Here is a 140162-nt window from a genome sequence, read left to right as displayed (position 1 = left end):
GGATTTCTGAGTCCTGGAGCGGTGGAGGGTTTGGTTGCAACAACAGGAATACGGAGGCAAGGGATGGTGTCTCCAGGGGAAGGGTCAGAAAGTGAGTTGGGGAGTGGGAGTGGGGTAGAGGGGTGAGGGGACAAGAGTGGGTTTGTTTGTTTTTGAAAAATTTTGAAATGGCGGTGAGAATAGCCTCACTAAAGGTAAGGAGCTTACTAACGAGGAAAAGGAGGTGGGAGAGGGTGGGGGTGTGTTTAGAAACATTTGCAGCAGATGTTATTTGCATTCAAGAATGTGGGATAGGGTGGGAAAGAGGCTATGGGTTTTTGAGGAAGCATTGGGGAAAGGGGCAGTCTTGGTGGGCGGGGGCGGAAGGGAACAGGGGCGGGAGTGGGTATCTTGTTGAATGGGACACGGGTGAGGGTGATGGGGGGTGGAGACATTAATTGAGGGGTGGCTACAGCACATGAAGGTGGAGGGGGAGGACGTGGGGATCTTTAATGTGTATGCACTGGTGGTGAAGGCTGAGGGGAGGGAATTTTTTTGGAAGCTGGGGATATGTGGGGGAGGGGGAGGGAAGAAGGTTTTTGTGGGGGATTTTAATTGCCTTATAGAAAAAGGGGATAGGGAAGGGGGTGTTGGGGTGGGCAATTGGACAGTACAGGGAGGTGGTTGGGAAATTGGGTACAGGAGGAGGGGCTGCAGGATGAGTGGAAGGGGGAGTGGGTGGGAATGAGGATGGATCCGGGGTGGAAAGAGGGTGTTACAAATTGATTTTGTTTTTGTGTCTGAAGGGGTGAGGGTGGAGGGGAAGGAAATGGGAGAGGTGGGGTTTAGTGATCACAAGTGGCTGAGGGTGGATTTACGGGGAGGGGAGTGTGGAGGCTAAACACCAGGGTGGGTGTGTGTGTGTGTGTGGGGCTTTTGGGAGGGAATACGAGGGGTGGAGAACAACAAAGGCTCTGTTCAAGTGGAAATGGGAGTGGTGGAGAGCAACAAAAGAAAAGATCAGAAGGTGGTTGATACGAGTGGGGAAGGAGAAGGGAATTGGGGAGGGTGCAGAATTTGATTCAGGAGGTGATTTGGGGGGGGAGGGAAGTGAAGCAGGAGTTGGAGGCGAAGCGGGCAGTGCAAGAGTGGTTTCGGGGAAAGGAAAGGGAGAGGATGTTTTTGGCGTGGGCACTGTGGGTAGGGGAGGGGGAGGAGTGGGGAAAATATTTTGCTGAGGGGGTAAAGAAAGGGAGGAGGGAGGTGGGCGGTGGTTACAGGGGAGGGAGTGCGGATAGAGGAGCAAGGGGAGGTGTTGGAGGAGGTAACGGGTTTCTATTCGGGGTTGTACAAGAAGCGGGAGGTGGACAGAGAGACGAGGGAGAGGTTTTTGGGGGTGTTGGAAAAGAGGTTGGGGGGGGAGTGAATTTGGAGAGGGATATGAGGAAGGAGGTGGTCAGGGAGGTTTTGAGGGGGGATGAAAAGAGAGAAGACACTGGGGTGGATGGATTGCTGATGGAGTTTTATGAAAGGTTTTGGGAGGTGGTGGGGGTGGGGGGATGTGGTGGAGGTGTTTCAGGAGACTATGGAGACAGGGCTAGTGGGGGAGGGGTTTTCAGTGGGGGGTGGTGGTGCTATTACATAAAAAGGGAAGCAGGGAGGCTCTCCTGAATTGGAGGCTGATCACACTTTTAAATGTGGATTATAAGCTATTTTCAAGGGTTTTGGCAACATGGATGGGGAGGTGGTGGGGGAGGACCAGACATGTGCAGTGAAGGGTAGGAGGATGGTGGATACACAGTGGGTGTGGAGGGATATGTTGGAGTGAGAGGGGGTGGCGGGTGGTGGTGGGCAGTGTGGACCTAGAGAAAGCTTATGATAGTTTGGAGCATGGGTTTTTGTTTGAGGTGTTGGGGCAGATGAGGTTCCCGGGGAAGTTCGTGGGGTGGGTGAGAGCACTGTATAGGGGGGCATGGAGCAGAATTTTGGTGAAGGGGTTTTTGGGAGGGGAATTTAGGGTGGAGAGGGGGGTGCGCCAGGGGTGCCCCCTTACATGAATAGCCCCAGAGAGTGGCATAGAGCCGTTGGCGCAAAGGGTGAGAAGGGATGGGAGGGTGAGGGGAATTCCGGTGCCGGGGGAGGGGAATTGAGGGTCACGTTATACATGGATGATGTGATGTTTATGGTTTGGGATGAGGGGTCTTTGAGGAGGGTGGTGGAGGGAATTTGGGAGTATGAGGAGGTGGCGGGGCCACAGGTAAATAAGGGGAAGAGTAGTCTGTTGGCAGTGGGGGAGTGGAGGGGGTTGGAGGAGGAGGGGTGGTGTGTGGAGAGGGAGGGCTTGAAGGTACTGGGAGTGTATATGGATGTGAGGGGGGAAGGCGTGTGGGAGGAGGTTGGAGGGAGGGTGAGGAAAGTGGTAGGGATATGGGGGACTAGGAAGCTGTCATTTAGAGGGAAGGTGGGGATTATTAAGCAATTCTTGTTGCTAACAATTTTGTTCGTGCTGATGGTGTACCCGCCCACCTGGTTGCATGTGAGGCGGGTGCAAAGGGAAGTGTGTCTGTATTTTTTGGGGTGGGAAGACGGAGAGGGTGGTGAGGAGGGAGGTATATAAGAGGGAGGACCTGGGAGGGTGGGGAGTGTCAGAAGGAGAGGTTTTTTTGTATGTGCACTTTTTTTGGAAAGGGGTGGTGAGAGTTGTGGGGCTGGAGGGGAGGAAAGTGGGGGCAATATGTAGGTATTGGGTGGGAAGGTATTTGAGAAGGTTGGGGTTATATGGGGGGAGGTGGTTGGGGTTGTGGGCCGAGAGACCGGCCAGGTGGCATACGCGGGGGTGGGGTTTCTTGAGGGCAAAGGGGCTGGAGGGGTTAGGGTGGGAGGCATTGAGGGAAGCAAAGCGGTTGTTGAGGGAAATGAGAGGGAGGGATGAAATGGTGGATATAGGGGAGTTGGCGGAAGGGCAGGTGGGGAGGGTGTGGAAGGGGGAGCATGAGGATTTTGTGTGGTGGGTGGTTAGAAGGGTGATACAGGTGAGGGTGGAGCAGCGGAAATGGGGGTTGGTAAGGTTGGGGGAGTGTCCAAGGGAACTGTGTGTGAGGAAGGAAAGGGTGTTTCACGTGTTGTGGAAATGTTCATTTGCACAGAGGGTTTGGAAAAGGGTGGCGGGGTTTTGTAAAGCAATAGGGTGGGGGGATTGTGTGAGTTATGAGGGGGCGGTGTACGGATTGGTGAGGCATAAAGTGAGGAATGGGAAATTCGGGCATTATTATTGTGTACACGGGTGGCGGTGTGGAAGACGAGGTGTTTATTGGTTCAGAAGGAGCTTTGTTTTACTTCAGGGGAGTGTGTTTATTTAGCATATGCAGAATTGGGGTATTATAGGAGGAAAGGGGAGTGGGAAGGCATTGATTGGAGGAAGTTGTTTGAGTAGGAGGGAGGGGAAGGGTTGAGAGAAACAATGTTATGATTTGTGTGATGTGTTGATCAATGGGACGGAGTCGAAATGTTTGAGTTGGTTATGTAAAGGGGGGAGAAGTGTTTCTTTGTGGTTCGGGAAAGATTCTTATGTTATGACGTGAATGTTACTGTTTTGAGACTTGAAGCGAAAAAGCTGGTGTTTTTGTTGGTTGTGTTGAAAGGCTTATGGTTCTGATACTTTGTTAATTAGGAACAGATATATTATTTTTTTTTTTTTTTTTTTTTCATCGGTTTAATCGCTGATATGTCCTTGATGTGAGGACTGATGCATTAAATACATTTTGGTGCCTGGGGTGGGCCTCGGAGCTTGCTCCAGCCCCTCCATGCATCGGCCTGGTATTGCAGTGCCTCCGGGCCTGGTGCCCGCTCCCCTCCCGGGGGAGCGCCGCCTTCCTCCTCTCTGGGTTCCAAAAGCAGCAGCAGCAGGGGTGGGACCGCGACCCCAGGGGGGCAGACAGTATGCAAAGGGCTGCTGCTGGGCGGGCAGCACACTAGCAGGGGAGCAAGTGTGCCCTCCTGCTCGGCAGCACTACCCCCCCCCCCCCTGCCTCCCACTGTGGGGGGCTGGGACCCTGCCCAGGGCTGCAGGACCTGGGCCTGGGCAGGCAGGGGGTGTGGGCCGGGAGCCTGCCCAGCCTGCATGGGGCCCACTGAGGGCCCAGAAGCGGTGCCCGGAGGGTGAGTCGGGGAGGCTGGGGCTTTCCCCGCTACTAGCAGGCAGGCCTTGCAGCCTCTTTCCATGTCTCTCACCCTCTGGCTTGGCCTGCAAGGCTGCTTAAGACCAGATGCTGCCGCCTTCGAGCGTCGTTGTTGACGATGACCAAAGCCAGAGTGGCGGGGCATGGGCAAGTCCAAGTCAAGTCAAATGAGAGCAGTAGACAGAGACCGGGGCAAGTGGAAGGAAGCCCGTGTTGAGTTGAGTGCGATGGAGGCCCGCCAAGGGTGAACTGAAGCAAGCCCAAGGCGGGCGGGGGCAAGTTTGTCCAAGTCAAGTCCAAAGAAGCTGCAGTAGGCCACGCCCCGGGTGACCTGAAGTGAGGAGTCGAGTCTGCGGCTAGCCTGCAGCGCGATGCTGCGGCAAGTCAAGCAACCACAATGCTTGCTTGCATCCATAGATGCTTCTCAAGCTAATCCCGGGATGTCATTCTCCCCTTGTACTCAGCCTCAGTGAGGCCACAGCTGGAGTACTGCATCCAGTTTTGGGCTCCACAATTCAAAAAGGATGTGATGTGGAGAAGCTGGAGAGAGTCAGTCCAGAGAAGAGCCACGTGCATGATCAGAGGTCAGGGAAGCAGACCCTACGATGACAGGCTGAGAGCCCTGGGGCTCTTTAGCCTGGATAAACCCCAGGCTCGCTCAGGGGTGATCTGATGGCCACCTCCTAAGTTGATCAGGGGTGAGGTGACCACCAGTATCTGGGGGAACGCTTGTTCACCAGAGCGCCCCAAGGAATGACGACTAGGTCGAATGGTCATCAACTACTACAAGGCCGTTTCAGGCTGGACATAAGGAAGAATTTCTTTCCTGTCCGAGCCCCCAAGGTCTGGAACAGCCTGCCCCCGGAGGTGGTTCAAGCGCCTACCTTGAACACCTTCAAGAGCAAACTGGATGCTTACCTTGCTGGGATCCTATGACCCCAGCTGACTTCCTGCCCTTTGGGCAGGGGGCTGGACTCGATCTTCCGAGGTCCCTTCCAGCCCTAATGTCTATGAGTCGAGTTGAGTCGGGAGCGGCACACACCTGCCAGCCCCCGCCCACCCACACGGTGGCTTTCCTGCAGGAGTGCCAGCCAGTCGCTCAGTTGCCAGGCCCCAGGACTGACCGCCGCTGCCCCGCTGGGGCTGCCCCCCGGCCCTGCTCGCCTGGCCCCCTGGGCCACCGGCCCACGGCGCCTGCTCCTCCTCTGGGCCTGGGCAGGTTATCGCTTCTTGGCCTCTTGAAGGCTCAGATCAGGTTGGCGGACGGGCCTAGGTCCGGCTGCTGCCTGGTCGGGCCTCGAGAGGCAGGGCGCTGGGGAGGATGGAGGAGATGGCAGAGGCGACGACTAGTATGCAGATGATGGCAGAGGCAGGAGCTGAGGAGAATGGAGGTCGGGAGCAGCAACATCAGAGGGAGAGCCGGGAGATTGGAGAAAGAAAGAATCGACGGAAGAGGTGAGCGGATGGCGGAGGAGGAAGAGGGGTGGACCCGAGTACAGCGGAGAGGGAAGACCCAGGCGGGAGCGGGGGGGAAGAAGACCCCCGAAGAGAGAGGAGCATCGGCGGCAGAAAGGAGTCATCGGGAGGCCCCTGGGCAGGAGAAGGAGGCGGCAGGGGCGGCGAGACCAGAGGAACCAGAAGAGGGAAAATGGAGGCCGGGGAACAAACAATGGTGGGTAAAGGTAACCCTGACCTTGGAGGGTTACAAAGGGAAGAAGACTCTGCGGCGTGGAGACTTTATGGCAGAAGTGCTGTTTAAGACTTTGAAAGTGAACCCCAAGGACTTGGACTGTGTGGTGGCCTTTGATAGCAGGAAGGTTTGGAATTTAACCTTCTGGAAGGAGAAATGCTATGCTGCCTTCTGGGAGGCGCGTAAGGAGGCATTAGAGTGGGGGGAATTGGAGGGGTTGGTTTTTGATATGGGACAGAAGGCATGGGAGAGGACACTATACTAAGATGTTTAGTGATATGTTGGATAAAGAGGACATAGAATCCTGGCTGGAGCAGAGGGTGCAGAAGGTGGTATTTGTGGAAAAGGAGTGTGACTGGTGGGGGATTTGGATGGGGGCATGGAGGGCGAAGGTGGTTTTGCATGAGGAGGTGGTGGGGAGGCTGGGGGCTGTTAAGCACTTAGCTTCAGCTGTGCAAGTTGGTCAGGTAACCTCTACAGGAACCTATTTTGACCAACCCAAATTGTGTAACGGGTGCGGGCAAGCAGGGCACCTGGCAGCGTTTTGCCATTTGACTATTTGTTGTTGGTGCAGGGGGATGGGACACACGGCCCAATCTTGTAAAGAGAGTTTTGTGTGTAAGGCTTGTGGGCAAGAGGGGCATGTGCAGCAAATGTGTCCCTTGATGTATGCCAATAAAGTGTGGATGGCAGGGCATGGAGAGGAGTGGAGAGGGAGGAATGGAGGAGGAGAAACAGCTGGGGGGGATGGGAGGAGATGGTCATGGAAGAAACACTGGTGGGGGAGGAGGGAAAAGAAGAGAGAAAGGGGGTGATGGAGTTGGTGGAGGAGGAGTTAGAGACAGAAGAGAAGTGGGGGGGGAAAGGGGAAGAGGGCGAGGGGGGGGACATTGTGGGGTATGGTGGAGGAACTGGGAGCGGGGCAAGGCCTGCTGGTAGTGGGGAAGGAGAGAGAAGGGGTGGGCAGAGCAAATGGAGGCAACTGAACAAGGGAAGGAGTGGGGTTTAAAGAAAAGGAAGAAATGGGGGGGGAGAAAGGGGGGAAGAAGTTGGGGTTGCAAACTGAGGGAAAGGGTGGGAGGGAAGAAGGGAGGCAGGAGGGATTGGGATTTCTGAGCCCAGGAGCGGTGGAGGGGTTGTTTGAAACAACCGGAATATGGAGGATGGGGGTAGAGTCCCCAGTGGAGTCATTGGAGAGTGGGACTGGGGAAGAGGTGTGAGGGGGGAAGTTTTGGTTTATGATGATTTCAATGGAAGGGGCCTTTCGTGTTGTTTCATTAAATGTGAGGAGTCTGTTATCAAGGAAAAAGTGGGAAAGGGTGGGAGGGTATTTGAGGGCGTTAAGGGCTGAGATTATTTGTGTACAAGAGTATGGGATGGGGATTATAAGGTGTTGCGGAGAAGATGGGATAAGGGAAGATGGTGGTGGGCTGGGGCAGGTGGGAATAAGGCTGCGGGGGTGGGAATTGTAGTGAACGAGACACGGGTGAGGGTGATTGGGGTGGAGATGCTAATTGAGGGGCATTTGCAACACATGGGGGAGGAGGTGGGGGTGTTTAATGTCTATGCACCTGCAGTGAAGGCGGAGCGGAGGGAATTTTTTTGAAGATTGGTGGTATGAGGGGGAGGGAAGAAGGTTCTTGTAGGAGATTTTAACTATATCGTTGAGGAAGGGGATAGGGAAGGGGGTGTGGGGGGGATGTTTGGACAGCACGGGGAGGTGTTTGGGGAACTGGATTTGGGAAGAGGGGCTGATGGATGTTTGGAGGGGGGAGCGGGTGGGAATGAGGATCAGTTGGGGGGGGGAGAGGGTTTCGCGGATTGATTTCGTGTTGGTTTTGGAGGGGGTGAGGGTGGAAGGGAAGGAGGTGGTGGAAGTGGGGGTTTAGTGATAACAAGATGTTGAGGGTAGAACTACGGGTTGGGGGAGGGAGTGGGAGAGGAAGCAAGGTGTGGAAACTAAATACAAGGGTGCTGGAAGATGAAGGGGTGTGTGGGGAGTTCGGGAGGGAATATGAGGGGTGGAAGATGACAAGGGTGCTTTTTAAGTCTCATTGGGAGTGGTGGAGGGTCACAGAGGAGTGTCACAACCCAAATGAATCAGTGCCCATGTCACTTGCAAGAGATACCATTCAGACCATCTGATCAACTAAGGGTTAAAACAAAATCCTGGTGGAGAGCTGTATATAATTTATGCCCATGTCACCAACGAGAAACAAAACTTAAGACTGGTCAGGGTGAAAGGGGATAGCCCTGCCATAAATCCCTGCAATTGGTCAAGAAGCAAGCTCAGACCCCTCTCGTGTATTGGACAGGAAACTTGACCCACTACCTTGTAACCTGAGAGCACAAAGAACTGCTGCTTGCCAGATAATTAAAGATTCAATTTAGCAGTTCATCATTGGATATTTCTGAGAGACACCTCTGTCTATAAATAGTTTAACAACTTCCGCCTAAGTCGGAGACCTCTGCGGGAATCTCTAAGGAGAAACCTAAGATCATCATCAGAGTAAATTGACAGCTTGATCACCTGTCAATATCTTCCTGTCAGCGTAATTATAGACGTATCAAAGCCCTGCAGGCATGGTAACTCGTTCCCGGCGCCACGTCCATCATTGTTAGCTGTAACCTGAAACTGTACGCTTGATTGTAATCGTTGTATCGTTGGCTGTAACCTGAAACCATATGCTTGATTATAATCACTATAACTGGAGAAACTGCAATGGAACAAAGGCTCAGCCTGTGTCACATGTCATGGCGACGTAAGTAAACCATCTCCTGTAACCAACATGCATCTGTGCGTGGTTAATTTTCGCCCCATCCATCACTACCTGCCTGTCAGGTGGAAGTTTTATTGCTCCGGCGGTGAGGGGGTCAGCAAGCAGCTACTGGCGCTGCTCTGATCTCTGACAAGGAGAAGATTAGGAGGTGGTTTATTTGGGTTGGGAAGCGGAAGGGGTGGGAGAAGAGGAGGGAGTTGAGGAGGTTGCAGGGAAGGGTTCAGGGGTAGATTTGGGAGGCGATTGGGGGGGGGGAAGGAAGTGAAGCAGGAGTTGGGGGAGGCGAAGCAGGGGGTGGAGGAGTGGTTTTAGGAGAGGGAGGATGTTTTTAGCATGGGCACCGTGGGTGGGGGAGGGGGAGGAATGGGGAAGTATTTTGCAGAGAGGGTGAAGAAGGGTAGCAGGGAAGTGGGGGAGGGGGTGCAGGTAGAGAAGCAAGGGGAGGTGTTGGAGGAGGTGATGAGGTTCTATGCGGGGTTGTATAAGAAGCGGGAGGTGGATGGGAAGGTGGGGGAGAGGTTCTTGGGGGAGTTGGAAAAGAGGTTAGGGGAGGGGGAGGAAGCAGATCTGGAGAGGGATATAAGGGAGGAGGAGGTGAGGGAGGTGCTGGGGAGGTTGAAAAAGGGGAAGACACAGGGTGTGGATGGGTTACCAGTGGAATTCTATGAGAGGTTTTGGGAGGTGGTGGGGGTGTTTTGGGAGATCATGGGGTCAGGGGTGGTAGGGGAGGGGTTTGTGGTGGGGGTGGTGGTGGTGCTGTTGCACAAAAAGGGCAACAGGGAGGTGCTGCAAAACTGGAGGCCGATCATGTTATTGAAGGTAGACTACAAGTTATTTTCCAAAGTGTTGGCGATGCGGATGGGGAAGGTGTTGGGGGAGGTGGTGGGGGAGGACCAGAAGTGTGCAGTGAAAGGTAGGAGAATGGTAGATACACAGTGGGTTTGGAGGGATATGATGCAGTATGTGGGGAAGAGGGGTTGGAGGGTGGTGGTGGGAAGTGTGGATCTGGAAAAAGCATATGACAGTTTGGAGCACGGGTTTTTGTTTGCAGTTTTGGGGCGGATGGGTTTTCCGGAGAAATTTGTGGGGTGGGTGAGAGCATTGTATAAGGGGGCACATAGTAGGATATTGGTGAAGGGGTTTTTGGGAGGGGAGTTTAGGGTAGAGAGAGGGGTGTGCCAGGGGTGCCCCCTCTCTCCAGGACGGTTTGTGTGTGGGATGGAGCCGTTGGCTCAGTGGGTGAGAAGGGATGGGAGGGTGAGGGGAATACTGGTGCCAGTGGGAGGGGAGTTGAGGGTGACGCTATATGGATGATGTTACATTTATGGTTTGGGATGAGGGATCTTTGAGGAGGGTGGTAGAGGGAATTAGGGAGTATGGGGGTGTGGCGGGCCCATGGGTGAATAGGGGGAAGAGCAAGTTGCTGGCGGTGGGGGATTGGAGGGGGTTGGAGGAGGAGGGGTGGCAGGTGGAGAGGGAGGGGTTGAAAGTGTTGGGGGTGTACATGGATGTAGGGGGGAAGGGGGAATGGGCGTGGGAGGAGGTTTGAGGGAGGGTGAAGACAGTGGTAGGGATATAGGGCACCAGGAAGCTATCGTTTAGAGGGAGGGTGGGGATAGTATAACAATTTTTGTTGCCTATGGTTGTGTTTGTGGTGATAGTGTACCCGCCCACCTGGTTGCAGGTGCGGCGGGTACAGAGGGAGGTTTGTTTGTTTTTCTGGGGAGGGAAGACGGAGAGGGTGGCAAGGCGGGAGGTGTATAAGAGGGAGGATTTGGGAGGGTGGGGATTGCCTGAGTTGGAAGCTTTTGTGTGTGTGCATTTTTGGAAAGGGGTGGTGAGGGTAGCAAGGTTGGAGGGGCGGAAAGTGGGGGAAGTGTGCAGGTATTGGGCTGGAAGGTATTTAAGAAGGTTGGGGTTGTATGGGGGGAGGTGGATGGGGTTGTGGACAGAGAGACCAGCAAAATGGTATATGCAGGGGTGGAATTTCTTGAGGGCAAAGGGGCTGGAGGGGTTAGGGTGTGAGGGGTTGAGGGAGGCAAAGCGGGTGTTGAGGGAAATGAGAGGAAGGGATGGAATGACAGAGATAGGGGAGTTGTCGTGGGTACAAGTGGGAAGGGTATGGAAGGGAATAGTGGGAAAGAGGTGGAATGGGGAACATGAAGGTTTTGCTTGGCGGGTGGTAAGAAGGGTGTTACTGGTAAGGGTGGAGCAGTGGCGATGGAGTTCAAGGTCGGGGGAGTGTCCACAGGAATTGTGCACGAGGGAAGAAATGTTTTTTCATGTTCTATGGGAGTGTTGTTTTGCACAAAGGGCTTGGCAGAGGATGGGGAGGTTTTGTAGAGCAATAGGGTGGGGGGATTGTGTTAATTTTGAGGGGGCGGTGTATGGGTTAGTGAGTCACAAGGAGAGGGAATGGGAAATTCGGGTGTTGTTACTGTGTACACTGGTGGCGGTATGGAAGGTGAGGTGTCTGTTAGTGCAAAAGGGGCTTTATTTTACAGCACGTGAGTGCATTTATCTGGTGTATGTGGAATTGGGGCACTATAGAAGTAGAGGGGAAGGGGAATGGGAAGAGATTGAGTGGAGGAGGTTATTTGAGTAAGAGGGGAAGGGAGGGAAAGGGGAGGGGGTAAAGGAAGGTAAATGTTATGTTTTGTGTGGGATATTGAAAGCGGGCGAATGTAAAGGAGATTGAATTGAGGGAGGTAAGGTGGGAGGAGAGATTGAAATGGTTGATTTGTTTGTGTAAGGGGGGAGGAATGTGTTTTGGTTGTCCTGGAAAGGAATGTTATGTTACGGGGGTTAATGTAAACGTTTTGTGGTTTGAAGCTGGGGCCCTGCCTGAGGCTGTGAGGCCTGGTCCCGGGTGGGGGGTGCGGGCCGGGAGCCCGCCCAGCCCATGGGGGCCTGCTGCGGCTCTGGGGACGGCACCCGGAGGGCCAGGGCCCTCCCCACTACTGGCAGACCTTGCAGCCTGCCTTCATGGAGCGTCATCAACAATGATGAACAAAGCCACAGCAGTGAGGTGTGGGCAAGTCCAAGTCAAGTACAATGAAAGCAGTAGACAGAGACCGGGGCAAATGGAGGCGAGTCAAGGAGAGGCAGGGGCAAGTCCCAGTGGAGTCGAGTGCAACGAAGGCAGTAGACAGAGGCCCACCCAGGCAAACTCAAGCAAGGAAGCAAGCCCGAGTCGAGGCGGGCGGGGGCAAGTAAGTCCGAGTCAAGTGCAATGAAGCTGCAGTAGACCGAGCCCCGGGCAGGCAACCTGAAGCGAGGAGTCGAGGAAGGAGCGACACACACCTGCCAGCCCCCGCCCGCCCGCCCACACAGTGGCTTTCCTGCAGGAGAGCCAGCCAGTCGGTCAGTCGCCAGGCCCCAGGACCAACCGCCGCCACCCTGTAGGGGCCGCCCCCTGCCCTGCTCGCTGGGCCCCCCGGGCCGCCGGCCCCAAGGGGCCCGCTACCCCTCAAGGCCTGGGCGGATTATCACTTCTTGGCCTCTTGAAGGCTCAGATTGGGGATGGCTGGGCGGAAGCGTGGCTGTTTCCCGGTTGGGCTGACTGGAGACCGGGAGCGAGGAAGAGATGGCGGCTGGTGGAGTGGTTTCGGTGGCAGAAGGATCAGTGGTGGCGAGGAGTATGCTGACGGATGGGGTGGAGCGGAGCACAGCGACAACAGAGTGGTGAGCCAATGGAGGAGGGCGTATGGACGGTGGTGGGCAGGAAGAGGGAGCAGGAAGCGGAGGAGGCAGTGAGAGTCGCAGCAGGGAAGAAAGAAGATAAGGAGCGGCGGGAGCAGTGGGACGAGAGCTCAAGAGGGAAAGGTTGGGGAGAGGAAGAATGCGGCAGAGAAGATACAGGACCCATGTGGGGGGAGAAGGACCCACGGCAGTGGGTAAAGCTGAGAACTAAAGTGACTTTGCTAAAAGATGGCTTTATGGGAGAATCGAGACTCGAAAGAGCTGAATGTATGGAGAGAGCGTTATTTGGGGACTGTGGAGTGGACGCAAAGGACCTGAGCACAGCAATTGCGCATGAGAACAGAGCGTGAACTATTACTTTTTGGAAGAGGGGGGCCTATGACTATTTTTGGGTGAGACACGATAAGCTGATGAGGGCAGGGGCACTAAAGGGGTGTACCTTTTGAGGCGGGAGAGAAGGAACGGGAGGGGGTTTTGGTTATTCGGTTGTTTAATGAGATGGTGGAGCGGGAGGACGTGTCGCGGTGGTTAGAGGGGAGGGTGTAGAGGGTGATGTTGGGGGAAGAGTTGGAATCAGTATTGAGAATGGAAATGGGAGAGGGGGAAGGTGAGGAAGATGGAGGAGGAGAGTGTCCTCGGTAGCCTCCATGGAAGAATTAACAGAGGTTCAAGAAGGGGAGGGCATGAGGGAGGGTATGAGAGATAAGGGGAAAGTGGGGAAAAGGGAGAGCTTGAAGAAACTTGAGAAGGGGGGGTAATGGAAGTAAGCGGGGAGGGAAAGTGGGGAGATACTTGTGAGACGGAGGGAAAGTGCAGAAAGTGGTGGGGGAAAGGAGATGAAGCAAGTGAGGGAGGGGAGAGGGAGGTAAGAAGTGGGAAGGGGAAGGAGATGTGAAAGGGAAAAAGGTTGCTGCATAGGAGGGAGGAAGAAGCAAAGAGTTGTGAAAGAGGTGGGGCGGGGGGTGGGCAGAAAGGTTTCTTAAGCCCAACGGCCATTTTGGCCCTGGCAAAAGCTGAGGGGATGAGGGCAGAGGGGATGAGTATGGGGGGAGGGGAGGGAAAGAAGATCCGAAAGGGTAAGTGGGGGGGCGGGGGAGTGAAGCTGTGGGTTAAAAGAAAATGCTATGGATAATATTGCTGAAAATGAGGAGCTTGTTACGAAGGAAGAAATGGGAAAGGTTGAGAGGATGTTTAGAACAGCACGAGGTGGACATTCTTGTAGGCAAATAATGTGGAATTGGGTGGGGTAGGGATTATGGGCACCTGTGGAGAAGGTGGGGTTGGGGGCAATCATGGGGGACAGGGGTGGAGGATAAGGCAGTGGGGGTGGGAGTGTTGATGAGGGGGAGGGGGGGATTTTCAGGTGAAGGGTGTTACAATGATGGTGGATGGGAAGAAGTTACTTTATGGAATGTATATGCACCTGCGGGGAAGGTGGAAAGGATGGGGTTTTTGAAGAAGTTGGCGGTTTGTTGTGGGGGAGGAGGGCATAAGATAGTAGTGCGGGATTTAAATTGTGTTATACAGAGAGGGGATCGAGTGGGGGAGAGTGGGGAAGGGGATATGGATAGCATGGGGAGATATTTAAGGGATTGGGTAAAGGAAGAGGGGTTAAAAGACGTGGGAGGGGGAGGGGGTGGCAACAAGGGTGGACCCGGGGGGGAGGAAGCAATTGCAGATAGATTTTATGTTTGTTTCACCAGGGCTGAGGGGTGTGAGGAAAGGGGTTGGGGATGTGGGTTTTTCAGACCATCGAATGTTGAGGGTGCAGGGGGGAAACGGGGGAGAGGGATATGGAACTTGAATTTGAAATTATTAGAAGATGAAGGGAGGTGTGAAGAGCTGAGGGAGGAGGACACTTTGGGGTTTGTTTGCAACACGATGGGGATGGTGGGTGATGGTTAAAGGGAGGGTTAAGGAATGGTTCATCGAAGAGGGGAGAAGAAGAGCGGGGAAGGGAATTGAAAGACAAAGGGTTGTGCAGGAATTGTTGAAGAGGGCAGGGGAAGGGAGGGAGGTTCGGGTGCAGTTAGGGGAGGCAAGATGGAGAGTAGAGGAATGGTTTGGGGAGAGGGAAAGGGTTTTTCTGGCTAGGGCACTGTGGGTGGAGGAAGGGGAAAAGTGGAACAAATACTTGGCCTCGAGGGTGAGGAAAGGGAGGGCAGAACTGGGAAAAATAAAAACGGGGAAGGGGAAACGGTTGGAAGGAACAAAGGATATATTGGAAGAGGTGACAAATTTTTACGAGGACTTGTATAAAGGGGGAGCAGGGAGGGGACGAGCCAGTGGGTGAAGGGGATAAGGGGACAGGTCGCAGAGGAGGACAGGGAGGGTTTGGAGGGGGACATAATGGTGGGAGAGGTGGAAGGGTGTTTGAAAGAGATGGCGGGAGGGAAGGTGCTGGGGTTGGATGGGTTGGGGAAGGAATTTTACTGTAAATTTTGGGACCTAATGGGAGAAGATATGGTTATGTTGTTCAGGGAAATCACGGAATTGGGTATGGTGGGTGAGGGGTTTTTGGATGGGATGGTAATTCTGTTACATAAAAAGGGGGAGAGGGGAGATCTGAAACTGGAGGCCAATTACATTATTAAATGGAGCTTATAAGTTCATGAAGGTGCTGGCAGGGCGGCTGAAGAGGGTGTTGGGACAGGTGGTGAGGGAAGGATGGACGTGTGCGGTGGAGGGAAGGAAGATTTATCAGACACATTGGGTTTTGAGGGATATTATAGAGTATGCACGGGTGAGGAAATGGGATTTGGGGATAGGAAGCTTGGACTTGGAGAAGGCTTATGATTGGGTGGAGCACGGGTTTTTGTTTGAAGTATTAGAGGGGATGGGGTTTCCAAGGAGGTTTGTGGGGTGGGTGAAAGGGGTATATGAAGGGGCACAGAGTAGGATGTTAATAAAAGGATGTTTGGGAAGGGGTTTTAGGGTGGGGGTGGGGGTTTGTCAGGGATGTCCACTGTCACCGGGGTTGTTTGTGTGTGGCATGGAGGTTTTAGCACAAAAAATAAGGGGGGATAGGTGTATTAGAGGGGTGCAAGTTCCTGGGGGGGAGGTTAAGGGTTTGCTTGACATTACGGTGCTGGTAAGAGACAAGTATTCATTAGGGAGGGTGTTAACACAAGTGAGGGAGTATGGGGAAATTTCTGAGGCAAGGTTGAATAAGGGGAAGAGTATTGTGTGGGTACAAGGGGTGTGGGAGGATATAGAGGGATTTGGGTTGAAGGTAATTGGGGACAACTTGAAGGTTTTGGGGGTTACTTTTGACAAGGATGGGAAGGGGAAGCGGGCATGGGAAGAATTAAAAGGGAGGGTAAAAAAAGTAGTAGGGTGGTGGGGCACAAGGGGACTGTCCTTGGGTGGTAAGGTGGAAGTGATTAAGAGATTTTTATTGCTAGTGGTGTTATTCATGGGGAGGTTATACCCCCCCCCCCCCCCCCCCCTGTCGTGAATACAAGCAAGGAAGGTGCAGAGGGAAGCTTGTGTTTTCTTTTGGGGTGGGAAAGTGGAGAGGGTAGCAAGGAAAGAAATATAGAAGGATGGGGAGAGGGGTGGATGGGGGGTTTGTGTATGGGCATGTGATGGTGGGGATGGTGAAGGAAGCATTGAGGGGGGAAGAGTTGGGAGGTATTGAGGGGGGGAGGTTCTGGAGGGCTTCGGGGTTCTTTGGGGAAAGATGAAGGGGGATATGGGCGGAAAAGCCATCTTTGCATTATGGGACAGCGGGAAGTTTCATTAGGGTTAGGGAACTGGGTGGGTTGGGGAGAGAGGGGTTGCAAAATGCAAGGGGGATGTTTCAAGTGATTAGGGGGAAGGATGGGCTGACAGATGTGGGGGAACTCTCCTGGGCACAAGTAAGGTGTGTGTGGAAGGGGGTGGTAGATAAGAGGTGGGAACTGGGGCATAGGGAATTAGGGTGGAGGGTTGTTAGGAGGATATTAATGGTAAGGGAAATACAATGTAGATCGGGATCGGTTAGGTCACCGGTATGTCCGAGGGAGTTATGTCAAGGGGAGGAGTTGGGACACCATATATTTTGGGAATGTGATTATGCACAAAAGGTGTGGGGGAGGGTGGGGAAATTTTTGAAGGAGTTAGGGTGGGTGAAGGGGATTTCGTATGAAGGGGCATTACATGGATTAGTGGAGGAGGGGGAAAGAAGTTGGGAGGTGCAGGTAATTTTGAAGGGGGTGAGAGTTGTGTTGTGGAAAGTGAGGTGTTTATTGGTTAGGAATGGTTTATTTTTTTGCAATTAGGAAATGCTTACAATTAGGGTGGCACGAGATAAAGGGGTATATAGAGGAAGTGGGGGTAAGCGGACAGGATAGGGTTAAGGAGGGCTATGGCATGGGGTAAAGTGGAGACATTTGTTTGAGCCAGCAGGGATAGGGTAATGGGACAGAGGGAGATGAATGGGTGGAGGAGGAGGAAGGGTAGTGGAAAGGATGAGAGAAAGGAGAAGAGAGACATTTGGGGGAAACATGGATGAGTTTGGTTTTGGTAGTAGAATTATAATGGGAATAGATGAAAGGATCAAATATGAATTATAAGATGTAGACGGCATGGGGTTTGTTTTGTGTTGCGTCGGAAAGATATAGGGTTTGTGTGAATGTTGGCTATGTGTAAGCTCGTTGGTTTTCTTTGTTATGTATATGGTGTTTAAGTGATTAATGCGTCGAAATTATACAAAATATAAAACGCATTGTTGGTGTCAGGAGCAGGCCTCGGAGCTTGCTCCAGCCCCTCCATGCATCGGCCCGGTATGTGCCTCCGGGCCTGGTGCCTGCTCCCCTTCTGGGGGAGTGCCTTCCTCCCTCCTCAGTCGGTTCCAAAAGCAGCAGGGGCGGGGCCACGGACCCTAGGCAACCCCAGGGCAGGTGCACACTGGAAGGGGAGCGCGTGTGTGCACCTGCCCGCCTGCCCTCCTGCTAGGCAGCACTGCCCCCGTCCCCCGCCCCCGGTGGTGGGCCGGGGCCCTGCAGCCTGGGCGGGCAGGGGTTGCAGGCCGGGAGCCTGCCCAGCCCGCGGGGGCCTGCTGCGGCCCTGGGGGCGACGCCCAGAGGGCCGGGGAGGCCAGCGGGCCGGGGCCTTCCCTGCTACTGGCAGGCCTTGCCTGCTCCCCCTCCCCCTTTGGCTCAGCTTGCCTTGCAAGGCAGCTTAAGACCAGACAATGCCTTCAACGAGTGTCATCGTTGTCATCAACGATGACAACCAAAGCCACAGCGGCGGGGCGTGGTCAAGTCAAATGAAAGCAGTAGATGTAGACCGGGACAAACAGAAGCAAGCCTGAGTCGAGGCAGGGGCAAGTCCCAGTCAAGTCAAGTGCAACAAAGGCAGTAGACGGAGGCCCACCCAGGGCGAACTGAAGCAAGAAAGCAAGCCCGGGTTGAGGCGGGCAGGGGCAAGTAAGTCCAAGTCAAGTCCAATGAAGCTGCAGTAGACCAAGCCCCAGGCAGGCGACTTGAAGCGAGGAGTCGAGGAAGGAGTGGCACACACCTGCCAGCCCCTGCCCACCCACATGGTGGCTTTCCCTCAGGAGAGCCAGCCAGTTGGTCAGTCACCAGGCCCCAGGGCTGACCGCTGCTGCCCCCGGCCCTGCTCACCGGGCTCCCCGGGGCCGCCGGCCCCGCTCCCCCTCCGGGCCTGGGCGGGTTATCACTTCTCGGCCTCTTGAAGGGTCAGATAAGGTCGGCGGTCAGGCATCGGGAGGCCGGGTGCTGGGAGGTGAGCAGAGATGGAGACGGTGAGAGCGATGAAGGAAGCAGCGCTGCAGATGGAGGGCGTGGAGCAGACAACAGCAGGGTAGTCTGGGTGAGAGTGGGGAGAGAAGTCGAACGAGCGGAGGAGGTGAACAGAGAGGAGAAGGAGGTGAGCGGACGGTAGCGGAGGAGGGATGGAGTCTTGTGGGATGCCGTGGGAAGGTTCAGCTGGGAGTGGGGGGGGGGAATAGGAAGAGCCCCGAAGAGGGCGGTGGTGATGGAGAGCGGACGGCAGAAGGATCGTGGGCAGGAGAAGGAGGCGGCAGGGACGGCGAAAGCATTGGAGTGGGAGATGGAAGATGGAGAGCAAAGGAGGGACATAATGTGGAGGGTGAAAGTGACTCTGGCGGAAGAGGGGTTGAAGGGCGCAAAGACTTTAAGTCGGATAGACTTTATGATGAAGGTGCTTCTTGGTGCGCCGAAGGTGGACCCCGCAGACTTGGTCTGTGTGGTGGCTTTCGATAATCATAAAGAACGGCATGTATCTTTTTGGAGCTCGAAAGCGTATTCGGCCTTTTGGGAAGCCCATAAGGCAGCTATGGAGTGTGGGGAGTTGCAGGGGCTGAATTTTGAAGTAGGCCGGAAAGCACGGGAGCAGGTGGTGCATATTTAAGATGTATACGGAAGTTTTGGAGGAGGGGGATGTGGTGAATTGGTTGGAGGGAAGGGTACAGGGTGTGTTAACAGTGGGGAAGGTTTTTGACGGGTGGAGGGTTTGGACGGGGGCTTGGAGGGCATGGGTTCTGTTGCAGGAAGAGGTGGGGAGCCCTGGGGGTGTGAGGCATTTGTTGCCAGTTGTTCAAATTGGGCTGCATAGGGGGTATGTTACATACACTGATCAGCCAAAGCTGTGTAGCAGGTGTGGGTTGGGGGGGGGCACTTGGCTGCTTTCTGTTCATTAACTGTTTGTTTTCAGTGTAGGGGAATGGGGCACAGGGCACAATTTTGCATGGAGAAATTGGTGTGTGCTGGGTGTAAGTGGGAGGGGCACATTCAGCGGGAGTACCTGTATTCGTATGCAAACAGAGTACGGGTGCACGGAGACAGTGAAAAACAGGGGAGCGGAGGAACGAGGGAATGTGGAACAGCTGGAGGTGTGGGTGGAGGAGTAGGAGATGATTATAGAGGAGACACCTGAGGTGGGGAGGGAGGTCAACAACAAATAGAAGAAGCAGTATTGGAGCTGTTAGAGGAAGAAGTGGAGGGAGAAGGAAAGAAAGGAACAAAAGGGAGAAGAAGGAAGGCGGGGCGAGGCTCTGAAACAATTGAGAGGAATGGTGGAACAATTGGGGGGATGTAGGGAAAATCTGAGGGGGGGAAGTTGGGCGGAAGAAATGGAAGCCCTCGAGCAAGGGCAGGAGGGGGGTTAAAGAAAAGAAAGAAGCGGGGTGGGGGCATGCTTGAAAACTCTCAGCAGATATAATTTGGGTGCAAGAGTGTGGGATAGGGTGGGAAAGATTATGGGTTTTTAAGAAAGCAATGGGAAGAGGGGCAATCTTGGTGGGTGGGGGCGGAAGGGAACAGGGTGGTGGGAGAGGGTATTTTGTTGAATGAGGCACGGGTGAGGGTGATTGGGGTGGAAGCTAATCGAGGGTCGTTTACAGCACATGAAGGTGGAGGTGGGTGCGGGGAGGAGGTGGGGATTTTTAACATTTATGTACCTGCAGTGAAGGCTGAACGGAGGGAGTTTTTTTTTGGAGGTTGGGGATGTGTGCGGGGTGGGGAGGGAAGAAGGTTTTTGTGGAGGACTTTAATTGTATTATTGAAGAAGGGGATAGGGAGGGGGATGTTAGAGGTGGGTAGCTGGATAGTATGGGGAGGTGGTTGGGAAACTGGATACAGGAGGAGGGGTTGCAGGATGTTTGGAAGGGGGAGCAGGTGGGAATGAGGATGGATCCTGGGGGAAAGAGGGTGTCTAGGATCAATTTTGTTTTTGTTTCTGAGGGGTGGAGGGTAAGGAAGTAGGAGAAGTGGGGTTTAGTGATCATAAGTTGTTGAGGGTGGATTTACAGGTTGGAGAAGGGAGTGGGATAGGGAACAGTGTGTACAAGGGATTGTGTACAATTCGGGGTCGTACAAGAGGCGGGAGGTAAATGGGAAAGGTTTTTGTGGGGAGTTGGAGAGGAGGTTAAGGGAGGGGGAGGGAGCAGATCTGGAAAGAGAGATAACGGAGGAGGAAGTCAGGGAAGTGTTGTGAGGGATGAAGAGGGAGAAGACACAGGGTTTGGATGGGCTACCAATGGAGATCTATGAAAGGTTTTGGGAGGTGGGGGGGCGGGATGTGGTGGAGGTGTTTAGGGAGATTATGGGGACATGGGCAGTGGGGGAGGGTTTTGCGGTGGGGGTGGTGGTGCTATTGCACAAAAAGGGAAACAGGGAGGCTATCCAAAATAGGAGGCCAATTACACTGCTGAATGTGGATTATAAGTTGTTTTCGAAGGTTTTCGCGACACGGATGGGGAAGGTGTTGGGGAGGTGGTGGTGGGGTGACCAGACATGTGCGGTGAAGGGTAGGAGAATTGTAGACACGCAGTGGGTTTTGAGGGACATGATGCACTATGTGGGGGAGAGGGGTTGGAGGGTGGTGGTGGGTAGTGTGGACCCAGAGAAGGCGTACGATAGCTTAGAGCACGGGTTTTTGTTTGCAGTTTTGGGGCGGATGGGGTTTCCGGGGAGGTTTGTGGGGTGGGTGAGGGTGTTGTATGAAGGGGCACATAGTAGGGTGTTAGTGAAGGGGGTTTGGGGGGGGAGTTTGGGTGGAGAGAGGGGTGCACCAGAGGTGCCCCCTCTCTCCAGGGCTCTTTGTTTGTGGGATGGAGCCATTGGCTCAGCAGTTCAGAAGGGATGGGGGAGGGTCAGGGGAATACCAGTGCTGGGGTGGGGGGGAGCTAAGGTTGACATTATATATGGATGGTGCCACCTTTGTGGTCTGGGATGAGGGGTCTTTGAGGAGGGTGGTTAAGGGAATTGGGGAGTATGGGGAGATGGCGGGGCCACAGGTAAATAGGGGAAGAGCAAGTTGCTGGTGCTTGTGGAGTGGAGGGGCTTGGGGAAGGAAGGGTGGCAGGTGGAGAGGGAGGGGTTGAAAGTGTTGGGGGTGTACATGGATGTAGGAGGGAAGGGGGAATGGGTGTGGGAGGAGGTTGGAGGGAGAGTGAAGGTGTTAAGGATATGGGGCATAAGGAAATTATCGTTTAGAGGGAAGGTGGGGATAATTAAACAATTTTTGTTACCCATGGTGTTGTTTGTAGCGGTGGTGTACCCACCCACCTGGTGTCGGGTACAGAGGGAAGTCTGTTTGTTTTTCTGGGGAGGAAGATGGAGAAGGTGGCAAGGCAGGAGGTGTACAAGAGGGAGGAGTTGGGAGGGTGGGGGTTACCTGATTTGGAAGCCTTTGTTTATGTGTATTTTTGGAAAGGGGTGGTGAGGGTAGCGAGGTTGGAGGGGAGGAAAGTGAGGGAGTTTTGTAGATACTGGGCGGGGAGGTATTTAAGGAGGTTGGGGTTGTATGGCGGATGGTGGAGGCGGTTGTGGGCAGATAGACCGGTGAAGTGGTACACGCAGGGGTAGAATTTCTTGAGGGTAAAGGGGTTGGGGGAGGCTAAGAGGGTATTGAGGAGATCAGGGGAAGGGATGGGATGATGGATATAGGGGAGTTGTTGTGTGCGCAGGTGGGGAGGGTATGGAAGGGAATAGTGAGAAAGAGGTGGAAGGGGCAGCACGAATATTTTGCTTGGCGGGTGGTGTGAAAGGTGTTACCGGTAAGGGTGGAGCAACGGCGATGGGGTTTGCTGAGATGGGCAGAGTGTCTGTGAGAATTGTGCATGAGGGAGGAGGCAATTTTTTTTTTCCATGTTTTATGGGAATGTAGTTTTGCACAAAGGGTATGGCAGAGGGTAAGTAGGTTTTGTAGAACAGTAGGGTGGGGGGCTTTTGTTAACTGTGAGGGGGCTTTGTATGGGTTAGTGAACCACAAGGAGAGGGAATGGGAAATCAGGGTTTTGTTACTTTGTACACGGGTGGCGGTATGGAAGGTGAGGTGTTTGTTAGTGCAAAAGGGGCTTTATTTTACGTCGTGAGAGTATTTATTTGTTGAATGCGGAGTTGGGGTATTACAGAAAGAGGGGAAGGGGAGTGGGAGGGGATTGAGCGGAGGAGGTTATTTGAGTAGAAGGAGGGAGAGTTGGGATAAGGGGAAGGAGGAAAATGGGAATCTAAAAGGGAATGTATATATTATGATTTTGGGTTAGATACTGAAAGAGGGAGTGATTGAAATGAAAAAGAGGTTGAATTGGTGGTGGCGAAGGTGGGAGGGATATGCTGAAGCGTTTTATTTTGGTGGTTGGGGGGGGAAGTAATGTGTTTTGGTTGTCTTGAAAGGAATGTTATGTTACGGGGTTTAATGTATAGGTTGTGTTTTGAATCGGAAAAGTTGGGAGATTTTGTTGTTTGTGTTGAAAGTTTTCAAATATTTTTGGTACTTGTTAATAAAAAGAAAAAAAAATCTGTTCTTATCAGTTTAATTTCTGATATGTCTTTTGATTTATGAGGACTGATGCATTTTTGGTGCTGGGAGCGGGCCTCAGCTTGCTCCAGCCCCTCCGCGCATTGGCCCGGTATTGCAGGGCCTCTGGGCCCGGTGCCCACTCCCCTTCTTGGGGGGGAGCGCCTTTCTCCTCTGTCGGTTCCAAAAGCAGCAGCAGCATGGGCCTCCTGGAGCTGGTGACCCCAGGCCAGCCCTGGGGGGGTGCCCTATGCAAAAGGCCACTGGGCAGCAAGCCGGGAGGCCGGCAGGTGTGCAAGTGGGCACGCACCCACCTGCCCCCGGGCCTGCCGGGTGGCATTGCTGGCGGGCCTACCCCGCTGGCAGTGGCAGGGGGCCATGAAGCCCGGGCCCAGGTGGGCAGGGGGTGTTGGCTGGGAGCTGGTCCAGGCTGCAGAGGGCCCGCCATGGCCCGGGTGGCGGCACCCGGAGGGCTTAGGAGGCCGGCGGGCTGGGGCCTTCGCTGCTACTGGCAGGCCTTGCAGCCTCCCCCCTTGCTCCCTGGCTTGGCCCACAAGGCCCCGTAAAACCAGATGCTGCCTTCGTCGAGTGTTGTCGTTGCTGATGACCAGACACAGCAGTGGGGTGTGAGCCAGGCCAGTCCAGTCCAGTTGAATGAAGGCAGTAGACTGAGACCTGGGCAAACTGAAGCAAGGAGTCGAGTTGAGGACAAGGTCGAGTCGAGGAAGGAGCGGGGCACACCTGACCTGGCAGCCCCGGCCTGCCCACACAGTGGCTTTCCCACAGGAGAGCCGACCAGTCACCACGCCGCCACAGGACGGATCACCTGGAAGAGGATTAAAAAGATGCTAGAAACCCGGGCGCACCCGACTGAAGCAAGGAGTCGGGTCAAGGAAGGAGAGGCACACATCTGCCAGCCCCCGCCCACATGGTGGCTTTCCTGCAGGAGAGCCAGCCAGCTGGTCAGTCAGTCGCCACACCGCTGGGGCCACTCCTGGCCCTGCTTGCAGGGCCCCCCAGGCTGCTGGCCCCGGGGGGCCCGCTTCCCCTCCGACCCTGGGTGGGTTATCATTTCTCAGCCTCTTGAAGGCTCAGATCAGTTTGGCGGTCGGGCTCAGGTCCGGCCACTGCCTGGTTGGGCCTCGGGAGGCCAGGCGCTGGGAGGAGAGCAGGGTTGGCGACGGCAAGGGTGATCATGGAGGTGGCGGTGGCAATGGAGTTGGTGGAGCAGACGGGAGCGGAGCGGAGGAGAGCAAGATCTAGGCGAGAGTGGGGAGAGAAGTCGGGAGACGGGAGGAGGCGAGCAGAGCAGAGACGGAGGCGAGTGGACAGCGGCGGAGGAGGGATGGAGCTTTGTGGGAAGGACCAGCTGGGAGGGGGAGGGGGGGGGGGAGAAGGAAGACGCCCGAAGAGGGTGGACCGGCAGCGGAGGGCGGACGGCAGGAGGCTCGTGGGCAGGAGGAAGAGGCGGCATGGATGACGATACATTCTGGTCCGGAGCAGGAAGATGGAGACGGGAGGAGGGACATAAGACGGAGGGTCAAAGTGACTTTGGCTAGAAAGGGTTTTAACGGCGCAAAGACTTTGAGCCGGGGGGACTTTATGGCGCGGGTACTGTTTGCCACACTGAAGGTGGAGCCTGTGGACTTGAGTTGTGTGGTGGCATTTGATAATTTCAAGGAGTGGCACGTGTCCTTTTGGAACTGCAAGGCCTACTCTGCTTTTTGGGACACGTACAAGGCAGCTGTGGAGCACGGGGAGTTGGAGGGGCTAAATTTCGAAGTAGGCCAGAAAGCATGGGAGCGGGTGTTGTTTATTAAGATGTACACCGATGTTTTGGAGGGGAATGTGATGGATTGGCTGGAGGGAAAGGTGCAGCGTGCTGAACGTGGAGAGGGTTTTTGACGGGTGGAGGGCACGAGTTTTATTGCAGGAAGAGGTGGGGAACCCTGGGGATGTGAGGCATTTGTTGTCGGTGGTTCAAATTGGGCCTTGCAGGGGGTATGTTACGTACCATGACCAGTCGAAGGTGTGTAGCAGGTGTGGGTTGGGGGGGCACTTGGCTGCATTTTGTTTGTTAACAGTTCGTTTTCGGTGTAGGGGAATGGGGCACAGAGCACAGTTCTGTACAGAAACTGGTGTGCACCAGCTGTAGGCAGGAGGGTCGCATTCAGCGGGAGTGCCCGTACTCCTACACAAACAGAGTACAGGTGCAGGGAGAGGGGGAGAAACAGAGGGGAGTGGAGGGAGGAGGGAATGAGAAACAGCTGGAGGTGCGGGTGGAGGAGGAGGAGATGATTTGTACAGGAGACACCTGAGGGGGAGGGGGGTCAACAAGGGATTGAAGAAGCAGTGCTGGGGCTTTCAGAGGAAGAAGTGGAGGGGGAAGGGAAGGGAGAAGAACAAAAGGGAGAGAAAGAAGGTGGGGGTGAGGCTTTGAAACAACTGAGAGGGATGATGGAGCAATTAGGGGGAGCAGAAAAGCCCAAGGGGGGAGATTGGGCAGAAGGAATGGAAGCCCTGGAGCAAGGGCAGGAGGGGGGTTTAAAGAAAAGGAAGAAGCAGCCGGGAGGGGGGAAGGGGGTAAGAAAAGAGTGGGAGTGGAAGTGGACAAACCTGGAGAGATGGGGAAGGGAAACAGAAGGAGAAGGTGGTTGGGGGGAGAGACAGAACAGGGGAGGGGGAGGAGAGGGTGGGATTTTTGAGCCCTGGGTTGGTGGAGGGTTTGGTGGCGACTATGGGAATATGGAGACAAGGGATTCTGTTTCTGGTGAAAGGGTCAGAGTGAGTTGGAGAGTGGGAGTGGGGTGGAGGGGTAAGGGGATAAGGGTGTTCCTTTTGTTTTGAAAGATTTGGAAATGATGTTGAGGGTGGCCTGGTTAAACATGAGGAGCCTTTTGACAAGGAAGAGGTGGGAGAGGGTGTGGAAGTGTTTGGAACTATTTCAGCGGATATAATTTGCATGCAGGAGTGTGGGATAGGGTGGGAGGGGAATTATGGGTTTTTAAGGAAACGATGGGAGAAGGGGCAACCTTGGTGGGCAGGGGCGGAAGGGAATAGGGCGGTGGGGGTGGGTATTTTACTTAAGGAGGCACAGGTGAGGGTGTTGGCAGTAGAAATGCTAATTGAGGGTTGCTTGCAGCACCTGAAGGTGGAGGTGGGGATTTTTAATGTGTATGCATCTGCAGTGAGGGCTGAGCACAGGGAATTTTTCCAGAAGCTGGAGATATGTGGGGGATGGGGAGGGAACAAGGTGTTTGTTGGGGATTATAATTGTATTATTGAAGAGGGGGATAGGGAGGGAGGGAGGGGGGTGTGTGTGTGTGGCGGGGGGGGGGAACAATGGACAGCATGGGGAGGTGGTTAAGAAATTGGATAGGGGAGGAGGGTTTGAAGGACATTTGGGAAGGGGAGTGGGTTGTTATGTCTCAGCTGTGTTCTTGGGAACCCTGGCACAGGATGCAGTCTGTCTGACTCTTCCCCCCCCCCCCACCCCACTACATAAATGAAACTGATTAGGATGCAGTGAGAGACGCACCTAAGACCCTCCAGATAAGGGTGACGAGTGAAACAACTGCCCTAGGTCTCATTTGCATCCGAGATGGAACCAGATGACCATTCATTTACATGAGAGATGGAGAACAGAAAGCCTGAAGCAGAGACTGTAGTGAATTCTGGGACCAGAGAAGCAGGAGAGCACTGCATGATGGGTTGATTTAACATTTGGAGCACAGATTCCCCATCTTCACACACACCCAGCTCAGCATTTATCAGACCAGTTCTAATCTGGATTTACTAAGGACTTCTCTGTCCCCCCTTCCCCCTGCCCCCCAACACACACCCCTCTAAGTTGAATAGGCATCTCGGGCCGTACATTCCCCGGTCCCACTATGGGAGGCTTATTTAAACTTGATTGACTAAAACTCGGTTGCTGGGTTAGGGAATGCTGAGGCAAGAGACGGAGTCAGAGGGGGTATGGGCAACATTTGAACGATGGTTAAGGGTTCATCACAACATCCAGCCTATTGGAGCCCTAATCACAGGTGTTGTCATACTTTTCCTGAAACGACTGGTGGGAGTCCTCTCCACAAAAGGTTGAGCATCCCAATAATTGCTTTAAGTGTGTTAAAAGACTATGGTAAAATCTGGAAAAGTCATGCTAAGCTGAGGTTTGTGCACAAGTAAAAATCCAAAATCCTGATGCTGCAAGCTATCTATTGTTTCTGAAGAAACGATAAGATATACTGATGGGATATCTGCTATCCATAGGACTCTCAAGCTGGCTCCCAAGCATTTGATTACTCCCTAATCTTAAGTGTTTCCTGATCATCAGTCAGTTTCTTGATGTTCCAAACCCCTTGTCAATAGAAAAGACAATGATTTACACAATTAAGAATGCTTTGAAGCAGCTGAACTGAGGGTATAAAAATCTGTAAAAAGTGTGTGTGCTTCAAGAAGAAGACGACAACGACAAAGCAGAAGAAAGAAGAGAGAGAGAAAGAAGGAAACTCCTGTGCTGACACCATCCCCTGTCGTTCTTGGGATGGTGGAAGAACAGATAGTCTCTCTCTTCAAGAACTGTGCTACGAACTGTGCCTGTCGGCTCTGCAGCCTGAGTACCTTGGACTGGTGAGATCCCAAAGCGCTCTCTCTCTTTTCTCTCTAGGTGCAAACTTCTGAACCTGAACTGTATTAGTTAAGCTTGAGCTAAGTTCCCTAAATACTTAGTGAAACCAGGGTAGTACTGTAATTGTTTTGTGTGTGTTTTTCTTTTGCATATCTATTACTACTAGTACCATTATATATTTCATATGCTTAGCAATAAATAACTTTTATAGTCAAACTGGTAGTAACTGGGTATATTTTTACTTCTCTGCTTCCCTTTCCTCCCATGCTCTGCAGCAACGCTTCTTTTACCTAAGCTAAAGATCCCTGTGAAGGCCAAAATTACTGTGGGGTCTGCTCATCAAGAGGCCAAAGATTGGGATGTGCTGATTTTGAAACACATAAGGGGATCAGCTTGTACAGGCTGATTGACCCAGTTTGACTCAGATGTGCCCTTATGAACTGAATGCGGGCCCATGAGGGTGTCAGCTGGACACCCAGCTGGATTCAGAGGGATTCTGTTCACCTGTGTGCTTGTGTCTGACTGATACTTGTGGGAGAAGAAAGCTTGTTGGAACAAGTTCAATCCCCAATGCCATTTCTAACACATCCCCCTCCCCCCCATCTTGTTCTTCCTCCCCCTCTGTCTCCATTTCCCCCACGCTCCCCTCCATAACTCAGCACATGCTCCCCTCCATAACTCAGCACATCTTCCCCTCTTTTTCCGTACCCTTCTCCTCCCTTTCTTCTTGTGGTCTCACTTTCTTCACATAGGAACAGTGGCACTTTTTCTGTATGTGCCCCTCTTCCCCACATGCCCCACAAGTGACTTTCCTCATGCTCACAGCCCCTGCTCTGTGCTTCTTTTCCCCGCAGCGAAGATAAATTGTGTGCTGGGAAAAAGCTGCTATATGCCCTCCCCTCCCACACTTGCTACAAACCTTCAGCTGCCCAAAGTAATGTAAATAACCCCTTTGCGGACCTATTTGGATTGCAGAGGGCTGGGGGGCAGGGGCTGCGGGTGGGAATGGAGAGGTGCTGGGCGAGAGGCCCCACTGGTGTCTGGGCTGTTGGGACACGCTCAGGACAACACCGCCTGGCCATGGGTGGGGGCTGTGGGGCCCGGGGCCAAGTGCAGGGCAGTGTGGTGGGGCTGGGGGGCAGTGGGGGAGCCGTGTCCCCTGTGGGTGCCGTGGGGGAGGGGAGTTGGTGCTGTGGGGACAGTAGAGACACCTAAGGACAGGGACCTGGGCTGTGATCTGCCTGCCACGAACCTGTGCTGGTTTCTCCTCAGCATAATTTGTCCTGCCAGGCTCTCACATATGTGAGCCTTGATAATTTTTTTCAAAGACTTTGCCAGGGATGGAGGTGAGACTGACTGGCCTATAGTTGCCCAGGTCCTCCTTCCTCCCCTTCTTGAAAATGGGGACCACATTGGCCCTTTTCCAGTCCTCCGGGACTTGGCCCGTGCGCCACGAGTGTTCAAATATTTCCGCCAGTGGCTCTGCAATGATGTCGGCCAGTGCCTTCAGCACCCTCGGATGGATCTCATCCGGACCTGCTGACTTAAAGGCATCCAGTTGTTCCAAGTGCCTCTGCACCATCTCAGGGTCTACGCATGGCAGTCTGGCACCTTGGTGCTGCCTCTCTACAACCCCAGTGAGGGACTTGTCGTGTCCCTCGCTTGGGAACACTGAGGCAAAGAACTGGTTGAGGAGTTCAGCCTTGTCCCCCTTGTCTGTCACCAGTTGTTTCTGCCCATTTAGCAGGGGTCCTATTCCTCCCTGGGCCTTCCTTTTACTCCCTATATATCTAAAGAAGAATGTCTTGTCCTTTACTTGGGATGCCATCCTCAGCTCCATGGTAGCTTTGGCCCATCTAACTGCCTCCCTACAAGCACGAGCAGAGGAGGTATATTTGTCTTTGGTGATCTCTCCCTGTTTCCACTTTTTATGTGCTCTCCTTTTGGCCCTCAGGCTGCCCTGGATTTCTGCGGTCAGCCAAGGAAGCCTCCTGGCCCCTTTCCCTCTTTTACCCCGCATGGGGATCGTCTTGCTTTGTGCCCGAAGGATCGTTTCCTTAAGGCACAGCCACCCTTCTTGGGCTCCCATCATTTCAAAACTACTCTGCAGTGCGTCCTTGACTAATCGCCTGAGTTCACTTAAATCAACTTTCCTAAAGTCTAGTACTTTCACCCTACTAGTTACCTTACCCACTCAACGTCTTATGGTGAATTCTGTTATTAGGTGATCACTGTCCCCCAGATGGCTACCGATCTGTAGGTCCCCTACCATGTCATCCCCCATTGCCAATACCAGATCCAGTATGGCATTCCCCCTAGTGGGACCATGTACCTCCTGTGTCAGGTGGAGGTCCTGTCCACAGGTTAGAAACCTGTGTGAGTGGTGGGACTTTGCTGTCTGTGTCTCCCAGCAGATGTCTGGGTAGTTTAGGTCCCCCATGACTACCGCCTCTTTAGCTTTTATGGTCTCTGTGAGCTGCCTCAGGAGCCCCGCATCTATTTCTTCCCCTTGATGTGGGGGTCTGTAGCAGACCCCTACCGCCAAATCCCTTTCTCCTTGCCCCCCATGTAGCCTAACCCACAATCCTTCTACTTCCTCATCCTTGGATTCCGTCTTGATGAGGGTTGACGTATATTGCTCATTGACATAGAGCGCAACCCCTCCCCCCCTTTTTCCCCACCCTGTCCTTTCTGTACAATCTATAACCCTCAATATGTACCGCCCAGTCGTGGGACGAATCCCACCAGGTTTCCGTTTGCCCTACTAAGTCGTAGGTGTTTTGTGCAAGCAGGAGCGTTAGTTCATGCTGCTTGTTCCCCATGCTCCTAGCATTAGTATGTAGGCACTTGAGCTCTGCGACAGGTGCCTTTGCTGCCCCCCCGCTCCGAGTCCCAAGGGGCCCCTTATTTCTTACCTTCTCGTTGCTTACCTGTGCCGTAGTGCTGGCTGCCCCACGGCTTGCAGGTTCCCAATGTTCTTTCTTCAGGCTGGGCTGTCCTTGTGGGTGCCACATGGTTTGGTGGTCCACAGCTTCCCCCGCCCTCATCTTCCCCTCCCCCCGGCAACCCTAGTTTAAAGCCTGCCGGAGGAGATCCGCCAACCTAGAAGAAAACACATTCTTACCTTTGGGGGACAGGTGAAGCCTGTCAGCACACATCTGGGCCTTTAGGGCCAAGACATTGTCCAGAAGGCACCGCTTCAGATCCCACTGATCCCGGCACTGCTCCCGAGGGGCCAGGACTGGGGTGAGCCCGGCCACCTGGTGCTCAGCCCTGCGGCCAGAGCTCAAGCTCCCCTTACTTCTCACCATCTCTTCTCCTCCTCTTGGCAGGGACATGCACGGTGGGGAGGAGCTGCTTTTGTGGGGAGCAGAAATGCACCAGGGTGGAGCAGTGGGTGAAAGAGCACAGGGAAGAAGACCCTGGCACCATGGGGGTGCGGTGATATGAAGAGACTGACAGAAGGCAAGTGCTAGATGGGGAGAAGAACAGAGAAAAAGACTGCCCCCCTGCCCCCCCCCCCCCCCCGCACACACACGTGAGGTTCCCAGTTGTGACCTCTGGACGCTGACACACAAGGGTGCTGATCGTGGAGATACGGTAACTGGCATCAGCTGCAGCCTCTCAGCTGACCCTGGGCTCCCTGACCAGCTCCTCGCTCCCAGCAGAGCTTTGTCAAGGCACCTAGATACAAATGACAGCATGGGCCCCAGAAACCAAGGTCTTGCCATTCACCGCCATCTACAAACAGTCAGGTGTGAATGCACACAGACACATACACCTGCACGCCTGCACACCCAGGGATCGGTGTGTACGACCCCCTTCCCCCCCCAACCCTATATTCCATGGTTCTTTGGGGCATAGTTGCAGCGTGGGTATGTAGACCTCTTGCTTGGAGCATATAAGCCTTTGGGCTGTCATTTTTTTTTTAATGCAGCTTGAAACCCTTGGCAATGAATCAGATTTTAGAAGCCATTTGAATGGCATGCTATTTTTATTATAATCAATGCTTTAGTTTGTTTTTTTTTAAAAAGGCTATCACTGTGGTACTTGGATGCACAGCAAGTTAAAACAGCCCACAATAAAGAGACCTACTTCAGGGTAGCAGAGAAAACGAAGGAGCTCAGTAATAATCACTAAGTAACCATTTGATGGAAAAGGCTGCTCTGCATCCTCCACTGCAGGTCAACAAGCGTCTTTGCTCCGATACTGCATGCGAACTAATATTGGACAGTTGGTCCCTTTTGACATGCTCCTTTCCGGTTTTGGTGCCCCCACATAGGAACTTTTCAGCGAAGCATCCGTTAGTCACCCACTATAGGACCCCTCTTTTCCACACACTAAAAACCAACCCAAACTGCCCCCCAAGTGATTTAATCCAAACCCCAGTGCCAGAACATCAGTGGCAATTCAGCAGCAAGGCCATTAGGAAGTGGCTACAGGTAGCAGCCAGCCTCAGCCCAAACTGCATTATTTCAGCACACCGCTCCTAAGTGGTTGCTGGCCCCTGAAGCAGGAAGATCCAGGTTAGATGAGTGCCTCTTAACCAGGTGCTGCAGGATCCTGTTAAAAGTGCCATGCCACCTGGCCAGGGTGGGAGAAGGAAAAAGCTCTCCTCCCTCAGTGTGGTGCCCTGTGCCTGCCCTGGCTACTTAGTGGCACCTGCAGCTCCTCCTCTGGGCACCGCTGCCACGACTGCTCTCTCACTGCATCATCGGTTGCTTCCTTCAACATCAGCACCAGCTTGACTACACACTTGTTCTCTTCTTGCCTTCCCACCAGGACTTTCATATTTTGCACTCTGTCTTTCATGTTTGGAATAATGTTCCCCCCACAACTCTCCCAAGCCATTTCTCTGTCTGTAAATCCCTCTTCTAATACAATGCCCACAAAACATTGCCAATTGAGAACAGACATACGGGTACAATCAATTTTTTTGCCTCCATTTATGTCAAATGACTTGTGTCAAATCTTAGCAGAAATTCTGGTATCCAGTGCAAGAGGTATTTAAGGAAAAGAGCGGGGCCATCAGAAGAATAAACACGAAGCAGGTGGAAGCAATTGGAGATGATTTCCTCCCTCTCAGAAATTGCCCCTTATAACAAGACTTTCTTCAAGAAGTCCATTCAGATCTTTTGAACTCTTCTTTACCCTCCTTTCTGTATTATAGCTGTATAACTCATCTGAATGCCTTATAAAGCTGTGGGAAATAGGATGAGAGTTTCCTAATTTCAGACATCAAGACAAATAGCAATAAATAGCAGCAATAAATAGATAGCAATGTTTTACAGAGCTGTGTGTTAACAGCAAGTTTCTGCTTAACATGTAGCATCAGCTTTTCTCAGTGTGTTTCATCCATAGATGGCTATGAGCATCTGGCACATTGTGGTCAGCTCTTAGATCAGGGGTGGGGAAAATATGGCCCATGGGCCATATCCAGCCAGCCAAATTCAGGGCTTGGTCCTGCTCCCTCCATCACAACACTGCCGGAGGTGCAGGGATGGACTCTTGGTAGTGCCTGGGCCCCAGCAATCCTTTTTGGAAAATGTGTATTTCAGGTGGTGAAGAGAGAGCTGGAGAAGATGCTCATTATTGAAGATGATGTGGACTTGGAGCATCAGTTCAAGAGGAAGCTCCTGACACTGAGGGATGATGAGCAACAAGCGCAGCTAGACCAGGAGCTCGTGGGAGGGATGTTTGCTTGGAGAGCTTTCACTGCTGCCGACCAGAAGGGAGTTCTCCCCCGCTTCCCCTGTCCAGTCCTGTGCATAGTGCAAATGCAGCAGAGCTCAAATCAGAATTATAATCAGAGACGCCTGCTTGTGGCTTGCTGGGAGCGCACACTGGAGACATAAGTTTGCAGTCAGCAAACGGGTTCATCTTCAAAGGGGCTTGTGTAGATACAACTTTAATCAAACAAAGCACATTGCAAGGACTGCCCTCTTGAACGAAGAGCTGCATCCTGTGCTACAGGAGGGTACTCAGGAAGGAGCGGAGCTCCCACTGAAGCATTCCCACTTTGGCCTAAGCTAATGTCCATTTAGGACAGGAATACATTTGTTCACTGGAAGGCTGGGAGAAGAAGAGAGGGTTTGAATCCCTTTGTTTAGTCAGATTAGAAAAAGCCAATTCCCGAAGAGCATCAAGGGGGATGCTGCAAGCTAGCCAGCAAATGCACTTTGACAGAGACCTGCTCCAGCCTGAGCTCATTGCCAGCGATGTTCAGCACCAGCGTGCAATCTCCTGGCGAGAGGCTCTGCACTAGATCATGTAAAGAAGAAGCTGAAGACTGTAGAGAATTGCTCCTCTCTCAAGACATTTTTTATCAAAGTCCCTCCATCACCCTGGGGACACAGCCATTCCTGGGTGCAATCCTTGCTCCATACCATAGGCAAGAAGAGATTTGTTTCTGGATAAACCATCTCTGTCCTGTGCCGCAACCCTTTCACACTTGACCCACGGACCAGGAGCCAGAAGCTCCTGGGAACCCCCAGACAGTCCTCACTATATCACTGGGCACATCTCAGTGAAGGGGGGTTGTCTTCTCTGTGTTTCCCTGGATTCATCCGAGGCCAGTCATGTGGTAGGAAATCCCATGAGCTGCCCTTGCACTGGGAGATGCACTGCAGTGAAATGACGGTGCAGGAAGGCCTGAGGTGCTTGGCATTGTGCACTTGCACCGTGGAGCCAACCTTTATTTTCATGGCCCTCGGTTTCTCCCTTTCAGCGACATCAGGCAGAAAACAATGCAGGGAGAATGGCCTGAAAAGGCAATTCCAGATGTAATGAGCCTTGTGGGAGCGGATTATTCTTACTGAACATGGGGATATGTAATCTCGTTGCAAGGGGCTTGGAAGTTGATTTGAGCTGAACCTTTCCGCAAGGTGCTACCTGTAGATGATTCCTGCCAGCGCCCGGTGCAAGTAAAGCGTGCTTTCAGCTTGTGACACCTACCGGCTTTGTGTGCACTGTGTCTGGCTGGAGGATCTTGAATTGGATGCCATGTGGCCATTTTTATAGTACATCTCCATGCTGACCCAGTTGGTGGACAAGGGGACTGGATATTATGGTTCTAGGATATCATGGCCCTTGGATACAAAAGCTGGGTAAATTAATTGATGTTTTTTGTGAAATGGGTATAAAAATGCCTACCTCAGAGAAGCCGTGTGAGATTGTTGAATTGATTTTGAATCTGGTCTTCAGTTGAAAGGAAATGAAGCAGTAGGGGGTTAAGGTTATGTAGGTGATACCTAGTTTTGAGCCTCACCTTGCCCACAAGGCCTGGACAAGATCTGTGGGCAACCAGAGCATTGAAAAAACTACCCAGGCATAAAAGTCCTTGTGGGTGTCTTTTGATTTCATTGTGCTACAGTGTTCAGTGTTTTTATTGCAAAGTGTGTGTGTGTTTGTGTGTGTGTGTACAGGAGTAGTCATGACTGTGAACCAACTTTCAGCCAGAGTTGGAAACATTCCTCATTTGTGTGTGCAGGATGTGCATTTTGTGATCTCGAGGCAGTCAGGCTGTCTAAGTGTCTTGGGACGTGATGTAGGTCTGAAGGGGCAGGGGGACTCTCTTTAAGGATGGTCCACATTTTGTAGACATTTTCTTTCATGTACCATAATGCTCCCACTGAGACGTCTCACCCAAACAATATGCAGTGCCACATCTGTGGTCTTTCTTCTCAACAAGTAGAGCTCTGTCCCTGTGACCACACATTTTTGTCTTCTCAGAGCACGTCTAGGACAGGCCGTTGTTCTCCTTTTGACACCTACTGCCCATCGTTGGGTATTTGGTTCATGTGACATTGGCTGGGTGCATCACTTGGCCTTGTCTACACCAGGAACAGTTCCTCTGATGGGAGCAAGTCAGGCTACTCCTGGGTTGTCTGGACTGCCTGGAAGCAAGGTTAGCACATGTGTCACTAAAAAACACCAGCAGACAGTTGATGGCAGCATTTACACTACTGTTAACATCAGGAAGCTTCGCTAGGGAGTAGTGGGAGGCAATTTTAACCCCATCTGTCCAGCTCTAGCCTTTTCTGTCTGCTTTCTCCAAGGGGATTTTTTGAAAGCCTTCAGGGCTGGCCTTTCTTGGTTTCCCCTGAAGTCATTGGTCTCAGTCTCAGTCCTGGGAGACTTGGTTTACTTCAGTGGAAACACTTCTTTTAGAAATCCCATACACAGGTCATTTGGGGATGTATGTAAAGGATTCAGAAGCCAACTTGCATGCCCAGAGGCTTTGACAACTTGCACTGCCCCAGAGGTCTCCATTGCCATAAACACTTCTCCAAACGGAGCCAATAAACAGCTTTGCTTCCAGCCGTGCCGGTCTCATGGCACGTTGCCCAGACTGTGGAAAGAGAGGCCGTGTCCCCCTGCAGAAAGGGGTGGTGATTAGCGGATGGGGAAGTGTCTGGTTTCTGAAATGCCTCAGTGCAAGGTTGTCCTTATCTGACCACGGAAAGGTCATTTTTTCCAAGAGCGACCATCTCTTGGCACATCTTCCTTGAGGGATGAGCTAGGACTCCCCACCTTGGTGTGTGACTCTAACCACTGCCGATCTGGCCTCAGACTTGAGGTTTGTCCTAGACGCTTGGAGAGCTGTTCCCATGGTCTCCTTCTTACCATCTTTAATGCAAAAGCAAGTGGAGTGGGGCCTGGCCTCCTCTTTATGGGTTTGGAGTTGAGCCAAAATGTTCCCGGCTGGCAGAAGAACAGAGACGCCTAAAAAAGCATAAGGCAAACTGCAGTCCGTCCTCACGTGGGCTTGTGCTGGCGACACTGCCGTGGGGCAGGAAGCTGGCTCCACGGCACGCTTCCCTTACAGGAATAATCACAGCAATTCCTTGAATGACGACTGTCTGCCATTCCTTGTGTAGAAGACTGTATTTGTAAAGATGAATATATAGGGGCTATGGGTGGACAAGCGTAACACCTTTCCACATTGTTGTTACCATGCTGCTGTGTAACACTAAGTCTTGTAGGTTTGTGGGATTTGTGCCCCTGTCTCTGCAAGAAGCTGCAGCTGTCGTGTGTGTGCGCGTGCAAGAGGGAGTGGGGCGTCCTTTCTTTTTTCCCTTTCAAAGGATCAGAGTGAAGACGAACATGACTTGCCAAAGCGGCCACCTCTGTGTCAATACCAACACTTCTCAGCTTTGTCTGTAGTGTGCCCTCCCCCCAGTTCAGGTTTTCTTTCCTGTAAAAGTAGACATTGCTGAATCCCACGTACCCAGGGGAGGAGGAGGGTGTTTGAAAACCCTGAAACACGTGTACAGGCTCTGGAGCCAATGCCTTAGCTTGAGAACCGACGCCTTTGCTTACTAGAACTGAAAGGTATTTAGAGATCCAGTGTGCTTGTCGCCTCTTAGGAAATTTGCTTGCTTTTTTAGACTCGTCACCCCTTGGAAAATCTCAGCTTATGCTTTGATTATGGAAAGAAAAAGCAAATCTCCTGTAAAGACCTCAGACAGAGCACAGCTGGTCAGAAAGCTTTTGCCACTGTTATTTCCTATTTGAAATCTGGGTTGCTCCTGTGCTGGTGCCTGCACAACTAAGTGTGGTAATACTGAGTCACCCTCCAGACCCCTCCCAGGATCTTCTGGCACCTTAGCTGAGAATTGCTGACACGGGGCAGAAGAGTAGGGGGTCTTCCCTGGGCCGTCCGCTATGATTTTGGAGAGGCAGGGGGTTCCCCTTGGGAAAATCTCCAGAGCCACAGTCAGGTCTCTGTTTTTCAGCCAGCTGTGCTTGCATCAACTCCATTTACAGCCTGGGCAGGGAGCAGCTGTCAGTGTTCAATAATAAACAGCTTGCCTTGTAGTGTATTAGAGAACCCAAAAAGCATGAACATTTATTCAGAAAACTGAAATTGAAGTTAGTCGTCTTGCTAATCATCAGAAAGGGCCTGCATGAAATCAGTAGGAATTTTAACGTGGTCTTCAGGAAGAGAGGATGGAGGCATTTTTGTGCCATCCACTTTTTAGCAGCATTGAACCAGAATGTCAGGTTGGAGCCCAAATGGGAGCTGAAACTACGGGGAGGTATCATAGCCTCCAAAACAGATCATAGCCTCCAAAACAAGGGGCAAGCAGTGCAGAACTCAGCTTTTTTGCACAGAATTGTAGGTATGAATATGGCATCACAAATATTTCACTTAATTTCAGATTTCCCTCAGAAATGGGATGCCTGTTCAATGTAGGTGGCTTTGCACAGGACATGTATGGAAATCTTGAGATCAGCACCTTTTACATTGGGACCATCTCCATTCCCTTTGGCTACAGATGTCAAGCTGCCCTTGGTGGGAACAAAGGCTAGGACACACTGTAGGTTAGACACATCTCCCCTGTACATGTCCAGTCCTGGCACATCTCCTTCTTGAGGACAGTGAAGAAAACAGACTGGTGTCTAGTGCTCTCCCCACTGCTCCCTAGGACAGTTATTTCCAAATTCCTTGCAATGACCACTGTCAACCATCAGTATTTTTCAGTTCACCTTTCACTTCATCATGAAACTTTTAATTGGCAGGGAAGGAGGTTTTTTTGCATTTGTGGATCATGTCTGGGGAACCATTGCTCTAAGATAAGCAGCACGTCCTCTGAATATAGCAGCTGCTGTTGTGAGTACATATGAGTCAAGTGTAACTCTTATTCTTCCCTAGCCACATACCTTTTCTCACTGTGTTTGATGACAGCTCAGGCCTGAAGTGCCATACAGCCATAGCCCCAAGTTGAAATGTTTATGATGAAGGCTTTAACAAATTATATGCCATAGGACAGTGCACATACAGATACTGCTTTGCAACCAGTGGAGACTAAGCTATGTGCACTTATTTCCCAATGTTTTGCAACAACCACTGTCAACCTTCAGTATTTTTCAGTTCAACTTTCCCTTTTCTCATTCTGCATTGAGGCTGGCGGAGCTTCCCACGGTTTGATCCACTCTCTGGTGAGCTTAAGACACAGGCAGGAAGGGCTGGGCTATCCGCAGGGGCTGTGCAGGCAAGAGATGAAGCATGGCACAGGCATGTACTGCAATGAATGGCACCCAGCAGGAGAAGGACCCTGGGGTGCCACCTCAGCGGCCCCTGCTGCCATGTGCTGCCAGTGCCCCCCAGGTCCTGCAGGCTGGATCCCAGCTCTGAGCATGCTGCAGGCTGTCAACCCCTGTCCTGAACACCAAGACCCCAGGGGCAGGTTCATGATGAACACGTAGTCAGTCCCCCAGTTCCTGCACAGCAGGAGCCAAGCTCCACAAGGATGGCTGCTGTTGTGCGTGGATGTACAACAGTGATTCATGCCCCTTTTAAGGCTTGATGCCAGAGCTCACTCTCAGTGGGAGTTTTGCCTGAGTCAGGCAGCAAGATGGGGCTCTTAGTGAGACAGCAACATCACTGTGTGGGCTGTACTAAATACAGTTGAGAGAACAGAGAAAACTGCCTGGTCATTTCTTTGGCCGTGATGTAAGTACCTGCCTTACACACTCACACACACAGCACACACAATAACCTATGGAGCACAACTGAGCTCCCTGCTCTGTGTCAAGGCAGAGTTTTCCCACCATGGTCTGCTCAACGTGCTGGAGAATGGGAGGCCCCTGGTTTGGCAAGTCACATTTTAAAACCCAGGCTACGCGGTGTACCTGCCTTTGCATGTAAAACACTTCACGTGGAGAAGGGAAACAAGGTGGGATAACATGAGATTGATGAAGACCAAGCTCTTAGATGGGTGAGGAGGAGTCTTAGTTAAGCGTAAAATTATAGCTGTTTGTAGTGTTTCAGCTTTTAAAGCAGTAGTGCCTTCTTAAAAACAGAAGTTTTAATGATCCTTGAGAAATGTCTGTTCCCTATTCCCATTACAAGGACGGGAAGGACATGGGACTGTTTAATGCCAGAAAATGAAAGATCTAACCTTGTATAAGTTAACACAGAAAAGCACTTCTTCTGTGGCAATTTGATTAGGGAAATCCTGCAGTGCGTCTCCACCTCTCCCTGCAGAACGGCACCGATTCTTCCTATACTTCTCCCTAGTTCATCTACTAGCCGAGTGGGAACAGGGACATCTCCAGTGATGATGCAGTGCCAGGATGCAGGACAGGGACATTTCTACCTGGGAGAAGTGGTACAATCTGTGCGTTCTCCTTTGCCTGAGGAAGGGTGAGGGAGCCCAAAAGCTTACAAATAAAGACATTTTTTTGCAATGATTTACTTGGTCTAATAGAAGATACCACCCTGCAATAGCTGGTATAAGCAAGTCTTTTGGGCCTGGACCTGTGGTTCTGGTCATTAGAGACCTTCATGTAAGCACCAAAGTTCATCAAGGACGAGCCTTTGTGCAGGTATGAGGACATGTATTTGGGAATTGTGGGTGGGTGCAGCAACCAGGCCACACTTTAGAGGTCAGCTGAACTTTGAGATGACTTAAGAGTTCAACATGTCCACTCCAGACACTTCATAGATGAGAAAGGGACATGATGTGGTGGGGACAGAAGAAAGGGAAGGTGACGATTTTACTCATTCCAAAACTAGGTCTTACTTTGTAAAGCTGTATTCCTGCTGGGAGTCCCTTCCCTACTCAACCTTGAGTATATCTATATCTGTATCTGTAGCTATATCTATATCCTCCATAATGGCCCAAAGAATTTTGGAGAAAACTCAAACGAATTGGAAATCGCTAGGTATTCGTTTCTCTGAAGAGTCTCACAAGTAGGCTGCTCGTTCTCCATGCTCGCTTTCTGCTGGACTTGTTTCCCCAGTACCAAGTGTTATCTGTGACAAATCTGATTAGGAACAAATTGTAAAAACGGTTCTCTATTTTCTTCATTTCCTACTGCAGTTTTCTGAGCAGCGGGTTGGGGTCCTGACGCCAGAGTCATTCAAGAGCTAACTGTCTGCTTTCCTAGCAATTATTTTCACTTTCCCGAGGGATGTCTGAACACCTGACGGCTGCTTGAGCATCCCAGGGCCAGGCACGTAGAAAAACACCAGCAAATTCCTAATGTTATCATAATTTCAGTAAAATATTAATAAATGTTGAATCGAAGAAGCATTCTGCCTTTTGAAAAGACATCTTGTTCAGGAGAGTACAACTGTTTAAAAAGATGACCTTTACCAGCACTTTTTAACTAATATATATTTAATTGTCTTAAATAATAGGAACATAAACGTTTTAACTATATACATTTTGTCATCTCAGGAATGGAGGTTGTACAGCCATTCTGCAGACACTGTCCAGGTGCATGTCCGTGCTGTTGCCATGTTTAGACGAAAACTGGAACTGACACAGGCTGGGGGCTAAAAACCTGATCCTGCCAAACGTTCCCAGACCCCAGAAATCCCCTGCAGATCCTGCATCCCCATAAACCCTCCCATGGATTGTGCTTAGCCCGCATCCTCCCACAAATTGTGCCAACCCATTCCCCACCCAACCCCCCATGGCTTGCACCTGCCCCCCCACCGCCACCCCCCTGCAGACACCCTCTGCCCCCCGCCCCTCTGCCGATGCCCCCCTATCTAGGGTTACCGGGGGGAGCAGGGAGCTGTGGGTTGGGAATGAGGAGCACCAGCGGGGCTGGAGGGTGGGAAAGGGGCTGTGGGTTGGAAGTGGGGGGCACGGGCAGGGCTGGGGGAGTTCAAGAGTGAGGGATGCTGGGAGGGAGCAGGGAGCTGGACACCTGAGATACCTGAGATGGAGCAGGCATTTTTCAGTTAAAAATGCTCTATGCACCCAGCGAGGGGTGTACACCGGACTTCAACAAGCCATTTATATGACAGACGGATACCTCCAACGTGGCGTTAGGTGTGGTGCTGTCCCAGACACAGGAGGTGGGGGAACATCCAGTGGCCTACATTAGTCAAAATTGTTCTTGGGTCTGCTTCCCGTGGGAGACACGTGGGTTCATGCCCATTGTGTTCCTGGGAGCCAAAGACCCGGACCTCCCAGTGAAGAGCCAGGAGGTAGGAGCTGGGCTGAGAGAGAGGGTGAGTGAGCACAGGGGAGCTTGTAGGGGGCTGAGGAAGTATGAGCATGTGTGCGAGATTGTGTGTGCATGTGTGCGTGTGGGGCCGTGCCGGACAGGACATGTCGGCTGAGTGGAGCCCGGGAGGGAAACCCCCCCGCCCAGGTCCCTCCTTAGCTGAGCCCCCCGGGAGCCCTGCGAACAGAGCGCACAAGAAGGCGCAGCCCAACTAGGGAGCAGCGGTTTGCACGGGAGTTCGTGCAGAGGGGCGCGCAGAAGGCGCCCAGAGGGCTGGTCCAAGCAAGCGGCCTGAGCCCAGAGGCCTGAAGAGCAGCTGCTGAGACCAGGTAAGTATGAGACGTGGCTCACAGCCGTGGCAGTGACTCGCCGTGCCCGTCAGCTTCAGCTTCCCCGCACGGAGACCCCACCCAGACAGAGCGTGCAGCCCTGGCCCTGGACTGCGGGAGCTGCCTGGGGTGGCAGCGGCTGCTGACCCCGAGCACAGGCGCTCCCCCACGTGTGGGATGTGCTCCTTGGTGGAGCCCCTGGAGCGCCGAGTGCGGGAGCCTGAGCAGGAGCTACGCCAGCTACGCACATCAGAGCCCATGAAGGCTACACTGGCAACTACCGCTGGGCCCTACTCCAGGGAAACGGCGCAGAGAGGAAGGATGTGCAGGAGAAGGGGGAGGAGGTGGCCACAGAGAAGACTGGCAACAAAGACCCCCTGCAGCCACCTGGAAAACAGTTGTCTCCAGGTCCAGAGCATGCAGAGCTGGGGCCACTCCTCCCCGGCACGGCACATCAGCTAGGTCCCCGCACTATGCAGGACGAGACTCCCACAGAGACACCAGAGGAGGAGATAAGTGTTCAGGAAGTAAGTATTCCCACCCCGAGGAGGACACACCAGGTGGGGATGGGGACTCTCTCCTGAGGGGCACGGAAGGACCTATCTGCCATCTGGACCACTTATCCCGAGAGGTCTGCTGTCTCCCTGTGGCCCGCATCCAAGATGTTGTGGAGAGGATCCTCAGGCTTGTCCATCCCTCTGACTATTGTCAGACTATATTCTCTTCTGTGCTCCCTGTTGCAGCCTCCTCTCATCCAGGGCACAGATCTGGAAGGGCTACTGGGCTGTGCTGGACTCCTAAGAGATCATGTTCACGCTTGAGCCCGGCCTCTTCGGCTTCATGCTCGCGCTGGCGCTGGGCCTCCTTGTGCTGGCGCTGGGCCTCCTTGTCCACCATCTGCATCTGCCTCAGCTCCAGGTCATGCTTGAGGTTGTGCTCCTCAACTTCCAGCTGCAGCTGATATTTGCACAAGTCCCACTCAGAGGATGGCCCCTCAGGGTCTGGATGGACTCAAGGAGGTGATCTTGCAGCCTGGTCATCATCGCACAGGATCTTAATCTGGTCTTCTTTCTTCTGCTCCTTCTTCTCTCTTTCATCACCTTTTTCAAGTTGACCACAGTCATGTGGTCATACTCGTCAGTCACCCCAGCTATCTACACTGTCCGCTTGACCAAATGCCAAATGAGAGATTGTTTGCTCAAGGGTTTCCAGTGACTCTGTTCCCTTCCCCAAATGATGCCTTCAAGACAGCAGCTTGTCAGAACCCACCACTACCATCACACGTGGTGGGCCAGTAGAGGGTGCTCCTGCATTGAGCCATGTGTCTCACTGCGCCCAACCACCTTCCAGGCTCCAAGTGCTTCTCTGGGGGTAATGAAGCCACCAACCATGATCTGGTCTGATCTTGTCACTATGCCCCATGGGCAACACAGGCCTAGTAGTCCTTGATGGTATTTGATCCACTGCAAGAACTTGGGGTGCTTCTCTGTCTGAAGCAGAAATTGTGGTTTCCCTTACTCAGCCGAACCAAGGGGATCCCAAGGGGTAATCTACACCCTCTCCCAATGAGTCTCCCTTCCTAGGTACACAGGAGAAATGTATTGGTTACAAGGAGTAGGTTTGGAATATGGCACAGGATAGAGCAATACCAGAGAAGTCCCTTAGTGCAAATGGTGGCATGGTAGCCTTTGATCACGCATGTGAGTACATGCTGGCTATCTATTTAGTTAGTGAGGCTGTGCAAAATTTTGCCAGCTGTTTCATTTCAAAGCTGTTTAAAAATGTTTCAAGCTCAAAACAGTGAAATTGAAACACAACTAAAGGAGTCAAAATGAACTAAGGGCACTTGTAACATTTCAAAAGCTTGAACCGGTTTTGAATTTTGAAACAGGGCTTACTTGGCCTCAGCGCTGGTCTCCGACAGCAGCAGCAGCCTCATCTTATCCAGCTCACAGATCTAGGGGCTTGCATACCTGGGAGGAGTCTGGCACAGCCCAGCAGCCCTGCCAGGGGTGTGAGCGCCCAGATCAGTGTATCAGATGAGGGGAGGCTGCAGCTGCTGCCTGGAACAGGAGGCAGCAGCAGTTCTCTCCGGGGCCGGGTACACTCCATGCCCAGCAGAAATCCAGGGGCTTGCACCCCGGGAGGACTGCTGGGCTGTGCCACACTACTCTTGGGGGACCAAGCTCCCGTATCTGTGCTGGATGAGGGGAGGCTGCAGCTGCTGCCTGGGACAGGCAGCAGCAGCATTTATCTCCAGTGCTGGGTGCAGCCTGTACCCCGGGGAAGGCTGCCAGGCTGTGCTGGACTCCTTCCAGGGATGCGAGCCCCAGACCTGTGAGCTGGATGAAAGGAGGCTGCCCTGTCACCTGTGACTGGTGCTGAACCCGAATAAGCCCAGCTTAGAAACTTAAAATATTTTGAAACTTTCGAAATGTTCTGAGTGCCCTTGTTTCATTTCGAAGCTGTTTCAAATCCTTTTGTTTTGTTTCAATTTCACTGTTTTGAGTTCGAAATGCATTGAAACAGCTTTGAAATGAAAAACCCAGCAAAATTTTGCACAGCCCCACTAACTAAATAGATAGCCTGCATTAACTCAGATGCATGATCAAAGGCTACCATGCCACCATTTGCTGGAAGGGATTTCTCTGATATTGCTCAATCCTGTGCCATATTGCAAACCTACTCCTTGTAACTAATACATTTCTCCTGTGTATCTAGCATGGGAGACTTGTTGGGAGAGGGTGTAGTTTATGCCTTGGGATCCCCTTGGTTTGGCTGAGTAAGGGGGACCTCTATTTCTGCTTCAGACAGGGAAGCACCCCAAGTTCTTGCAGTGGATCAAATACCCTCAAAAGCTACTAGGCCTTTGTTTCCCATTGGGCATAGGGCCAAGATCAGTCCAGATCGAGAACGGTGCCTTCATTTCCCCCAGCCTTGCAGGTGTGGTCCAGGAGTGGGGGTGCCTGGACGTGAGGTGCCCCCAGGGAGGCACTTAGAGCCTGGAAGGTGGTCGGGCTCAGTGAGGTGGGTGCTCAACGCAGGAGCAGTAGCCACTGGCCCACCATGTGTGATGGTAGCTGTGGGATCCGACAACCTGCTGTCTTGAAGGCATCATTTGGGGAAGGGAACAGAGTCACTGGAAACCCTTGAGCAAACAATCTCTCGTTTGGCATTGGGTCAAGTGGGCAGTGTAGATAGCTGGGGTGACTGACGAGTATGACCACATGACTGTGGTCAACTTGAAAGAGGTGATGAAAGAGAGAGGAAGGAGCAGAAGAGAGAAGACCTGATTAAGATCCTGTGTGATGATGACCGCCTGCAAGATCACCTCTGCACGTGCAGGCAGAACCCGAGGGGCCATCCTCTGAGTGGGACTTGTGCAAATACCAGCTGCAGCTGGAAGCTGAGGAGCGCAAGCTCAAGCATTAGCTAGAGCTGAAGCGAATGGAGATGGTGGAGAAGGAGGCCCAGCGCCAGCACAAAGAGGTCCAGTGCCAGCATGAGCATGGTGGCCAAGAGGCCAGGTTCAAGTGCAAACACCATCTCGCAGTACTCAGGATGCAGTCAAACCCTGGAGTTGCAGGCGCTTAGCGAGCCCCAGCTGCTCCCTCAGGCTGAACACACCAATCTCCCCTCACAACAAACATGGAGATGATCCAGAAGCCTTCCCAAAACAGTTTGAAAACCATGCATGCCAATGAAAGCTGGGAAAGGTCTTGAGCATATAACTAACCTCGTCTCCCGAGAGTGTTTGTGCATCACAAACTGTTGGGGACCAGGCTGTGACCAGGGAGCCAGCGAACAGGGACTGCCAACAGGGGAGCAGTTTGACTGCAGTTCACAGGCCAGGCATGGGCAGGAGCACATGGGGGCTTATGCCAGAGACTTCAGGGAAGTGAAGGAGGAGGGGTGCTACTATGGGGTGGTGACACGGAGCGCAGCCAAGGCCCCTGCCCTGCTGCTGCCTCCGGCCCGCAGCTCCTGTGAGGCCTCCACCCAGACAGGCCCCTTGGATGGGTGGGCAGTGCCCTGAGCCCTGTCTGCGGGGGCTGCCTGGCGGGACATCTGAGGCCTGGGGGTAGCGTGGGGGCCGGGAGTCTCTTGCCTGTCCCACCTGTGCCCGGACTGAGGCCCTGGAGGGGCAGGTGAGGGGGCTCCAGGCAGAGGTGAGCAGGCTGAGGGGGATCAGGGCAATTGAAGAAGGGATTGATGGCTACTTTCATTCTCTGCAGGATAAGGGAGGAGCACCAGGAGGTATGGGGGTGGGTGGGAAAGGGGCTGTGGGTTGGGAGTGAGGGGCACCGGCAGGGCTGGGGGGGCAAGGGGAAGGGTATATACCCCTTCCCCCACCCAGGGGTCTGCTTTCTTGCAATTGCAAAACCCTACCCTTATCCCCGCCTTGTAACAAACCTCCCTCCCATTTTCCCCCTCTCCCTCCCACTCCTTGTGCCCAACATCCCTCCTGAACATAAATTATATTCCCTTCTGCTCCCCATTCCCACCTGACCCCATCCCTCCCATGCCTGCACCCCAACCCCCCACAGGTTCCCAGTCTCCCCCAGCCTGAGAATGGTATTCGTGTCAGCTCCTTGTCAGGATGCTCTCATTCGGGTCTGACCCTGCTGCCTCTAAAGAGGCGAGGTAGGCGCCTCCTCTTTTTCTTGTCTGCAGCAGACAATGGGGAGGCACGGAAAGCTGGCTTTCTTCTTTGGCTGATGTCTGCGTTCCCCTGGCTGTTCATATAAGAAAGCACATTTGCTTCCTGTGGGAAGACTAGCTCTGCAGAAAGAGAAAAGCAAAGAAGCGTCGAGTGATTGACTCTGGATAGTAGCACTGCAAGCAAGCATAGAAAACTGGTGAGCATTCAGAGGTGCATGCTGGCTGGACACGTGCCACTTAGAAGTCTAAATAAGGTTCTTTAATTTGGTTTTTTACTAATTATAACATCTCCTTTCCCACCAGCAAAAGTATGAGAAGATGTTGTACCGTCCAAAATTATGCTTCTGGAAGTCTCATAACACCAAACTTACCTGTGCACTACATGAAACAGTTTTCTGGCTCTGAGATCATTGACTACAGACAGTAGCATGACGTATACACACAGGGCTGTACATTTAGGTTGAAAGGCAATCATTTGACTTGCTTCCTTAATGCATCATTTCCATGTGTGGTTTTCTACAGCTTGCATGTGTTGGGGTCCTTTATTCAACAAAAACGTCAAGGCAAATTCTTTTCCTTTCAGCTGAAATAACCCCTTTACCTCATCATTAACCAAGAGCAGGGGTTGAACTTTGCCTTTTGGCATCAGAGGAGATTGCTGCTCCCTGAGCTCGCAGGTCCCTGTCTGCTAGCAATGGGAGACAGCTGTTTTCCAAAAAGGTGCCTGTGTGGGGAGGGGGGACACTGGGGTGTTGGGTTGCTGGGTCCCGGAGGCGAGCAGAAAGAAACCTGCTCAACCTGGCTTTCTCCCCTCCCTTTGCATCCTCCCTCTCTTCACTGGCTCTGAAAGAGGGCTGTAAATCCAGTGCAGGGCCTGATACTGCTGCTGATTTGATGGTGATGATAGTTTGACCTCGCAATGGTCAGGGATTGATGGTAGACTCTCCTCCTGCCACTCAAGATACTCAGCAGGCTTAGGGCTTGCCAAACACTGCAAGTACAATGCCTAAAATCCAGTAGCCCTCTGTGAAGGTGAAGCTATTCTGTGGGTGATGCTCTGGATTTATACAGTGCTTTCCCCAGTAGGGTCTTTGACCATAAGTATGGCTTTTGGCATGACAATAGTTCAAATAAATAGTAAAGATTAGCGTGGGCGTGCAAAACCTCAAACAACTGGTGGCCAGGATCCCAGGGACAGTAAGTTTAAAGGAAAAAGGAATCGGGGAATTTGGTTGTACCTTCGAGAGAATATTAAGGGCACTAGGATATGCCATCCCTGTGTAAGGAAGGTTAAGAATCACATCAACGGACTGGCTTGTCTAAACAGTAAATGCTTTTGTGACTTGAAACTTAACAAGGAATCTCTCCAAATGTAGAAACATAGCTACAATACTACAGATGACAAGAAAGGAAAACTCCAGGCAGACCAAGGCACTGCAATACAGCTAGTCCGAGACACACAAGCATCCTGTGAAGTTAGATATCAAGGACCAAAGGAAGTGCAGGTCCATTACTGATTGGGGAAAGGGAATTAAAATTGCTCAATACGGAAAAGGCAATGTGTTTAATGACCTCTTATCTCAGTCCGCATAAAATGTGTCCTAAAGGTCTCAACGAACTGAGCATACACTTATGAAATCTGCAGATGATGCCAAGTGAGGTAGGACAGCAGATGGTCTGGAAGATAGGTTGAGGATTCTCAATGACCTTGACCAATTGGAAAAAACGGTCTTAAATTAATGAAAGGATAGTATAATAGTTACAGGAGTAGAGCACAAGCTAAATATGAGTCATCACTGCAATATTCTTACAAAAACTGATAAAGAGCAAGAGCATATGGGGCTGTATTAACATGCATGTTGTGTGCAAAGTAGGGGAAACCATTTTTCAATGATATTCAGCATTGGGGAGGCCTTAGCTGGAAAACTGTGGCCAGTTCAAGGCATCGTGCTTTACGACAAACAGATGAACTGGAAAGAGTCTGGAGAAGAGCAGCAACAATGAGGAAGGGTCTAATATTGTCCTAGACAGGAAAGTTGGAAGACCTGGATTATGTAATCCTGAGAAAATGGAGGGGGTGTTAGAAATCTTCAGAAAGGGTTGTTACTTGTAAAGAGGATCTCTAGTTGTCTGTGATGATAGCAGGTATAGTAACGGGCTTCCATTGCAACAGGGGGCATTTAAGCTGGAAATGAGGAAATACTTCCTAACTCTGGAAGGTGGGGCTAGGCCCTGGGTGTCCTGCTCCCTGGATGAGTAGCCTTCCCATTAGCTTAAACATTAAAGTATGGGAGGGCCCTCATTCTCCTCCCACCTCTCCAATGAGCTTTTGGCCAGCCAAAATGTCATGACTTATAGTACGGCCTAGTGAGCGCCTCTGACCTGTTCATGGCTCCAAACATGCTGAGCTGCAGCACAACCCTATCCAAAACGGCAGCTATGTGGCTGTGGCCACGCTGGTTAGGCACACAAGGTGAAGTGGGATATAGCCCTGTGACTCAGTTTACATGCACGAGGAAGAAAGGAGCTGTGCCCATTTGAAACATCTAGTAAACTTCAGTCTTCTCCAGGAAGTTATTGAAGTCAAGGATGTAATCACTCACAAGGAGACGGGACATATCAGGACAAAAAACGGCTTCAGCCCATACTTAACTAACTGGAGGAGAGGGAGGCTGTACTGTGCTGCACCAGAATTAATACCGTGATGCAGAGATTACACAAGTCATCACAAATTCCTGGTGCAGAGGTCGTAGATTTTTTCAAGCAGGATGGATTTCAGGGAGTGTATCTGGACTGTGTCGTCCCTGTGGCTTTCTGGGCACCAGTCAGGGTACAGGTGAGGCTCCCAGACCTTTCTTCTGTTTCATTTGGCCCTGACTTCAGACAGCGGGACACATGTCAGCGCTGGATCTCTAATTGTCAGTCTTCCCCAGCTGCATGCATGACATCCCAACGGGGAGTAGAGGTGTGCTGACTCCTACCAGGTAATCAAGAGGGAGGTCTACTCCACCTGGCTATGAGATGAAGCACTGCACTATTTCTAAAATGGATTCATAGGCATGTTCTTCTGCAAATATGAGGAGGATATTTGAACCAGCAAAAAGTTTTGCTCTCTTACCTTTGTGTTCCGAAATGACCTGCACAAGTTGGTAGTTTCCAGCTTCCTCCATGTCCAGATCATATTTTCTCATAATTTTTGAGATCACATCTCTAGTTGTGTCTTGGCTCGTTAACTGGAAAAAGCATTTTGCAGTGAAATATTTTACTTCCTTGTTTCTTGACATTTGTTTTCACTTTATCTATCTGGCATGTTGGTTTGGTGTCTCATCGCTGAGGTACAGACAGTGCACAAATGGAAATTACAGAGAGATGGAAATAGTGTTGTGCACAGGACATCCTAGCAAAGGGTGACGGTTTCTGTGTGTATTTTACTCTACCAAGCTGCGTCTCTAGATTTGGTTTGTCCCTAGTGTAAAAAAGACCACTATGAATGTTGTTTTATTTTGCCTCTGTCTCTCGGAAATCTTTCATTGCAGCGTGGTCACCTACATGTAGCAGAGTCTCAGAAGCCACTAGGCTGGTCCTATGCCATCAAGGCTTTACTTGCCTAAATCTACCTTTGGCCAGTGAGATGGCACAAGCAGCATCTCCCTCACCATGCATCTGGCCCAGGGTTTCCCTCTGAACGGTTTCCCTTTCACTGGAAAGTCCCATACAACCTTCTCACAAACAACTGGGAGAAACATGGGGAAAAGCAAATGACTCCAAAGCAGATAGACAACTGGCTCAGCAGCCACAAGCAAAGGTCATTCTGCATGGATCCAGGTGGGAACGGCAGGAGGCTTTGAGTGGACTCCTACAGGGATCTGCCCTGGCTCCGCTGCTGTTCAGATGATTTGGATGCAGGAATAAAGAGCTTCCTGAGCAAATTTGCAGAGAACTCAAGACTGGGAAGGACAGCAAACGCACTGGGAACACTGTCTCTTGGCTGGGGATTTGGACTCGGGTGTGCTGATTGCTCTTGTTAGAACTAAAAAAACCTACAAGTTCCTGGGTTTTGCTTCTCTGCTCGGGGTCCTACCAAGCACCACATTTGGGATTGGACCTCCGCCTCCTTGCTTTAACTGTAGCGGGTTATGGTTCTTCTTGGTGTTTTGGGCATTGAGAATAGTAGTTGTGTGGGAGGTTGGTTTCTGCAGTATTAAGAATAGGTCAGACATAACTTGAGTGGAAAGGTTTAGTTAGGAATCATCCTGCCTTCAGCAGGGGGTTAGATTAGATGGCCTCCAGACGTCTCTTCCGGCTCTACTTTTCTATAAGAGAAAATGAGGGGTAATACACTATGATATTTAGAAGTATATGCCCTTTGGGATCCTAATTTTCTAGTGCTATACAGCATCTTTCGGTGACTTGCCACCAAGATGCTCTTCAGTGTATCTGTCTGCCTACCTGTGCACACACGCCCATTCATACAAATGGCGTGCATGGTTTCTTGGTACGTTAGTCAATGATTGAGGACAAGTGGTGGATATTATCCAGCTGAAAGCCCAGAGAAAAGTTTGGGAGGTGGAATGTAATTTGACTACTAAAATAACAATGTCAATTCACCTAAGAATCAAGGGCATGAGGTGGCCCCTAATATTTCAAAGCTTTGTCTTGGTGTGAATCAGAGCAGCAGAGAATTTACATGTAACTTGTCATCCCGAGTGAAAACACATCCTGTAATAAATCTACACAGCTCTTCCACATCACTTACCAGAATGCCTTTGTACACAGCACCTTGACTGTTCGGCACTGAGCAGTGAATGATGTAGGCGTCTTCGTTCTTCTGGGAGTAAGGTGCAGACAGAGCAAATCAGAGGTGGAGGAAGGAGGAGGTGATGAACACGCGGCCATGGAAGGTACGCATGAAGGAGATGATGAGCATTCAGAGAGGTAAATAATGAAAAATAAATGAAGGGAAAAAGTCAGAAACATGATGGAAGCAGTAGGGATGAAAGAGCAGAACCAGAAGCAGGTATTTTGGGTCTATGCCTGGTACTTGAATGTTGTTAGTGGTGGTGTCCTACCTCCAGGAGTAACTTGGTTTGGTATTTGTAATGAAGTATTCATATTTAGTATTCCATCTACAACTAACACCCCTGAAACACAGAAGATATTGATTTTTGCCGTTTGAAATGGGTGTTTAGTTGGTCTAATAAAAGACAGCACTTTTAGCCAAAGAACCTTGTCTGCTGAAAGAAACGGTAGCATTCCTGACTGCGCAATGAGCTTTGCTCAGGAAGGAGCTCCTGCAGGGCCGATGCGCCTACTGACCTTTCTCTGCCATTACCTATTGGGCAAGGTTGTGATATGGAAAGTAATATTCCAAAACCCTGGAAGCTTTGCTTCCATCTTCTGCACTCCTTTGTGTTTACAGACTCCTCTGACTTCTGCCCAGCTGGGGAGGGATGCATGGGACGGGCAGGAGGGCAGGGGAGCCTGGGATGCGGGCACAACAGTGCGGGGAGTGGGGGATATGCCTCGCTGCCTCTTACCCAGCCAGGACGGATGGCAGGGAGGGGCACAATGCAAACTCAGCTTGCTCCAGGCGGAAGGGGGCAAGCAGTATCAGGGCATAGACCCCACTCCCCGCACTGCTGTGCCCACATCCTGTGCCTCTCTGCCCCGGCTGGGTAAGTGGCAGTAGGGCATCGCCCGCCAGTTGCCCATCTGGGGTGAGGGGGCACAGGATGCAAGTGCGGCAGTGCCAGGAGTGGGGGCTATGTCCTGCTGCTGTTTGCCCCCTTCCACCCAGAGCAAGCCGCGCCATCCCCAACCCCCTCCCCAAGTCGCACATCCCCCTGCCCCGGCTGGGCAGCTTGTCCTAGCCCCAGCCCCAGCCCCAATCCCTTCCTCACTGTGGGGGCAGGGCAACTCAGCCAAGGCCTGGCCTGGTTTAGTATAGCACCATGCGCTTTTGGGTAGCTCTGGGCCACTCATGCTGTCACTTGCGGGTGCCCCGTGCCCCTCACGGGGACTGTGTGTTGAGGCGGGATGGGTCCTGCGCGTATGAAACAGACCCCACCCGATGGCACGTGGTACCCATGCACACAGGACCTGGGCCAGCATGACAGGTGGTCTCCGGGAGTGGGCCCAGGTGATGTGGCAGAGCAGCGGCCAGTGCCGAGCCGCACTGCTGTGCCACATGGGGGGATGTGCCAGGAGGCCCCAAGTGCCCCAGTGCTCACTGCTGCTCCCAGTGAGCTGCGGGCTGTGCACGGGGGGCTGAGGTATTGTGGGGGTAGGTTATGTTGGGGAGCTGTGGGCCCTGCAGGGGACATGTGGGCCTGGCAGGGGGGGAATGCTGTGGTCCTGGGGGCGGCAGTCCATATGCTGTGTTGGGGAGCTATGCCCTGTTGGAGGGCAGAGGACCCACCCTACCTGAGCAGCATCCTCCCACAGTCCCCACTCACCCACAGCCCCGCCACAATCCCACCACACCTATCCCCACCCCCTGTCCCACCTCACTCCTGCAAGCAGCTGCTGGCCCCAGGCTCTATCTCCCCCTCGCTGCAGATCTGGGAGGAGCTGGGCGGGCTTATTTTGCCCCAGATGGCACAACTTGCCCCACACCAAAGGGTGTGGCCAGGCATTTGGTGAGGCAGAAATCCCCGGCTCAAATACGTGCTGCTCCTATTTGAGCTGCTGCAAGCACACATGCTGCATGTGTGGACGTGCCGTAAGGGTGCAGAGAGAAGTGGAGCTCCCAGCTCTAACTCAGAATGATTTTTGCAAAGCGTTCTGACTTCCTACATTGCCCGAGACCAAACAGAAGTTCACTGTTGGTCTGGAGGGGTGGGGATCTAGCTGCCCGCTGGGAGCCTGCAAGCAGGTTTCCACAACAAGGGCCAAGCTCTGTGCCAGTGTTGGCTGTTTCAGAATGGGAGGGGGGAAAGGCAGTGGAGGGAGCTCGTTCTTGGGGCTCTGCAGCTGGTGTTGAGGGGTGGAGTGGGTGAATTGGAGCCACCCCACTTTGGGGGGCCTGTAATACACTCGCCCCACTCTGTAGCGGGGGCTGAAAAACCCTAAGACTCAACTCCTTCTGCTCCCTTGCCCCCCTCCCATTCTGAAAACACCCACAGGTTGGGAGCCCCAGCAGACACACGTTACACAAGACACTACGTTTTGAAACATCTTTAGCTGACACCACATGCAATGAGGGGCCAGATTTTCACCCAGTGGGCCATTTAAGCTGTTTGCAGCCGTGTGCTTGTGTTTGGTCACAGCTATGAACAGCTTTCTGGGGGACAGGAGTAAACAATGCATGTGGAAATTCAATTTTCACTTATAAGACAAATATTGGCAATTCCTCATCCCCTTTTCATATTGAATACTTTGAACAAAAGGTTCTAGACCATACCTTTTCCTGAGGCAGGTTCCTGGGCTGGTCCCCGGGCAGGTCCCTGGGCTGGCCATTGGGCTGGACTCTGGGCAGGTCCCCAGGTTGGCTCTTGGGCAGATCCCAAGGTCGGTCCCCCAAATGGTCCTCAGGCTGGTCCCTGGGCTGGCCCTCAGGCTGGTCCTCCGGCTGGCCCTCGGGCTGGACCTCGTGCAGGTCCCTGGGCTGGACCTTGTGCAGGTCCCCTGGCTGGCCCTTGGGCTGGTCCCCAGGTTGTTCCTCCCGCTGCTCCCCGGGCTGGCCCTCGGGCTGCACCCCGGGCTGGACCTCGGGCAGGTCCCCGGGCTGGCCCTCGGGCTGCTCTCCAGGCTGGCCCTTGGGTTGGACTTCGGGCAGGTCCCAAGGTCGGTCCGCCAGATGGGTCTCGGGCTGGTCCCTGGGCTGGCCCTCGGGCTGGTCCCCAGGTTGGTCCTCCGCCTGGCCCTCAGGCTGCTCCCCAGGCTGGACCTCGGGCAGGTCCCTGGGCTGGTCCTCGGGCAGGGCCCCTGGCTGGCCTTCGGGATGGTCCCCAGGTTGGTCCTCCAGCTGCTCCCCGGGCTGGCCTTTGGGCTGCTCCCCGGGCTGGACCTCAGGCAGTTCCCCGGGCTGGCCCTTGGGCTGGTCTCCTGGCTGGTCCGCAGGATGGTCCTTGGGATGGTCCCCAGGCTGGCCTAGATACACCAGTTTATTTTGAGCTAAATGAGGTGAGTGAAAATGGCTCTACCAGCCTTAGTTATGTATGGATAGTTTATGAAAAGAAGCCACAGAAATAGAATTTTAACAATTGTTCACAAAAATCAGCTCTCTGTCCTCCATTTCTGATTCCTTCCCTCCCCAACTGGCATCTCCCCTCTCTCTCTCTTTATCTTAACTCAGTAAAATCAACTCTAAGTCTTGTTCTACAAGATGTTAACCTCTTAATTTCCACTGGCATTTCCCCTATAGTCTAACTCATTGACACTTCTCAGTCAAGTGAGGTGTCTGTCACTCAAAGTTTAAGAACCTTTTTCAAATATTACTACAAGAAATAAATGCAAGAACAAAACCCCTGGAAACTTCTGCTTGCTTTGAACAACAGTTGGATCGAAACATAGACCTGAACATTTTCTTGGCCCACTGGAACCAAATCCAGGACAGAACCTCATTAGACACCTATTAGCAACCTTGGAGATATGAATGTTTTTGGGGCTGAAGAAAAAGTTGGCTGGGGAACTCCCTTTTTGAGGGATGCAATGCATCTTTTAACCACCTTTAAATGCCTGAGTTTATCTGGCGGTGAACCCAATTCTAAAATAACACCTTCTTTCTGGAACATCCACCAGGTCAAGTTTATGGGGTTAAAATACTGCTTTGCTTTTGTATCCTCTATTTCATATATCATTTCCTTTCACTTCTGTGCCAAAGCGAGACATTAGCACATTGCACCAGGTCCAAGAAGCATACCCAGCAAGTGATTTGCCACAGGAAAGTTTCTAACTGGGTTAAGGACCGTGTGTCAATTTGATGCTGGACATATAGCATTCTTATATTGCCACAGCTCACCATTGTTTCAGCAGGTCTTTGACCTGGAATGTAAGTTATTTCTCTGTCCTTGGAGGTCAGAAGCCCATCACTCAAAGAGGAAACAACAGTCACACGCACTTCCTGTGCTATGGTGGTCACTAGCAAGACATGCTTCACGACAAAAAGGCTTTGCCTGAAGCTGCCTTTGGTCAGAGCACGGTAACACCTGATGAGATTTTTCTCTTTGCAAGGGGAGAAGTAGGTAGACAGCAGCTTTGGCCATACTTCCAAGGTGCTGAAAATGCAAAGGCAATTTGCCTCTTGGCTGCTGCTCTGACTCTTGTGCGCTGGCAAATTCTCTGAAATGCCAAGTTGCCAGTTTCCAATCCGCACGACCAGGCCTGTGATTCCACACTGCAGATTTGTGTTTCTACCCACTCTTTACCCACTCTCCCAGGAGAGATTCACCAGGGACAGAGCCAGAAAAACCCAAAGGTCTACAGGGCCTGATCCTGTCGTGTTAGTGATATCAGGATTAGGCCCTGGCAATATAATTGTTGCTAACATTTACCCCCCAAAATGCAATTCTTTAGTGCAGTTTCGGAGATGATGAAGTGATAGCTTGAAAAAAAATATAACTTACTCTCATTTTCTGCTTCGTTTTGAAACTGGTGGAGGAGGTGTTTGGCCTCCATTTCCATGTCACAGCCAGGGACGTTCTTGTTCAGGTGTGCTATTACTTTCTGCAGTGTGTGGTACTTCGGTGGCTCTTTGAAATCTTCAGGGCTAAAGTGCAGCCAAGTTTTCAAGAAGAAGATGATTGGACTGAAAAGAAATACATTGACAAAATCCAGTCATAATCAGTCTTTGTAACAGTGATATTTGTCATTCAAACTTGTATAAAAAGATGAATCTATTCCTTCTGCTATGAGCAAGCAAGGAATTCTGATCTGGGCACCTTTTTCCGTAATCCTGGTCTAAACTCACTGACACACATTTTACCACTCTTAATTACTCATCAAACTAGTGAATGAACACTGAATTGTATCCTCAAGATGCAAAATATAGGACAATTATAACTATTTTTAGCTATATCACCATCCTCCAATTTGATCTAGTATTACAGCAAACAAAGTAAAAGAGACACAGGAAAACACGAACATCCTGCCCCAAACACAACTTTTACACAACACACAAATTGCCTGGCTTTCTCACTTTCTACTTTTCTTGCTTTCTTTTTTTCTTGCTACATTTGGGCCACTTTCTGCAGTGCTTCTCTCCTAGTGTCACACAAAGAAGAAATGCCTACTTGAGTGGGTAAACTTCAGCTAAGCCACTACCACAGCTTTTGAGGTCTGCCAGTCTCTCCCCTTGCTCTCCCACAGACAGGCAGGAATAATGCCCATTCTCCTGTACAGACATGATACATAGGACCGTAAGAATCACAATCTGGCTCAGAGCAGAGGCCCGGCTATCTCGCAACACTGTCTCCACAAGTGGTAAGGAGCAGATGTTTTGGAGGACAAGTAGGAGAAAGTGAATAGAGAGATGCATCCTCCGTCTCGATGTTTGCTAAGTCACCACGCACGTGGACATCCCTAAACCCTATGACTGACAGCCCCAGATTGACAACTTTCGAAAGGGTAGTTGCAATCTTTTCCTGAACCTGGTTATAGTACTGGCCTCCACAACATCTGGGGGTGATGTGTTTCACAAATTAGTGAGGTGTGAAAAAGTGCTTCCTTTTGGTTGTTTCAAACCTGCTGCCTCATCATTTAATGAGGTGGCCCTAAATTCTTGTATCAGGAGACAGTAAATACAGGTTTCCTTCGATTTCTTCTCTACACGCATTCCTGGAGCACGGCACATCAGTCACATTTGCATAATGCAAACCCACTTTACAATTCATAGATTCATAGATGTAGGGTGGGAAGGGACCTTGTAGATCTGCTAGTCCGACCCCTGCCCTGGCAGGAGAGAAAACTGGGCTCAAATGACCCCAGCCAGGTAAACGTCGAGCCTCCTCTTAAAGACCCCCAGGGTAGGAGCCAGCACCACTTCGCTTGGGAGTTGGTGCCAGATCCCAGCCGCTCTGACTGTGAAGCAGTGCCTTCGGATGTCTAGTCTAAACCTACTCTCTAGCAACTTACGGCCGTTATTCCTTGTTACTCAGGGAGACCCTCAGGGGAACAAGGTCTCTCCCAAACCCCGCTGGTCTCCTGTAGTAAGTTTACAGATGGCCACCAGGTCCCCCCTCAGCCTTCTCTTGCAAAGGTTGAACAGGTTCAGGTCCCATAGCCTCTCCTCATAGGGTCTGCCCTGCTGTCCCCGGATCATGCGGGTGGCCCTGCTCTGGACCCTCTCCATGCTGTCCACGTCCCGCCTGAAATGCAGCGCCCAGAACTGGACACAGTACTCCAACTGCAGCCTGACCAGTGTCGCATAGAGGGGGAGGATCCAGCTGTTCCCCCATCCCCCACATCCGGGCCACTCTTCCCTTCCCCTCCCCCACACATCTGGATTGGGGTTGCCCTGACCCAAACTGCCCCTCCCCATGCATCCAGATCAGGACTGGGACCAAGACTGGCTGCGGCTCCCCTCTGCAGTTTCCAGAGGCTCTGATAAAGCCTTAAGCAAAGTATATAGGGGATTAAAACACATCTGTTCCAGAGTGGGCAGTAGCCTCAGGAAGTCCTGGTTTGCAAGGCCATTATTTTAGCCACTAATTTATATTTCTTCCCAAGTAAACCCAAAGAGAAGCAGGTTATTCAGCACTTTATTAACATCAGACTTAGAGATAAGATCGAGCTTCGACCATCTCAGGTCCAGACTCAACAGCTGCTGCTTCCCAGAACATGCCATACTCGCACTTCACAGCCCCACAGCCCCCCAGTTAAGAGGATTTCCCGATGGTAGGACTGGTAGGTCAGATATTTTATAACGTGTAATGGTAAGTATTAATAATCATTTTGTAGTGTGGTTTGAAAACCTGTGGCTTTCTCTGTAACACCCCCCTGCCAGAATGTCTTAGGAATGAGCAATGTTAAACTTCGGAAAACTAAAAACCCTATTCATGAAACTTTGTAGAAAGGTTGTTTCTGGGAGGGAAGATGCTGTGTAAGGGCTTGGAAGTTAGACTCTCGTCTTGGATTTACTAGTCCTGGGGTACTGACGAGATGGCACATGACACAAAAGGATGTGGAACTTGTTTTTTCCCAAAAGAAATGAAAGAATTGAAGCTACTTGAACCCTTGCTTAAATCCAATCATTGACAAGCAAGATCATGGGAGTTAAGACAATTTACTTAATGTGGGAAACTGTGTTAATTTACTTGCCGGAAGCTGTGCTAGCACTCTTATAGAGAAACTCAGAGCCATACGCTCACTGCCGAGAGCTGAAGGGAGTCAGCGGGATCAACAAGGGGGGATCAAATATAATCCTTCAAGTCCTTTATACTGCCAGTGCATACCAAACCTCAGAGCATGCAGATGACAATGTATAGCTGTGCTGAGGGAAGGTTCATTAGACTCCTGCCTCTTAAAAACTAAGTAATGGTCCGTATGGAACTAGAGGCAGAAGAAGACATCTTCTTTTTTCATTTAAGAAAGGTTCAGTTTCACCATTTTGAGCATCCAAATGTAAACACAATTTAAAAATCCACAAGGATGAATGATTAATCAAATGACCAATTAACCAATGCTTAAGCAATTCCAGCATGTAGGATTTGGGGGACAGGCACCTGCATGCACACAAACACATGCACGCAGACATACACACATACATGCATCACATGCAAGCACACAGAGATACAGTCATGCAGAAACATGCATGCAGATACATGCACACTTGTGCATGCACAGACACATGCAAGCACACACTTGTGCATGCCAAAGATGAGTGCACACACATGCATGTACACATGCACGTGTGCACACAGGCACATGCATGCACAAACACATGCTCACAGACATACACACATGCATCACATGCAAGCACAATCAGGGCTCCATCCCCCCTAGAGTATGTCGGCATTTTCAGAATAGAAAATGAAATCCACAACAGACAATAACATGCATATTTGCATAACATGTGGTGAAAAGAAGCAAGGGCAACAAGCATGCTTTGTTTGTCCCCCAGAAATTACTGACCCCAAAATAAAGGACAGTTTCTGTTTGGTTTTCGGGCAGCATCCCAGTCTGTGTCAATTAATGTAGGCATGATACAGTGAATTCTTTGCTGATAACAATAAGGATGGCTCTGTGTGCATGTGTCTGTGTGTGTGTGTGTGTATATATATATATATATATATATAAAAGATGATTAGTTTTACCACATCCCTTGAATCCTGACTGAGGTTTTGTTGTACAGCACACTTACTTCCCGAGGACTGCCCTGGAGTCCGCTGAGAAATCTGGACTTTCATCTCCTCTGCAGCTCAAGGTCTCCAGCTTTCCATGCCTAAACATCAAAATGGATATTTTAGAGAGTTATTTAAAAAACAAGCTCAACATACTTGGAAGGGCAACACCACTAGACTCTTCAGCACCACTAGACTGCACAGCCCATCAGGGTAACAGGACCAGCAGGTGTGATCAGAGATCACGACGGACAAGAACGTAACTACGCCTTAGTAAAATGTCCTTGTCATATCCATTTACGTTCTTATCACTATTCTGATTAGTCTGCAAAAGCACAAAAGAGCAGCAGGAAAACCACTCCCCAAGTCAGAGAGGAAACCAAATCTGGCCAGTTTGGGGGGACAAGGATCACGTTGTGACCCTGAGCAGAGTAAAAGATGTGAGAGGTTTCTTCAGAAATCCCTGCCTTTCCCATAATTACTGGACTATCATGGCTACATCACGCTTTCACTGAGACTCAAATAAGATTTTTTTTTTTCTAATAGTGAGGCTGGACAGCAAAGGGGGGATCTGGTTAAATGGAAGAGCTAGATTAGCAGACCTCATCGTTGGAAAGGTGGGAGGGCTTGGAAGAAAGGAGAAGACTGCATATAGATTGGTGATAACTAGACCTGCTCCCACCCCAGGGCTGCTGGCTTAGTCCAGCAGCAAAGAGAGTGTGTTGCACATCGGGTGCATCTACACGTGACATTAAGGCGAGCCATAAACTCTGGTGCACTTGGCGCCAGAGTCAACTGCTCCCAGGCACAGCATCTGCACGTGCACCCAGGACCACAGCACTTTGTGCCAGGGCAGAAGAGTCCCAGGCTGAAAGGGAGCATCAGTCCCAGTTGGGGGGCAGCACTGGGCAATGGAGGGACTGGCCGGGCACGAAGGTGCTACAGAGTGGAGCGAGGAGGCAGGCAGCCCCTGTAGTTAGCACCCTCGTGCCCCAAGGAGTCTCTTCCTACAGGACTTTGGTTTAACATAATTTCTTCTCCAGCTGTCAGCCCACCCTCATCCAGCTGAGGACCAGATTGAGACTGCCCTTTGGGGAAGGGCTGCTGTGATAAGATTTCCCCTCCGCCCCTCATGTTCTCCATACGCGGAGAGAGGCTGTTGCATTTTCTGAAGTCGTAAGCGTATTGAGACTGCTCTCGCTGTTCACTCTCAGATGGATATCACCTTTCAGTGGCATATCACCACAAAGAGGACTGGAAGGAGGTCAAGTCTTAGCCCTGTCCCCCTCCCTCTTCTGCTTCCTTCTACACCAGGGCATTTCCAGCAACTAAGTGGTACAATATGGCCCACCCTTTCGTGTTACATTACATTAGAAGAATTAGTTGCAAAATAAAGATGTTAATTATTTGCTGCTAGGAAAAATAGACTGTTGTAGGGAAAAACTTGGCCATTGCAAATCTATACATATTAAAGGCTGCCCACATTTTCCTTTGAAATATGCTTGTGGGAGAATTTAATGCTGAGACATGGTGCCTAATGGTATGCTTTATACCTGTTTTGGAGACCACTGCTAGGGGCAGGCAGGAGGCAGGGCAGGGTGGCACTGAGACAATAACTTCTTCAGAGAGCTACAGACTTTTGTTGGCCTTCCTCAGACACTATGAACGGACTTGCAGAGAGCAGGGGGATGAGATAGAAAGGTCCTGATCCAGCACAGGCCGATTCATGCAGCGAAGAGTTACGCAGAGGGACAGTGACAGCCTGGATTTGTTAACTCTGGATTTTCCCAGCAGTGTGTTGAGCTGTTTGGAGGACTGCTTGCCTCCAGCTGTCCTCTCTTTCCACTAAGGAACCAAGCAGTCCAATTTACTTATTGGTCTCCTTGTTTGAGAAAGTACTCAGCTCTGAGGAGGCATTTTCAACCCTGTTTCAACTGAAACACTGACTTTTTCAAGCTCGTTAGAAATACATGCATAGCATTAACTTCTTAAGTATGCCATCTTCAAAACTATTTGAGATCATTTCTTGCAACGTCCCACCTCTAAAGGCCATCACAGCTTCCTCCACAGCTCTTGGCTCTTACCTGCTGAGGAGCATTTCTAGGACCTCACCAGGAGAGGCAAAGGTCCTGTATGTTGCGAAAAATGTATGTATGTTCCCAAAACCCTCCAGAAGAGCATCTACATTTTTCTGCATGACCTGTGAAACAAAAGATGAAAATCATGACATCAGTCATGAAACAAGCAGTCTCCCCGCTCTGAAACTCTAGTTCAATTTTGCCTTTTGAGAACACAGAAGATCCTATAGCACAAATTACTGAAATGTCATTATTTGATTGCCGGTCTAAAGATGGCTCCAATGATGAACTCGTTAGAACAGCTGATCTTTCTTCACAGTATTACCTTGACATCCTCCCTCCACCGTGTCAGTAGCTAACTGCAGCCCAGAGACAAGCAGGTCTTTCCTCTCCCAACCACAGCAGCGCTGGGACGCGCTAGCGGGGAGAAACATGTCCGGGACAGAGGAAACAGCACGAGTCCACAGTGGCCCTCCTCTGAACCAGTGCCAAACCCCACGTCCACCCAGTGCTGGAGGGGGGAGGTCTGTTACCAGAAGCACATGTCGGTAGAGGAGACAGAAACAAAGTCTTGACCATGTGGAATCAGACACGTTTTGTGAAGGAAGAGTGTTAATCCCACGAGTCCAGGCATATCCCAGAGGTAGCAATGTATTTTGTCTCCCTTTGTCCCTCTTCAAGTTTTACATCTGGATGCAATATTTCTTGTCACTTTTAGACTTGCCCTTGCACTGGCTGGAGCCTGATCCAAGCCCAGGCAAGTTAAACGGAACAAGCCATCATTGTTATTCGAGAGGCAAATATAAGTTATTAGTGGGAAATGGTCCCTGGGAGTGATTCAGGTACTTGTGTGGAAAGACAGCGGGGATGGAAAGTTCTGGACAGATAAAAGATGCAAATAGGTATGTTGACAAGGACAACTGGATGTTTCCCATGTTGTCTTTTTCAATAGTCCAGTTATAAACAGGAATATACATAGTTTCATAGTTGGTTGGGTGGGAAGGAACCTGTGCAGATCATCAAGTCCGAACCCCTGCCATGACTACTGGGGTCAAACAACCCCGGCAAGGTGTTCATCCAGCCTCCTCTTAAAGACCCCCAGGGTAGGAGCCAGCACCACTTGTCTAGGAAGTTGGCTCCAGATCCTAGCCGCCCTGACAGTGAAGTAGCTAGCGCCTCCTGATGTCTAGTCTGAATCTCCCCTCTGCCAGCTTGTGACTGTTATTTCTAGTCACTCCTGGGAGTGCTCGGGGGAACGGGGACTCCCCCAATGCCTGCTGGTCCCCTGTGTCCAGTTTGCAAATGGCCACTAGCTCCCCGCACACCCTTCCCTTGTGGAGGCTGAACAGGTTCAGGTCCCTTAGCCTCTCCTCGCAGGGCCTGCACTGCTGCCCCCCGATCAAGCGCGTGGCCCTCCTCTGGACCCTCTCCATGCCGGCCACATCCCTCCTGAAGTGCGGTGCCCAGAACTGGATGCAGTACTCCAACTGCAGCCTGACCAGTGCCGCATAGAGGGGGAGGATCACTTCCTTGGACCTGCTCGAGATGCATCTGTGGATGCATGACAAGGTGTGGTTGCACTGATGAGAAGGGAGTTCCCCCAACCTGTAGGTATGCTGCTGGTTCTTCCTCTCCAGGTGCAGCACCTTGCACTTGTCAGTGTTGAAACCCATCCTGTTCTCATCCGCCCACCCCTGTAACCTGTCCAGATCCGATCACACCCTAGTCCTCCTTCTAGCGTGCCCACTTCTCCCCACATCATAGTGTTGTCTGTGAATTTGAACAGGGTGCTTTTTACTCCCTCGTCCAAGTTGCTGATGAAGATGTTGAACAGTGCAGGCCCGAGGACCGAGCCCTGGGGGACCCCACTGCCCACGTGCCTCCAGGTCGAAACGACCCGTCCACCACCACTCTCTGAGTGCGGCCCTCCAGCCAGTAGTGACCAATCTGACTGTGTAGGTGTCGATGCCACAGTCCCCTAGTTTTTTAATGAGACTGGGGTGAGAGACAGTGTCAAAGGCCTTCCTGAAGTCCAGAAAGACTACGGCCACTGCTACACTTGTGTCTAATGATTTTGTGACCTGGTCACAGAAGGCTACCAGGTTGGTCTGACAGGACTTGCCTCTAATGAACCTGCGTTGGTTGCCCCTAAGCATAATCTCCCCTGCCGGCCGCTTGCGGACATGCGCCAGGAGAGTTATCTCAAAAAGCTTACCCAGGACCGAGGTAAGAGCTTACCTCAGTCCCTTTCTCTACACGTTGTCATCCCAGTGACCTCCCGCCAGCGTTAACAGACTTTTATGAACAAAAACACTTGTTTCCCTGGAGATACCTAGATAGTTCACATGAGTCAATGCAAATCTATAGCCCTCCAGATAATGCCTGCTCACAGTCCCCAACAGGCCTCCTTGTTTGTAACGTCTGGACATCCACAATTCCTGGTACGTGTGTATCTCGGGCCCCCTCGACACATGCAGGTAAAGGTGTGATTAGCACTGTCGTGTGTGCAAATGCCTGTACGTGATTCACAAGACCCAAGTGCAGCACAGCCCAACTGGGAAGAGCCCGGCCCAGGGGTGAGTGGGGCCGCAATCTGCCCTGCTCCATGGGTGGGGAGACAGGGAGTGGGGCTGGGGCTGGGGCAGGCGCTGCACAGCTGGGGGTGCAAGTCGGGGGGTGCCGCTCCTGCTGCTATGGGCTGTGGACGGGGGCCATGCTGGGCTATTCCTGGCGGGCCGTTGAGTCGCGCTGTGCTCGGGGAGGGTGGCAGTGGTGCTGGGTGGGGGGTCGGGGGGCTATGGTGAATTTTGGAGTGGCTGCTTTCTCCCATCCCCAGAGCCCTACTGGGGCCTCCAATTGCCCTCCACCCACAGCCCTGTCCCCTTCCTCCACAGACTTACCTGCAGCTGCAGCTGCTGCCTCCATAGAGCCTGCAAGGTCCTCCAGTCTCCGCTGTCAAATAGCTGCTCCTGCCCTTCCTGGCTGCCTGCTCGGGGCCTCGGCTCTCGGGTGCGGAGGCGCTGGAGGAAAGAAGGCAGAGGGATGCAGCTGCACCCATAGCCCTCCTCCTGCTCTGCCTTGTTGAGGAGTTCAAAAACTGATTAATTGGAAGTTATTACTTCCAGTAGTGTAAGGAGCCAAGATGATTAGGTGTTAAGATTCATAGATTGTCGAGTTGGAAGGGGCCACGAAGGATCATCGTGTCCGACCTCCTGCCCCGGCAGGAAAGAGGGCCGAGGTCAGAGGACCCCAGCCAGGTGCCTATCTAGCCTCCTCTTGAAGACCTCCAAGTTGGGTGAAAGCACCACCTCTCTTGGAAGCCAGTTCCAGATTCTGGCCACCCTTACTGTAAGAAATGCCTTCCTAATGTCAAACCTGAATCTACTCTCCGCTAGTTTGCACCCATTATTCTGAGTTACTCTCTGGGGTGCTCTGGTAAACAGCGCATCACCAATTCCCTGGATCCTCTCTGATGAAGTTATAGGCGGCTTCGAGGCTGCCCCTCAGCCGTCTCTTGTAAAGACCGAAGAAATCCAGATCTCTCAACATCCCCTCACAGGGTCTTTCACAGAGACCACTAATTATGCGAGTGGCCCTCCTCTGGACCCTCTCCAGATTCTCTGTGTCCCTGCTGAAGTACGGCACCCAAAACTGGACACGGTACTCCAGCTGCAGCCTGACCAGTGCTGCATCGAGCGGGAGCATCACCTCCCTCGATCTGTTGCTCATGCATCTGCTAATACACGACAAGGCGCAATTGGCTTTGTTGATGGCCTCGTTACACTGCTAGCTCGTGTTCATCTTGGAGTCAACTGTGACTCCAAGATCCCTCTCAGCCTCTGAGCCACTGAGGAGGTCATGCCCCAACCTGGCGGTGTGCTGGGGATTCCTCCTGCCTCGGTGCAGTACCCTGCATTTATCTTTGTTGAACTCAATCCTATTTTGTTCCGTCCATTGATCCAACCTGTCCAGGTCAGCCTGTATCTGCTACCTGCCCTCCAGTGTATTAATTTTTCTCCATAACTTAGTATCATCTGCGAACTTGCAGAGGGTGCTTTCCATACCCTCCTCCAAATCGCTGATGAAAATATTACATGACACCAGTTGAAGGACCAAACCCCACAAGACCCCACTGCCCACCTCCATCCGGACCAAGAACGACCCGGCTACCACCACTCTCTGGGTGCTAAGCATATCTATACCTTTCAAAAGAAAACAAAAATAAATCAGAGGGACAAAAACAGAAAAATAAATCAACATGCATTGTACCATTTCTTTGCACACATAAATCGTGTCCTGATGAGTGTGCACATGCAGTTTGTGGTACTTCAAACCCGTTTCAGACCCCATAGACCACATGTGGCACACATGCACTCCTTTGCCATGCTGCAGATTTATAGTGTGGTGCCCAAATTTGACACTGGGAGCTCCTGGTGTCAAAAAACAAAAGAAATCAAAGGTGGCACAGTGCACATGGCACCTACGTGTGCTGCCAGAAACAGAGCCTGGCTGGACAGAGCTATGCTCTGGCACCTGGGCAGGCTCCAAGCAGCAGGATTGCTGCCACTGCTGCCCTGGGAGGCCCCAAGTCAAGTTGCTGGGGCCAGCACAGCTGCTGGCTCCAGCCTCCCACCCCCACCCAAGGCAGCTTGCCCTGCACCAATCCCATGTGCAAGGGCTTGCACCGCAGCATAAAAGAAATTTATGTCACCTCTATTTTTGCTGTGGCAACCGCATGCCTCTGCATATGGAGACACACTCATAATGATTGTGCCCTGCTTTTATATCCATGCATCGTCATTCATCCTGAAAGATTGCAGTGCTTCCCAAAATACAGACTGGACATACCACTGACCTTCGGCCACCCCCGGCAGATACACAGACACGTAGCACACCTGATAGCTAGGGCCTGGGGGAGAAGAATGAGGGGGAACGATGGAAAGACGTTATCCAGGGGACAGGTCTGAAATGACGGGACGGTCTCTCCAGGAGTGAAGGACTAGTGCTGAATTATGTGCACAACAAGGGACAGGGGAACCACAAGCATTGCAGCCAAGGTGGCAGAAGATCCATGTCAATGGGAGAGGGAGAAGTTAAAAAGAAAATGCGAGGATTATTAACTTAACTTCATTTCATCTACTTTACTCTGTGTCCTCTGAGCTGAGATATGTTGAATTAAGTTTCAGGAAGACTAAACAGTGGTGAAGATTTCCGTGTTTTGCATTTCCATTGTAGGCAGGACAAAACACTTCTTGCATTGCAGGGAAATGAAGTTCTAGTAACCGCTGTCCTGATCATCTTTTCTCATGTGAGCAATGGTCTGAATTACCATAAGGGGGTAACATGGACGGGAGGGAAACAGCCTGTGCCACAGCAACCTGGAGGGGAGGAGTCCATGAAAAAGCCTCTCATCCAAACTGCTGGAAGATGTGAGATTCCCCCAGGATTTATGAAGTAGAGCTTTGCGCCTAGGCAACACTGAGAGGATGACAAATTAGAAATGCCTGCCTAGGACACAGTATGTTTCTGTCTTCGATTGAAAATCTCCTGCAGCATCTCATGAATGAATACTGTTTTCCTCTTAATGGCATATAGTCTAATTTTGATAACTGATAGATGAAATGTATCATTCTTAAGACAAAAACCCTTAAAATGAAAGCTGAAGAAATGGATACAGAAGGAGAGCACAATACTGCTGAAAGCATGCATTACTAAAAGCAAAATGCAAAAACTTTTCTATTATTTCAGTGAGTCACTATGAGCTCCTATACGCAGGCAGGGAGCCTGCTCTGACACGCTGGAAATGCAGCACGTTGGAGCAAACTATATGAACCAAGTCTGCGAGAGCCTGGACATCACCGCGCTCCAGCAGGCAGTAGAAAGACGGACACCCAGAGTTAGTCCAATGGTATTAATACCACAGGATTCATAAAGAAGAATATTTCAACTTAGTGCCGTGGTCTTGTGTTTTAGAAAGAGGAATTGTGTAAAGAAAAATGGGGAAGATCCTAAAGTTAAAATTAAATAAATGTATATCCTTACTTTAATTTCAAAAGCATGCCATAATGGAGACACAGACCATGAGCACACTGCCACAGAGCCAGACCTCTTAACAAAAAAAGGAAGCAGGAAGGCATGAAAGAAAAGTGTTATGATATTAAATAGCAAGTTTTAGGAGACTGTTTGCATCAACTCGTTTAGAAAATGGAAATTGAAATCCAAAAGAAGCCCACAGAGCCTGAAGTCCAGCGTGAGAAGGGGAGAGCAGGATGTTACGTGGGGAGCAAACTGTTCGTCGATTCATGCACTGTCAGGCCTGCAAAGACCTTGTCGATCCTCGGGTCCACCCCTGCACCAGGCAGGACAAGACACAGGGGGTCAAGTGACCGCGGCGCGGTGACATTCCCGTCTCCTCCTGAAGATTTCCAAGGGAGGTGACTGCACCCCTCAGGGTCACAGTCAGGGCGGCCAGGATCTGGAACCAGCTGCCAAGGGAAGTGGTGCTGGCTCCTACCTTCGGGGTCTTTCCAAGGAGCCTGGATAACTACCCAGCTGGGTCACATGAGCTTCAACGTACCAGGACTCATATGAGCCCAGTATTCATTCCTGCCCAGGGCAGGGGGTCCGACTCGATGATCTGCTCAGGTCGCTTCTCACCCTACATCTATGAAGCTATGAACCACCACTGCGGGGAGTTTATTCCAGGCTGGACACTCAATTAAACACATAGAAATACATTTTTAAAATAGATTAAAGCAGGAAACTTGGAAAAGAAACAGTGCATCGATGGGACTACTAAGGCATTAAAGGAGAAGAAGACCCCAAAGAAGACCCTTCAAGGCTATCATCCAACACAAAACACTTTAATAATCAGGTTTTGCTTATGCAAATCCCCCAGAGTCAATGGACGGCAACCAATGAAACTGGAAGCAGAATTTAGGGGTCAGTTCAATTACCAAAAAAGCCAACAGAAAAACTGTTCTTGTTGGGTTGAGCCCTCAGCCCTTTTCCTCAGTGTTCAACCAGGGCAAAGTTAGCCTCAATAGCATCTTCTCCTTCCCTAGAATAAAGAGGGGAAATGAAAATGAAGTAAGGCTTCATTGTCGTCTGCGGGCCTCGGGGGATCTTTTCTGGTCCTGCTCCAGAGCTCACTCCACCGCTATGCACAGACACCTGGCTGGGCCATCTTCTTTCCAGTGCAGCTCTCTGCCCTTCCCCTCGCCATGAAAACAGAGTCGTTACACGGAGATGGCATTATCACATTTAACATCACGTGCTGCTGTCGACAGCGACAGGAGTGTTTGATCACACGCACTACTCATTTCCTTACCACGCATTGTGAAGATCTGCTGAGCACTGCATTCTTCAAGTAACACCTGAATCTCTCAAATTCGGCGAGGCAAAAAGAGCGTATAACAGTGAGAATTGACATCTCTATTTGATTTACCTTCCTGTGTCTCCAAAGGATCCCATGGTTGTATCCTGGGATAAGAAGCTATCCAGTTTTCTGTAGCTGTATGAAAGAAAAAAGGAAGAGCAAGTTGAAACCACAACCAGTAATTCCCAGTTACTTGATGTCTGGAGTGAGGGGCAGCATCATGGCCCGGGGGGCAGGGTACTGCAGTTTGGGGGTGAGGGGCACTGGCAGGGCTGGGGTCAGTGGGTTGGGAGTGAGGGGCAGCAGCAGGGCTGGCGGGGGCTGTGGCTTGGCACTGAGGGGCAACAGCATGGGCAGTGACAGGGCACTGGCATGTCCCTGCCCTCACCCTGTCATATCCCCCCATCCCCCCTCCGCCATGTGACAGGTGTCCTGCATTTTGGACCTGGAAATATGGAAACCCTAAAGCAACCATCCGCATCCTCACTGCCCCGTCCGCTGCACCCCTCACCATGCCTGCCCCGCCAAACACCATCGCTCCAAGCACTCCCCCCGCCTCCCCCCATGGCAGGCAAGCACACCTAGTCTTCAGTCCTTGGCTTGCTACTGGAGCGGACTGAAGTCATGTTTAGGAAAGAAACGAAAGCATAAAAGTGACAATACCCCCAGCCACAAGTCACCCACCCTAGGACTCCCCAAGTGTGGGTGCAAACACCCCCCTCATTTGCCCACACTTACCCTTGCGGTCAGGGTGATCGCAAGGACACGGGTGTGACCTGACAACAACCAGTGTCGGGTCGGGAGCAGTTGACCTGCTGTGTGCGTCTCCAAGAGCCGCACGGCGATGAGCCGGTTCTAGAAGGGGCCATTGTGATGCGTGTCACGTTCTCCGGGTCTGCCCACCTGCACGTCTCGGCCGTGTCCGGCCGCACCGCTGCATCAGCCACCGGGTGTGAGACAGGGCTTGGCTTGCACACGACCTGATGGTACACACAAGGAGGGACTCCAACCAGGACTGGACCCTGCAAGGGTTTCCCTCCAGGGCACTGTGACAGCGGATGAGGAAAGGGACTCCAACAACAGCTCCTAACGAACACCATTTATTGTGCGTGCACAAGAACATACGGCCCAGGTCTATCTCACACGTGTTCCCTGCGGTGACGTAACCTCTATTTCTGTAGGCCGGGGGGCTCCCGCTGGCTCCCAGCTCTGAGCTGGGGGAAATACACTGTATTACTTGCTGCCTACTGTCGGCCCTTTGACGCTGTGGATCCTCCCAGTCTCTCAGCATTGCACCGCTTTCATGGGCAACTTCCCTCAGTTTCCCTTCAAGCCCTTTCCCTTTCTGGAGGGCGAAATGTTTAACCAGATCCGTGCCCTGGATCTCCCTCTTCTGCCTTTGGTCAAACAGCCCTTTCACCAGAGCTGCGGCTGAAGAGGCTCTTTCATGGATATCATGTGCTTACTGCGCCTTGAGGTAATGCTCCTTCTCTGCCATCCTCATTTTACCTTTCCTGCCTGCTTCCTTAACGATAATGGCGCTATCTCTTTCGCTTGAGATGAACGGACTGCAAGATGGACGTATCTTGGTTGAACGACTGTGTTGTGAGATTAGTCCTCGAGAGCTCGATGTCTTCAAATCCCTGAGAGGTGGCAATGGACAGGATGGAGACGTGTCCTGTTTTCTTCAGCCACAGCAACAGACTCAGAGTAAATCAAGAATTGCAGCAGGGGATATTTTGGTTCGATATAAGACCTTTCGCTCTATATGAGGGTGATTTTTTTTAGGTTTTTTGGAACACGGAAATGGGCTACCCGGAGAGTTGTACAATCTCCATGCTTGCCAATGCATAAGAGCAGAGTTGATCCTTGGCTGGACGGGTTTGTAGGGCGTGCTCCTGCCTTGAGCAGGGGGTGACTAGACGGCCCCGACGTCTCTTCCAGTCCCATAGTTGGTGATTCGATGCTCTCTTGGTGTGCTACTCCAGGGACAGAAGCAGTGGCATAAGAAGATTAGATAAATCCCTTTTGTCACTAAGAGTGAAACACAAGATACATTTGTTATAGTGGCTCCGTGGCCTTGTTTGGGAAAGGGAGGTGAACTAGAAGACTAAAAAGTCATTTTGTGAGCTTGGGGAGATCAGTTCATGCAAACATTAAAAAAAATAACTATAAAGCAGTGCCCACGTGCTAACCACCTTGGATGTTGGTAGCGTGCTCTCATGACAAAATGTGAAGTCTCCTAGGTCTGAAGGCTGACAAAATGGTATACTTTAAGCACGGATTCACAGATTCACAGATGCTAGGGTGGGAAGGGACCTCAACAGATCATCGAGTCCGACCCCCTGCTTGGGCAGGAAGGAGCGCTGGGCCAGATGCCCCCAGCCAGGTGCCTATCCAGCCCTCTCTTAAAGACCCCCGAGGTGGGAGAGAGCACTGCCTCCCTTGGGAGCCCACTCCAAATTTTGGGCACCCTTACTCTGAAGGAGTTTTCCCTGATACCTAGCCTAAATCTGCTCTCTGTCAGTTTGTGACCATTGTTCCTTGTGTGACTCTACTTACCACAGGGGCAATGTGTAGGGATGCACGCATGTACACATGCCCCCCCTGAGCGTGGCACTGCACCCCCTACAAAAACGCACCGCCGACATTGCTGGCAAGGTCTCTGGGTGCTTGCTGCCCCCTGGTCAGTGCTCGCCACCACCCCCCACCCTCCGACCGCTGACAGCGCCAGTGCCGCCTGCGGGAGCTCCCGCTTCGCACCACCACTCTCCCGCTGCCACCGTCGTGCTCCCGTCACCGCCGTGGGCACGTGTCCTTCATGACGCACCATCTCTCTGCACATGGGCACGCAGACACACACATATTCTCCCTGCCATGAATACAGACACATACACATGCACGCACGCAGAGACAGGTGTGCTCTCTACTCACTCTGCATGAGGACACATTAACACGCTCTCCATGCCATGAACACAGATGCATGCACTCACGCACACATGCAGACAGGAGCGCACTGTAGGCACTCACTCTCTGCACATGGACACAGACACAAATATACTCTTCTGCCATGAACACAGACACACATGCAGACAGGCACACGCACATGCAGAGGAGCGCATGCACACACACATGCATGTATGCATGCAGACATGCACGCATGCACAAACAGCATACATGCACACGCAGGCAGGCACATGCAGCCATGCATGCGCACACATGCACACACACAGACTCATGCACACAGGCACATGCATGTATGAATGCACACAGACATGCACACACAAATGCACATGCATGCACACGCACACACATCAACACACATGCACATATGCACAGACATGCACGCACATGCACGCAGACACACGCACATGCATGCACGCACAGACACATGTACACTGACATGCACATACAGAATGGAGAGACGCACACCCTCGTGCCCGCGTGCGGGAATATGCATGCACACACGCGCACACACGCAGGCCGGGGTCCTTGTCCGGCGCGGGCGGCCCCCGCCACCCCCCGGGGCAGCCTGGGCAGCGCGGCCGGCGGAGGCCCGGAGCCCCCGGGGTGCCGGGAAGAGCCCGGCAGGTCGCGGGCGGCGCAGGGCCGGGGGCGGCGGGGCGGCTGCGGCCGGGCTCCCCCTCTGCTCCGGCCGCCTCCTGCCCGGCCCCGGCCCCGGCCCCGGCCCCGGCCCCGGCGCTGCCCCGCTCCGAGCCCCGCAGCCGGCGGGCAGCAGAGGGGAGGGAGCCCGGCCCCGCGGGGGGAGCGCACGGGCCGGGCCGGGCCGGGCCGGGCCAAGCGGGGCTGCGACCGCCGCCTCCCGCAGTGCCCGGCCCGGCCCGGCCCGGCCGGCTGCAAACGCCCTTCCCCACAGTGCCGGGGGTGGGGGGTGCGGGCTCGGGCCGGGCTCCGGGTGTGGGCGCGCGCTGCCCCGTGTGCACCCCAACTCTTCTTGGGGTGGGGATCCCAGCCCCCAACGCTGCACATTAGTAGTGCAGGGCATCTGCGCGTGCGGGGTGTCCTGCCACAGACTTTGCGGGGGGAGGGGCTCCCCTACGCCGCTCCCAGGCCCCTTGTTCGGTTTGTCCAGGGCTGTTTGATGCTGATGAGAGAGAAGGCAGTGTAAATGCTCCACCGCTTTAGTTAAGGATCCTTCAGCTTTGTCTCATGGGCAGTGCATGCAATTTAAAGAAGGGTTTTATGTTCAAAGCGAGTGGGGTGGGGAGTGCTGGCTGCGGGAGCAGGTGCGAGGTTGCAGCCCCCGGACCGGGCACGCCGGTGGGAGCCGGGGGGCGTTGCAAACTTGCCCCCGCCCCTGGCTGCACCCCCAGCTCCCCGCTTGCTGCAAACGCCTCCTTGCCCTGTCCTGCAGCTCCAGGACATGGGGACAGACAGGCACAGACCCCGTGTTGTTATATTGGAGTAGACATAGGTGCCTCTGTATACAAGGTACCGAGATCTGTATCTATATCTCTCCCCCTCCACCCATGTCCCATCCGGGTCCCAGTCCGAGTGCCCCCGGGCCGGGCCGGGCAGGACGAGGTGGGCGCGGGCAGGCGGCCGTGGCGGAGCTGCGCTGCCCGCACCAGGCAGGTCCCCGCGTGTCCTGCGCATCCCCGGGGCTGGGCCGGGGCAGTGCGGGCAGCACCTCTGGTCCCGCTGCACCCTCGGGCTGTGGCATCCCACCCACACGTGCTTGGCTTCCCCCGCTGGTCTGGTGCGTTCAGGGCTTTGCTTGTCTTTCTACCTCCTGTTTTACTGTGTTGGTGTCAACTGAAATAGCAGGTCAGGTCCTGCCCGTGGGCACGATCCGTTCTGCCCCGCGGTGGATTTTGTTGGCGGGGGTAGTTAGGAGCAGCTCAGGTTTAAATCTCAGGGGGGTTTGGTGGGTTTTTGGGAGCTGCTGGGAGGAGCAGGACTGACTAGTACCACTGAGATGAGTTTTCTTTGACCCAGAGCTGTCATATTGAATGAAATAGTTTGAATGTTTGTAATAGTTGCCCATTAGCCAGTTTAGGAAGAAGACAAGATTTATCTTCTTATCTAGGCCATTGTTTTGGTCCGTGTGGAAGGTCCTAGCTTTGCTCAAAGTCTTAACTCTTGAATTTTATCTTTAGAGGCCTTTATAACAAAGTTAACATAAAAACGACCCTTAAGCAAACATCCCACATTCCGAGAGATCAAACCCTAGGAGACTTTTAAAAGATTGGAAATAAAAGTCAACTCAATGACATGGAAATTCCCCAAAGTAATTAAAATGGTCAAGAAAAGAAATTGATTACCAAGCAAAAGAATCTGTTAAGTAAGATCCAAGCCCAAATTTGGGAGTAATGACAGGTTTGGGTAGGAGGAGCCCAGGACGGCAACTCGCTCAATAAAAATTGTAACCTACTGTCCCAATTTGGAGGTAACCTCACTTGCAGAACATCGAAGGAAGAATCGCAAGTGTGGGCCGGATCAGACTGATCACCTGAACAACCCTCTCTGTGAACACGAAGCTGCAGAGCACCCGAAAGAGACTGAAAGAAGGGGACTTGTTCCTATCACTGCTAAGACCAACCCTAAAACCAGAACTAAAGAATGAAGGTATACCTGGGGATTTGGTTTCTCGGAATTCTAGGATTGTAAGTATATTATGAAAAATAATAGTATTGATTCAAATTTAACTTTGAGTTGTAATTGTAGTTGTTTTTGTAATACTAATTCTTATAGCATTCTTTGGGAAGGAAGTGCATTTGGAGCATTGTTTCTGATATATGTAGTTATTGTGTTCTTAATGTTTGTGGTATGTCTTAAAGCTAAGCAGTGTTATATGTGTAGCAAAGAAATTTAAAATAAAATTGTGTTGTATGAATTAAGAGTGTAATCATTGTGAAATCGTGCAAGTAGCTAAAAATTTCCCCAGCCAGTGCATCAAACGAATCAGTAAGTTGTGTGGGATTTTCTCTATCCCATAACCCACTAGAGACAAGCAGCACCGGGACCCAAAGCTGCTGGTGCTAAGGGGCGCGGGGGCTGGGGCTGGGCTGGGGCTGGCTGCAGCGCTGGGCTTCCCCTCTTGCAGGGAGCAGGACTGAACCCAGGACTGTGCTGGGGAGCTGCCACATGGTACCCAGGCCCAGGAGGCCCTTGCCCAGCTGCTGGGCGCTGCCTCCCAGGGCAGCAGGGGAGAGGCCCCCCTGCTATGGGGGTGGGCATGAGGCAGGGGCTGCCCGGCCTGGGGCTGCCCCAGGCCAGCTGTCCACAGACCATGAGGGCAGGGGATATCCAGGCCCAGCCCAGCAGAGGAGGGTCTGGGGGCTCCTGTGGGAGCAGGGGAGCTGCATGCCTCACACCGACCTGCCAGAGCCCAGGGGCAGGGCACGGACCCCTCCCACCACAGGGCCCCCTGCTTGTGCCTCCGATGTGTCTGCTCCACATCCACGTGCCAGCTTCCCCTCACCAGAGCACACACCTTCTCTCCCCCAGGCCTGGACTCCCCTGCCCCTTGCACACCCAGAGCACACAACTTCTCTTCCCCAGGCCCAAACCCCTTGCCCCTTGCACGTGCAGAGCACACACCTTGTCTCCCCCAGTCCTGGACTCCTCTACCCCTTGCACATGCAGAGCACACACCTTCTCTTCTCCACACCTGGACTCCCCTGCCCCTTGCACACCCCTCCACATGAGCACGGAGCCCTCCTCCCCCTCTCCAGCCTCAGTTTTCCCAGCAGCAGGGGGTGGTGCCCGCCCAGTGGGGCTTGCACTGGGGGCAGCAGGAGCAGGCGAAGGTGGCAGCCTGGTGCCCAACCCCTGCCCCCTCCCTCAGCTCCCCTTCCCCTCCCTCAGCCCCACTGTCCAGTTGCACCCACCCAGGGACAAGTTGTGGGAGAGGGGGTGAGTGTGCACCTGCCCAACCTGCATGTGGGTGTGCATGTGGGTGTGCTTGCCCTCCTGCATGGGGGGTGTGTGCCCATCCTGCTGCACAGGTGTGTGCACGTGTGTGCCTTCCTGCATGGGGTGTATGCATGCACACATGCATCCCTTTCTGCACAGGGTGTGCGTGTGTTTATATGCCCACCCTCCTGCATAGGGGGTGGGGTGCACACTGTATGGCATCATGAGGTGAGCGTGTGCACACCCTTCCCGGAGTGCTGGACGTGGTGAGCAGGGGCAGAGAGGGGGAGCAGGGCCAGTTGTCCCCTGTAGTGGGGCATGGTTTCTACCTGGCAGCTCCTGAGTTCATTCCCACCCCCCTGCAGCTCCAGCAGGGCACTACCAGCCCATTCCTCCTCCTCTTTAGCCTCAGTTTCCCCTGCTGCAGCAGGAGACCACTGCTCCTAGTCCCGTCCCTGACATTCACGGAGAAATGCCCGTCTCCATCTGCGCTGTTGTTGCCCCAAGACTGGGGTCAAACCCCACTCAGTCTTCTCTTCTCCAGACTCAATCACCTGAGCTCTTCCAGCCTCTCCCCCTGCCTCCCAGGCCCCTCATCCTTTGGGTCCCTCTTTGCTGGCCTCTGTCCAACCTGCCCACCTCCTCCTGGAAGTGTGGGGTCCCGAACCAGACACAGGAAGGAGACCTGGAAGTGATTGTGGAGAGTTCAATAAGAGCATCAGCTCCATGCCTAGCAACCATGAAGAAAACAATGGAAAATGTGAGGGCTGATGAGGAAGAGAATTGTGAACAAGATTGAAAGCATCATGATAACCCTTTATGAATCCATGGTGCACCCACACCTCGAATCCTGTGCCCAGGTCTGGTCCCTGCATGTCTGGCAGGATCTAGGGGGACTTGAGCAGGTCCAGAGAACAACGGTACAGAGGGCCTTCCCTATGAACAGAGACTAACAGAGCCCCAGGTCTGCTCAGGTTGGTGTCCCCCAAGGTGCCGTTCTCGGACCTGTACTGTTTAATGTCTTCTTAGACGATCTGGACACTGGTGTCAAAAGACTGGCCGAGTTCGCTGACAACACCAAACTTTGGGGAAGAGTGTCTGCACTTGAGGACAGGCTGGTGATCCAGGCTGATCTTGACAGTCTTGCAAGGTGGGCAGAGGAAAACCTGCTGGCATTCAAAATGGGCAAATGCAAGGTGTTCCACCTCCGGAATAAAAACTTGCATCACGCTTACAGGCTCAGCAATGCTACACGCACTAGCACCATGACCAAAAGAGACTTGGGGATTATGACTGACCGCAAGATGAATATAAGCCGCCAATGCGATACCACAGCCGGCAAAGCAAATAAAACTCTGGCTTCCATCTACTGATGCATCTCAAGCAAGACCCAAGAAGTCATCCTCCTGCTGTACTTGGCCTTGGTGAGGCTGCAGCTGGAGTAGTGCATCCAATTCTGGGGTCCACAATTTAGGAAGGACATGGAGAAATTTGGAAAGAAGAGAGCCACATGCATGATCTGAGGGCAGAGAACAGGCCTTATGAAGAGAGGGTCCGAGCTATGGGACTGAGATCGGCGGTACACCCTCTGTGAAAAGCACTGCTGATGCTGCTGGCAGTGCGTGCAGGCTGTTGCTGCTTGCCACCCCCTCCATCGCCACCATCACCTCTGGCAGCATCTGCAGGCAGTCCCTGATCACCACTGGCCACCACCACTGCTGACCACCAATGTTCATTCCCTCTCGCCCCACACTGCCAACACCACTGTGGTTGCCTGCGGGAGCTCCCCGCTCACTGCCACCACCCCAGGGGATGACAAGGTCCAACAGTCACAAACTCCTGCAAGACTGTTTTAGGGTGGCATAAGGAAAAACTTCTTCACTGTCCGAGCCCCCAAGGCCTGGAATAGGCTCCCCCAGACGTGGTGCAATCACCTACTCTGGACACTTTCAAGAAACATTTCTCTTGCTGGGATCCTTTGACCCTAGCTGACTTCTTGCCCCGGGGCAGGGGGCTGAACCCAGTGTCTTACGAGGTCCCTTCCAGCCCTAATGTCTATGCAATTACTTCTATGAAAGGTTCTGCTTTCGGTCCGCAGTTTGCCAGTCCGCAGTCTAAAATGGTTGGGAGCCACAGCTCTAGGAGACGTTCTCATCATGGAAATCCTAGAACAGAGGGGCTGAGGGGGCCTGCAGAGGTCACCTCCACTCCAGTCGCTGCCTGAGTCAGCATTAGCCCTGTCCAAACCAGCCCAGACAAACCCATCATTGAACTTCTAAGCCAAACTGCCACAAGCCTGACACAGTAGCAGACATCGCACCTGATCCTGCCCCAGGAAAAGCAGGGGGCCATGGTGCTCATCCTCTGGATGCTGTGACAGGTTGTTAATCTACACTCCAGGGATCCCAGGCAGAGGCCGGGATCACACTATAAAGGCAGGCAAAGCTCCCCAGTTTGTACTGGTCTGACCAGGGGGCTCAGACACATCCTGGTGCTCAGGAGGCATCCCTGGGATGGAGCCAGGCCAGCCTGGAGATCCCCCAGGGCTGCAGGGAGGGTGGTCACCGGTTGGGCTTGGGCTTTTTTGGGCACAGGATGGGGAGTTTAAGTAGAAGGAGAGAGAGGAAGAAATGGAGGTCCACCCATCCCCCTACCCCATGACAGCCCACCCCATACCTGCCCCAGGTGAGCAGACACCCCCATAGCACCCTGGAAAATGCTGGAAAATGGCGGTATAGCACCCTCTGTCCCATTACAGCCCCTATCACACCTGCCCCAGGTAAGTGTGGACCCCCCAGTCTCCCCAGTAGGTGTGCCTCATACATACCACAGGTGGAGTTGTGCCCCCCCCCAATGATGATGCCCCCTGCAGGGCAATGAGGTATCACCCCTACCTACCCCGGCTCCCTTCACACCTGCCCCAGGTGAACACAGATCTCACCCTTGCAGCACTCACTGCAGAAGCTTGAGGGCATTACCACCCCCCCCCGCCCCGCCCCTACACATCAAGTGCAATATAACCTCCTCGACCTGGCTCTGGATGTGCACTCACCTCTGCAGTGCTCCCTGCAGCGGGCATGAGGGTGTAACACCCCCTGCCAGCTACCACAGCCCCTGGGTCTGGGACAGACACCAGCATCTGCGTCAGGTCAGTGCAGTCCCTCCCCCACCCCCCTGCATCCGGTGCCCCTTGCCCTGCAGGGCATGGCAGTAATGACCCCAGCTCCAGCCCTGCGCCTGACTCTGCAGGGGCAGGTGGTGCAACCCACCAACCCCCACAGGGGACAAACTCAGCCTGATTCCCCCATGCTTGGCTGGACAGCTGTGCCCAATGCCCCACCCCAGGCCCAGCACACACCACCGGTCCTGACTCTAATACCTGCCCCAGCATTACATGTTGCAGGCATGCTGGCAGGGGTGCTGTCACTGTTGTGGAAAACCTGCTCTCCCAAGGGTGGGGAGACACCCCACTGGAGCTGGCACCATGCACAGACTACCCCCCACTCCTCCCGTCACCTCCATGGTGCAGATGGGTGGTTGTGGTGGGTGAGGGCAAGAACAGGTCAGACGGTGCTGGCTTGGGGCACCTGTTGAGCCACTGGCCAGTTGCTCGCCCAGACTTGCTCACGCTGTGGTGCTGGCTCACCCAGCTCTGCGTCCTGCTGTGGGAAGAGGGCAAAAGGGGTGGGAGCAGCCAGTCAGGAAGCAGCAGGGTGGGTAGATCAGACCACCTCTTGCTCCCAAGGGTTAGCAACAATCTCTGGATTGTGGTGAATCATTTAGAAAGGGAAGGGGCTGGGAAGTCACAGAGAGATCTGCCCTGGAAAGGATTGCGCGCCTGGGTCTGTTCCCATTGCACAGCTCCAGAGAGGACACAGAGATCAACCACAGGGGTGGTATGCTCAGTTCTGGGGCTTTAGTAGCAGGGAATGCATGAGAGAGAATACAATGAAGGGGAGGAGGGCAGGGGAGCAGCACACACCCTGTGGTGCACAGCTCTGCAGAGGCTGAAAAGCAAAACAGGCCAAAAAGGCTCCAGGAGTGGCAGAAGCAACTCCTTGCAGAGCCCACTGGGCATGGGCAGGTCTGGGAGAGGGGAGATGTGGTGGTGAGGAAAGGTGAGGTCAGGGAGGAGGGTAGGGAATGCTTCCCCAGCCATAAATGCACTCCTCCCTGCAACTCAGGGGCTCATATACCAGAACCCCTGGACTGGGAGGAAGGAGAAAGCTGGGAGGCAGCCAAGAAAAGTCCCCGGGTGTCACTTTAAGTCAGCTGTCTGGGGGAGGGCAGCCTAGCATGAAGGCACTTCTTCCCCTGGGAGTACTTTTAGAGAATGATGGGGAATGCACAGGCTCCAAGGTTGATGCAAAGATCATCTCCTCCTCACCCCACATCGGGGCTGACCTCTGTCTGAGGTGTTTCCTCTTAACACCCCCCCGCTGACAATCGTACCTTGGGGGCCAGCCTCTGGGCTCTGGACTCCCACTGTACCCTACAAGGGACAAAGCCTGGGGGAACTCTTTCTGCAGTCCACCAGCATGAGGGTGCTTGTCTGAATGCGGCCACTGGTGGGTGCTGAGCAGGCAGACATCTCCAAGCCCTTCCTGCACTGCTGGCAGAATTAGGGATGCTTCTGAGTGTGGATGGGTGGGAGAGATGGGTGAAGCCTTTCCAATACTCAGAGCACCCATGTAGCTTCTCCCCTGTGTAGACTCACTGGTGTTCAAAACAGGCTGGAGGAGTAGGTGAAGCTCTTCCTACACTAAAAGCAACGATGTGGCTTCTCCCTTTGTGGATGCGCTGGTGATGGGCCAGGTAGGAGGACCGAGTGAAGCTCTTCCCACAGTCAGAGCACAGATATGGCTTCTCCCCGGTGTGGATGCGCTGGTGCCGGGCCAGGGTGGAGGACTGGGTGAAACTCTTCCCACACACAGAGCACTGATGTGGCTTCTCTCCTGTGTGGATGCGCTGGTGCCGGGCCAGGCAGAAGGGGATGCTGAAACTCTTCCCACACTCAGAGCACTGATATGGCGTCTCCCCTGTGTAGACATGTTGGTGCTTGGCCAGGTGGGAGTGGTAGGTGAAGCTCTTCCCACGCTCAGAGCACTGATATGGCTTCTCCCCTGTGTGCATGCACCTCTGCTTGGTCAGGCTGGAGAGCTGCCTGAAGCTCTTCCCACGTTTCGTGCAGCAGTGTGGCTGCTGCCCCCTCTGCACACACTGGTGGTACAACAGGCCTTGCCAGCTGATGAAGTTCTTCCTGCACTTGGTGCAGCGGTGTGCCTTCCTTCCCAAGTGCATCCGACGGTGCTGAACCAGGGAGAAGAAATGGGTGAAGGTCTTACCACATGTGACACAGCGGTACTGACACTTCTTCCTGTGCACATCCTGGGTTTTGAACAGCCCCAAGCTGCGCACAAAGCTCTTCCCCCTTTTGGTGAAGCGGTGGGGGAGCTGTCCAGAATGGATCTGGCGGTGAGCAGCCAGGGTCGAGAGGCAGGTGAAACTCTTCCCACACTTGGCACATACATGGGGCTTCTCCCCAGAGTGCCTTATCTTGTGCAGAGTCAGGAGTGAGGGGCAGCTAAAACTTTCCCTGCACTGAGGGCAGGGGTGGGCTCTCCCCCTGGGCTTAGTAGTGAGTTCTTGCTTCCCTTTGAGGCCCCCCATACTGACTTGGTTTGCATCTAGTCTCTCTCTGCAGTGGACCTTTGCTTTCTGCCTCTTCAGGTGTCTCAGCATGACATATTCTTCCCTGCACCTTGGGCTTTTTCTGGCTTCTTTCCCTTCTTCACTCCAATGCCCAACTAGAGATGGGACCGCATTCATTGCTACAGTCTCCTGCTTCTGGGGCATCCCCTGATCCTTGTGCCATTGGTCCTTCGTTGGGCTCAGGGAATCCACCTCACCCATACTCCCCAGGGAAGCCCAGGCTGGCTCCAGCTTTCCAGGCCCTTCCTCAGGAGCCTGCTCCTCACTTCTGCTCAGCAACCAGGCATGTCCTGCATGGGAGGAAGAAACACCAAATTACTTCCTGCCCTGCTGCCAGACTCTCAAAGTGTCTGGGCCAGCTCCCAGCCCCATCACCTCATGCCCTGCTCCAAGAAACGTGTGGGACATGTATGCTAAGGACAGTACCTGAATAGGATCGTGTTTTAACAGGCTGAGGATGAGACCAGGAGGATCTGCTATGAATAAAACTGAGGCTCTCAAAGGGCTGCTGTACCCCACAGCACTGGTGGGTCCAGGGGGAGATGACACTGAGCCCTCCACCTGACTGGGCTGACACACTCCAGAAGCCCCAGTGCTTTGGCAAGACCCATCTGCAATGCTTGCCCTTGATCTCTGGCAGTCAAGAAGGCAGCATCTGGGTACAAAGGTGAACAGCCTCGGGGTGCATTTCTGGGACTTGTCACCAGCCAGGAGTGTGTGGTGAGCACTGCCTTACACTGCTTGGTAGCAAAAGCCATCATGTTTCATGCATTATCCCTCCAAGAAATGTTTTGGAAGTGGAGGATTGAGAGCTGTGGTCTCCCTTCTGGAAGGAGCAGTGATCTGCTTCCTGCCTGTTTCTGGGGCAATGTCTAATGCAGGGAATGATCTCATGAAGCTTCCCTCTGCTAATGAACCCCAGGCAGCCTCCACATCACAGGAATCTGCACTGGGACAAAGGCCTTGGCACGAACCCGCACACGGACTCTGGGCTGAGCCTCAGGCTTTGTGACACTCAGGGCTCCAGAGAGGAAACGGCACAGGGAAGAGTCTGGTACAAACAGTGGGGTATTCCCTTCCCGTCACAACATGAAATCTTCTGAATCCCACCCACTCCACTGACCCACTTCATGCAGCCTGAGACCAGGATTACACACATCCTGTGCTCCAGGTCACTCCTACCAGGAGACACCAGGGACAGCCCCAGACTCTCTCTTGTCCAACAAGAATGGCTGGGGGGCGCAAAAAACCCAGAAGTGAGAGGCTGTGCCCATGAGGGATGAAGATAACCAGGGCAGAAGAGCCTAAAGATTAGTCCTGGTTAAGTCCTGAAAACGACACCCTCCTGGGACCGGTTAGTGTGGTGGGGCTACTTGTGGCAGGGCAGTCTCTACAAAATGCCACATGTTGACACCCGAGAAAGGCAAGTTCAGAGCGCCTGAAAACCTTGGTTCCCACTGCTTTGTGGGTTACTCTTTGCTGGGAAAAGGACAGGGGGAGCCTACCCAAACAGAAAAACCCCTGGTGAAAGCCAAGAAGGGAAGTTGTGTGGCAGGGTAGACCTTGCAGCAGCCGTCACTTGAAGCAGAAAAGATTGCTAAAAAAGCAGCCTCAAGCTGCAAAGAGGGGAATCTGTGAAGGAGCTCCAGCAGGGCCAGGGCCAGCCACAGTGTCAAAAGTGATCCCATGACATGAACGTTAGGGGTTAAGCCCTTCCCTTTTTTGTCTGCATTTTCCAGGATGTGGACCAGCAGTGAATCATCAAGAAGTTCATTTGGTACAAAGAAGATTCGAGCTTCATTGTGTTATGCATAGTAATTGTCTTGCTTGCTCGGCAGTGTTTGTGTACCGTTACTGCTGTAAGTGGTTGTGGTGTTAACTATGCTAGACAATGAAATGTAAGCAGAACGTCTGGATGGGTTCTGGAATATCTGCAAAGTGGCTACAGAAAATGGTACATCCCTGGAGTATGGCCTCCAGGGCCTCAAAAATATCAGTCATGCCAAAGATCGAAAAGGGCGGACTGACTGTGTTTTTATTCTCATCCTTTTGTTGGTTTTCTTTTGACCCTTAGCATTTCTCCAGCATCTTGCAGGGCAGAGGGGCACTGGTAGTGCTCCAATGGCACAAGCAATCCATTTGAAACAACAAGGAAAGCGTTGCCCATTATATAGAAGGGACAGAATTCCCGAGAACATGTCTGGACCCCAAAAGCTCTGATCATGGGATGTTTCTCTGATCTAAAAAGCCATCTTAAATATCAAAGAAAACCATCATGTGAGTACTGGAAGAGATTAAAAAAACTTACCCATAATTATCGCTGGTGAAAACCTGTTTGGTTGGTAAGGAAGGGGAGATTAGGCAATTTGGCACGAGAAAGTTATTCAAGTAATGGACAAAGGAACGGGGTGTTGTGTGCATGCTGTTAGCCTGGGGAGTTGGGGGGCAGTCGTGTAATTTTTACTTGAACAGCGGGAAAGCCAGAAACAAATATCTCCCACACTCAGCGGAGGACACGAGGCCAGCACCACCAAAGGTTGCTGCTGTAATGTCTAAGGGAGCCACTTTTTGGGTCGTAGTACAGGAAGGACACTTGTAATACTTACTATTAAAGTTTACTTAATGTTAAATCAGCAAGGGGCCATGTCAACCCTTGGGGGTCTTTGACAAAAAGAATCCTGTTGGTAACAGTTTCCACAGTTTGAATTTTAGGGAGTGGAACAACACCTGTCTGCACACATGACAACATAAGCGATTTGAGGTCAGCACCCTGAAATGTCAGCACAGAGCAGGTCTGAAGTTTCCAGGCTCCCTTTCACCCTGGGCATGCAGCATCTGTGAGAGGGGAGTTGGGTGGAGGGAACAGCCACAATTCACCTGGCAGCAGGTCCTCCGACCTCGAGATTTCCCCACAGTCCTCATCGTCACACACCCAGAGCTGCACCTGTCCTGACTGGATGCGGCAGAGTAAGTCAGGTGTGGGACCTTGATATCCTGTTTGGCCAGTGTTGAAAGAGAGTTTATCCACTGGTACTGGATGCAGAATAAGCAACTGAAATTTGGGGAATGGAGCCAATGAACTCAAGGATTATACTAAGGACTTGAAGGACAAGGGAGGATGGACATTTAGGATGAAAGGGAAGGCACAGCATGGAGAAGAGGATGGTCTTTTTCATCCAGGCAGTGGACATATGGTCACAAGAAAGGAAACACCAGTGTAATTCCAGGCAAATGAGTGGAAATGAGTTTGGACAAGACACATTAGGCAAGAGAGGGAGGAAATCAGAATAACTGCCCAAGGAACAGCTGTTAGTGCATTTTTAGGCCCAATGAATGGCAAATGATATGAGCATGGTGAAAAGGCAAAGGGAAATCATGTTATCAAGGGGGAAGACTCCAAGGAAGGTGGCTGGATCAAATGAAGGAGGAATATATACAAGTGTGAAATGTGAGAGGTCTGATCATGGACATAGCAGTGGGGAGCAAAGGGATTTAAGCCACCGGCCAAAAGTTCATGAGGATGAGACTGTTAAAACCAGAGAGAAGACAACACTTCAGAGCTCACATGGCTCCAAGGCAAAGCAAGAACCAGAGCTTTACCTAGGAAAACAAGGGCTTGGTAGTTCTTCAGCATTTGGTCCCGGTAAAGCTCCTTGTCTTCCTCTTCCAGCAGCTCCCACTCCTCCCATGTGAAATACACTGCCACGTCCTCAAACGCCTCCCGGAGCTGCAGTCACAAGTGTTACAGCATCAGTATCTCCTGCCCCAGCTGCCCCCACGGCCCTGTCTGCACTCACTCTGCACTACAGTGCTTTGCAAGCTTAGCCATGACAGGAGCGGGGGTATGCTATTCAGCTGGCACATGATATGCAAGGATCCTGGTTTTGTCTGTTTAAAAACTGCAAATTCTCTCATAAGAGAAAAAATTGCTCCCAACCCATAGCCAACCCCCGCCCCATGCTGGTGCCCCACAGGCCCCTGGTCCTGCTGGTGACATCTGGTCCAGGAAGAGACAAAGGCTTGTGGCAAGACACTTTCACCTCACTGGACTTCCCAGTGCTGACCTCAGAGCAGCTGTTCTTGGACCAAACACTTCAAAACAAACCTGAACATGGAGTTGTACAACCAGAAATCATCTGGTGGCTGGGCTGTGTTAAGCACGGCCCAAACAGGGACCTTATCCAATTACGATAATTGGGACCTTATCTAATTAGGATAAATGCAAACAGGGATTCTTATCCAATTAACTAGATTCGCTGCTGTGTCCCCTTTGTGCGGGGGGGTCTTTACTTACATTCCCCTCTCCCAGCACTGTCCACCTTCCCACCACGCTGCCCCCCTAGACTTGGTATTCAAAAGACTCTCTCTATTTAATAGTCTGGTCTGTGCATATCCTTTAATTTCAATTTATGAAATAAGCATGGAATTGAAAAAACCTTTGCTGTGCCTCCGATTCAGTTAGTTTGTAAGCTGCAAATCCATCCTGGCTTCTGCCTCACCTCACACTAACACAGATAATCAGCAGCCAGGTGTGCTGCTCACTCATACCAAACTGATGGGCTGGGGAGACCCTGCTGGCATCAGTGGCAGAGACCCTCTGTGCTCCCCGGTCCTAGCCAGGCAGAAGAGGACTTGCTGGGCTCAGCTGTAGAGACCATTACCCCAGGCTTCCTGGTGCTGGCTGGCTGGACTCTGACCAGACCTTCCCATGCCAGCACCCCTGGCTCTGCACCCGGGAGCACGCTGCTATTAATGCCGCCTGGGGTGTTTGCAATCTCCATCACCAGAGACTCCTCACTCTTCAGGTCTCTCTGCTACCCAAACTCTTGACAGCACCCCTGGCTCCTCCTGGGCTCTGCCCAAGCTGCATTCCCACCCCCACCTGGAGCTGGTGCCCTGCTCACCTCCATGCTCTCCCCCTGCTTTGCAGGCCTGCCTTGCCCCTTCTGCAGCTGGCCTGGCCCAGGTGTCAGGGAGCTGCTCTGTCCCCGTTTCCCTGCAGAGGGTCTCTGCAGCTCCAGGTTGACAGGCCCTTCCTTGGGAGGCTGCTGATCTGCTCTGCTCAGGGTCCCAGCACCTGCGGGTGGGAAGAGTGCACAGGTTAGCCCTGAGGTGGTGGCATGGCGAAAGCCCTACTAGTGTCCTGGACTGGCCTGGGATGAAAGCAGCTGGAGGCTTCAGTGTGTGGAAGAGACGGAACATGGGAGACTCATCATCCTATGGCAAGAGGCTGGAGATGAGCCCCTAGAACTGTCCCAGCGCTGGTGGTGATCACAGCACCGTGACATCGTATCGCTCCCTGGGAAAGGATCTGGAGGGATGCTGGTGCTGTGTCACGTCCACATGTCTGGTCGGGGTTGGGGGGGAAATGCAGGGCCAGCCTACTCCAGGATGCGTGAAATGCTTCCAGGGGCACCGGGAGAACAAGAGCCGCCAACCTGCTGGAGCACGGACCCATCAAACGGTTCTGGCAGAGAGATTTCTACACTGGGGGACAAGGCTTCCTGCCACTGGAAAGGGGAGACCCACCACTCCTCCTCACCTCGCCTGGGGAAGGGCCTGGTCTGGCGCACCCGCCTGGGGACCCTCCACATGCCGACAGCTCCCAGGGCTCCCCTGTCCCAGGGATCTGCAGCAGGACAGAGGCCTGGGTTAACTGCACCTGGACCAGCCAGAGGCCACTGGGGACTCTCATTTCCTCATCACCTGCACCAGCCTCTTATTGATTGATATTATTACAACACTGATCTTAGAACAGCAATTAGATCACTGATTGTGACCGTGGCAGCACGGCAAGAGCCAGTCATGTAAAGCATCTTTCTGTGAGGAGCGATGCAGGCAGTGAGAAAGTTCTTGGGCCTTGGACCACCCATAGAGACCAGAGCCCTGTCCCACCCCAGCCACACAGTTACCAACTTTGCAGCCCTGTCCCAGGCAGGGGCAGGCATTGGAGTCTCTCACCCCAACAGCAGGACAGTCGCTCAGGCTCCTAACTGCAAGCCAGGACTTCATCCCGCATCTCACCTGCCCCTGGCTCCTTGGAGTCATTCAAGAGCCACCAGCTACTGTCCGCTCTGCTCCGCTCGCTGTCCCCGCTTGCAGCACTTGTTTGGAGCCTGCATCCTCACTCCCGTCCCTGTTTTCTATTTAGTTGTCCCCCAAAATCAACTGGCATAAACCCAGTAGCCAACACTAATAATAGCGGGGGGTGGAGGAAGGTAACTGTTGCTCTTTAGGTGTTGAGCCCACGTTAATCTTGCACATCAAAAAGGCTGGTAAGGACCTGGCTCCAGGTTAAGTGGAGGCTCCTCTTTGGCGACATGAGGCAGCTCGTCCTCGGGCCCTGGGGTTTCTCTCTCTCCTGCCTCCACCAGAGGCCTGTCCTCACAATGAGCCTTTGGCTGCTGCACCCAGGAATCACCAGGCTCCAGCAGAGCCCCAGTGGGCTGCATCTCGTCTGAGGACACCTCCTCGACCTTCACATGCACTGTGACCTGGGGACGAGATAAATGTGTCACTGGGGAGCTGGGAAGCAACATTCCCCAGACACGTAGAAATACAAATGGCACCAACCAAACGCTCTCACCTGGAGCTTCTCGTCCTCCACCTGTACCAGCTGAAACCCCTCGGCCAGGGCCACAGCCTGAGTGCAGGTCACCACGCGGGACCTGCGCACCCAGCTCTGCATGTCCTGGGGCAGGATGGCCAGCAACTGTTCCAGCACCACCAGCTCCAGGATCTGCTCCTTGCTGCAGCTCTGGGGCTCCAGCCAGCGCCGGCAGAGCTCCCACAGGCGGCTGCAAATCTTCCTTGGGCCTTCGGCTTCCCGGTAGCGAAGGCCGTGGAAGAGCTGGCGCGCCAGGGCTCTGGGGTGGGGAGCTCATCCTGCAGTGCCAGCTGTGGGGTCGTGGAGAGCAGCTTGGCCTCACAAGGGGGCTGCATGGCCTGCATTGTGTCCTGCCCCCAAATCTCTCTGTGCTGGACCAGCTCTGGTCTGGACGACACGAGGGACTTCTGCACCCTCAGCCCCTGCCTGCAGACCTCCTGGGCCCTGCTCCTCCAGCTCCTGCTGCGAAGGGAAGGCGCGCAGCTGCCACGGGCTGCAGCGCAGCAGCCACGTCTCCCCAGGAGGGATCTCACCCAGCCGGGGGCCTGGGCTCTCGCTCTCTGTACACTCGTGCACGGCGCCTGTGGGAAAGGAGACAGTAGAAATCTGACCATGGATCCGAGACCCGGGACCGTAACCCTGGCCCAGCTTGAGGTTTACCCAGCCCTGATGCTCCCGACCACCCCACTCGGAGCAGTCTTGGAGCCCTCCCCACCTCCCCTCCAGCCCCAGCGCAGGATGCGGGCACCGGGCTGGCTGGAGAAATGGCACCGCCGCAGCTCTCCACCCCTTCCCCAGCCCAACAGCTGCTCCCTCCCCCCAGCCCTGCACTTAGGGTGACCCCCGCTCCCTGGCTGGATGGGACAGTGCCCAAATAGGAACCTCAAATCCTGGTCCTGGGCTGCATAACCCGGGACAGCATTTGTCCAAATTCACAGTGTCTAGAGGGGTTGGGAAACCGTGGGTTTCCCTTTGCAGGCGGGCAGCATTCAGGCGTGCAAGGGGGACACAGGGGGCACCAGGCACTTGGACACACGGACACACGCGCGCACACAGACACACACACACACACACACACACACACGCGCGCGCGCGCGCGCACGGCCGTGAATCCGGTGGGGAAGGCTGGAGAGCAGCTCCCTGCAGGTACATTTGTGGGAGGGGGAAGAGGTCTTGGGGGGCGGAGTGGGGTGGCCGGAGGCCCCGGGGGGAGGGGAGGAGTGGGAAGGGGGCGATGGAGCGCCGGGCAGGTCCGCTGGGGGGAGGGACGCGCCAGCCCAGCTCTCTGTGCAGCCTGTGCGCGCGTGCGTGAGTGCGCGGGAGGCTCCGCCCGCCAGCACTGCCGCCCCCCCCACCCGGCTCTGGGGTCAAGACAGCCCAGGCGGACCGTGTGCGACCCCCTCCCCGCGGGACCCAGCATCGACCCGCTCCGCCCGCCGGCTGCCCACACCTGCACCTGGGACCGCACCGCCAGCCACCCCGCCCCTCGGGCAGGCAGCAGCCAATCACCGCCTCTCGTTTCCCGGGGGGCGGGACACGCAGCGGGGCCGGCCAATGACTGTTTCTCTCTCCCCCCAGCATGTTCAGTAAGGGTGTGCAGCTCTCTAGGAGCCGGCACCTGGTGGTGAATGGGAACAGTTGGGACTAGGGAGAGGGGCAGGGCTAGAAGCAGGCTGAAGTGGGTAGTGGTGCAGCAGTGGGGAGGTGGAGGGAGATGCCAAGGTGAGGTGAAGGGAGCTCCTGCAGTGACCCTTTCCTGGGTTACTCCTGGAGCACATGATGGAGCCTGAAGCAGTGACACAACCAGGGTGGCAGAAAGCCCTGCAGAGGTGGATGGGCAGGGCTGTCTCCTGGGGTCGGGATGCTGCCAGCAGCTGAAGCAAGTTCTCCCCTGACAGTGTCTTAGTCTTGGTCTGTGGAGGGTGGAGGCCAGATGGCATGGTGCAAGAGGGGGGTGGGGGGGCAAGGTGAAGCAGTTGGTGCCTTGTATCCACATGCCTCATGGTCGGCGTCTGTGAAGGGTGGTGGGGGAAATGGTTTTGGAGGGTTTTGAGGAGAAGAAACCTGCGAGGCATTAAGCATCTGAGCAGTGGGGCAGTTGTAAGCAAGGGGCCTTAGGGGGCAGTGGGCCTTGTGGAGAATGCATGGCAAGTAGGGTTTGGAGCCTAGCCGGTGCGGGGAGGTGTGGGGGCAGCTGGGTTTTGGGGGGGAAGCTGGATTCTGAGAAGATGGAAAAGGGATTGTGGGCGAGGGGGGAGCAGGGTATGCAAGGAGTAGCAGTGAAGTTTGACTACGTGGAGGTGCCTGAAAGGGCCCAGTGAGCTGGGTAGTGAGGAGTCGGGCAGGCTGGACATGAAGGGTTGCATCTGTGCAGGATACTGTGGATTGAGAGGGTAGGGAGGAGGCTGGGTAGGACTTGGAGGGGTGTGAGGAGACTGATGGGTGGGAGAGGGAAGCCAAGGGGCTCTTGAGGTGGCAGGGGCGGCATAGGAAGGGCAGGGAGATGCATTTCGGGGCCCTGCAGGGGGTTGGGGTGGGGGGTGGATGAGTGTGAATGCTGGGAGCAGATCAGTCTGTACCCAGGCTGTGGGCTCGGGCAGGTATATCTCTGCCTGACGGGCATCATGTGCTCCACACCACTGGAAGAAGCAGTGAGCAGTCAGGGTCTGGATGTCTTTTCCTGTTTTGTTTTGTTTTGTTTTTTTTTCTAGGATGACAAACTGAATAACATATCTCAAGACCCCTAGCATAGTAGTAAGGCTTCTATTTCCTTTATGACTGTTGAAAAATATTCACTGTGTTGATAGAGCAATGCACCAGACAAGATAACTGCCCATGGAGTCCAGTGATACCAAGTACCCAGCTGCTCTCTTCAAATCACAAGTGTACGACATAAGCTGCCCTGAAATACCTGCCTTGAATTCCTTTTCTTTTCACTGTCTCCACACCCTATGAAGGTGGCTGGCCCTGCATGCTTATTTTATAGGGTTTGTATGCAGCCTAAAACTTCAACCAACACGTTCTCATCCCTGGTCCCCAATCTCGGAGAATGGGGCAGACACGTGGATGGAGCAACTCTTCTGTAGTCCGGCCAATAGAATCAGCCCTACCTCCAAGTGAACCTGCTGGCTCCCTGTGTAGGAAGCGGCCAATATTTGAATACAGTGGAGTTGAAGGATTTGATGGTGATCCAACAGGCTTCCACTCCTCCTGAGCTTGTGTGGATCATATTGAGACCTTGGGGCCCTCATAATTGTAGCAGCTTTAGAATCTCGGGGGCAGCAGTGCCTCTTGGCCATGTCAGACACGAGGCATCCCTCAGTAAATGTCAGCTCAGTAAATGTCTCGCCTCTCTCTTTCTTCTCCTTTTGATTTTATGCTCTTGGCAAGAGAGCCCGCTTCATTGTTTTTCCCTACTTGAAAAGAAGTAGGGAAGATGGTAAGAGGTCAGGATGTTTTTGATGCTGTCCTATTTGCAATCCGTAGCTTTATCTCCTGAGACGCATGTTTACGTGCTTAATGGTGCAAACTTGTGAGGTCCCCTGTGGCAGCTGTGAGAGGATCTCAAGGCACTCTGTCATGCTATAACATCCTGGTGGTGAATCACTGCACTAAGGGCTCCCCAGATTAGTTCAGGAGCTTGAAACCAGCATCACACTTGCCACAGCTTGGTGCTGTTTGGTATTGCAGGTTAGGACTGTCCTGGAACAGCCCCCACCCCAGTCCACTCGCGTATTGCCTTCCTTATAAACGCAGTATGCTTAGTTTCTCTTTTTGCTTTGGTGGGGGCAGGGGCATGACTGTATGTGTGTACGCTCATTGACGGAAGAGAATATAGTGGTATTTACGGTAGTATGCATGCACAGCTATAGTGGTGCTTAGATGAGCCCACGTCAGAAACCCTGTGTTTGGGGGGACTTCAGATCAACATGGCAACTTTGCATCTGTCTTGTTCTGGTATGCAAAGCTTGCTCATGGTTCTCCTGGTTGGGATGCTTTGGGTTTTGGGTACAGAACAGACTTGACAGCTTCTATCCATCACCAGTGAAGGGAATCGCAGTAATTGTGGGCAATAAAACTTGTGGCTCGTTCAGCTTTATAGGCATATAGGTCCTTCATCTTTTGCATTTGTAAGCATTTAACTACTGTCTTGATGCCACTTACACCCTTGTGTCTCTCTCTCCAGAGCTTCAGGCCCGACACCAAGCAGAAGTTCTGAAGTGTGAGACCCAAAAGAGGCTTTCCAAGCTGGTGACCTGGATAAAGAGATGTGCGAAGTCTGAAACCTGCTGGAAGTTTGAAGCCTCTTTGAGCAGATATACCAAAGACCTGTCAGCTGTTGCTCGACTAAGGCAGTGGAAGATGGACAGCCAGCCCAGGTGCCTTTAACAGCGGACCAGAGTCCCATGGCACTGCTCTTCTCCCCAGCAGTGGGCCAGCCACCTGTTTTCCCCAAACCTTGGGACTTGCCTCATCTCTTCACAGCCTGACAACAGCCCTTCTGCTATCAGGGCTTCTTTTGCAGGCTTGGACAAAGACTCAAGGTACAGTCACAGTTCCCATAACTATCACTGCCCAGTTGAGAAAAGCAGCAGGTGACGCATCTTCAGCCTGATGCCCTATTGTCACATACCAGAAGCAAGAGAACACGTGCTTGCTCCAGCACGTGTCCAACAACCCACAAGAGTGCAATAGAGACCCTCGCTTAAACCAGTGGGGGAACTTGGGAGGGAGGTAGCACGCACTGGCAGCAGCTGACTTAGAATCTGGGAAGTTCTCCAACTTTCCGTTCAGTCTGCCCTGTGTTTTGAGGTGGCTTGTTCCAGTACCATCACAAAGGCTGTGACCCCTTCTTATTCACACTGCTTGGTTTCTCTGGAACTTTTTGCAACTGAACCAAAGCAGTTCTTGTTTGGATTGCAAAGGTGTCAGTTAAGTGGGGTTTTCCCCTTCCTGTGCAAGATGCAAAATCCTCCCTTCCAGAACTGTCTCTTCTATACCATCATGGAACGCTGCTGCTGCCTGTCGCTGTCATGTTTCCTTTTGACCTTGGCTTATGGTATGTGCTGGCATAGCTGCTAGTGGGGTGTTTTGGGTTTTAGCCTCCTTTTTTAAAGGGGCAGGGGGAACTGTTACAAGGAGCCTGATGCATGTGTAGACTTAGGTTGGCTATAATAGGAGCATCTGGTTAGATCAGTTCCTGCTACTAACTTTTCCATGCCAAAGGACTGATGATCTGCATTGGGATGATCTGTTTGATCATGTTGTCTTGTAGGTCCTTTGCTCCATTTACTCTGGCTTCATTGGCCAGTAAAGGAAAGGAAGAAATGAGTACATCAACTGATGGTCACACCTGTAATACTTGCTTGGTGGTCTGATAGAGACAGTCTATTAGACATCTCGTGCTTCAGCCACATGTCTGTAGTGTGGCATAGGATTTGGAAATAGCCAAGTCTGGCAAAAGTAAGGCTTACGATAATCTCTTCTCCTCAAAAGATGAAATAAGAAGGTACTGCTACTAATGATTTCCAAGAAACAACTATCTTTTTTTCCTCTTTTTCCACCTCACCAGCTTATGGTACCCTTGACCAAGAGCCTTCCGTCTGTTGCCCCAGGCTGTGGCTGCTTGGTGCATAGAGCATGCTGATCTAGACTAGCATGAGCACATAGTATCCCTAATACCAGCTATTGCAGAGTCCACAGTCTGCACCTGTAACTGTGTGGCTCCAGTTGCTGAGCACGGCTTTGGCTTGTAGACCAGCAACAGCAGTCCAGCTTCTGGATCCTGGAGCCTCACTCTGCCCCGATGCAGTGAGATCTGACTGGGCTCAGGGTGTATCATCCTTTGCTCTACTATATGTGTAAACAGCACAATGGGCTACAACTTGGCTCAGATCACAGGCTGGGAGGTGAATGGAATTTGATTCGGGAAGCGGTGGGGGGAAGGGAATTGAAGCAGGAGTTGGGGGAGGCGAAGCGGGCGGTGGAAGAATGGTTTCGGGGGAAGGAGAGGGAGAGGATGGTTTTGGCACGGGCACCGTGGGTGGGGGAAGGGGAGGAATGGGGAAAATATTTTGCTGAGAAGGTAAAGAAAAAGGGAGGAGGGAGGTGGGGGTGGGGGTTATGGGGGAGGGAGTGCAGATAGAGGAGCAAGGGGCAGTGTTGAAGGAGGTAATGTGTTTCTATTGGAGGTTGTATTAGAAGCGGGAGGTGGACAGGGAGGCGAGGGAGAGGTTCTTGGGGGAGTTGGAAAGGAGGTTAGGGGAGGGGGAGGGAGTGGATTTGGAGAGGGATATGATGGAGGTGAGGAAGGTTTTGGCGGGGATGAAAAGGGAGAAGACACCGGGTTTGGATGGTTTGCAGACAGAGTTTTGGGAGGTGGTGGGGGTGGGGGGATGTGGTGGAGGTGTTTCAGGAAATTATGGAGACGGGGGGGTAGTGGGGGAGGGGCTTGCGGTGGGGGTGGGGGTGCTATTGCATAAAAAGGGAAGCAGGGAGGCTCTCCTGAATTGGAGGCCAATTACACTTTTAAATGTGGATTATAAGTTATTTTCAAAGGTGTTGGCAATGAGGATGGGGAAGGTGTTGGGGGAGGTGGTGGGGGAAGACCAGACATGTGGGGTTAAGGGTAGGAGGATGGTGGGGACACAGTCGGTGTGGAGGGATATGTTGGAGTATGTGGGAGAGAGGGGGTGGAGGGTGGGGGTGGGTAGTGTAGATTTAGAGAAAGCTTATGGTAGTTTGGAGCACGGGTTTTTGTTTGAGGTGTTGTGGCGGATGGGGTTCCCGGGGAAGTTCGTGGCGTGGGTGAGAGCACTGCATAGAGGGGCGAGGACCAGAATTTTGGTGAAGGGATTTTTGGAAGGGGAATTTAGGGTGCAGAGAGGGGTGCGCCAGGGGTGCCCCCTCTCTCCGGGGCTGTTTGTGTGCGGCATAGAGCCGTTGGCGCAAAGGGTGAGAAGGGATGGGAGGGTGAGGGGAATTTTGGTGCCGGGGAGTTGAGGGTCACGTTATACATGGATAATGTGACGTTTATGGTTTGGGATGAGGGGTCTTTGAGGAGGGTGGTGGAGGGAATTAGGGAGTATGAGGTGGCGGCGGGGCCATGGGTGAATAAGGGGAAGAGTAGTTTGTTGGCGGTGGGGGAGTGGAGGGGGTTGGAGGAGGTGGAGAGGGAGGGTTTGAAGGTACTGGGAGTGTATATGGATGTGAGGGGAAAGGGGGAACAGGCATGGGAGGAGGTTCGAGGGAGGGTGAGGAAAGTGGTAGGGATATGGGGGACTAGGAAGCTGTCATTTAGAAGGAAGGTGGGGACTATTAAGCACTTTTTGTTGCTAACAACTTTGTTCATGCTGATGGTGTACCCGCCCACCTGGTTGCAGGTGAGGCGGGTGCAAAGGGAACTGTGTCTATTTTTTTGGGGTTGGGAAGACGGTGAGGGTGGCGAGGACGGAGGTATGTAAGAGGGAAGACTTGGGAGGGTGGGGAGTGCCAGAATTAGAGGGTTTTTTTTTACGTGTACTTTTGGAAAGGGGTGGTGAGAGCTGCGGGGTTGGAGGGCAGGAGAGTGGGGGCAATGTGTAGGTATTGGACAGGAGATACTTGAGAAGGTTGGGGTTATATGGGGGGAGGTGGACGGGGTTGTGGGCCGAGAGACCGGCCAGGTGGTATATGCGGGGGTGGGGTTTCTTGAGGGCAAAGGGGCTGGAGGGGTTGGGTTGTGAGGGATTGAAGGAAGCAAAGCGGGTGTTGAGGGAAATTAGAGGGAGGGATGGGATGGCGGATATAGGGGAATTGTTGTGGGGACAGGTGGGGAGGGTCTTGAAGGGGATAGTGGGAAAGAGGTAGAAGGGGGAGCAGGAGGATTTTGTGTGGCGGGTGGTGAGAAGGGTGATAACAGTGAGGGCGGAGCAGCGGAAATGGGGGTTGCTAAGGTCGGGGGAGTGTCCAAGGGAACTATGCACGGGGGAGGAAATGGTGTTTCACGAATTGTGGGAATGTTCATTTGCACAGAGGGTTTGGCAGAGGGTGGTGGGGTTTTGTAAAGCGATAGGGTGGGGGGATTGTGTGAGTTATGAGGGGGCAGTGTGTGGATTGGTGAGGCGTAAAGTGAGGGAATGGGAAATTCGGGAGTTATTACAGTGTACACGGGTGGCGATGTGGAAGACAAGGTGTTTATTGGTTCAGAAGGGGCTTTGTTTTACTTCACGGGAGTGTGTTTATTTGGTGCATGCAGAGTTGGGGTACTACAGGAGTAAAGGGGAGTGGGAAGGTATTGATTGGAGGAAATTGTTTGAATAGGAGGAAGGGAGGGGAAGGGTTGAGAGAAACTATGTTATGTTGTGTGTTATGTGTTGATAAATGAGACGGAGTCGAAATGTTTGAGTGGTTTAGGTAAGGGGGGGGAAGTGTTTCTTTGCTGTTCGAGAAAGATTCTTATGTTATGGGGTGAATGGTTCTCTTTTGAGATTTGATGTGAGAAAGCTGGTGGTTTTTCTTGATTGTGTTGAAAGATTTATGGTTTTGATACTTTGTTACTTAAAAAAAGAAAAATAAAATAAAATCTGTTCTTATCAGTTTAATCGCTGCTATATCCTCGATGTGAGGACCGCTCCCCTTCCGGCCGAGCGCCTTCCTCCTCCTCCTCCTCCTCTCTGGGTTCCAAAAGCAGCAGCAGCAGCACCAGGGGCGGGACCGCGACCCCAGGGGGCAGACCCTATGCAAAGGGCTGCCGCTGGTCGGGCAACACACTGGCAGGGGAGTGAGCATGCGAGCGGGCGAGCGAGCCCCCACGCGCGTGCCCTCCTGCTCAGCAGCACTGCCCCCCCACTCCCACTGGGGGGGCCAGGGCCCTGCCCGGGGCCGCAGGGGCCCGCCGCAGCCCCGGAAGCGGTGCCCGGAGGGTAGGTGGGGGAGGCCGGGGCTTTCCCTGCTAGCTACTGGCAGGCCTTGCAGCCCCTTTCTGTGGCTCTCGCCCTCCGGCTCAGCCTGCAAGGCCACTTATGACCAGACGCTGCCTTCATCTGGTCGTAAAGCCAGAGTGGCGGGGGGGGGGAGAGGAGAGGGTGTGGGCAAGTCCAAATCAAGGCAAGTGAAAGCAGTAGACGGAGACCGGGGCAAATGGAAGGAAGCCCGAGTCGAGTGGAGCGTGACGAAGGCAGTAGACGGAGGCCCGCCAAGGGTGAACTGAAGAAAGCCCGAGTCGAGGCGGGCGGGTGCAAGTCACTCGAAGTCAAGTCGCATCCAAAGAAGCTGCAGTAGACCGAGCCCCGGGCAACCTGAAGCGAGGAGTCGAGTCCGCATCGAGCCTGCAGTGCGACGCTGCAGCTAGTCAAGCGACCAAAACGCTGGCATGCATCCATAGATGCTTCTCAAGCAAATCCTGGGACATCATTCTCCCCTTGTACTCGGCCTCAGCTGGAGTACTGCGTCCAGTTTTGGGCTCCGCAATTCAAAAAGGATGTGGAGAAGCTGGAGAGAGTCTGTCCAGAGAAGAGCCACGCCCGCGCTATCAGAGGTCAGGGAAGCAGACCCTACGATGACAGGCTGAGAGCCCTGGGGCTATTTAGCCTGGATAAAGCCCAGGCTCGCTCAGAGTCAATCTGATGGCCACCTCTAAGGTGGTCACCCCTGATCAACAGTATCTGGGGAACGTTTGTTCACCAGAGCGCCCCAAGGGATGGATGACGACTAGGTCAAATGGTCATCAACTACTACAAGACCGTTTCAGGCTGGACATAAGGAAGAATTTCTTTCCTGTCCAAGCCCCCAAGGCAAGGTCTGTCTGGAACAGCCTGCCACCGGAGGTGGTTCAAGCGCCTACCTTGAACACCTTCAAGAGCAAACTGGATGCTTATCTTGTTGGGCTCCTATGACCCCAGCTGACTTCCTGCCCTTTGGGCAGGGGGCTGGATGGACTCTATGATCTTCTGAGGTCCCTTCCAGCCCTAATGTCTATGAAATCTATGAGTTGAGTCAGGAGCGGCACACACCTGCCAGCCCCTGCCCACCCACACGGTGGCTTTCCCACAGCAGAACCAGCCAGTCGCTCAGTTGCCAGGCCCCAGGACTGACTGCCATTGCCCTGCCGGGGCCACCCCCGGCCCTGCTTGCTGGGCCGCTGGCCTGGGGGGCCCACTCCCCCTCTGGGGCTGGGCGGGTTATTGTTTCTCGGCCTCTTGAAGGCTCAGATCAGGTTGGCGGACAGGCCTAGGTCCGGCCGCTGCCTGGTCGGGCCTCGAGAGGCCAGGCGCTGGGGAGGACGGAGGCAGCGGCGGCGGAGATGAAGGCAGTGGCGTTGGCGATTTTGACAGAGGCGACAATGGCAGAGGAAGGAGCTGAAAGGAGAGAAGGACGGGAAGATCGAGATCCGTGGGAGAGCGGAAGCGGTGACCAGAAGATCGGAGGAGCGTTTGGAGGTCGAGGTGAGCGTTCAGCGAAGGAGGGAGGGTGGAGGGTGGTACAGCAGAGAGGGAAGGCCCAGGCGGGAGCAGGGGGGAGGAAGATCCCCGAAGAGGGAAGACCAGCGGTGGTGGAGGGAGGACGGCAGGAGCGTTGTGAGGAGGGGAAGGAAGCAGCAGGAGCTGCGGCAGCGTCGGGAGCGGAGAAAGAAGATGGAGGAGCAGGAAGGGGGACAAAATGGAGGCTGAAGGTGGTTTTGGGCCAGGAGGGCCACAAAGGACTGAAAACGTTGAATCGGGTGGACTTTATGGCCGCGGTTCTATTTTCAACATTGAAAGTGAACCCCAGGGATGTGAGCTGCGTGGTAGCTTTTGATAACTATAGACAATGGAATGTGACCTTTGCGGATGATAAGAACTACGCTGCTTTCTGGAAAGCTCATGGAGAGGCGGCGCAACAGGGAGTTGGAGGGGTTGCACTTTGAGGTGGGGCAGAAGGCATGGGCGAGAGTGTTGTTTATTAAAATGTATAATGATATGTTGGAGAAGGATGAGGTGGGGTTCTGGCTGGAAGGGAGGGTCCAAAGAGTGGTTTATGTTGAAAAAGTGCGAGACCAGTGGGTAATTTGGATGGGGTCGTGGAGGGCAAGGGTGGTCTTACATGAGAAGGGGGGGGGGGGGGGGAGTCCAGGGGCAGTGAGGCATTTGAAGTCTATGGTGCATATTGGGCCCTATAAAGGGTATTTAACGTATCATGACCAGCCGAAGTTATGTAGCAGGTGTGGGCAGGGGGGCCACCTGGCAGCCTTTTGCCAATTGACCATATGCTTTCGCTGCAGGGCAATGGGGCACAGGGCCCAGTTTTGTAAAGAGAAGCTGGTATGCAGGGGCTGTGGGCGGGAGGGGCACATACAGCAGCAGTGCCCGTTTTCTAATGCGAATAAAGTGCGGCAGGGGGAACCAGGAGGAGAACAGAAGAGAGGAGGGGAACGTGGAGGAGGAGGGGCAGCAGGAGGGGGGCGAGGGAATGGTGCTGGAGGAAACACCTGTGGAGGAGTGTGACAAGGGGGGAATAGAGGAAGGGGTAAGGGGTTTGCTGGAGGAGGAGAGAGAGATGGGGGGGAGAGAAGGGAGGGAAAGGGGGAAGAAGGGATATGGTATTAAAACAACTGCGGGGTATGGTGGAGCAATTGGGGACGGGACAAACGAAGGGGAAGGACTGGGCGGAGGAGATGGAAACGATGGAACAGGGGGGTTTGAAGAAAAAGAAAAAAGAGATGGAAGGGAAGGGGTGGAGGAAGAAGGGAGCAAGAAGACAAGGGAAATGAAAGGGAGAGAGGGGGAAAGGAAAGGGAAGGAGGGGAGTGGTGTTTTGAGTCCGGGAGCTGTGGAAAGTCTCGTTGAGACAACTGGGATATGGAGGGAGGGCGTTGAATCATCCGGGGAGTCCTCGGAGAGCGGGAGTGGGGAGGAAGGGTGAAGGGGTAGGGTGGTTTTGTTGGTTTTTTGTAAAGGAATTGAAATGGAAGGGAGTTTCCGAATTGCCTCCGTAAATGTGCAGAGTTTATTTTCAAGAAAGAGGTGGGGAAGGGTGGGGGAGTTCCTAAAAACATTGAAAGTGGACATTATATGCTTGCAAGAATGTGGGATTGGTTGGGAGGGGAATTATGGTTTCTTGGGGAAAAGGTGGGAGAAGGGTCGGTTGTGGTGGGTGGGGGAAATAAGGCAGCAGGGGTGGGGATTTTGGTGAATGAGGCAGGGGTGAGGGTGATTGGGGTGGACACTTTAATTGAAGGTCGTTTGCAGCACATGAGGGTGGAAGGGGGGGGGGATTTTCAACTTGTATGCACCTGTGGTGAAGGCTGAGAGAAGGGATTTCTTTAAGAAGATGGGGATATGTGGGGTGGGGGGGGGAAAGGATTTTTGTTGGGGATTTCAATTGTATTTATAGAAAAGTGATAGGGAAGGGGGTGTGTGGAGGGGTATTGGATAGTACAGGGAGATGGTTGGGGAATTGGATTCGGGAGGAGGGGTTGGTGGACGTTTGGAAGGGGGAGCAGGTAGGAACAAGGATCGATCCGGGGGGAGGGAGGGTATCTACAATCGATTTTGTTTTGATCTCGGAAGGAGTGAGGGTGAAGGGTAAGGAGGTTTTAGAAGTGGGTTTTACTGACCACAAGGTGGTGAAGGTGGACTTGCAGGTAGGGGAGGGGGGGAGAGGGAAGGGAGTGTGGAAATTGAATACAAGGGTGTTGGGGGACGAGGGGGTGTATGGGAGGTTTGGGAGGGAGTATGGTGAGTGGCAGACAACAAAGGTTTTGTTTAAGTCAAGGTGGGAGTGGTGGAGGGTTACAAAGGAAAGAATTAAGAAGTGGTTTATGCAGGTGGGGAAGCAGAAGGCGTGGGAGAGAAGAAGGGAATTGAGGAGGCTGCAGGGGAGGGTGCTGAAGTTGATTTGGGAGGCGGCAGGGGGGCAGGATGTGAAGCAGGAGTTGGGGGAGGCAAAGCAGGCGGTGGAAGAGTGGTTTCGGGGGAGGGAGCGGGGAAAAAATGTTTTTGCCATGGGTACCGTGGGTGGGGGAGGGGGAGGAATGGGGGAAGTATTTTTCTGAGAGGGTAAGGAAGGGGAAAAAGGAAGTGGGGCTGGTGATCATGGGAGAGGGGGTGCGGGTGGAAAATCAGGAAGAGGTGTTGAGGGAGGTGACGGGTTTTTATGTGGGGTTGTATAAGAGAAAGGAGGTGGATGGGGGAATTGGAGGAGAGGGTAGGGGAAGAGGAGGGAGGGGATCTGGAGAGGGACATGACGGGAGGGGAGGTGAGGGAGGCGTTGGGGGGGAGGGGGGGAATGAAAAGGGGAAAGACACCGGGTTTGGATGGGCTACCAGTGGAATTTTACGAAAGGTTTTGGGAAGTGGTGGGGGGGATGTGGTGGAGGTGTTTCATGAGCTAATGGAGATGGGGGTAGTGGGGGAGGGGTTTGCGGTGGGGGTGGTGGCGTTGCTACACAAGAAGGAAATGAGGGAGGCGCTCCAAAATTGGAGGCCTGTCACTTTGTTAAATGTAGACTAAGTTATTCTCAAAGGTGTTGACGATGCGGATGGGGAGGGTGTTGGGAAAGGTGGGGGTGGGGGGGGGACCAGACATGTGCGGTGAAGGGTAGAAGGATTGTAGATACTCAATGGGTGATGAGAGAGATGCTGCAGTATGTGGGGAAGAGGGGATGGAAGGTGGTGGTGGGTAGTGTTGATTTTGAAAAGGTGTATGACAGTTTGGAGCACTGGTTTTTGTTTGGGGTTTTGGAGCTGATGGGGTTCCCGGGGAAATTTGTGGGGTGGGTGAGGGCATTGTATGAAGGGGCACGAAGCAGGATTTTGGTGAGGGGGGTTCTGGGGGGGGAGTTTCGAGTGGAGAGAGGGGTGCGGCAGGGGTGCCCCCTTTCTCCGGGTTTATTTATATGCGGGATAGAGCCTTTGGTGCAGCGGGTGCAGAGGGATGGGAGGGTGAGGGGGGTTCTGGTGCCGGGGGGGGGGGGGAGAAGAGGGAGTTAAGGTGATGGTATATATGGATGACATTGCTTTTGTGGTCAGGGACGAGGGGTCTTTGGGGAGGGTGGTAGAGGGAATTAGGGACTATGGGGAGGCGGCGGGGTTACAGGTAAATAAGGGGAAGAGCATTTTGTTGGCAATAGGGGAATGGAGGGGTTTGGAGGAGCAAGGGTGGCAGGTGGAGAGGGAGGGGGTGAAGGTGTTGGGAGTCTATATGGATGTGGGGGGGAAAGGGGAACGGGCGTGGGAGGGTGAAAAAGGTGGTAGGGATATGGGGTACAAGAAGGTTGTCGTTTAGGGGGAAGGTTAGTGTCATAAAGCAGTTTCTGTTACTGATGGTTTTATTTGTGGTGATGGTGTACCCGCCCACCTGGCTGCAGGTGAGGCAGGTACAGAGGGAAGTTTGTTTATTTTTCAGGGGGGGGGGAGGAGATGGAGAGGGTGGCAAGGGGGGAGGTGTATAAGAGGGAGGAGCTGGGAGGGTGGGGGGTACCGGAATTGGAAGTTTTTGTTTATGCACATTTTTGGAAGGGGGTGGTGAGGGCGGCGGGGTTGGAAGGGAGGAAAGTAGGGGAGTTTTGCAGATACTGGGCGGGGAGGTTTTTGAGAAGGCTGGGTTTGTATGGGGGGCGGTGGAACGGGGTGTGGGCTGAAAAGCCAGCAAAGTGGTACACGAGAGGGTGGAATTTTTTGAGGGCAAAGGGTTTGGAAGGGGTAGGGTATGAGGGTTTGAGGGATGCAAAGCGGGTGGGATGCACTGTCAGATATAGGGGAATTATCGGGGGTGCAGGTGGGGAGCGTACAGAAAGGGATAGTTGGGAAAAGGTGGAAGGGGTAGCACGAGGATTTCACATGGCAGGTGGTTCATAGGGTGATCCCTGTGAGGGCAGAACAGCGATAGTGGGGTCTGATAAGGTCGGCGGAGTGTCCGTGGGAGGGGTGTACACGGGAGGAGACGACTGTTCACGTGCTATGGGAATCTGCTTTTGCTCAACGGGTCCGGCGGAGGGTGGGGAGAGGCTTTGTGAGGCAATGGGGTGGGGGGATTGTGTGAGTTTTGAAGGGGCGCTGAATGGGTTAGTGGGTTGTAGGAAGAGGGAGTGGGAGGTTAGGGTGTTATTACTTTGTGCACAGGTGACGATTTGGAAAGCGAGGCGTTTGTGGGTGCAAAAAGGGCTTTATTTTTCATCACGGGAGTGTATTTATTTATTGTACGCAGAGTTGGGATCTTATCGTAGTAGAGGGAAAGGGGAGTGGGAGGGGATGGAGTGGAGGAGGCTTTTTGAGTGAAGGGAGGGATAGCCATTAGGATTTTGGTGTAGAGTAAAAAAAGGGGGAATGGGGAAGGGTTAATTTGAAGGGTTAAAAGGGGTTTTTTGGATGTCTGTTCCAAGTTGGGTTTCTGTTTGGAGAAAAGAAATGTAATTGTCCTTTGGTTGTTTTGAAAGTAATGTGGTATGATGGGAATTTATGTAAACGTTTGCATTTGGAGCGGGATAATCAAAGTTTTTGTTGTTTGAGTTGAGATTTCAATATTTTGGTACTATGTCAATAAAAAAAAATCTGTTCTTATCAGTTTAATCGCTGATACGTTCTCGATGCGAGGACTGACGCATTAAACGCATTTTTGGTGCCGGGAGCGAGCCTCAGAGCTTGCTCCAGCCCCTCCACGCATCGGCCCGGTATTTTAGTGCCTCCGGGCCTGGTGCCCGCACCCCTTCTGGGGGAACGCCGCCTTCCTCCTCTCTGGGTTCCAAAAGCAGCGTGTGGTGGGAGAAACCTCCCTAAGGTTGGTTGTCTAGCTGTAATTTGATAGACAGACAACACGGATAAAGAAAGACAGCTGTTTATTTGCTCGAGCAAAGACCATAAAGCCAGCAAAAGGCAAAATGGCCCCCCCCTCAAGGGTGAGGTGATCTTCTATACTTCTTACAACAAGGCAAGACTACATGGTTAACAACAAAGCAATACTTGGGTGGTGCTTTACAAATCTTTGTAACAGCATATTTCTATTAAGCTGAACTAGAACTTATTAAAAGCTATAAGTTAAGTAACAGTAACATTATAATATGTTAGCAAAACCTTATACAGTAGTAGATACTTCTCAAGGACACAACCACTGCACCCAGAACAATGGTTTCCCTGTCTTATTTTACTTCTTGCTGTAGCTGATTTTTCAGCACACAGACACAGATCCACTTTTTAACTCAGAAAATGCTTAATACAGTTAAAATGATTACTTGACACAAGCAAAGGCCTAGCTATCATTCTGCCTTGTGGTCAGCTGTATTGCTAGGCCACAGGTCATGCCTTGTATTCAGCTGTAAAGCTAATACTTAATAATCCAAATTATTGTAAGCCTAACAGTATGCTATCAAAAAACTATTCTATTTCAGGGTAATAACAAACCTGCGCACTACAATTCCTCCCTTTGTTTTAATTTTCCAGAGGAAATTTTGGAACACACTTTTAGGTATTTAACTTTTTGTGGGGTTAGGTTTTGATGATTGATGCTGGATATTTGTATAAACTGACCATATATTTTTACTTGTCTTTGCATAAACTGTTGTCCTAGATAGCACAGACACTGAAAACAGCACAACAGGCAGATTATAGTTATAACAATTCCGATTAAGCTTAATATAAGAGGTCTAAGCCATCCTGTAAGGGAAGGCAACCAATTAGTGAGTCAACTAAGAGATGTATCTTTGGGGATTTTAGCTATATCTTTAGCTTTTTGGATATGGACAGCTGTATCATTGAGGTGGGTTTGTACTATTGTAAAAGAACTGCTAACCCAAACGCAACATTCTGGTCCGATATCCGCACAAGCTCCCCCTTGAGCAGCAAGGAGAAAATCAAGGGCTATACGGTTTTCAATTATCATTTGTCAGAGTTCTTCTTGGGTGTCAGCCAAGGCAGCAATGGCCTTCAAGAGTTCCTTGTGATCTTTACTGAATTTATGAGCCATGATTTTTATCACAGCTTGCAGGCATGGTGTAAATCTTCCAAGACAAGCAGTGTCTATTCCCGGGAGTATATCTGCTAAAGAACACCCGACTAATACTCCTTTGGTAAGCGGAGTTTTTTGATATTTGTCTACTATATCACGGCTTTCTTGCAAATCCCTCGTTTCGCCACCTGCCCCGTGGAAGGTGCGTGGCGAAGGACATAGAGGGTTTTAGCATTGCCGGATAGCAGATACCTTTTCCTTTGGCAGGGATTTTATGGTAGGCGTGGGAGCCACACACCCAGTATTTTCCTTTTAAAGCAGCGAGGTTTGAATACTTAGGAGGTATTCAGCCCCCGTTTCCTAATCCTAGCACCCCGCGTTCACCCTTTGATTTAAAGGAAGGATTTGCAGTTCCATTGAAGAAGCATTGTCCCTGGGAGGTATCAGTGTACAAACAATACCACAAGGTATTATTTAAAGAGGAGATGGGGGTGCAGATAGGATTAGTGCCCTTGGTTAAATTGTTGTTGTTGTAGAAATCATTGTAAGAGCTGCAATAGGTAGGAGTTGCTGTGTTGTTATTACGCCAGTCTCCTCCACTTGAACTAGTAAAATAGTGGTGACATATATGTTTGTGTCTAAATTAATGCAGTCTGATACTGAGCAGTTTATATAGAAACACCAATTTTTAACAACAGGCTTTATTAAAAGGAACTCTTGTTGACTTTGGTCCCAAGCTTGGTTATTAGAGGGGTTTAAAAGTGACTCGATGGGGCCCAAGGGGATGGGAGTCATGGGAATTTCTCCTTGGGTGTGGAGAGGAAAATGACTGTACACCCAACAATCACTTTGGTTTTCTGCTTTAGCGGCTCTGTCAACGTATTGGAGATACATATTATTATCAGAGATATGGGCAACAGTAGGCTTAAGAGTAGCCTTAGCCTGAGGAGATTTTGTAAGTTGTCTGAAAACTGGGTGGGGCTAGGCTTTATACAATATTCTGTTCCATAAGTAAATACCTGAACTTCTGCTGAACTATAGCAATGTGAGGGAGGATATCAACGGGCAATGTTGACCTTCCCGGCTATATCAGAGAGTTCGATTGAATCACTTATTCAGACAGGAAAACCTCGGGCACCAGGATTAGCACACTTATAGCAACTGGCAGCTATAGCCGACCCCTGTGAGAGACTTATTTCTCCAGCAAAGAGAAAGATTAGAAATAACATAGTTATAAAAACCATATTATAATAAAAATCAGCACAAACAGTATGTATAACCCTGCAGCTCTTAATAACTGATCTTCTGGGACATGTTACAGTCTCAAAGTGCTCGGTTTCAGCTGATCCAAAAGTGTCTAGAGGATGCAGTACTTGGAGTTCGGTGCTCTCTGGGCTGGGCAGGACCCCAAAAGGGTGACAGTTCATTAGTGGACCTTGGTTAGTTTGAGTTTTATATTATCTAATGGGCTGCAGGTCCAGGAGGTGTTTGTCTTAATTTTTTTGTCCGTTTCTGGCTCACCCTTGTCGCGGTCAGGCGGGCGTGCGGTCCTCCCGCAAAGTCTGCGGTCGTCTTCTTCTGGCTTCCCCTTTTCCAGGTCAGGGAAGCTTGCATTGGAGCCAATCCTGAGCTCTGATGAAACTTCTGTCTTCTTTATATGAGTATAATGAATCCAGTTGTCTTTTTCTGATACTCTTATGGCAGTGTGGGAGGTGAGGAGGACTTCATACGGTCCTTGTCACTTAGGTTTAAGGGGAGACCGTTTCCAAGTTTTTATATACACCCAGCCTCCAGGCTGAATGCGATGTGCTGGGACATCGTCAGGGAGGGGTTGGCTTAAAGCAGCATACCTATGGAGAGATTTTAACTGAGACTGTAGAGATAAAATATAAGAGGTGAGTCCTTTATCGCCTAAAAGAGAAGACATGTGAGCCGGAAGTAAGGGGAAATGTTGGGGAACAGGGTGTCCAAACAGCAGCTCGTAAGGGTTCAGCTTTAGTTTTTTCCTGGGGGTGGTTCTGATGGACATAAGGGCCAGTGGGAGAATCTTAGTTCATTTTAACCCGCTCTCAGCACATAGCTTTTTAATTTTTTGTTTCAGGGTTTGATTCATTCTCTCTACTTGTCCTGAGCTTTCTGGGTGCCAAGGGGTATGGAATTTATATTCTATTCCTAGGCAGTTGGCCAGTGTTTTATTTAAGTCAGCAGTAAAATGTAATCCTTGAGTGCTTTTAATGATACGTGGAAGACCAAACCTGGGTATAATTTTATTAAGGAGTATTTTTACTACTTGTTGTGCTGTAGCTCTTCTGGTGGGGAAGGCTTCTACCCACCCTGTGAGTTGGTCAATAATTATTAGGAGGTTTTTGTACTCATTGTCTTCAGGCATATCAGTAAAATCTATTTGTAGTCTCGCAAAGGGAGTATAAGCCCAGGGGCAGGCTCCAGGGGGTCCTGATTTTTTTTTCTTTGATATTAAACTTTTTTGTATGTACTGTAGTGTTCTAAAAGCCTTTTTGCTTTCTGGTAGACTCCGGGTGTGTAGAACAGCCTGTTAGTGATAGTGGCAAGTTTTTTATAACCTAAATGCTCTCTTTGATGGAGTTGTTGCAGATAGGGTCTAAGGGATGCTTTAGGTAGCACTATCCTTTCATCTGGCAATCACCATATTCCATCTTTTTCCACAGGTGGCTCCTGCCACTTTCTATCTCTGTTGTTCTAAAGGTGGTACAGACTTGTACATTTTTGGCTCTAGCAGTATTTCCAAATATGCCTTTGACTGAGAAATTTGAGCTTGGAAGGCTAGGGTGGATAGTGGCTGTAAGGCTGCTGTTTGAGCTGCAGCATCGGCCAGGGCATTGCCTTTTGAGACTTGATCTCCCTTTTTGGTATGGGCTGGGCAATGCATTACAGCTATGGCTTTTGGCAACATTATAGCTCGTAGGAGATCATTGACTTGTTTAGCATTTGATATTTTAGTTCCAGAGGCTGTCATAAATCCTCTGTGTTTCCACAATTGTCCAGTGGCATGACTGATTCCAAAGGCATACTTAGAATCAGTCCAAATATTTACAGAGTGGCCCAATGTTAATTGACAAGCTCCTGTAAGGGCAGTAAGTTCAGCCGCCTGCGAGCTCAACTGCCCAGGCAGTGGTTCAGCTTTAAGTACTTTAAATGGAGTTACTATTGCATAACCCATTCTTTTAACTCCATTGACTAACTTTGAAGAGCCATCTACAAAAAAAATCAAGTCAGGGTTGTCTAAGGGTAAGTCACTAAGATCTATCCTGGGTTTGTCTGAAAATGCTGCAAATTGAAGGCAATCATGGGAGTCTGGTTCCCCATTGCTGGGTAGAGGTAATAGAGTAGCCAGATTCAGGGTATTGCATCTCTCTATGACCAGGTCTGTAGCCATTAGAAGTGTGGCTTTCTATTTGTTCATTCTCTGATGAGAAAAATGTTGAGTATTTTTCTGGAGGAGGAGGGCTACTGCGTGTGGAGCCTTTAGGATAAGGGGGTATCCGAGGACTAATTCCTGGGCTTTTTCGACTATTGTTGCAGCTGCTACCACTGTGCAAAGGCAGCCTACTCCCCCCTTTGCCACTGGATCTAATTGTGCAGACAAGTAAGCTGCGGACAGCTTTATGATCTCAAAAGACTGGTTCTTCTGTATCTTTTGGGGGTTTTTTTTTGGGGGGGGGGGTTTAATAAAAGTTTTAGTAGCAATGGCTAAGATTTTTGTCATGGATTTATTCTCAACACCCTCAGTGTCATGTTGGAGCTTCTTTTTAATCTCTTTGCTAGCCTGACTTATGAATACAAGTTTTAACACAGGCAAAGTGGCAGGTGTCTCAGGGTCCATGTGTCCATACTGATGTATAGCTTTATAGAGTCTTTCAAAGTAGTCTGAAGGGTGTTTTTCGGGGCCCTGAACAGTAGCTGTCACTTTGGACCAGCAGTTTGTAGTTTTATCTCCTGCTTTCTTTAATCCTTTTAAAATGCTGTCTTTCAGCATTCGTATTGAATTTTGCCCCCTTTCCTGACTGTAATTCTAATTTGGATTTTGCCTAGGCACGCCATTAGGCATGGGGTGGTTTTCATGGGGCTGATCGGCTAGAAATTGGTCAGCATGGCGTAGTACTTGAGTCTTCTCGTCCGTAGCTAAGAGGCTTTTGAGAAGCTGCATGACATCTGACCAGGAGGGGTTATGAGTTATGAAAATGGTTTTGAAGCGCCTTAGAACTACTTCGGGATCATCTCTGAGCCTGGGGGCGTTTTCTTGCCAGTTTAAGAGGTCGGTGGTGGAGAACGGAGCGTGTGTCTAGTGACTGATAACTTCTCCACCCTCACCAGGCACAGGGGGTAACTTCAGTTACCTCTAAGTGCAGTGCACTGCACCAGTGCAGTGCAGGCTTAGACAATTTTTGACGAGTACGATTTGAAATCAGAGTGGAACTGGAATCTGGAGAGGGATCCAGAGATCCCTCTCCAGATCCAGGACTCGGGGATTCCGAGAGAGACAATCGAGGTGATGCCTCCCGAAGACTTCTGTCCCTCGGCCAGCCCGGGGGCAATGTTTTGGGGTTCAAACATTGGGGGTGGTATCAATGGTAGGTTAGGGGGCCTAGGCATGGGTCTGTAATCATCTTCTGAATATGACGGTGGTGTAGCAAGTTTTAGACATAGAAGGGGAGCTAACAGATTCGAGAAAGATGCAGGGGTCAGGGAAGCTAAAGGTTTACTAGCAACATTGTCTCATAAATACCAATAATTTATTAGGTCGAGGCAGGGGTCCTCCAAGATCTTTCGTAAGGCAGCCAGACAATTTGGGTCAAACGATCCATTTTCTGGCCATTGTCTTCCCAAATCTAACTGGGACGTATAAGACGTCCAATTAGTTAAACAGAGTTCTGCCATACGAGACTTGGACAGTTCTGCCCGTCCCTCCAAATGTTTCCAATTCTTAATCATAAAATCAAGGGGTGAATCGGGAATAGCTTTTCCTAGACTGGAACCCATGATTATATCCAAGCACAAGCAGTCTTATTTCCTTAAGTTCTACCTGCCTAGGAGCTGTTTCGTCCACGTACAACAACCTGTGTTCTCGGACCCCACTGGCTTTCTCTGTGAGGAGGGGCGTCTTGAGTCCGAGCCCTAGTCATTGGCCGTTATAACAGCATTTCTACCTTATATCTGTGTCTTTCACCTTTCGGCCAGGCTGCCGCTCTAACAGCTTTTAAATCAGCAGACAGATACCCTCAAAGACTGCTTCCAGAGACCTCTAGAGGTTAAAACCAGAAACCAGATAGAAACCAAAAATATACCTGACCTGAGGTACTCGCCGGTACCGTTCCTTTACCCAACTTGAGGATCCCCCCTTACTGGTCCTGAGGGGACCGTCCACCTCCCGAGACTGACCCAAATAGGTGAACTCACCTGGTGCGCTCTGGGGTGTCGGGGGATGGAGGTCTCCAAAGGCTCCAAGCTAGATGGGTCCCATCTGGGGTGCCAAATTGTGGTGGGAGAAACCTCCCTAAGGTTCGTTGTCTAGCTGTAATTTGATAGACAGACAACGCGGGTAAAGAAAGACAACTGTTTCTTTGCTCGAGCAAAGACCATAAAGCCAGCAAAAGGCAAAATGCCCCCCCCCTCAAGGGTGAGGTGATCTTTTATACTTCTTACAACAAGGCAAGACTACATGGTTAACAACAAAGCAATACTTGGGTGGTGCTTTGCAAATCTTTGTAATAGCGTATTTCTATTAAGCTGAACTAGCACTTTTTTAAAAGCTAAAAGTTAAGTAACAGTAACATTATAATATGTTAGCAAAACCTTATACAGTAGTAGATACTTCTCAAGGACACAACCAGTGCACCCAGAACAATGGTTTCCCTGTCTTATTTTACTTCTTGCTGTAGCTGATTTTTCAGCACACAGACACAGATCCACTTTTTAACTCAGAAAATGCTTAATACAGTTAAAATGATTACTTGACACAAGCAAAGGCCTAGCTATCATTCTGCCTTGTGGTCAGCTGTATTGGTAGGCCACAGGTCATGCCTTTTATTCAGCTGTAAAGCTAATACTTCTTAATAATCCAAATTATTGTAAGCCTAACAGTATGCTATCAGAAAACTATTCTATTTCAGGGTAATAACAAACCTGCGCATTGCAGCGGCAGCGGGGGCAGGGCTGTGGCTCCTGGGTGGCCCCAGGGGGCAGACCCTATGCAAAGGTCTGCCGCCAGGCAGGCAGCACACTGACAGGGGAGGGAGGGAGGGAGGGAGCGAGTGAGCAAGTGCCCTCCAGCTTGGCAGGCAGCACAACACTGCTGCCTCCTGCCCGGGAGAGGCCAGGGCCCTGCCCGGGGCCGCAGGGCCTGGGCAGGTGGGGGGGTGCGGGCCGGGAGCCCGCCCAAGCCCGCCGGGGCCCGGAGGGTGGGTCGGGGAGGCCGGGGCTTTCCCAGCTACTGGCAGGCAGGCCTTGCAGCCTTTTTCTGTGTCTCTTGCCAGGTCTCTGGCTTGGCCTGTGAGGCCACTTAAGACCAGATGCTGCCTTCGTCCAGGGTGGTCGTTGTCGTTGACGCTGCTGCCACCGCCGAACAAAGCCAGAGTGGCAGGGCGTGCGCAAGCGCAAGTCAAATGAAAGCAGTAGACGGAGACCAGGGCAAACGGAAAGAAGCCCGAGGCAAGGCGAGGTGAGCCTGCAGTGCAATGCTGCAGCTAGTCAAGTGACCAAAACGCTGGCTTGCATCCAGAGATGCTTCTCGAGCAAATCCCAGGACATCGTCCTTCTCCCCTTGTAATCGGCCTCAGCGAGGCTGCAGCTGGAGTACTGCGTCCAGTGTTGGGCTGGCTCCACAACTCAAAATGGATGTGATGTGGAGAAGCTGGAGAGAGCCCGTCCAGAGAAGAGCCGCGCGCGCACGATCACAGGTCAGGGAAGCAGACCCTGTGATGACAGGCTGAGAGCCCTGGGGCTCTTGAGCCTGGATAAAGCCCAGGCTCACTCACTCGCTCGGGGGCGATCTGATGGCCGCCTCCAAGTTGACCACTAACCAGTAGCTGGGGGAACGCGTTTGTTCACCCGAGCGAGAGAGCGCCCCAAGGAAGGGATGATGGCCAGGTCGAACGGTCATCAACTAACTACTACAAGGCCGTTTCAGGCTGGACAGGAGGAAGAATTTCTTTCCTGTCTGAGCCCCCAAGGCAAGGTCTGTCGGGAACAGCCTACCACCAGAGGTGGTTCGGTTCGAGAACTGATACGTCCTCGACATGAGGCCTCTAGAGGGCCATGAGCAGAGCACCAGGGAAGACGGAGGGGACAGCGGTGCAGAGAGAGATGGCAGCTACAAAGGCGAGGCCCAATATGCAGATCGGGATGCAGATTGGTATGCAAATGACGGCAGAGACGAGGGCTGAGGAGGATAGAGTTCAGGGGCAGCGGCGGCGATGGGCGAACCAGATCAGCGGAAGGGACGACGGAGTTGGTGAGCGAACGGCGGAGGAGAAGGAAGGGTGGACCCATGTGCAGTGGAAAGGGAAGGCCCAAGTGGGAGCAGGGGGGGCAGAAGACCCCCGAAGAGAGAGGAGCATCGCTGGCAGCAGGGAGTCGTCGGGAGACCCAGGGGCAAGAGAAGGAGGCAGCAGGAGAGGCGGACCCTGAAGAGGAAGAAAATGGAGCCCAGGGGACAAAATGGAGGGTGAAGGTAACCTTTGCCCTTGAGGGGTATAAGGGAAACAAGACTCTGAGTCGCGGAGACTTTATGGCTGAGGTCCTCTTGAAGACTCTCAAAGTGAATCCGAGGGACTTGCACTGTGTGGTGCCCTTCGACAACAGGAAGGTCTGGAATGTGACTTTTGAAAATGAGTAAAGTTATGCTGCCTTTTGGAAGGCGCGTGAGGCAGCACTGGAACGAGGGGAGCTGGAGGGGTTGGTTTTTGATATGGGGCGGAAGGCACGGGAGAGAGTGCTGTATATTAAGATGTTTACAGACATGTTGCATAAGGACAACGTGAGAAGATGGTTGGAGCAGAGGGTGGAGAGAGTGACATTTGTAGAAAAAGAATGTGATTGGTGGGGGGTTTGGACAGGGGCATGGAGGGCGAAGGTGGTGCTCCATGAGGTGGTGGGGAGCCCCGGGGCGGTTAAGCACTTGGCTTCGGCAGTGCAAGTTGGGCCGTGTAGGGGATATGTGGTGTATCGCGACCAGCCCAAGCTGTGCAATAGGTGCGGGCAAGAGGGGCACCTGGCGGTGTTCTGCCGACTTAGGGTGTGTTATCCCTGCAGGGGGCTGGGGCACACAGCTCAATTCTGCAAGGAGAGCTTTGTATGTAAGGGTTGCAGGCAGGAGGGGCACATACAGCAGACGTGCCCCTCGTCCTACGCAAATCGAGTGCGGATGGCGGGGAGTCATGAGGAGCGGGGGGGTGGGGGTGGGGGGGGAGGAGAGAGAAATGGAGGAGGAGGAACAGATGGGTGTGCTAGAAGAGGGAGGAGAGATGTTTGTGGAGGAAAGGCCTGGGGAGGAGGAGGGTAAAGAGGGGATCAGAGGCAGTCAAGGAGCTAGTGGAGGAGGAGAAGTTGGAGATGAAGGAACAGAAGGGGGAAGAGGAAGAGGGGGGCGATGCGGCGTTGCAAAATTTGAGGGGTATGCTGGCGGAGTTGGAAATGGAACAAAAAATGGGACAAACAATGGGTCAAACACAAGAGAAGGGGTGGGCAGAGCAACTGGAGGAGATGGAGGCAATTGAACAAGGGCAGGAGGGGAGTCTCAAGAAAAGGAAGAAACAAGGAGGGGAGGAAAAGGGGAAGAAGAAGCTGGGGGTGCAAGCAGAAGGTGGAAAGGAAGAAGGGAAGGGGAAGAAGAAAGAGCAGAGGGAGGGAGAAGGAAAAAGGAAGGAAAGTTTGGGATTTCTGAGCCCAAGAGCGGTGGAGGGGCTGTTTGAACCACCTGGGAAATGGAGGAAAGGGGTAGAGGCCTCGCTGGAGGCATCGGAGAGTGGGAGTGGGGACGAGGCGTGAGGGGGGGATTTTTCATTTCTGTTGATTGCCATGGAAGGGGAATTTTGTGTTGTCTCCTTGAATGTGAGGAGTCTGTTATCTAAGAAAAGGTAGGAAAGGGTGGGAGGGTATTTGAGGGCGTTAAGGGCTGATATTATTTGTTTACAAGAGTGTGAGATTGGGTAGGAGGGAGATTATGGGGTGCTGCGGAGAAGATGGGATAAGGGAAGGTCGTGGTGGGCGGGGGCGGGTGGAAATAAGGCGGCAGGGGTGGGGATTTTAGTGAATGAAACACAGGTGAGAGTGCTTGGGGTGGAGGTGTTAATTGAGGGGCGATTGCAACACATGAGGGTAGAGGTGGGGGGGGGGAGGAGGTGGGGGTGTTCAACATCTACGCACCAGCAGTGAAGGAGGAGCGGAGGGAATTCTTTCGGAGATTGGCAATATGTGGGGGAGGGAAGAAGATGTTTGTAGGGGACTTTAACTGCATTATTGAGGGAGGGGATAGAGAAGTGGGGATTGGCGGGGGAAGTTTGGACAGCACGGGGAGGTGTTTGGGGAACTGGGTTCGGGAAGAGGGGCTGGTGGATGTCTGGAGGGGGGAGCGGGTGGGAACGAGGATCGAACCGGGGGGGAAGAAGGTTTTGCGAATCAATTTTGTGTTTGGTTTCGGAAGGGGTGGGGGTGGAAGGGAAGGAGGTGGTAGAAGTGGGGTTTAGCGATCACAGGATGTTGAGGGTAGAGTTACGGGTCGGGGGAGGAAGTGGGAGAGGGAGGGGGGTGTGGAAGCTGAACACAGGAGTACTGGAAGACGAACTGGTGTGTAGGGCATTTGGGAGGGAATATGAGAGGTGGAAAACAACAAGGGTGCTGTTTAAGTCTCATTGGGAGTGGTGGAGGGTTATGAAGGAGAAGATCAGGGGGTGGTTTATTCGAGTTGGGAAGTGGCAGGTGTGGGAGAAGAGGAAGGAGCTGGGGAGACTGCAGGGGAAGGTTCAGGGGTTGATTCAGGAAGAGATGGGGGGAAAGGAAGTGACGCGCGAGAGTTGGGGGAGGCGAAGCGGACGGTGGAGGAGTGGTTTTGGGGGAAGGAGCAGGAGAGGATGTTTTTAGCACAGGCACTGTGGATGGGGGAGGGGAAAGAATGGGGGAAGTATTTTGCAGAGAAGGTGAAGAAAGGGAGCAGGGAAGTGGGGGCAGTGGTGACAGGGGAGGGGGTGAGGGTCGAGTCGCAAAGGGAGGTGTTGAAGGAGGTGACAGGATTCTATGCGGAGCTGTATAAAAAGCGGGAGGTGGATGGGATGGCAGGGGAGAGGTTTTTGGGGGAGTTGGAAAAGAGGGTAGAAGAGAGGGAGAGGGTGGAGTTGGAGAGGGACATCATGGAGGAAGAGGTGAAGGAGGTGCTGGGGCAGATGAAGGGGAAGACGCCGGGTTTGGATGGGTTGCCGGCTGAATTCTACGAGCGGTTTTGGGGGGTGGGGGGGGGACGTGGTGGAGGTGTTCCGGGAGGTGATGGGGTCAGGGGTGGTGGGGGAGGGTTTTGCGGTGGGGGTGGTGGTGTTACTGTACAAGAAAGGGGACAAGGAGGTGTTGAAGAATTGGAGACCTATTACATTATTGAACGTAGACTATAAGTTGCTCTCAAAGGTGCTGGCAACAAGAATGGGGAAGGTGATGGGGGAGGTGGTGCGGGAAGACCAGACATGTGCGGTGAAGGGTAGGAGGTTGGGGGATACGCAGTGGGTATGGAGGGATATGTTGGAGTACGTGGGGGAGAGGGGGTGGAAGGTGGTGGTGGGCAGTGTAGACCTAGAGAAGGCGTATGACAGTTTGGAGCACGGGTTCCTGTTTGAGGTGTTGGGGCAGATGGGTTTTCCTAGGAAATTCGTGGGGTGGGTGAGAGCCCTGTATAGAGGGGCAAGGAGCAGAATCTTGGTGAAGGGGTGTTTGGGAGAGGAATTTAGGGTGGAGAGAGGGGTGCGTCAAGGGTGCCCCCTCTCTCCGGGGCTGTTTGTGTGCGGCATAGAGCCGTTGGCACAGAGGGTGAGGAGGGATGGGAGGGTGAGAGGAATACCAGTGCCGGGGGGAGGGGAGGGTGACACTGTACATGGATGACGTGATGTTTATGGTGAGGGATAAGGGGTCGCTGGAGAGGGTGGTGGAAGGAATTAAGGAATATTGGGAAGCAGCGGGGCCACGGGTGAACAAAGGGAAAAGTAGTTTGTTGGCGATGGGGGAATGGAACGGACTGGAGGAGGTGGGGTGGTGGGTGCAGAAGGAGGGTTTGAAGGTGCTGGGAGTCTATATGGATGTGAAGGGGAAGGGGGAACGGGCATGGGAGGAGGTTTGAGGGAGGGTGAGGAAAGTGGTAGGGTTATGGAGAACGAGGAAGCTGTCGTTCCGGGGGAAGGTGGGGATTATGAAACAGTCTTTGCTGCTGACAATTTTCTTTGTGGCAATGGCGTACCCGCCCACCTGGTTGCAGGTGAGGCGGGTGCAAAGGGAAATGTCTCTCTCTTTTTGGGGTGGGCAGACGGAGAAGGTGGCGAGGAGAGAGGTATATATGGGGGAGGACTTGGGAGGCTGGGGCGTGCTGGAACTAGAGGTTTTTCTGTATGTGCACTTTTGGAAAGGGGTGGTGCGACTTGCAGGCCTGGAGGGGAGGAAAGTGGGGGCAATGTGTAGATATTGGGCGGGAAGGTATTTAAGGAGGTTGGGGTCATATGGAGGGAGTTGGACAGGTTTGTAGGCCGAGACACGGGCCAAGTGGTATGCACGGGGGTGGGGTTTTTTGAGGGCAAAGGGGCTTGGAGGAGTAAGGGTGCGAGGGACTGAAGGAAGCAATGCCGGTGCTGAGGGAAATCAGAGGAAGGGATGAAATGGCAGATATAGGGGAGTTGTCGGAAGGGCAGGTGGGAAGGGTCTGGAAGGGGATAGTGGGGAAAAGATGGAAGGGGGAGCACGAGGATTTTGTGTGGCGGGTGGTTAGGAGGGTGCTACTGGTGAGGGCGGAGCAGAGGAAATGGGGGTTGATAAGGTCAGGGGAGTGCCCGAGGGAACTGTGTGGCAGGGAGGAAACGGTGTCCCACATGTTGTGGGAATGTTCGCACGCGGAGAAGGTCTGGCAGAGGGTGGCGAGGTTTTGTAAAGAGATAGGGTGGGGGGATTGTGTGAGTTACGAGGAAGCGGTGTACGGTTTGGCGAGGCATAAAGTGTGGGAATGGGAGATTCGGGCATTACTGTTGTGTACACGGATGGCAGTGTGGAAAATGAGGTGTTTACTGGTCCAGAAGGGGCTTTGTTTTACGTCACGGGAATGTGTTTATTTGGCATATGTGGAGTTGGGGTACTATAGGAGGAAAGGGGAGCGGGAAGGTATTGATTGGAGGAAATTGTTTGAGTAAGAGGGAAGGAAGGGGAAAGGGAAAGTTGAAGAGAACCAATGTTATGATGTATGTTATGTTACGTGTTGATAATCAAGATGGAGCTGGAACCCTTTGTGAGTTCAGTCTGTAAAAAGGGGAGAAGCATTTCTTTGTTTGCATGGGAAAGTTTTGTTATGTCATGAGGTGAATGCTGTTATTTAGAGTTCTGAACTGAGAAAGTGGAAATTTTCTTGGTGGTGGTAAACGTGGTATGGCTTTAAATAAAAAAAAAAATCTGTTCTTATCAGTTTAATTGCTGATACGTCCTCCATATGAGGACCGACGCATTAAACGCATTTTTGGTGCCGGGAGTGGGCCTCGGAGCTTGCTCCAGACCCTCCACGCATCGGCCCAGTATTACAGTGCCTCCGGCCCCGGTGCCCGCTCCCCTTCCAGGGGAGCACTGCCTTCCTCCTCTCTGGGTTCCAAAAGCAGCGGCAGCAGGGGCAGGGCCGTGGCCCCTGGGCAGCCCCAGGGGGGAGACCCTATGCAAAGGGATGCTGCTGGCCAGGCAGGCAGCATACTGACATGGAGGGGAGGGAGGGAGAGAGTGCACATCCGTCCTCCTGCTTGGCAGGCAGCACAGCCCCGCCACCGCCTCCTGCCGGGGGGAGGCCGGGGCTGCGGGCCCCGGGCGGCGGGGGTGCGGGCTGGGAGCCCACCCAGCCTGTGGGGCCCGCCGCGGGCCCGGAAGCGGTGCCTGGAGGGTGGGTTGGGGAGGCCGGGGACTTCCCAGCTACTGGCAGGCAGGCCTTGCAGCCTCTTTCCAAGTCAGCCTGCAAGGCCGCTCAAGACCAGACGCTGCCTTTGTCGAGCATCGTCACCACTGCTGATGACCAAAGCCAGAGTGAGTGGCGGGGCATATGCAAGCGCAAGTCAAATGAAAGCAGTAGACGGAGACCGTGGCAAACAGAAGGAAGGAAGCCCGAGTCGAGTCTGCAGCGCGATGCTGCCAGCTAGTCAAGTGACCCAAACGCTGGCTTGCGTCCAGAGATGCTTCTCGAGCAAATCCGGGGCGGGCGGGACATACTTCTCCCCTTGTACTCCGCCTCGGCTGGAATACTGCGTCCAGTTTTGGGCTGGCTCCACAATTCAAAAAGGACCTGATGTGGAGAAGCTGGAGAGAGTCCATCCAGAGAAGAGCCAAGCCCGCCGCGCACAATCAGAGGTCAGGGAAGCAGACCCTACGATGACAGGCTGAGAGCCCTGCCTGGGGCTCTTGAGCCTAGATAAAGCCCAGGCTCGCTCGCTCGCTCGGGGGCAATCTGATGGCCACCTCTAAGTTGACCGCCAACCAGTAGCTGGGGGAACGCGTTTGTTCACCCGAGCGAGCGAGGGCCCCAAGGAAGGGAGGACGACCCGGTTGAACGGTCATCAACTAATTACTACAAGGCCGTTTCAGGCTGGACATGAGGAAGAATTTTTTTCCTGTCCGAGCCCCCAAGGCAAGGTCTGTCGGGAACAGCCTGCCACCGGAGATGGTTCGGTTTGAGCGCCTGCCTCCCTTGAACCCCTTCAAGAGCAAACAGGATGCTTCTCTTGCTGGGATCCACTGACCCCAGCGGACTTCCTTCCGGTCCTTTTGGCAGGGGGCTGGACCGACTCAATGATCTTCTGAGGTCCCTTCCAGCCTAAACATCTATGAAATTGTTGACTCAAGTCAAGGAAGGAGCGGCACGCACCTGCCAGCCCCCGCTTTCCCGCCCTCAGGAGAGCCAGCCAGTCGCTCAGTCGCCAGGCCCCGGGACCGGCCGAGCAACCCCCACTGCCGGGGCTGCCCCTGGCCTTGCTCCCTGGGCCACCGGCCCAGGGCACCCGCTCCCACTCCGGGGTTGGGCGGGTTATCGCTTCTCAGCCTCTTGAAGGCTCAGATCGGGGACGGCCGGGCGGAAGCCTGGCTGTTTCCCGGTCGGGCCAATGGGAGACCGAGAGCGAGGAGGAGATGATGGCAGCGGACGGAGCGTTTTCGATGAAAGAAGGATCAATTGCGAGGAGGAGCATGCTGGTGGACAAGGAGTGGCGGAAGGAGGCGACAGCGGAGAATGGTCAGCCGATGGAGGAGGGCGTGTGGATGGTGGCAGGTAGAAAGCGGAAGCAGGAAGAACGGCTGAGGGAAGAGAAGGAATTGGAGGAGGTAGCAAGAGGCGAGAAAGCAGGGAAGAAAGAAGAGAAGAAGGAGCAGCAGGTGCAGCGGGACCAGCGGAGCGAGAGCGTTAGAGGGAAAGAATGGGGCAAGGAAGAATGCAGTGAAGAAGGAGGAGATAACACAGGACCCATGTGGGGAGAGAACAACCCATGGCGGTGGGTAAAGCTAAGGTTAAAAGCGACTTTGTTGAAAGAGGGATTTTTGGGAGAATCGAGACTACAAAGGGCAGAGTTTATGGAAAGAATACTATTCGGAGACTGCGGAGTGGATGCGAAGGACGAGCGCGGTTATCGCGCATGAAAACAACCGGGCGTGGACTATTACGTTCTGGAAGAGAGGGGCTTATGATGACTTCTGGGTGCAGCAAGATAAATTGAGGAGGGAGGGGGCACTGAAGGGGATACGCTTTGAGGCGGGGGAAAAAGAACGGGGGAGAGTGTTGGTGATACGTTTGTTTAACGATATGGTGGAGCAGGAGGACGTGGCGAGATGGTTAGAGGGCAAGGTGCAGAGGGTCATGTGGGTAGAACGGATTCTTGATAAGTATAAGATCTGGAATGGGGCATGGAGGGCACGGGTGTTGCTGTTTGAGGGGGGGAGCGGGGGGGGTCAAGCATTTGTCTTCTACTTGTTTTTTGGGGCCTAACAAGGGGTATGTTAATTATTTTGGGCAACCCAAACTGTGTTCAACTTGTGGGAAGGAGGGGCACCTGGCGGCGTTTTGCGAGTTCACAGTTTGCTTTCGGTGTGGGGGACAGGGGCATAGGGCACGGGTGTGCACGACGGTTGGGAAATGCATTATTTGTGGGAAAGAGGGGCTTTTTTTGCGGGAGTGCCCCATATCAAATGCCAGTCGGGCTCGGGCGGGGGGGAAGGAACCGGAGAGCGAGGAGGAGGATGTAGAATCCTTGGGTGGGGGGGGGGAAGGAAGATGAAGATGGGAAGGAAGAGGGAGAGGAGGACAGCGTGTCCTCAGTACCCTCCATGGAGGGAATAACCGGGGCTGAAGAAGGGGCGGGTATGGGGGGGCGTGGGGAGGATAAGGGGGAGGGGGGGGGAAGGAAGAGAGTCTGAAAAAATTTGAGAAGGAAGAGGGGACAAGGGAAGTAGGTGGGAGGGAAAGTGGAGAGGCACTGGCAAGACAGAGGGAAAGTGCTGAAAGTAGTGGGGGAAAGGAGGTGAAGAAAGCGAAGGGGAGGAAAGGGGGAGACAAGAAGCAGGAAGGGGAAGAAGAAATGGGGAAGGAGATGGGGAAGGGAAAAAGGTTGTTGGGGGAGAGGGAGAAAGAAGGAAAGAGTCCGGGAAGCGGCAGGGAGAGTGGGGAAGAAGGGTTTCTTAAGCCCCATGGCCATTGTGGCTTTAGCAAGAGCTATGGGAATGTGGGCAGAGGGGATGGGGAGGGGAGGAAAAGAAGGTTTGAGAGGGAAAGGGGGGGGAGGTGAAGCGGTGGGCTGAAAGAGAATGTTGCGGATAGTGTCCCTAAATGTGAGGAGTTTATTAGGGAGAAAGAAATGGGAAAGGATAAGAGAATGCCTGGAGCAGAAGGAGGCAGATATATTTTGTTTGCAAGGATGTGGAATTGGGTGAAGCAGGGATTACGGGCACCTGAGGAGAAGATGGGGTTGGGGACAATCATGGTGGGCAGGGGCAGAGGATAATAGGGCAGTGGGAGTGTTAATTGGGGGGGGCGGGATTGGCAGGTGAAGGGTGTTAAGATGTTGGTGGAGGGGAGGCTGCAAAGGGTGAACTTGAGGGTGGGGGGGGAGGAAGTGATTTTATGGAATGTGTATGCACCAGCAGGGAAGGTAGAAAGGATGGGGTTTTTCAAGAGGTTGGCTGTTTGTTGTGGGGGGGAGGGCATAAAATAGTAGTAGGGGACTTTAACTGTATTATTCAGAGAGGGGATCGGGTGGGGGGGGAATGGATAGTACGGGGAGATACTTGAGGGATTGGGTTAAGGAAGAAGGGTTAAAAGACATGTGGGAAGGGGAAGGGGTGGCAACAAGGGTGGATCCGAGTGGGGGGAGGCAGTCACACATAGATTTTATGTTTGTTTCATGGGGAGTGAGGGGGGTGAGGAAAGTGGTTGGGGATGTGGGTTTTTCTGACCATCAAATGTTGAGGGTGCAGGTGAAGGTAGGGGAAGGGGGGAAGTGGGGGAGAGGGGTATGGAAGTTGAATCTGAAATTAGTGGAAGATGAGGGAAGGTGCGAAGAGCTGAGGGAACTATACAGAGGGTGGAGGACACTTTGGGGGTTGTTTGCAACAAGATGGGAGTGGTGGGTGATGGTTAGAGGGAGGGTCAAGGAATGGTTTATTAAAGAGGGGAGAAGAAGAGCGAGGGAGGGAATTGGAAAGGAGACAGGGTTCTGCAGGAGTTGTTAAGGAGGGCAGGGGAAGGGAGGGAGGTTCGGGAGGAGTTAAGGGAGGCAAGACAGAAGGTGGAGGAATGGTTTGGGGAGCAGGAGAAGGAGAGGGTTTTTCTGGTGAGGGCACCATGGGTGGAGGAGGGGGAAAGGTGGAATAAATATCTGGCATCAAGGGTGAGGAAAGGGAGGGCAGAACTGGGAAAAATTGAAGTAGGGGAGGGGAAATGGGTGGATGGGACAAAGGAGATTTTGGAGGAAGTGACAAAGTTTTATGAAGACTTGTATAGAGGGGGAAGGGGGAACAGGGGAGGGAGGAGTCAGTGGGTGAAGGGGTTAAAGGGACAGGTGGCAGAAGAGGATAGGGAGGGGTTGGAGAGGGAAATAATGGTGGGGGAGGTGGAAGGGTGTTTGAAAGGGATGGCGGGAGGGAAAGTGCCAGGACTAGATGGGTTAGGGAAGGAATTTTATTGCAAATTTTGGGACTTGGTGGGGGAGGATATAGTTATGTTGTTTAGAGAGATCACGGAATTGGGTATGGTGGGGGAGGGGTTTGCGGATGGGGTGGTAATCTTGCTACATAAAAAGGGGGAGAGGGGGGATCTGAAAAACTGGAGGCCAATTACTTTGTTAAATGGAGACTATAAGTTGTTCATGAAGGTGTTGGCTGGGAGCTTGAAGAGGGTGTTGGGACAGGTGGTGGGAGAAGGACAAACGTGTGTGGTGGAGGGAAGGAAGATCTATCAGAGGCACTGGGTTTTGAGGGATATTGTAGAGTATGCACAGGTGAGGAAATGGGAATTGGGGATAGGAAGCTTAGATTTGGAGAAAGCTTACAATCGGGTGGAACACGGGTTTCTGTTTGAGGTATTGGAGGGGATGGGGGTGCCAAGGAGGCTTGTGGGGTGGGTGAAAGGGGTATACGAAGGGGCACAGAGCAGGATGTTAGTTAAAGGGTGTTTGGGAAGGGAGTTTAGGGTGGGAGTGGGGGTTCGCCAGGGATGTCCACTGTCACCGGGGTTGTTTATGTGTAGTATGGCGGTGTTAGCACAAAGGATTAGGGGGGGATAGGGGTATCAGAGGGGTGCAAGCTCCTGGGGGGGGGGGTAAAGGTTTTGTTGTATATGGATGATATTACAGTGGTGGTGAGAGATAAATATTCGTTAAGGAGCGTGTTGACATGTATGGGAGTATGGGGAAATTTCTGGGGCAAGGTTGAACAAGGGTAAGAGTAGTGTGTGGGTACAAGGGGAGTGGGAGGGGGATAGAGGGATTTGGGGTGGAGGTAATTAGGGATAACTTGAGGGTTTTGGGGGTTACATTTGATAGAGATGGGAAGGGGAAGCGGGCATGGGAGGAATTGCAAGGGAGGGTAAAGGAAGTGGTGGGGTGGTGGGGCACCACAGGATTGTCTTTGGGTGGGAAGGCGGAGGTCATCAAGAGGTTTTTGCTGCCAGTAGTGCTGTTCACGGGGAGGGTATATCCCCTGTCATGGGCACAAGCCAGGAAGGTACAGAGGGAGATTTGTCTTTTCTTTGGGGGGGGGCAAAGTGGAGAGGGTGGCAAAGAAAGAAATATATAAGGAAGGGGAGAGGGGTGGATGGGGTGTGCTGGAAGTGGAGGTGTTTGTGTATGGGCATGTGGTGGCAGGGATGGTGAGGGAAGTACTGAGGGGCAAGGGATATGCAGGGAAGTTTGGGAGGTATTCAGGGGGGAGGTTGTGGAGGACTCTTGGTTGTTTGGGGACAGATGGACGGGGGTGTGGGCAGGGGAACTGTCTGCATTATGGGAGGGTAGGGAGTTTCATCAGGGATAAGGAACTGGGTGGGTTGGGGAGAGAGGGGTTGCAAAATGCAAGGGCGATGCTGAAAATGATTAGGGGGAAGGATGGGCTAACAGATGTGAGGGAACTTTTGTGGGGACAGGTACAGCAGGTATGGAAGGGGGTGATAGATAAGAGATGGGAACCGGGACACAGGGAATTAGGGTGGAGGGTTGCTAGAAGGGTATTGATGGTAAGGGAAACACAATATAGATGGGGATTGGTAAGATAACCGGTATGTCCACGGGAGTTATGTCAGGGGGAAGAGTCAGTACACCATGTCTTTTGGGAATGTGATTATGCACGGAAGGTATGGGGGAGGGTGAGGAAACTTTTGAGGGAGCTAGGGTGGGCGGAAGGGATCTCGTATGAAGGGGCATTATATAGATTAGTGGAAGAGGAGGAAAGGACTTGGGAGGTGCGGGTTATTTTGATGGGGTGAGGATGGCACTGTGGAAAGTAAGGTGTTTACTGGTTGGGAAGGGGTTATTTTTCACAACTAGGGAATGTTTACAAGTAGGGTGGTAGGAGGTAAAAGGGATACATAGAGGGAGGGGGGGGGAGGCAGGCAGGATAGGGCTAAAGGGGGGGTATGGCACAGGGTAAAGTGGAGGCGCTTATTTGAGCTGGCAGGGATAGGGTAGTGTGGGGGGACATGGGTGGACAGAGGAAATAGGAGGAAAAGTAGAGGAGAGAATGAGAAAGGAGGAGGGGAAGAGGAATGGGGGAGGAAAGGGAGAAGAGGAGGGAGGCATGGAGAACCGCTTGCTTTTGCACCGCGCCCGGCCTGGTATTGCACCATTTCCAGGACCGGTGCCAACCCAGTCCGGCAGACTGCCGGAACTATAGGAACAAAAAGTGAGCTGACTAGCAGCTTGCTTTCGCTTCTCCTGTTGCAGCAAGGGTTCTCCTAAGTCATGACAGGCTAGAGAAGGCAGTGCTGCCAATACGTCCGAAAGAGTATCCGGTTGCGCAAGCGACCGTGCTTCTCAGGTTAGTAGCCTAAGGGTCTTCCGGTTTGCCGGACCCCAATGAAGTGAAAACCCCAGCTCGGGCTAGTAGCTGAAGATCTTGGGTCCCCCTCAGTCGGAGTAGGCGAACGCCGGGGTTCGGAGGACAGAACATGGATCAACAGCCCCAGGTCTCAAGGACGCCCTGATCCACTGACGAGAACGTTCGAGGCACGGAGACCCCAGCTAGGGCGGAAAGTCGACTGCGGATCCCGGAGGACCCTCCCAGGAGGGTGGACCAGCGAACCCGAGCTGGCGAAGAACCCCGACACCCCCCCCAACGATGTTGGGACCCCGACAGGCTGCGGCGGACCCCCGACCATTGATCGACCCCCGGAGGCAGAGAGACTCTCAAAGCCCAGAACCCCGGCTGAAGACAGCCGCCTCCTGGTGGAGGACCCCGGAGCCCGAGGACGCCCCCAGATGACGACAGAGCGCCCCAAGCGACAGCGGACCCCTCCGGACCCCCATGGCGCCTCGGTGACGACGGCAGGCCCCGAACGACAACGACAACCCCCGGACCCCGGCGGTCCCGAGGATGCCCCTCCCGAGGGTCTCCCCACGCTGGTGGAGGAGCCCCGAACCCCCCCGTCACCGGACCCCCCACACAGATGACCCAGGGGAAGGAGCAGATGTGACAGCGCTCATGTTCCTCCCTTTCCCCCTCCTGGACAAGCTGTTCTGCCCAACCTGCCACCCGCCGAGACCGTACAGATCGCACGGCGATATGAACAAGCACCTACGGCACTTCCACCAGCTGTGCCTAGCTTTCTACTGCTCCCTCTGCGGCACCGAATACGAGGCCTTGAAGCTCCTCAAAACCACCAGAAGGTATGCCAAGGCCACGAAGCCGAGAGGAGACCCGGCACGCTGGTGAGGTATGCTGCCCTGGCCCAGCGCACCCAGGCCGCGGCGCAAAGACCCGCCAGACCGGCCACCCCGCTGGCAACCCCACCGGAGCAGACCTCCGGGGACCGCCCAGCGGAGAGACCTGCCCCGACGATGCCACCGTGCAGGTCCCCGCCAACGGACCCCCGACTAGACACGACGCCCCGACCGGACCCCCAGGGCCACCCGAGGCCCCCGTCCCGCCGAGGATTCCGGAGCCGCTGGGTGCCCTCCAGCCCCCGAGCATGCCGGGATCTCCCGGTGCGGAGCTCTCCCCACAGCAGAGGATGCCCTCTCCATGGCAGACCCTCTGGCTGGAGGAGCTCTCCCGGGCCACCGCCTTCAAGGCTTTCGAGGCCTCGGTGGCCCGGCTCACAGAGGAGCTCTCAGCAGGTGCCCGGCCCGACCAACCCCGAGGAAACAGTAGACCGGCAACGCTACGGGACCACAGACCGCAGCCGCAGAGGCGACCCAGGCGCCAGCGCTATGACCAGGTAGCAGCCTCCCGGATCCAGAAGCTGTACCGGGCCAAGCTTCCCAAGGCGGTGAGAGAGATCCTGGAGAGACCCTCGGCCTTCTGCCTGGTCCTCCGGGAGGCTCTTTTCAGGTATTTCGGCAGGGTCTTCAACCCCCAAGCAGAAGCAGCCGCCCCACGCCCTGCGTCCGTCGAAGCGCTGACCCCCATGCCCCCGGCGGAGGGGTTTGAGGAAGCCTTCACTCCGCAGGAGGTGGAAGCCCACCTGAAGAGGAACAGGGACACTGCCCCTGGCAAGGACGGGATCAGGTACAGTCTCCTTAAAAAAACGTGACCCGGGCTGCCTCGTTCTGTCTGTTCTCTTCAACAGGTGCAGAGTTCCGGCGCACGCCCGCCGCCTGGAAGAGGGCCATGACAGTCCTCATCCACAAGAAGGGAGACCCGAACGACCCGGGCAACTGGAGACCCATCCCCCTGCGCTCCACTGTCTCTAAACTGTACGCCAGCTGCCTGGCGGGCCGCATCACCGACTGGGCGGTGACGGGCGGAGCTGTCAGCCGAAGCCAGAAGGGCTTCATGTGCACGGAGGGCTGCTACGAACACAATTTCACCCTCCAGATGGCCCTGGACAACACCCGGAGGACCAGGAGGTAGTGCGCAGTGGCGGGGCTGGACATTTCCAACGCCTTCGGGTCCGTGTCGCACCGCCACATCTTTTGGTACCCTCCGCGAGCTGGGCCTGCCGGACGGCGTCACCAACGTGGTGCGCGAGCTCTACCGCTGTTGCACCACGACCATCCGCGCCACTGACGGGGAGACCATGGAGATCCCCATCCGGTTGGGAGCGAGAAAGGGCTGGCCCCTCAGCCCCATCACATTTAACCTGGCCATGGAACCGCTCCTTCCAGCTGTGGCAGGCGGCCCCACCGGGCTCGACCTCTACGGCCAGAAGTTGAGCCTCCTGGCCTACGCCTATGACCTCGTGCTTCTCACCCCCGACACCACCCAGCTGCAGCAGATGCCGGACGTGAGGTCCGAGGCGGCCAGGTGGATGGGCCTGCGTTTTAACATTGCCAAGTGCGCTTCCCTGCACATCGACAGGAAGCAGAAGAGCCGCGTCCTGGACTCCACCCTCACAATTCAGGGCCAGGCGATGTGGCACCTGCGCAACAGCGAGGCCTACTGCCACCTGGGGATGCCCACTGGCCACCGGGCCAGGCAGATGCCGGAGGAGACTATCAATGGCATCATGCAGGACGCACGCAAACTGGACTCATCCCTGCTGGCCCCCTGGCAGAAGATGGACGTGGTGAACACTTTCCTCATCCCCCGTGTCGCGTTCGTCCTGAGAGGCTCGGCGGTCCCTAAGACCCCCCCTCAAGAAGGCGGACACCTTCAGCAGCCGCCGGATCTCAAAGTGGCTGCACCTGCCGCTGAGGGCCAGCAATGAGGTCCTGCACATCCCCTACTGGCAGGGGGGTGCCAATGTGCCCCGCATGGGAGACCTCGGTGAGATCGCCGTGGTCACCCACGCCTTCCGCCTCCTGACCTGCCCGGATGCAACGGTAAGTATCACTGCCACCAGCGCCCTGGAGACTGCCCGCAAGAGGATCAGCAGGCAACCCATCGGACATGACCTGGCCACCTCCCTCAGCAGCTCGCTGGAGGGCGAGTTCAGCCGAGACGGCGGGGACTTTGCCTTGCTGTGGAGCCGAGCCCGTAACGCCACGCGCCGCCTCGGGAAGCTCATCGGCTGCGCCTGGACCTGGACCAAGGAGCACCGGGAGCTGGCAGTCTCCCTGCAGCCAGCCCCACACGCCGACTCCGCGACCGTGACGCCCCGCACGAGGACCTTCCTGGAGAGGTTCCTGAACGACGCCGTCCGCAACTAATACGCCGGCGACCTGAGGGCCAAACCCAACCAGGGTAAGGTCTTCGATGTCACCTCGAAGTGGGACACCAGCAACCAGTTCATGCCTAGCAGGAGCTCCATGCGCTTCGCGGACTGGCGCTTCCTCCACCGCGCCCGCCTCAACTGCCTGCCTCTCAACGGGGCCGTCCGCTTCAGCCACTGGGACAAGAGAGGCGAATGGTGTGGCTACGCAGCCAAAACCGTCCCCCACGTGCTGTGCAGCTGCAAGCCGCACGCCAGGGCCTGGCAGCTCCGCCACAACGCCGTCCAGGACCGGCTGGTGAGGGCCATTCCGGCCGCCGCGGGGCAGGTCTCCATCAACCACACCGTCCCAGGCTGCGAGAGCCAGATGCGCCCCGACATCGTGATCACCAACGAGGAGGCCAAGAAGATCACCATCGCAGACGTCACCATCCCCTTCGAGAACCGGTGCCAAGCCTTCCGCTTGCGAGCCCGGGCATCGGTGGAGAAGTACGCCCCGCTGGCCAACACCTTGAGGGGCCACGGCTACGACGTGACAGTTGACACGCTCATCGTGGGAACGCTCGGAGCCTGGGACCCCAGTAATGAGAGCGTCCTGGCATGCCTGCCACGTCTCCCACCGCTACGCCAAGCTGATCGCTGCCTCATGGTGTCGGACACCATCCGGTGGTCCCGCAACATTTACGTGGAGCACATCACGGGCCACCGCCAGTACACAGACCCCACCAGGAGAGCAGCTGCCGGACCGGACCCAGAGGGGACCACCTGAACCCCCCCCAACCTCTGCAACAGACGGACCTTCGCTTCAAGAGGACTCATCAACAACGGACGACCACCCAGCGCCACTCGAAGAGGATTCCCGGAATAGACTATATCTAGACTGAGACACTTCATCTTCGGACCACTTTTTCCACCATTGCGGACCATTGTCACGGGTATGTGTGTTTCTATCCTCTTTTTCTCTCAGCATCGCGAAACCCTCCCACTCCCCTCTCCCCTTACCCCCAAGCTTAGTTGGCTAACTTTGTATCGCATATAACCTAGTTGCGTTCCCAACCTCATCCCCATCCTTCTATTGTTAGTCCCTCGCCCGGGCTTTCTGTATTTCTCTATCGGCTTTGTCATCTTTTTTGGATTTACCATCCTTACCATCTACTAATAAAAGTCAATCTGTTCTTATCAGTTTAAACGCTGAAGAAGACAGAGAAACACTTACTTCTGCACCACGCCCAGCCTGCTATTGCACTATTTCTAGGACCGACGCCAACCCAGTCCGGCAGACTGCCGGAACTGTAGAGACAAAAAGTGAGCTGACTAACAGCTTGCTTTCCTTTCTCCTACTGCAGCGAGGGTTCTTGTCAGTCATGACTGGCTAGAGAAGGCGGTGCCGCCAGTACGTCCGAAAGGGTATCCGGTTGCGCAAGCGACCATGCTTCCCAGGTTAGTAGCCAAAGGGTGTTCTGGTTTGCCGGACCCCGATAAAGCGAAAACCCCAGCTCGGGCTAGTAGCTGAAGACCGTGGGTCTCCCTCTGTCAGAGTAGGCGAACGCCAGGGTTCGGAGGACGGAACGTGGAGCAACAGCCCCAGGTCTCAAGGATGCCCTGATCCACTGTCGACAACGTTCGAGGCACGGAGACCCCAGCTAGGGCGGAATGTCGACCGCGGATCCCGGAGGACCATCCCAGGAGGGTGGACTAGCGACCCTGAGCCAGCGAAGAGACCCGACGCAACCCCCCACGATGTCGGGACCCCGACAGGCGGCGGCAGACCCCCAACCATCGATCGACCCCCGGAAGCAGAGAGACTCTCGAAGCCCGGAACCCCAGCTGACGAGAGCCGCCTCTCAGCGGAGGATCCCGGAGCCCGAGGACGCCCCCCAGACAACGACGGAGCGCCCCGAGCGACAGCGGACCCCTCCAGACCCCCATGGCGCCTCGGGGACGACGGCGGGCCCTGAACAGTGACGACCTCCGGACACCAGCAGCCCCGAGGATGCCCCCCTCCACCCCCCGAGGGCCTCCCCACGCTGCTGGAGGAGCCCCGAAGCCCCCCGACACCGGACCCCCCCCCCACAGATGACCCAGGGGAAGGAGCAGACATAACGGCACTCACGTTCCTCCCCTTTCTTCCGGACAAGCTGTTCTGCCCGACCTGCCCCCCGCTGAGACAGTACAGGTCACACAGCGACATGAACAAACACTTACGGCGCTTCCACCAGCTGCGCCTAGCTTTTTAATGTTCTCTCTGCGGCACCGAATACGGGGCCTTGAAGATCCTCAAAAACCACCAGAAGGTATGCCAAGGCCACGGAGCCAAGAGGAGACCCGGCACGCTGGTGAGGTCCACCGCCTTGGCCTGGCGCAGCCAGGCTGCAGCGCGGAGACCCGCCAGACCAGCCACCCCACCGGACCAGACCTCCGAGGACCGCCCTATGGAGAGACCTGCCCCGACAATGCCACCGTGCAGGCCTCCGCCCAGGGACCCCCGACTGAATACTACACACCGACCAGACAGCCCTCCACCAGGACCCCCAGGGCCACCTGAGGCCCCCGTCCCGCCGAGGATTCCGGAGCCGCCGGGAGGAACCAGGCCGCCAGGTGCCCTCTGGCCCCCGAGTGTGCCGGGATCTCCCGGTGCGGAGCTCTCCCCACAGCAGAGGATGCCCTCTCCCATGGCAGACCCTCTGGCTGGAGGAGCTCTCCCGGGACACCACCTTCGAGGCTTTGGAGGGCACGGTGGCCCGGCTCACAGAGGAACTCTCGGCGGTTGCCCGGCCTGGCCAACCCCGAGGAAACAGTAGACCGGCGACGTGACAGGACCACAGACCGCAGCGGTGACCCAGGCGCCAGCGCTACGACCCAGCGGCAGCCTCATGGATCCAGAAGCTGTACCGGGCCAACCGTCCCAAGGTGGTGAGAGAGATCCTGGAGGGACCTTCGGCCTTCTGCCAGGTCCCCCGGGAGGCTCTTTTCAGGTATTTCGGCAGGGTCTTCAACCCCCAAGTGGAAGCAGCCGCCCCACGCCCTGCGTCCGTCGAAGCGCTGACCCCCATGCCCCCGGCGGAGGGGTTTGAGGAAGCCTTCACGCCGCAGGAGGTGGAAGCCCACCTGAAGAGGACCAGGGACACTGCCCCCGGCAAGGACAGGATCAGATACGGTCTCCTTAAAAAACGTGACCCGGGCTGCCTTCATAGATTCATAGATGTTAGGGTCGGAAGAGACCTCAATAGATCATCAAGTCCGACCCCCTGCATAAGCAGGAAAGAGTGCTGGGTCTAGATGACCCCAGCTAGATACTTGTCTAACCTCCTCTTGAAGACCCCCAGGGTAGGGGAGAGCACCACCTCCCTTGGGAGCCCGTTCCAGACCTTGGCCACTCGAACTGTGAAGAAGTTCTTCCTTATGTCCAGTCTAAATCTGCTCTCTACTAGCTTGTGGGCATTGTTTCTTGTAACCCCCGGGGGCGCCTTGGTGAATAAATCCTCACCAATTCCCTTCTGTGCCCCAGTGATGAACTTATAGGCAGCTACAAGGTCGCCTCTCAACCTTCCCTTGCGGAGCCTGAAAAGGTCCAGTTTCTCTAGTCTCTCCTCGTAGGGCTTGGTCTGCAGGCCCTTGACCATACGAGTTGCCCTTCGCTGTACCCTCTCCAGGTTATCCGCATCCTTCTTGAAGTGTGGCGCCCAGAATTGCACGCAGTACTCCAACTGCGGTCTGACCAACGCCCTATAGAGGGGAAGTATCACCTCCCTGGACCTATTTGTCATGCATCTGCTGATGCACGATAAAGTGCCATTGGCTTTTCTGATGGCTTCGTCACACTGCCGGCTCATGTTCATCTTGGAGTCCACTAGGACTCCAAGATCCCTTTCCACCTCTGTGCCACCCAGCAGGTCATTCCCTAGGCTGTAGGTGTGCTGGACATTTTTCCTCCCTAGGTGCAGCACTTTGCATTTCTCCTTGTTGAACTGCATCCTGTTGTTTTCTGCCCACTTGTGCAACCTATCCAGGTCTGCTTGCAGCTGTTCCCTGCCCTCTGGCGTGTCCACTTCTCCCCATAGCTTTGTGTCATCTGCAAACTTGGACAGAGTACATTTCACTCCCTCGTCCAAGTCGCTGATGAAGACATTAAAGAGTATCGGTCCAAGGACCGAACCCTGCGGGACCCCACTGCCCACACCCTTCCAGGTCGAGACCGACCCATCCACCACGACTCTTTGGGTGCGACCCTCTAGCCAATTCGCCACCCACCGGACTGTGCAGTCATCCACATCACAGCCTCTTAACTTGTTCACCAGTATGGGGTGGGGTACCATATCGAAGGCCTTCCTGAAGTCTAAGTATACGACATCCACCCCTCCTCCTGTGTCCAGGCGTTTCGTAACCTGGTCATAGAAAGAGACTAGGTTGGTCAGGCACGATCTGCCCGCCACAAACCCATGCTGGTTTCCCCTCAGCATAATTTGCCCTTCCGGGCTCTCACAAATATGAGCCTTGATAATTTTTCCAAATACTTTACCAAGGATGGAGGTGAGACTGACCGGCCTATAGTTGCCCGGGTCCTCCTTCCTCCCCTTTTTGAAAATGGGGACCACGTTGGCCCTTTTCCAGTCCTCCGGGACTTGGCCCGTGCGCCACGAGCATTCGAATATTCCTGCCAGTGGCTCTGCAATGATGTCGGCCAGTGCCTTCAGCACCCTCGGATGGAGCCCATCCGGGCCTGCCGACTTTTAAAAGGCATCCAGTTCTTCCAAGTGACTCTGCACCACCTCAGGATCTATGTATGGAAGTCTGGCGCCTTGCTGCTGCCTCTCTAAAACCCCAGTGAGAGACTTGTCATGCCCCTCACTTAGCAACACTGAGGCAAAGAACTCGTTGAGGAGTTCAGCCTTGGCCCCCCTGTCCGTCACCAATTGTTTCTGCCCATTTAGCAGCGGTCCTATTCCTCCCTGGTCCTTCCTTTTACTCCCAATATATCTAAAAAACAATTTCTTGTTGTCCTTTACTTGGGTTGCCATCCTCAGCTCCGTGGTAGCTTTGGCCCGCCTAACTGCCTCCCTACAAGCACGAGCAGAGGAGGTATATTCATCTTTAGTGATCTCACCTTGTTGAAGAGAACAGAAAGAACAAGTGCAGAGAGTTCCGGCGCATGCCCGCCACCTGGAAGAGGGCCATGACGGTCCTCATCCACAAGAAGGGAGACCCGAATGACCCGGGCAAGTGGAGGCCCATCGCCCTGTGCTCCACCGTCGCCAAAATCTACGCCGGCTGCTTGGCGGGCCGCATCACCGACTGGGCGGTGACAGGCGGAGCCGTCAGCCGAAGCCAGAAGGGTTTCATGTCCACGGAGGGCTGCTACAAGCACAATTTCACCCTCCAGATGGCCCTGGGCAACACCCAGAGGACCAAGAAGCAGTGCGCAGTGGCGTGGCTGGACATTTCCAAAGCCTTCAGGTCCATGCCCCACCGTCACATCTTTGACACCCTCCGCAAGCTGGGCCTGCCGGACGGTGTTATTGACCTGGTGCGTGAGCTCTACCACGGCTGCACCACCACCGTCCACACCAACGACGGGGAGACCGCGGAGATCCCCATCCAGTTGGGAGTGAGACAGGGCTGCCCCCTCAACCCCATCATCTTCAACCTGGCCATGGAACCGCTCCTTCGAACCGTGGCAGGCGGCCCCGGCGGGCTCGACCTCTACGGCCAGAAGTTGAGCCTCCTGGCCTACGCCAACAACCTCGTGCTCCTCGCCTCCGACACCACCCAACTGCAGGAGATGCTGGACGTGACATCGGAGGCGGCCAGGTGGATGGGCCTGCGCTTTAACGTCGCCAAGTGCGCTTCCCTGCACTTCGACGGGAAGCAGAAGAGCCGCGTCCTGGACTCTACCCTCACGATCCAGGGCCAGGCAATGCGGCACCTGTGCGACAACGAGGCCTACTGCCACCTGGGGACGACCACCTGCCACCGGGCCAGGCAGACGCCGGAGGAAACCATTAACAGCATTGTGCAGGATGCACAAAAAACGGACTTCTCCCTGCTGGCCCTGTGGCAGAAGATCGGCGCGGTGAACACTTTCCTCATCCCCCGCGTCGCTTTAGTCCTGAGAGGCTCGGCAGTCCCCAAGACCCCCCCTCAAGAAGGCGGACGCCGAGATCCGAAGGCTGCTCAAGAAGTGGCTGCACCTGCCGCTGAGGGCCAGCAACGAGGTCCTGCACATCCCCTACCGGCAGGGGGGTGCCAATGTGCCCCGCATGGGAGACGTCAGCGACATCGCCGTCGTCACCCACGCCTTCCGCCTCCTGACCTGCCCGGATGCAACGGTAAGTATAATCACCGCCATCACCCTGGAGGAGACCACCCACAAGAGGATCGGCAGGCAACCCACCGGACGTGACTTGGCCACCTTCCTCAGCGGCTCGCTGGAGGGCGAGTTCAGCCAAAATGGCAGGGACTTTGCCTCGCTGTGGAGCCGAGCCCGCAACGCCACGCGCCGCCTCGGGAAGCGCATCGGCTGCGCCTGGACCTGGACCGAGGAGCACAGGGAGCTGGCAGTCTCCCTGCAGCCAGCCCCGCACGCCGACTCCGTGACCGTGACGCCCCGCACGAGGACCTTCCTGGAGAGGTTCCTGAAGGACGCCGTCCGCAACTAATACGCCGGCAACCTGAGGGCCAAACCCGACCAGGGCAAGGTCTTCGACGCCACCTAGAAGTGGGACGCCAGCAACCACTTCATGCCTAGCGGGAGCTTCACGCGCTTCGCGGACTGGCGCTTCCTCCACTGCACCCGCCTCAACTGCCTGCCTCTCAACGGGGCCGTCCGCTTCGGCCACCGGGACAAGAGGTGCCGACAGTGCGGCTACGCGGCCGAGACCCTCCCCCACGTGCTGTGCAGCTGCAAGCCGCACGCCAGGGCCTGGCAGCTCCGCCACAACGCTGTCCAGGACCGGCTGGTGAGGGCCATCCCGGCCGCCGCGGGGCAGGTCTCCGTCAACCGCACTGTCCTAGGTTGCGAGAGCCAGATGCGCCCCGACATCATGGTCACCAACGAGGAAGCGAAGAAGATCGTCATCGTGGATGTCACCATCCCTTTCTAGAACAGACGCCAAGCCCTCACTGACGCCCGGGCTCGCAAGCAGGAGAAATACGCCCCACTGGCCGACACCTTGAGGGGCCACGGCTACGACGTGACATTTGACGCGCTAATCGTGGGAAAGCTCGGAGCCTGGGACCCCAGTAACGAGAGCGTCCTGCGTGCCTGCCGCGTCTCCCGCCGCTACGCCAAGCTGATGCGCTGCCTCATGGTGTCCGACACCATCCGGTGGTCCCGCGACTTTTACGTGGAGCGTATCACGGGCCACCTCCAGTACACGGACCCCACCAGGAGAACAGCCACCGGACCGGACCCGGAGGGGACCGCCTGAACCGCCCCCCTCTGCACCAGACGGACCTTCGCTTCAAGAGGATTCATCAACAACAGACGACGACCCAGCGCCAGCCGAAGAGGACCCCCGCGATAGACTATATCTAGACTGAGACACTTCATCTTCGGACCACTTTTCCACCACTGTGGACCATTGTCACGGGTATGTGTGTTTCTATCCTCTTTTTCTCTCAGCATCACAACCCCCCCCCCTCCCCTCTCCCCTTACCCCCAGGCTTAGTTGGCTAACTTTGTATGGCATATAACAATTTTTGGGAGAGGAATTCCAGGTGGAGAGGGGGGTGCGCCAGGGGTGCCCCCTGTCTCCGGGGTTGTTTATATGTGGTATGGAGTCACTGGCACAAAGGGTGAGAAGGGATGGGAGGGTGAGGGGGATTCCGATACCGGGGGGAGGGGAGTTGAGGGTTAGTTTATATATGGATGATGATGTGAGCTTCATGGTTCGAGATGAGGGGGCTTTAAGGAGGGTGGTGGAGGGTATTAGGGAGTATGGGGAGGCGGCGGGACCACGGGTGAACAAAGGGAAGAGCTCTTTGTTGGCCGCGGGGGAATGGAAAGGGTTGGAGGAGGAAGGGTGGCAGGTGGAGAGGGAGGATTTGAAGGTACTGGGAGTGTATATGGATGTGAGGGGGGAAGGGGGAACGGGAATGGGAGGAGGTTCGAGGAAGGGTGAGGAAAGAGGCAGGGATATGGGGGACTAGAAAGAAAGGGGAAGTAGGGATTATGAAACTGTGTTTGTTGCCAACCATTTTGTTTGTGGCGATGGTGTACCCGCCCACCTGGCTGCAGGTGAGGCAGGTGCAAAGGGAAATGTGTCTTTTCTTTTGGGGGGGGGGGGGGGAGACAGAGAGGGTGGCGAGGAGGAGGATATACAAGAGGGAGGATCTGGGAGGGTGGGGTGTACCAGAATTAGAAGTCTTTTTGTATGTGCACTGTTGGAAAGGGGTGGTGAGGGCTGCAGGGTTGGAAGGGAGGAAAGTGGGGGCAATGTGTAGATACTGGGCGGGAAGGTTTTTGAGAAGATTGGGGCTATACGGGAGGAGGTGGACGGGGCTGTGGGCTGAAAGACCAGCTAGGTGGTACGAGCGGGGGTGAGGGGTTTTGACGGCAAAGGGGCTGGAGGGGTTAGGGTGGGAGGGCTTGAGAGAAGCAAAGAGGGTACTGAGGGAAATTCGGGGGATAGACAAAATGGCGGACATAGGGGAGGTGGCGGAAGGGCAGGTGGGGAGGGTCTGGAAGGGGATAGTGGGAAAGAGGTGGAAGGGGGAACAAGAGGATTTTGCGTGGTGGGTTGTAAGGAAGGTAATACCAGTGAGGGCAGAACAGAGGAAATGGGGGTTGCTGCAGTCGGGGGAGTGCCCGAGGGAATTGTGTGGGAGGGTGGAAACTGTGTTGCACTTGTTATGGGAGTGTTTTTATGCACAGAGGGTTTGGCAGTGGGTGGCAAGATTCTGTAAAGGGATAGGGTGGGGGGACTGTGTGGCTTATAAGGGGGTGGTGTATCGTTTGGTAAAGCCGAAGGTGAGGGAATGGGAAATGAGGATCTTATTATTGTGTACAGAGGGGGCGATATGGAAAACAAGGTGTCTACTAGTTCAGAAGGGGCTATATTTCACTTCACAGGAATGTGTGTGCTTAGTATACGCGGAATTGGAGTATTATAGGAAGAAAGGGGAAGGGGAAGGTATAGATTGGAGAAAATTGTTTGAGGAGGGAATTGAAAGGGAAGGGAAGGTTCAAGAGAATAATGTTATGATGTATATTATGTGTTTGAGAAATAAGATGGATTTGGAATGGTTTTGAGTTGATTATGTAAAAGGGGGAGAAGCGTTTCTTAAGCTTTGGTTTTGTTTTGGGAAGATTCTTATGTTATGATGTGTATGTGTTGTCTTGAGGTTTGAAGCGACAAGCTGGTGTTTTGTTTGGTTGAGTTGAAATTCTTATTTGTTTTGATACTTTTGTAATAAAAGTACTTTCCGTGTCCCTCGGCCTGCAAGGCCACTTAAGACCAGACGCTGCCTTCGTCGAGCGTCGGCAGCGGCGACAACGACAACCAAAGCCAGAGCGGTGGGGCGTGTGCAAGTGCAAGTCAAGTGAAAGCAGTAGACGGAGATCGGGACAAAGGGAAGGAAGCCTGAGTTGAGTCGAGTCTGCAGCGAGCCTGCAGCGCGATGCTGCAGCTAGTCAAGCGACCCAAACGCTGGCTTGCATCCGTAGATGCTTCTCGAGCAAATCCCGGGCGGGACGTCCTTCTCCCCTTGTACTCGGCCTCAGCGAGGCCGCAGCTGGAGTACCGCGTCCAGTTTTGGGCTTGCTCTGCAATTCCAAAAGGACGTGATGTGGAGAAGCTGGAGAGAGTCCGTCCAGAGAAGAGCCACGCCCGCGCACGATCAGAGGTCAGGGAAGCAGACCCTGTGAAGACAGGCTGAGAACCATGCCTGGGGCTCTTGAGCCTGGATAAAGCCCAGGCTCGCTCGCTCGGGGGCGATCTGATGGCCACCTCCAAGTTGACCACCAACCAGTAGCTGGGGGAACGCGTTTGTTCGCCAGAGTGAGCGCCCCAAGGAAGGGATGACGACTAGGTCGAATAGTCATCAACTAACTACGACAAGGCCGTTTCAGGCTGGACTGGAGGAAGAATTTCTTTCCTGTCTGAGCCCCCAAGGCAAGGTCTGTCTGGAACAGCCTGCCACCGGAGGTGGTTCAAGCGCCTGCCTCCCTTGAACACCTTCAAGAGCAAACAGGATGCTTCTCTTGCTGGGATCCTATGACCCCAGCGGACTTCCTCCTGGCCCTTTGGGCAGGGGGCTAGACGGACCCGATGACCTTCCGAGGTCCCTTCCAGCCCAAACGTCTATGAAATCGTCGACTTGAGTCGAGTCAGGAGCAGCACACACCTGTCAGCCCCCGCCTGCCCGCAGGAGAGCCAGCCAGTCGCTCAGTCACCAGGCCCCGGGACTGACCAACCGACAGCCGCTGCCCCCGCCGCTCCCAGCCCTGCTTGCCGGGCCCCCTGGGCCACCGGTCCGGGGTGCCCACTCCCACTCTGGGGTTGGGCGGGTTATCGCTTCTCGGTGTCTTGAAGCCTCAGATCAGGTTGGCGGACAGGCCTAGGTCCAGCCACTGCGTGGTCGGGCCTCAAGAGGCTGGGTGCCGGGGAGGATGGAGGCGGCAGCAATGGAGGAGATGAAGGCGGTGGCGTTGGTGGTTTTGGCGGAGACGACGATGGCGGAGGAGGGAGCTGAGAGGAGAGGAGGACGGGAGGATCGTGATCAGCGGGAGAGCAGAAGCGGTGACCAGAAGATCGGAGGAGCAGATGGCAAGTTTGGTGGTCGAGTTGAGCATTCATCAGAGGAGGAAGGGTGGAGCGTGGTACAGCGGAGAGGGAAGGCAGATCCCCAAAGAGGGAAGACCAGCGGTGGCGGAGGGAGAACGGCAGGAGCGCCCTGAGGAGGGGGAGAAAGCAGCAGGAGGTGCAGCAGCGTCTGGAGCGGAGAAAGGAAATGGATGAGCAGGAAGGGGGACAAAATGGAGGCTGAAGGTGGTTTTGGGCCAGGAGGGCCACAAAGGACTGAAAACGTTGAATCGTGCGGACTTTATGGCCGCGGTTCTATTTTCAACATTGAAAGTGAACCCAAGGAATGTGAGCTGCGTGGTCGCTTTCGATAATTATAGACAATGGAATGTGACTTTTGCGGATGATAAGAACTACGCTGCACTTTGGAAAGCTCGGAGAGAGGCGGAGGAGTGTGGGGAGTTGGAGGGTTTGCACTTTGAGGTGGGGCAGAAGGCATGCGAGAGTGTTGTTTATTAAAAAGTATAACGATATGTTGGAAAAGGATGAGGTGTGGTTCTGGCTGGAAGGGAGGGTCCAAAAAGTGGTTTGTGTGGAAAAAGTGGGAGACTGGTGGGGAATTTGGACGGGGTCATGGAGGGAAAAGGTAGTGTTACATGAGGAGGTGGGGAATCCAGGGGCAGTGAGGCATTTGAAGTCTGTGGTGCAAATTGGGCCCTATAAAGGGTATTTAACATACAACCACCAGCCAAAGTTATGTAGCAGGTGTGGGCAGGGGGGCCACCTGGCGGCCTTTTGCCAATTGACCATATGCTTTCGCTGCAGGGCAATGGGGCACAAGGCCCAGTTTTGTAAAGAAAAGCTGGTATGCAGGGACTGTGGGCGGGAGGGGCACATACAGCAGCAGTGCCCTTTTTCATATGCGAACAAAGTGCAGAAGGGGGGGAACCAAGAGGAGATCAGAGGAGAGGAGGGGAAAGTGGAGGAGAAGGAGCAGCAGGGGCAGCGGGAGGGGGGCGAGGAGATGGTGGTGGAGGAAACACCTGTGGAGGAGCGTGACAATGGGGGAATAGAGGAAGCGGTAAGGGGTTTGCTGGAGGAGGAAATAGAGATGGGGGAGAAAAGGGGGGAAGGGGGGGGATATGGTACTAAAGCAACTGCGAGGTATGGTGGAGCAATTGAGGATGGGACAAACGAAAGGGAAGGACTGGGCAGAGGAGATGGAAATGATGGAACAGGAGATTTGAAGGAAAGGAAAAAAGAGAGGGAAGGGAAGGGAAGGGGGGGGGAAAGAAGAAATTGGGGGTGGAGGAGGGAGGGAGCAAGACAAGGGAAATGAGAGAGAGGGAAGGGAAAGGGAAGGAGGAGAGTG

At 53.3% G+C, this 140162-nt stretch overlaps 3 protein-coding genes, 2 non-coding genes and 2 pseudogenes across 5 annotated transcripts; 4 read left to right on the top strand and 3 right to left on the bottom strand.

The window, feature by feature from the left end:
- The first annotated feature begins 3651 nt into the window (after window positions 1-3651).
- LOC132247929 (U2 spliceosomal RNA) lies at window positions 3652-3829 on the top strand (annotated as a pseudogene).
- An 18733-nt stretch (window positions 3830-22562) lies between these two features.
- Window positions 22563-22744, top strand: LOC132247930 (U2 spliceosomal RNA). Its single transcript, XR_009459320.1, has one exon. It is a non-coding gene; the product is annotated as a U2 spliceosomal RNA (small nuclear RNA).
- A 22262-nt stretch (window positions 22745-45006) lies between these two features.
- On the bottom strand, window positions 45007-69458 carry LOC132249440 (ral guanine nucleotide dissociation stimulator-like 1). The gene is made up of 9 exons (XM_059724565.1): window positions 69435-69458; window positions 61552-61667; window positions 59488-59568; window positions 55754-55935; window positions 55150-55268; window positions 53590-53733; window positions 50944-51012; window positions 49306-49420; window positions 45007-46307 (listed from the first exon to the last, which is right to left on the bottom strand). Exons 1-9 carry the CDS (start codon window positions 69456-69458, stop codon window positions 46132-46134), a joined length of 1026 nt encoding a protein of 341 aa, XP_059580548.1. The 3' UTR covers window positions 45007-46131.
- On the bottom strand, window positions 68393-73759 carry LOC132249652 (uncharacterized). Its single transcript, XM_059725280.1, has 3 exons — window positions 69662-73759; window positions 68993-69058; window positions 68393-68605 (listed from the first exon to the last, which is right to left on the bottom strand). The coding sequence occupies exon 1, from the start codon at window positions 72911-72913 to the stop codon at window positions 71720-71722; it is 1194 nt and encodes a 397-aa protein (XP_059581263.1). The 5' UTR covers window positions 72914-73759; the 3' UTR covers window positions 68393-68605; window positions 68993-69058; window positions 69662-71719.
- Window positions 73760-78827: 5068 nt separating this feature from the next.
- Window positions 78828-90124, bottom strand: LOC132249438 (zinc finger protein 436-like). Its single transcript, XM_059724558.1, has 7 exons — window positions 90120-90124; window positions 88101-88380; window positions 87798-88008; window positions 86419-86591; window positions 85115-85241; window positions 84392-84508; window positions 78828-81804 (listed from the first exon to the last, which is right to left on the bottom strand). The coding sequence occupies exons 1-7, from the start codon at window positions 90122-90124 to the stop codon at window positions 80516-80518; spliced, it is 2202 nt and encodes a 733-aa protein (XP_059580541.1). The 3' UTR covers window positions 78828-80515.
- Window positions 90125-103598: 13474 nt separating this feature from the next.
- LOC132247887 (U2 spliceosomal RNA) lies at window positions 103599-103782 on the top strand. Its single transcript, XR_009459291.1, has one exon. It is a non-coding gene; the product is annotated as a U2 spliceosomal RNA (small nuclear RNA).
- A 13876-nt stretch (window positions 103783-117658) lies between these two features.
- On the top strand, window positions 117659-117835 carry LOC132247897 (U2 spliceosomal RNA; annotated as a pseudogene).
- Window positions 117836-140162: the final 22327 nt, after the last annotated feature.

The sequence above is a fragment of the Alligator mississippiensis genome, chromosome 1, assembly GCF_030867095.1.
Source record: "Alligator mississippiensis isolate rAllMis1 chromosome 1, rAllMis1, whole genome shotgun sequence".
Taxonomy (NCBI): domain Eukaryota; kingdom Metazoa; phylum Chordata; order Crocodylia; family Alligatoridae; genus Alligator; species Alligator mississippiensis.
This window is presented reverse-complemented; position numbering and strand designations above follow the sequence as displayed.

Bases quoted from the DNA above. Each gene is read 5' to 3' on its own strand.
- LOC132249440 (XM_059724565.1), bottom strand. From the start codon at position 69,458: ATGGTGTTTGGCGGGGCAGGCATG. The intron at 55,269-55,753 runs GTAAGTTATATT...ATGTCTTGCTAG, and splicing joins AAACGAAGCAGAAAATGAGA to TGACCACCATAGCACAGGAA. The intron at 49,421-50,943 runs GTAAGTGATGTG...TGCTTTTTCCAG, and splicing joins CTGTGTACAAAGGCATTCTG to TTAACGAGCCAAGACACAAC.
- LOC132249652 (XM_059725280.1), bottom strand. From the start codon at position 72,913: ATGTGCAGCGTTGGGGGCTGGGATCCCCACCCCAAGAAGAGTTGGGGT.
- LOC132249438 (XM_059724558.1), bottom strand. The intron at 88,009-88,100 runs GTGAGAGCGTTT...TCTCGTCCCCAG, and splicing joins TGGAGGACGAGAAGCTCCAG to GTCACAGTGCATGTGAAGGT. The intron at 85,242-86,418 runs GTGAGCAGGGCA...TTGTGACTGCAG, and splicing joins AGCAGGGGGAGAGCATGGAG to CTCCGGGAGGCGTTTGAGGA.